The sequence below is a fragment of the Crinia signifera genome, chromosome 6, assembly GCF_055691185.1.
Source record: "Crinia signifera chromosome 6, ASM5569118v1, whole genome shotgun sequence".
Classification (NCBI taxonomy): Eukaryota; Metazoa; Chordata; class Amphibia; order Anura; family Myobatrachidae; genus Crinia; species Crinia signifera.
The window spans coordinates 246,939,164-247,083,342 of record NC_139222.1 but is presented as its reverse complement, the minus strand read 5'-3'; the positions used below and the strand labels follow the sequence as shown (position 1 = coordinate 247,083,342).

The following is a 144,179-nucleotide window of genomic DNA, read 5'->3' as shown; positions in this document are numbered from 1 at the left end:
GAGGGGTGTAGTTTGCAAAATGGGGTCACTTGTGGGGGGGTTCCACTGTATTGGTGCTTCGGGGGTCTTGCTAATGCGACATAGCACCCACCAAAATTCCACCAGAATCTGAGCTGCAAAATCCAAATATCACTCCTTCCCTTCTGAGTCCTGCCATTTTTTGGTCACACATGAAGCATTGCCGTACTCGGGAGAAATTGGGGCACAGATTTTGGGGTGCTTTGTCTCCTTCATTCCTTGTGAAAATGAAAAATTTTGAGCCAGAACTGCATTTTTGTGTAAAAAATTTAATTTTTCATTTGCACAGCCCAGTTGTATCAAAATTGGTGAAACCCCTGGGGGTTTGAAATGTACACTATACCCCTAGATGAATTCCCTGAGGGGTGTAGTTTGCAAAATGGGGTCACTTGTGGGGGGGTTCCACTGTATTGGTGCTTCGGGGGTCTTGCTAATGCGACATAGCACCCACCAACATTCCACCAGAATCTGAGCTGCAAAATCCAAAAATCACTCCTTCCCTTCTGAGTCCTGCCATGCACCCAACTGGTATTTTTTGGTCACATGTGAGGCATTGCCGTACTCGGGAGAAATTGGGGCACAGATTTTGGGGTGCTTTGTCACCTTCATTCCTTGTGAAAATGACAAATTTGGAGCCAGAACTGCATTTTTGTGTAAAAAAATTAATTTTTCATTTTCACTGCCCAGTTGTACCACAATTGGTGAAACCCCTGGGGGTTTGAAATGTACACTATACCCCTAGATAAATTCCCTGAGGGGTGTAGTTTGCAAAATGGGGTCACTTGTGGGGGGGTTCCTAACTTTTAGCATCTTATGGTGCCTAGAAACCTACATGGTGCCTAAAAAATAATCTCATAAAAAGGAGGCTCCAAAATCAAGTAGGTGCTCCTTCTATTATGAAGCCTGTGGTTTGGTCAACGTGCACACTAGGGCCACATATAGGATATTTATGAAAACAAAAGAATTGGGGGAATCAATTTTTAGTCACATTTTTCTAGTAAAATGTACTGTGTTCCTTAGAAAAATTTATTAAAATTGCAAATCTGCAAAAAAAATGAAATTTTGAAATTTCACCTACACTTTGTTTTAATTCCTGTGAAACACCTAAAGGGTTAACAAACTTCCAAAATGCTGTTTTGAATACTGTGAGGGGTGCAGTTTTTGAAATGGCATCATTTATGGGGGTGTCTCACATACAAGTCCCTCAAAGTCACATCAGAACTGAACTGGTCCCTAAAAAAATCAGTGTTTGAAATTTTCTTGAAAATTTGCTATTCATATTGTAAGCCTCCTAGTGTCCAAAAAAATTAAAAGGAAGTTGAAATAATGATGGAAACATAAAGTAGACATATGGTCTATGTTAGTTATTTACTATTTTGAGTGGTATGATTATTTGTCTCACAAGCAGAAAATTTAACATTTTGCAAATTGCTAAATTTTCCATTTTTTTCCGACATTTTGGTATTTTTCACAAAAAAACACAGACTGTATCGACGAAAATTTACCACTAACTTGAAGTACAATGTGTCACGAAAAAACAATCTCAAAATCACTGGGATAAGTAAAAGCAAAAAAAAGTTATCCCCACTTAAGTGATACATGTCAGATTTGAAAAAAAGGGCTCTGTCAGGAAGGCAAAAACATGCTGTGTCAGGAAGGGGTTAAAAAGGGCAATGGCAAGATGTATCATCTTGCCATTATGAACATATTGAAGGCATTCTTGATTTGAAATAAACTAATATCTTCAGCTAAATTCTGCTTACATTCTCTCGGGTACAGTAGAATTACTAAATAACACATCTGACAGTTGTGAAAACAGAAATAAATGCAAAAATCAGGCTTGTTTTGCATTTATTGCTATTGGCATGTTAGTCAAAGCAATTTTAAAACCTGCTGTTAAGTAAATATACCCAACAGTCTTAGGCTGGGTACACATCAGGCTGATATTGGCACAATTTGCCATGTCGGAATGATGAATTGTGCATATTGCTTCCAGCGTGTACACTATCAAGCGCTAACACAGTCACATGGCTGTACGGTCACCTGGAAAATATCCCGATGCAGTGTAGCGAAGGACAGAACAATATAGTGTTCTTTACATTGGGTAATGTGTACGGCCCATCTCGCATGGTCTTGGCCGAAGGGAATTTAGCTCGACCATTGCGACAATTGGCGGTCGCTCAGATGTGTACCCAACCCTGGGTGACATCTAAAGTATTCCAATGGGGAAATGGCCAGCTCTGTGTTTTATTAAACACACAGCATTCCATTGGGGTGCTATGTATTATGATCAGTATCCTGGGGATGGATCACTTACAGCTGAAAATAGCAATATCAGGACTCTAATGAGAGTTCAACGGATTTCCAGTTGTACATGTCTGCAGCACAGATTTTAAGAACATCACCCATGAAAAAAAGCGATTGGGATAAAATTATTAAGTGGCATTGTGGTCATTTTTTTTGTCCAGACCCTGCACACATTATCACGCAGCATGTGGCAGCTTACATGGTCTTTTATATGATTTTTTTTTTTAAATGACTAGCTATCATTAACTGTGGGTTCTATGCAAGGTCTATTACAGCACTGAAGTGACCATCTGGTAAGTCTGGCAAATGCCTGAAGGGCCGATTGCCTGGAAGGGCTGGTCTGGCAATACACAGAGCAGTGCTAGCCGAATTGTCCAGTCTTCCAGCTCTCCACTCAGTTGCCCACCCTCCATATGGCTCACCTGAGGCTGGCAAACAGGGTGTGCCACAATGTCAGGCTGCCCCTGTCACGTGGCAAGCTCCCATGAGCCTTGGCTGGTCTATTATACTATATGTAATTGCTACTTCTCATGTTTTCTTCTGTATAACTATTATCAAGAGTCTATATATTCTATTCTATATATTTATATATAGGCCCCCCTCCCCCCCACAGCAGTTGGCGTAGACAAAACAAACGTATCAGTTTATGCACATAACAGTGTATACAGTATAGATTTCCCTTACATCTTCAGAATGTAAGACGGCATCTTCTTGTAGGACCATATTTCTGGCTGCATGGCCGAGGAGCTAAAAATACAAAAGCAAGAAAATAATTGATAATTTATTCAATAAGTCACCTGCTTCCCACATATGTATGAAAGGGGAGACATAGCAAACCAGGTTAATGGCCTTCTAGGTTTGATTGAAATATTCTGTGTAATGCGCTCTGGAATGTGTGTGCACCATAGAAATAACTGTTACTAACAGTTTGTTTGCCAATTTGGATGTACATGCATTCTGTGGGTCTGATTCAGTATGGATCGCATATTCTAAGCATATGTGTATATGATCTGTGACAATGCAATTGCAGGAGGAGGGGAATACTCTACTAGGGGCACTCAATTAGAAATATAAGTATAACTTAATTTTGAATTGTTTAGTTTTAAAGACACATTTTTTCCCCATCAAACAACAAAAAGGGTCATAAGACTACATAAATATTGTGTCCACAATTATGCTAAATTTTCTGTGGTGAAAAGTATAAGACAGCTGATTGGTAGGTAGTGTTTGCACAGCGCTCAGAGAGGGGGAGAGGTGAACCCTTAGCAGCCTGCACCTGTAGGGGGGAGTCCTGGTCCTCCCTTTTTTTTAGAATTCTGGTACAAGTTTGGGGGGTGCTGGCGCTCTGGGATTAGAGTAATGAGTGTGCAATGTCCAAATGTCACTGGGTATGTAGTCTGTGGCTGGGAGCAATAACTGTGGGCTGGGTATGACACATGCTCTTACAGCTGAGGTACGGACACCCTAATTCAGAAGCAAGAGAACCACACTGCAGAACCCCCAGCCACAAGTCCCCCTGAAGCCGAACACACCTCTTTGTGGGACATCATACTCCACACCACCAACTACAGTGAAGCACTTTGGACAGTTTTCCCAATACCCAGCCCACAGTTATTGCTCCCAGCCAAAGACTACATAGTGTTCCCGCTAGGCTGTTTTAGCGGGGCGCTGCGCCCTGCCAGATTTTTACAGGGCAAAATGCGCCCTGCCCTGCTAGCAGCGCCCCACTAAAACAGCGTGGTGCCTGCCCTGGCTGTGTGCATGGGGAAGCGCAGCGCCGCCTTAGACGGCAATTCCCAGCACTTTCCCGGCAGCACGGTAACTTCGGAGGTGCCGGCCCCGCCTCCTTTAGTGATGGCGCCGGCCGGGCCCGCCCCTTTTCGCAAAGTCGCAGCCCGGGCACGCCCCTTTTCGGGACGTCGCTGCCCGGGACCGCCCACAATTGTGACGTCGGCAGGCCCGGTCTGCCCCCCTTGCGCTGCGGCGCCCTGCCCGCCCTCATTTCTAGAGGGAACACTACTACATACCCAGTGACATTTGGACATTGCACACTCATTACTCTAACCCCAGAGCGCCAGCATCCCCCAATCTTGTACCAGAATATTTCATAATAAAACAGATATAATTTCCCTGCTTGAGACCTTTAATGATATATGTGTTAATTACACGGCCTTGTAAGAGCTCTGCATATCTGTGTCCTAATTTGCCCTCTCAGTTTATCTTTCTGGGAGGAGACAACAGTGGGTAACAGCATTTCACAAAGGTCACGAACAACCAGTTGCTGCTCCTATTGTCAAGCAACCTAAATTACACAGTTACAAGTATACTGTACTGTATATCTCTAGTGTTCCACAGTCATGAAGTGACACATTTATAACTCTTTTACACCAACCGGGATTGCGCGAAACCAGAGTTTGCAGGTGGTGTAAACGCTCCCACTTGAAATTGCCTGGGTCGTAAGACATTTCAACCCGGGTAACGAGCAGGGCATGCAGTGCAGTGTAAACAGGTAAACCCGGGTCGATGCGACCTGGGACCCGTTCAACGGCAAAGCAATAGCCAGCACTGGGAGCTGCTCTCATCTCCCAGCGTCGGCTAAGAACCCGCCTTCAGTGACATCGCCCGCCCGGAAATAGACAGGGTGGGGAGGGTGGTGTAAAAGGGGTCACAAGCCGGGTCGAAGCCGGGTCTAAAATCCTGGGTGCGACCCGGCTTGTAGGTATAAATGGGTATAAATTACATTCCACGTGTATTTGGAAACATTGTAATATCTGTAAAGAATGTAACAGTGTTGATTTTATTGCTGCTTAGAAAGTTCTGTCAGTAGCCATATGACACTGTATGTACATGGATACATTATAATCAGTAAGTATGCAACAGTTGCCTTTAAAAACACAGCATCTGAAAAGGATGCCTTTTGAATCCACCTTTTATGCACACTGCAGGTTTTAAACATAGATGTTGCCTGCCAGCAAAGTGATATATTGTACTAGGCTCTGATTCTATGGCGGGCCGGCATATATACTGTATCACACAGATGTTAAGATAATCAATATTTATTTATGAACAGTTTCTTATACAGCGCAGCAAATTCCATTGCACTTTACACACTAATAAAACCAAACTGGGTAATAACAAACAGTAACAGAGGTAGGAAGGCCCTGCTTGCAAGCTCACCATCTATAGATATGCAAAGATTGCCTATAAAGCACAGCATATACGCAGGGCTATTTTTGTGCAGGCTCCAGCAGGAACTGAGGCCCTTATTCTAGTTCACTCTTTCAGACAAAATATTTCTTAGATGGACAAAACCATGTGAACTGCAGGTGAGGCAGGTGTTACTTCTGCAGAGATAATTAGATTTGGGTGGGGTTTTACACCTGCCTCACCTGCAGTGCACATGGTTTTGTCCATCTAAGAAATATTTTGTCTGAAAGAGTGAACTAGAATAAGGACCTCAGTTCCTGCTGGAGCCTGCACAAAAATAGCCCTGCGATATACGCATGCTGCAGGTTTATATCATAGCATGCCAGTAGGTATCATATGTTAAGACACGATCAATCAGATTTCTCTCCATTGGGCACGCGTGTGTGTGTGTGTGTGTGTGTGTGTGTGTGTGTGTGTGTGTGTGTGTGTGTGTGTGTGTGTGTGTGTGTGTGTGTGTGTGTGTGTGTGTGTGTGTGTGTGTGTGTGTGTGTGTGTGTGTGTGTGCCTAGATTTCTCATCAATACCGCTCAAACGCGTAGTCATTAATTAGATGCTGGGCCATGTGCTGTATTAGAGTGGCCAGATTAAATTCTTGTGCCCAAAGGGTTCTGCTTTATTAAGAGGAATACATTGTGATTTATAAACACATTGAGACCTTCTTGTGTAAGGGTACCTAGCCTAAACGTCCAATGGCTTTCACGAGTGAGGAGTTCCTGTGTGAGGTGAATAATGCTTATGCCCAGGTGTACTTCCTCCAGGCTGACGGCTGTGAAGGTTTTTACGGTACTTGTTTCCTAGCACGGCCACAATCGCGGGCATCGGGTGTAATTTTTAGTGGTCTGCGACGCGACCGACGCGATGCCCCCGATTTCCCATTGAAATGCCCCCGATTTCCCATAGGGAACAATGTTAAATGCCTCAATTTACACCAAATCATCATAGGGAACAATGGTAAAGGGGCCAGAAACGCCCCAAAACACCCCTGAACAGTGAAATGGCCATTCAAAATTAGTTTACGCCACCCCACGATCAACGTGAACCCGAAGCGTGGCGAGCGCAGCGAGCCCACGAGGGGTGGCGGTACGCGTCCTCCGACCTTTTCATACCCCCACTATCCATGTCGGCGTGGAGTTGAGAATAGAATAGTGTGGCGAGCGCAGCGAGGGGACGCGGATACCAGGGGCGGATTGGGAATTAAAACCAGCCCGGGAAATATCTTGAGGCAGCCCTTGGGGGGGGAGGGGGGTTGTTGCGCGCCGCAGGCGCGCCCGATTTTTTTTGGGGGGTGTGGCCTAACAATATGGGGTGTGTGGCCTATTTCAATGAGGACACGCCCAATTTTTGACACTGTGGGGCATGGCTAATGGCTCTGATCTGCTGGCTATGTCCCCGGCAAGGACAGAGAGAGTGACAGCAGACAGAGAGTGACAGCGAGACACAGAGAGAGCCACATATGTATATTGAGCATCACTGTGTGGGCAAAAGTATAATGGGCATCACGGTGTGTGGCCTATGTATAATGAGTCCATTATACATAGGTCACACACCGTGATGCCCATTATACATATGCAATACACCGTGATGCCCATTATACATAAAATGAAATGTCAGCCGAGAGGGGAGCATGAGTGCGTTCTGCACTGCGCTCTCCTCCTGTCCCTGTCTCTCAGCTCATCATCAGTAGTTCAGCTGCTAGCAGCCAATGGTGGGAAAACGGTGCTGCCAGATGGTGTGCCCACAGAGCAAATGCACTGTGGGCAAGGCACAACTGGCACACAGATAGTTACGTCCCTGTGTGGGACACAGATCAGGCTGCTTCTGCCTCCACCCATACACATTATTATGTTTTTCACTAGTGTTTAATGACAGGGGGCATGTGTTGGTGCACTGCCCTCCCCTAAAACAACCACTGTCTGCCAAGATAATGATCTTTCTTCTACTTACCATGTTCTTGGTCTTCTTTCTTCTCCTTCTGTCTTTCTCTTTTCTTCTCCTTCTGTCTTTCTTCTCTTTTCTTCTCCTTCTGTCTTCTAGGACTCCTCGCTGTATGCTCCTCACTAAATGATGCAAAATGTTATGAGGTAGGAGGGGGTCTCTTTTCAAGTGTAAAGGCCCCCCTCCACTAGTGCGAATGTTTAATCCGATGCAGAGCAATCATATTAAATCAAATTAAAATGTAAAATGGAGGTAGAATCTACCTTCATTTTGCATTCCCTCTCCCCCAGGACCCAGATAGCAGCATATTCTACCAGGTACCAACATCTTCTACATTCATACATACTACACCCACTGCCGCTCTCATTCATACATACTACACCCACTGCCGCTCTCATTCATACATACTCCACACACTGCCGCCATCATTTATACATACTCCACACCCTGCCGCCCTCATTCATACATACTACACACACTGCCGCTCTCATTCATACATACTACACCCACTGCCGCTCTCATTCATACATACTACACACACTGCCGCTCTCATTCATACATACTACACACACTGCCGCCATCATTTATACATACTCCACACACTGCCTCCCTCATTCATACATTCTACACACACTGTCACCCTCATTTATACATACTACACACACACACACTGTCGCCGTCATTTATACAAACTACACACACTGACGCCGTCATACATACATACATACTACACACTGCCGCCCTCATTCATACATCCTACACACACTGTCGCCCTCATTCATACTACACACACTGCCGCCGTCATTTATACAAACTACACACACTGACGCCGTCATACATACATACATACTACACACTGCCGCCCTCATTCATACATCCTACACACACTGTCGCCCTCATTCATACTACACACACTGCCGCCCTCATTCATACTACACACACTGCCGCCGTCATTTATACATACTACACACACTGACGCTGTCATACATACATACATACTACACACTGCCACCCTCATTCATACATACTACACACACTGACGCCGTCATACATACATACATACATACTACACACTGCCACCCTCATTCATACATACTACACACACTGACGCTGTCATACATACATACTACACACTGCCACCCTCATTCATACATACTACACACACTGCCGCCATCATTTATACATACTACACACACACACACTGTCGCCGTCATTTATACAAACTACACACACTGACGCCGTCATACATACATACTACACACTGCCGCCCTCATTCATACATCCTACACACACTGCCGCCCTCATTCATACTACACACACTGCCGCCGTCATTTATACAAACTACACACACTGACGCCGTCATACATACATACATACATACTACACACTGCCACCCTCATTCATACATACTACACACACTGACGCTGTCATACATACATACATACTACACACTGCCGCCCTCATTCATACATCCTACACACACTGCCGCCCTCATTCATACTACACACACTGCCGCCGTCATTTATACAAACTACACACACTGACGCCGTCATACATACATACATACTACACACTGCCACCCTCATTCATACATACTACACACACTGACGCCGTCATACATACATACATACTACACACTGCCGCCCTCATTCATACATCCTACACACACTGTCGCCCTCATTCATACTACACACACTGCCGCCCTCATTCATACTACACACACTGCCGCCGTCATTTATACATACTACACACACTGACGCTGTCATACATACATACATACATACATACTACACACTGCCACCCTCATTCATACATACTACACACACTGACGCCGTCATACATACATACATACTACACACTGCCACCCTCATTCATACATACTACACACACTGACGCTGTCATACATACATACTACACACTGCCACCCTCATTCATACATACTACACACACTGACGCTGTCATACATACATACTACACACTGCCACCCTCATTCATACATACTACACACACTGCCGCTCTCATTCATACTTACTACACACACTGCCGCTCTCATTCATATATACTACACACACTGCCGCCATCATTTATACATACTACACACACTGCCGCTCTCATTCATACATACTACACACACTGACGCTCTCATTCATACATACTACACACACTGCCGCCATCATTTATACATACTACACACACTGCCGCTCTCATTCATACATACTACACACACTGCCGCTCTCATTCATACATACTACACACACTGCCGCTCTCATTCATACATACTACACACACTGCCGCTCTCATTCATACATACTACACACACTGCCGCTCTCATTCATACATACTACACACACTGCCGCCATCATTTATACATACTACACACACTGCCGCTCTCATTCATACATACTACACACACTGCCGCTCTCATTCATACATACTACACACACTGCCGCCGTCATTTATACATACTACACACACTGCCGCTCTCATTCATACATACTACACACACTGCCGCTCTCATTCATACATACTACACACACTGCCGCCGTCATTTATACATACTACACACACTGCCGCTCTCATTCATACATACTACACACACTGCCGCTCTCATTCATACATACTACACACACTGCCGCCATCATTTATACATACTACACACACTGCCGCTCTCATTCATACATACTACACACACTGTCGTCCTCATTCATACATAAATACATACATACTATACACACATGTAGGAAGTGGTGCTTCCTCCTGCACCCACAGGAGACGGCGTGCACGAGAGGCAGATTCCTGGCACGGTCAGGAAGCTCCGGGTCCGCCGCTGTATCCGGGTCCGACCTCCGCTGTCTTCCGGAGACCCAGCAGCAGCAGTGCTGCAATAAGCCCCGCCGCCTCTTCCTACCACAATAACTTCCCTCCCAGTCCGCCTGGCAGTACACTGCCCCCCCCCCCCCCCCTCCCAGTCCGCCTGGCAGTACACTGCCCCCCCCCCATCTGTCAGCCGGAAGGGGGATGACGGGAGCGACAGAGTTCCCATGGGCGGAGACAGACAACTCCACTGTGCTGTGGTGCTGAGTAGACAGGGGAGCAAAGAAAAATATATAAATCAGTGCTCGAAGAAAGTGCCGGTACCAGCCCACTTCGAGCACTGTGTGTGTATATATATATATATATATATATATATATATATATATATATATACACATACACACACATGTATACATATATATACATATATACATACATATATATATATATATATATATATACATATATATACATACACACACATACATATGTATGTATATATATATATATATATATATATATATATATACACACTTCCCTGAGGCCAAAAATTATTATTTCTGGCAGTGCCACTGCCATGTACCTGCCTCCTGCGCCCTCAGACCTGCTGCTGCGTCTGCCTGATTCGTTTAACGCTGCTGCCGCCCATCGGATCCCGGCTCCCCAGCCCAGCGCGCAAAACAGACCTGCGCGCTGCTGCTGCTGGGGAGGATCATGTGGGCAGCGTAGCCATCCCTCCGGACCGCGGGAGCAGCTGTGTGCGCGCGCATGCGCACCAGCCCTCCCGCGGCCATTTTAACTGTGGGAAAAGTCGAGGCTGGCCGCGGCGCTGCCATCTTCAATCAGGGCACAGTGCCGCGGCCCAGCACGAAGATGCCGCGGCCTTGTTAGGGGGGTGAGCGGCCTCCTCTGCAGCAAAATGTGCCGGCCCACCGGGAAACGGCCCGGTTTCCCGGTGGGCCAATCCGCCCCTGGCGGATACCTTCACAGGTAAACGCGTCCCTTCGCGGGCTTCACAGGTATTCGCGTCCGCTCGCCACGCTTCGGGCTCGGAGGCTCGCTGCGCTCGCCACACTATTCTATTCTCAACTCCACGTCGACGTGGATAGTGGGGGTATGAAAAGGTCGGAGGACGCGGGCTCGCTGCGCTCGCCACGCTTCGGGTTCACGTTGATCGTGGGGTGGCGTAAACTAATTTTGGGGAGACATTTCACTGTTCAGGGGTGTTTTTGGGGGGTTCTGGACCATTTACCATTGTTCCCTATGATGATTTTTGTAAATTGAGCCATTTAACATTGTTCTCTATGGGAAATCGCAGGCATCGCGTCGGTACCATCGCACCAGATTTTTTAGTGCATGCGATGGCCACGATGCCCCCGATTTTTACTAACGATGCCCACAATCATGATCGGTGTGGCCGTGCTAGGAAATAAGTACCGTTTTTACATTTCCTCTATGTGTGTAATAAAAATGTCTCGCTACTTTATTTTCTTTAGATCAGATTGTGCATTTCTAATAGTTCCTGCGCGTTCAACAATACGCTGTTTCAACATCCTTATTGTCATGCCAACGTATCTTATTTGTCAATCTTCCTGACATATGTCATTAAGCAGAAATGTTACACTGTTTGATCGTGTCTTAACATATTATACATACTGGCAAGCTACACTATAATATAAACCTGCAGTGTTTGTATCTGCTGTGCTTTAAAGGCAATCGTTGCATATTGATTATCCAAACATCTGTGTGAAATATATGCTGGCCGGCTATTGGACAAGAACCTAGGGGGTAATTCAGACCTGATCGCACAGCTGCAAATGTGCAGCTGCCAGCACTCAGGTAAACGCCGCCTTGCTAGAGTGAAATCTCTGCTAATATGCTCGCTGTACAAATAGATGTATATGACAAGGGAAGACTTCACAGCCGTGCAAAAATGTCCAAATCCGTTCATAATACACTTACCATCGGAAGATTTTTACACTGGTCACCACTCATCACAGGCTCGGAGTAGCCAGAGATTACTTGGAGTCTGTAATGAAATCGGTCTGATCGTGGCTGGATCTGACGTCACACACCCTCCCCTAACAGGCTCTGTCACTCCTGCGTTTTACCTTACACTACCAGCATTTTCCTTAACACTCCTAATCAAACGGCTGGTTACCATAAACCAGACACCTACTTCCTGTCAATCGACTTGTGAAGGAAAAAAGGTAGCAGGACTTAATTGCTGGCCAGCGTCCGGCCTGCGCATTGCGGCCTATACACATGCGAAGTACAGAAAATCTCCCAATGTGCAAACTTTGGCATATTAATTGATTATACCGGAGCATGAGCCATATGTCGGCCTGTCACATGATCATGTTGACCATACCTCCCAACAGTCCCGATTTTAGCGGGACAGTCCCGATTATTAGGGCCTGTCCCGCTGTCCCTCCCGCGGCCGGCAGTGTCCCGCAGTGAGGGGGGGCTGTTGGGAGTCCCCCCTGTTGGCTGATAAGCAGCGGGGAATAAACGCTGTGCGCATGAGCACAGCATCTTTTCCCGCAGCCAGGGGGCTGGGGGCATGGCTAGAGGCTCACAGAGCCTCTGGGTCATGCCCCCATAGCGGCAAAATGGGGGCGTGGCCTCTCTGAGGAGCTGCAAGTATAGGCCACGACCCCGAAATTAGGCCACGCCCCCGAAAATTTTGGCACGTCTGCAGCGCGCATCCAGCGCCGTGACAGTTGGGAGGTATGTGTTGACCATTTCCATGTCAACCTAGTGCTTCAATCTTTTTACTGTCAACCCATAATGACTATCGACCTAATGATCCACACCCGTTTGAGAAGCACTGCCTTATACTTCTCCCTGATGTCTACACTGTGGGGGTTATTCTATTTCCTTTGGTGCTCCGTGCATTTGCATGTGCAGACATAGGGTGCGTGCACCCACAGCGAACTTTCTGGTTTGCCGGGTACATGCACCCTACACGGTGGGGGAAGGGTAGGGGGGACCGGGCTGCCCCATTACCATATGGGAATGCCCAGCGTTACATGGGCGTTCCCATGAGAACGCCCATGAGGCGGTGACGCGGGTGCAGGGGGCGGGCAGCTGACATCACCGGATGTCAGCTGCCCGCCCATTTCCGTCACTTTTATATATGCGTGTAGTGCACCTTCCACAACTTTGGATGGTCGGCGACCATCGAAAGATGTGGGAGGTTACCCGCGGCATACGAATGGATGTTTCTGGTAAACATCCATTCACAGCCTCTGCAGGCGAACCCGCACAACAAGGAGGGGGGGGGGGGGGCGTACATTTGCCGGGTGGGGCCTTGCGAATCAAACAGAATAACCCCCTTTGTCCTGCTTCTATATACCATGTTGCACAAGATATAAGTATATCATGTATACACAGTATATCATGCTTATACATTAGAACCATCTGGGTTATTTACTGATGTAAGTTTTAGGTGCACCTTCCACTGAGAGCGCCTCAGGACAGCCCAGGCAATATTGCTACACCTGTGAGCTTATTCTATGTCTACTCACGAAGTCCCTCCCCTAAATATAAAAGTCCACGCCCACAACCAGACCACGCCCATCACCCCCACAAAGCCGGTATCTTACCTCAGAGCTGCGCGATCCTTTCAGCACCTGCTTGGTGAGCGCGATGACGTCGGCCCCGCACGTACTGACCTTCTCGGTAAGCAGCCCTTTCACCGACTGCCCGTACTTGGTCTGGCCGTCCGCGGACGCCGCCATTTTGGCTACCACTTCTTTCTCCATCACAGCTACGGCTGACGCGCTGGCTCAGAAAGATCAAAACTGCGAAGTTAGAGGGCGGAGCTAACTCCCTGGTGTTCCACGCTGGATGTTAATAGCTTAGCATTGCTTTGCACCCATAAGACAGTCAGCCTGTACCTATGAATATGAACAGGTGTATTATGCTCCAGCTTCCTGACCGCATTTGCCAATGTTATTGTGTCAATAAAAAGAAAAGAAAGCTTTTACTGCCTTTAGGTAGCTGTGCTCACTGGGGTCAGAGTGATTTTATGGAGAGATGAATTGTACCACGACTAGTTAGTACCTTAATACACCACTTGGTAAATAACTAATGCTCCTATATAAACATCTAAATATATTTTATTTATTCGCAATACTGTTACCATATTATTTATTTATTTGGCGTCACAAGGGTCCTGCAGTGCCTAACAGAATACATAAATGCGCAAAGACAAGAAATCAATGACTTACAGTACAATGCAATTTAGGACCATGTTATATATGTCTGCTATTCAGGTTATAGTGGTCAATCCTATTGCTGGCAAAGGCTGGTAGTTGCTGGTGCAGCAGGGTGTAGACGCCAGCAATAGCACCATGGTTTGCCTCATCTCACCCCAGAATCCTGGATTGCTATACACTATGGGCTGCAAACAAACATCTGCAAGTACGTAGGTGCAGCGTACAGCCACACTTATTCGCACCTGCTATGGGTGCTCAAGTAATTGGATTGACCCCATAGTCTGAAGTATTGTTAATTGAAATAAAGTTGTTGTTTTTTTACTTTTCTAAATAGATTATAAAAAGTTAATGTTATTTCTCTTTCATCTATCCTGGTGACACAGCTCAACAATGGGATGTAGGAGGGTCCAAAGGATCCAGACACCTATGCTAAAGCTTTGAGAGGCAGGCTCCTCTCTTCTGCATCCCAGACTCCTCAGTTCGTGTTAGGTGCCCACCGGAGTGGGTGCTATGCGAAGGGCTGCTGCTGCAGCAAGAAGAAAAGTAGTTAGGGTGTTTATTTTTTTATTAATTTTACATCTTAGTTAGGCAGGAAGAGTGGGCCTTATTCTAGTTCACTCTTTCTGACAAAATTCTTCTTAGATGGACAAAACCATCTGCATTGCAGGTGGGGCAGATGTAACTTGTGCAGAGAGAATTAGATTTGGGTGGGGTTTTACTTCAAAGTGAGATCTATATTGCAGTGTACAAATAAAGCAGCCAGTATTTACCCTGCACAGAAACAAAATAACTCACCCAAATCTAATTCTCTCTGCACATTTTACATCTGCCCTCCTGCAGTGCACATGGTTTTGTCCATCTAAGAAGGATTTTGTCAATGTTATTCTCTAGTTTTGTCAACCATTTTGTTGCGGTGTCTGTTTGTAGCAACTTTACCTCCTACTTTGAAGCTTTCACTGAAGGTGGTCCTATATAAAGAAACCTTTATACACTTGACCTTACCCATTTTTATGTGAGTCTGGTACGCGACCCACCCTTTTCCTTCACCTTGTGATTATACTTTTCCACATTATATATTCCACATTATATATTAATTGAGGAAACTTACACGTTGTTTTATATATATTTTATTTCAACACCTTGATCACCATTTCAACCCGTCATATGCACCGCGGAGTCAATCGCCATCGATATTGTTTTCTTCTTGCAAATTCCTATCCTAAATTTTTGCCAAAAGTTTTTACTTCTTTTCATTTAAACCAAGAGATTGTTCTTCCGGTGTTCAGTCCTCTGGAAGACACCAAATAAAGGGACAAACAAAAAAATGTGGATGTTGTTCGCGCTTTGTGTTTTTATTTGGACAGGGTGAATGAACTCCGTAAAACTGATTCGCTATTGGTCTTGTATGATATTCACAAAAGGGGCTGGCCAGCTTCTAAGCATTGCTTGGTGGTTATGGTCGGTAATTGCCTTTGCTTATACCAGAGTTGGCAGACCAGTGCCTTCCAGAATCAATGCTCATACCACCAGGTCGCTTGCTGCTTCTTGGGCGGTACATCACTGGGCTACGGCAGAACAAGTATGCAGGGCTGCCACTTGGTCATCTGTTCACACTTTCACCAAATTATATAGGTTCCATGAGTTTGCGTCAGAGGACGCATCATTCGGGCGAACAGTGATGAGAACTGCAGACCTGAGCGTATCCTCCCAAAGGACCGGCTCTTGAACGTCCCATGGTTGAGCTGTGTCACCAGGATAGATGAAAGAGAAAAGGGGATTTTTATAAGAACTTACCGTTTGAATCCCTTTCTCTGATTCTATCCTGGTGACACAGTGATCCCTCCCTTACGCTCAGTAAGTAATACCGTTTTATGTTATAATGGTTATGTAAATTGATTGTGCATATTAATATGTTCAGGCATTGTACTCTGGAAGTTGAACTGAGGAGTCTGGGATGCAGAAGGGAGGAGCTTGCCTATCAAAGCTTTAGCGTAGGTGCCTGACTTCTTCGGACCCTCCTACATCCAATGGTTGAGCTGTGTCACCAGGATAGAATCAGAGAAAGGGATTTGAATGGTAGGTTCTTACAAAAATCCCTTTATTATTTTATTTTTGTGAATTTGTTTCAGCTAGTGCACAGAGCAGCCATAATGCATGCCAGCTCATGCAGGTGCCCTTACTGCGGTCAGCCACAACCGCTCATTGCTCCGGGGCAAAGTCTACTGGTAAATTGCGGTGACAGAAGATTTCTGCTGGTCAGGAGGCTCCAGAAAATCGTGTTTGCCTCCAGCCCCCCCGCCCCCATAAAGGTTGGCAAATCCCCCTCATGGCCACCAATCTCCGCCCCATCCCACCTTTTTTGGCACACCGGTGGTCTTGCCCCTGTCTTACAGAGCTGGCTGCCCTCTCCAGGGCATCATGCATAAAATTTAAAAACTTTAATTTTAGGTCTCCCTGGTGGATTGTGGATAGTTTTATGTATCTTGGGGAGGATATATAGCAATGGGGTGACCGGATGTTCCTGGGTTATTTTGTTGAGCCATCCATTGCTAAAACCAACTGATATTATTGAGTCAATTTATTTTTTATATCGATGTTGGATCATAACTTAGGGTTTTGTAATTTGCCAATTTTTAACCGTTACGGTTATAGCTGCAGTGTGAAAGCACCAGTTTTAAATTACCGATTCAAGAAAACCGGTAATTCAAAACTGTAAAAAAGAAGGATCCTACATGGTTCAGACCCGGGGTGAACGGATCTGAACCGGTATTTTGGACCCCACACCAGTCCCCCCCTCCCGTAGTGCTACTAGTTCCCATCCACTGCAGGGACCCCGCCGCAGACTTCCCATCTGCCGCAGGGACCCTCCCGCACACTGCCCATTTGCCGAAGGGACCCTGATGCCTCCTCAGCAATGCATGGACCCCCCTGCCCAGATCCCCGTGCTGGCCAGGTATCAGGGGTGGGGTGACCCTGCTGCCCGGATCCCCAAGCTGTCCAGGTACCAGGGGAGGGGGGGGTGTATATGCCTTTGTCCAGGGGGGGGGGGGGGGGGGGGGGGTTGGATGGACGGGATGGTTGGCTGCCTCCATGGGGTAATAGAAGGTGCTAGGCTGGATCCCTGCATGAAGTCACTGCCCACAACCACAACTGCTTATGGGTGAAAAAGGGTTCAATGTGAAAGGTACAAAAATGGTAATTAACCCGTAATATACTGTTTACAACATGGGATGTGAAAGGGGTTTTACTTGTTTTAAGAAACGTTTCAAAAACCGGGTCAAAGCAGGTTTTGCAGTGTGAAAGCAGCATGAGACTCATCTTTTACTAGGGGTATTTCACCCCCTGCCTTGTTACTTCTGTTAAATCTATGCAGGCAACTGTGTAGATAACTTGTGCTGAGATTAAAGTCCCAAGGATCTTTGCCTTTGGCAAAATAACAACTCCTTTGGTTGGAAATTGCTTTGAACGAGTATACTTCCTGCAATGCAAGGGTTAATAACCCCTCAACTCTGATTGGCTGCTGGCCAGAGCCCTAGCATATTTAATTGCACTGTCAATTGAGATGATTCTTTTCAAGGTAGGGAAGACTCCAGCATGATTGTGTGGCTTGGTGCAGCTTTGCTTCTGGTCTTCGGACTTGCTCTTATCTCTCTCTGGAGGCTAAGACTAAAGAACCATGGAGATGTAAAGTACCCCAAGAGCTTACCTTCACTGCCTGTCATCGGGAGCTTGCTTCACCTTGGGAATCACCTCCCTCCTCATCTTCTTTTCTGCGGTCTACAGAAGAAGTATGGCAGCCTCTACTCCTTTATGATGGGATCCCATTATGTAGTAGTTGTGAATAATCATGAGGATGCCCGGGAGGTCTTGCTGAAGAAGGGGAAAACCTTTGCTGGGAGACCTCGCACAGTGAGTAATCCATATAAAGAACACCTTTAGTAATAATTGGAAGCACCTGCTGTGTTTTATTATTACATACTGTTATCATATTGAGCACTCATTAGTCATTACTTACATAGAACATTTGTGGTTTGACAGCTGAGTTTTAAACTCCCATAAAAACTTAGATAGTGAGGACATCAGGTAAGAGAGCAAATTAATTCCACAGTTGTACATGCTGTCTATATACAGTATATCAGGGGCAGCAGGGATGGTGTAATGGTTAGCATTACTGCCTCACAGCACTGAGGTCATGGGTTTAAGTCCCACCATGGCCATAACTGTGTGGAGTTTGTATATTCTCCCCGTGCTTGTGTGGGTTTACTCTGGGTAATCCAGTTTCCTCCCACAATCCAAAAATATACTGGTAGGTCAATTGGCTCCAACAAAAATTAACCCTAGAGTGTCTGTGTGTGTACATGTGGTAGGGAATATAGATTGTAAGCTCCACTGGGGCAGGGACTGTTGTGAATGTTCAACTATACTGTGTAAAGCGCTGCAGAATATGTGTGCGCTATACAAGAAACTGTTAATACATAAATAAAAAATATCAGTATATAATTCTTCTGTGCTGCAGACAAACGTAGAGGTTAATAGAGTAAAGGATCCCTTAAGGTGCCCATACACGTTACAATTATTGTATACAATATTGTATACAATATCGCATCTCATCCGATCTGGGTTTTGCGATGACATCAAATGAGATGAGATCTAGTACAAAAAGTACGTGCTGCACATACTTTTTGTACTAGATCTCATCTCATCTGATGTCATCGCAAAACCGAGATCGGATGAGATACGATATTGTATACAATATTGTATACAATAATTGTAACGTGTATGGGCACCTTTACACTTGTCAACTAATTGTCTCAACAAATTGAACCTGATTGACTCGAGATTTATCCTATGTGCAGGAGGTTCAATCTCTTCCAATCTCTTGGTTATACCCAATGGCACAGGATTGTGGATTGTGTCCTACACAACAGGCACATCAGATCTTGTCAGATAAATTGACTCAAATTGGATGAAATCTCACAAAATCTCACAAGTGTAAGGGGCCCTTAAGATATTGCATAAATTGGATGCCACATTGTTCTTCATAACTTTATAGTGAAATGCGTTAAATTCTTGCATTAAAATAAAACATACTTGTTTGCAGCCCCCCCCCCCCCCCCCCCACCCCACCCCACCCCTAGTACTGATGTAGAAGGACGGCAATGCTTCAAGGTCAAAGAGTTAATTATCTTCGCATTAGAACTCTCAAACATTTCAAAACAACAATAACTCAAGGGTACACTTCATATTATGCAGAATTGAAAAGGACAGGCTTTTCTTATTATCACACAACAGTTAATAAGCTGTAATAGACGGAAATTTGTTAATTGAAATAGTTTTACTTTTTCCAGAATTATGGAGTCATTTTACATTACACTGTATTTCAGTAACTTCACCAGTGACCGTTATAACTAGAGACAGGATTATATGCATTTGCATATTTGCATATGCATTTGCATATTTTGCCCATTCTCACTGCTTATTGCATATTTTATCTAAAATCTAGTGATGGTGCATATTTTAGGCCCTGCCCCCTTTCCACGCGTGAGTCACAGCACTGCTTCGCCCTGCTGGTCAGGTAGTGGTAGAGTGTGCAGGCTGGGGCAATATGTGCGCAGTGTGGGGAACCTTGGATGTACGCTATGTCTGACACTGCTCTAGGCTGCCAATCCATGTTTATAAAAGTCAGTCGGGGCGGATGCCATTACGAAGCTCCTGAACCTTTGCCTGCCCCTGGCCTGGGACTTTACACCAAGAGACAGACTTCTGCAGCAGAGGAGGTGGGCAGAACGGTTGTGACATCACGCGGTGTGGAGGAAATGCCATGTCACAGTGAGTATGCGGCGCAGGGAGGAAGCCTTCCACTGCGCCGCCCTCACACGCTATGCTGACATTTGATGAATCGGCGCTGGAGACGAGGGTCCGTGTAGTTGATGCAAGAAGAGCTTTGGACGCTGCAGTCTGCTGTAGCAGCCAGGAAGAAAAAAAAAATCCTGTGTACAGCACTAGACATCTGCAGATGCTGTGGGACTATTTTTGAGGTTTATTTGCAACTAATTTTATGCTGATTTTTAAATAAATAAGTTAAAAATTACTTTTTTTATCATTTGTATGTAGCATATTTTAACACTTTTCATGCATATTTTAAGTATTTTTCATGCATATTTGCATGCATATTTCAAGCTTTTTATGGTGCATATAATCCTGTCTCTAGTTATAACTGTCTAGTATGGTTATACCTGGATGTAGAGGGGAGCATTGCTGCGATTAAGGGGCCCATTTATCAAACAATATTTGCGGCTATTTCCCTGAATATATACCTTTTTTGGAGGTTAGGTGTAAATATTAAGCATCCCCAGAATGTATGAAGGATTTTGTCAGAGAGTGAACTAGAATAAGGACCAAAGTCCAGCAGAAGATTTAGTAATTTTGATATTGCAAAATAAATCTTATATTCTCTGTAACCACTCCTGCCGCTAGCTCACACCGAGATGTTAGGCCACTTAAATCATTCACATTCTGGGGCAGATGTACTAAGATGGGAGTTCTTTTGAAGATGTGATGTTGCTCATAGCAACCAATCACATTCTCTCTATTATCTTCTAGAACAGTGGTCAGGAAACTCGGTCCTCATTACCCCACACAGTGCATGTTTTGCATATCCCCTCACAGAATCACAAGTGAAATAATTAACTCCACCTGCGGACCTTATAAAATGTGTCTGTGAGTAATTAGTACACCTGTGCACCTGCTGGGTTACCAGCAAAACATGCACTGTGTGGGGTAATGAGGACCGAGTTCCCTGACCACTGTTCTACAAGATACTAAATAAATAAGAAGTAGACTCTGATAGGTTGCTATGGGCAACATCCAATCTTCAATAAAACTCCCATCTTAGTACATTTAAACCTTAGAGAGACAAAGTGATGAGAAAGTACCAGCCACTCAGCCCCCAACTGTCATTTTTCAAACACAACCTGTAACGTGGAGCTTAGGAGCTCATTGGCTGACACTTTATCTCTCTCCAAGGCATAGTGCATCTGCCCCCATGTGTCACGCTATGCATTCTGCCAATTCACATTATATACCACTCTGTGCATACCCCAAATCACATCAGTATGGGGTCATTGGGTCGAGCCTATTTAGGCAGCAGTGCATTGGGTCGACCACTGAAGGTCAACAGAGCTTATGTCGACACCTGAAATAGGTGTACATTGCTAAGGTTGACAGAGTTGGAAGGTCGACACAAGCATTCGATCGCCAATGTCAAAGGTTGACATGAGTTTTGCCTATGGTCAGGAAGATGCCCCCCTCCCCACTTCCTTGACCATTGCCCTTGCCAGTTGCCTCCATGGCTCACCTCTAGTTACAGCCCTGATGAACAGTGTAAGAAACATGTTAGTACCATCATGTATGAGTAGGATTGTAAAGATTATGGAAGTGGCACTGGCAGCCAGGTTCCTTTGAATTAATCATGGCTTATAGTTTTAGGAATGTCACCATAGCAAGGCTGCAAACATAAACTGTGGGGCTGGTGTTGATTCTACATCAATTTATACAAATATTGGTAATCCCAGTGACCGTTAGTGTAATAGTACCAGCGATAATGACATGAGGCAGAGCTACTGTATCTATTGTCCCATATCTGGAAGATTGCTGGTATACGGGGGCAGCGTATTAATATTGCTATATCTGGGTGGGGCACAGGGCAGTGCACAGAGGAGAATGGTAACAGTGGCACATAGAGATGGGGGAGGGGTACTAAGCTGCTAGAGGGGTGCAATAATATGTGGAGTGCAGCTCGAATCAGTGCAATACAGTATACATCCAATCCATACTCAAAGTGTCTATAAAACAGAAATAAAGTGGGAAATTTAATAGGATGAGAGATTCAGAAAGTGAGAGATTTAGAAAGAAATCTCCATTTTTTTTTTAAAGCGGCAATCATTTACACTGCAAAACCAGTTGGATTTGGAAGTGTAAATGATTGCCACTTTATAAAAAATGGAGATTTCTTACCAAGTCTCTCACTTTCTGAATCTCTCATCCTATTAAATTTCACCCAATGTGTCACTTAAAACCACCTGATGTGATACACACAGGTGAAGCAAACAGCAATCACTGTTTCATATTCCTTCATAGGTCCTTTACTGTAGAATCGAGTTGAAAGTAGATCAAATAAATACACAACAAATAGGTACATGTGCCAACTTCCCAAGTATCACTGGGAAGATGGCGGCAGTCGAGGAGGAGGGGTAGTAAGTGGGTGTCCTCCCCTGCACCCCTTGCATTAGAATGGTGCCCTCTGTGAAAAACTTGTTTTTAACATTTTATTATTTGTAGGGGATGTAGCCACAGGTGTGCATCATTTGGTCGACATTAAAAAGGTCGACATTCAATAGGTTGAGCACTATTGGTCGACAGGCCAAAGATCAACACATGAAAAAGGTTGACATGAAACCTGAGTGATATCACTAAACTAATTGAGCATCTGCCAGTGATGGCTCTGAGGTAGCACACTATTACATTCTATGTAACACTTTTCTTTTACTAATAAATAATCTCACTAAGGGGCCCATTTATCAAACCATTTTTGCGGCTAAATCCCCGAAAACAAGTTTTGCCGTAAATATTAAGTATCCCCTAAATGTATCATAGTGGGACCGCAGCAGGAATCTCCAATCCCTGCTGCGATCCCCCTGCACCACCGCCGGCCGCATCCCCCCATAGGTTTCTATGGGGGATGCGAAGCTGCCTGATGTATTAACATTGGGTAGCCCGGCTTCACACCCCTGGGCCAGGGGCGTAACTAACTATTCAGCGCCCCCCCGCCGCACGTTTATTCGGCGCCCCCCACCCCCCACCTAACCTGCCCCCCCTTCTTACCCGCGGTCTGCGTCGTCTCGCCCGGCTCTCTGTCGGGACCTTCCTGACGTCTCGGTCCCGGCCGGCTCCTGCTGCTACAATGAAAACGGACTCTTAGAAAATGGCTGCCCCCATACTGCAGACAGAAAACTGTCTGCAGTATGGGGGCAGCCATTTTCTAATTGTCAGTTTTCATTGCAGCAGGAGCCGGTCGGGACCGTGACGTCAGAAGGGTCCCGACAGAGAGCCGGGCGAGACACAGACCGCGGGTAACTATAGCCCCCAATTTCTCTGCGCCCCCCCCGCCGCCGCCGCGGGGGCTGCGGAGCTATAGTTACGCCACTGCCCTGGGCTATCGCCATTCTGATATGGCGATCGCCCATTGTAGCCTATGGCAGTGCGGTAAGAGGGGTCGGCGGGGGTCAGTGCATAACCGCGCATGCGCTGACCCCCCGGCTTCCGGGTTAGGCCTTCGCAGGGACGGGCTCTTTTCGGAGCCCTGTCCCTGCGCCCTTAAAATTGATACATTCCCCCGATATGATCGCATTTTACGATACGATCCTGGGCGGTAATATTCCGCCTAACACTTTTCCTTAAATATCTTAATTCCATTTATCACTTTTGTATCACTTTCTGTACATAGATCTGGCTTCTTAAGCACTACAGACCCCCATACACTACAGCGATTTGGCCGATTTCACCAGTTCTCGACGGATCATGCCGAGGAATCGGCCCAAATCGAATGTGTGCGATACACCGCAGTAGTGTGTGTCCAGCTTAACATATTTTAACACTCATTTTTTTTCACTGTCGTGCTGCTCTTGGCTTTCTGGCTTATGCTTATTTTTGGGGTGCTGTACCCTGTACCTAGATACAGTAATAGGGACCCCCAATACGCAGAGAAGCCTTGACGATTGGCTTGGGGGATTTCCATGTATTTGCAAATATATGTAACCAGGACCATGCAGATTTAAATCCTGGTTACTGTGGGCCTTATTCTAGTTCACTCTTTCTGACAAAATCCTTCTTAGATGGACAAAACCATGTGCACTGCAGGGGGGCAGATGTAAAATATGCAGAGAGAATTAGATTTGGGTGAGTTATTTTGTTTCTGTGCAGGGTAAATACTGGCTGCCTTATTTTTACACTGCAATATAGATCTCACTTTGAAGTAAAACCCCACCCAAATCTAATTCTCTCTGCACAAGTTACATCTGCCCCATCTGCAGTGCACATGGTTTTGTCCATCTAAGAAGGAATTTGCCGGAAAGAGTGAACTAGAATAACCCCCTGTGTGCTGGGGGAAACAAAATGCTTTTTTTCTCCCTCTGGGACTGCCAGATTGGGCTGTGATTAGCTGGCTTCCTTTATGAAGCTACTCCCTGATTGTTGGCCATAGCCAGCTCCTATAGGCTACAGCCTTTTTAAAAAAATGCTCAGTCAAGTCGCCGCTTGACTGCACATACTGTATGTTAGTCTCGGCTACACTCTGCAGGTCTGGGAACTGGCTCGCGGCAGCGCCTCTTCTCCAGAGTGCCAGCCCCCCTCTGCCTCAAGAGGTAGGAGCCGCAACTATATATTTAATAACCCAATTGTCTATTCCTGTTTGTGGCAGACAAAACCCAATGTTTAATGTTCTATTTTTTGCTCTTAAATACCTTTGGCTCGCTGGCCTGACCTGGATGAGCCATGCGAGGGGACACGGTGCACTTAAAACTATGTCCATGTCGACTGTGTCGAAATTCAGGACAAAAAACAGTGAAAGACCCCATGTCGACCTTTGACTGTCGACCTAACTCATGTTGACCTAACGCATGTGTCAACCAAGACACCTGTCGACCATGTGCCATGTCGACCTAGACACCTGTCGACCTTGAAATGTGTCGACCTTGAAATGTGTCGACCTAATGGTGTCTACCTAATGACTGTCGACCAACATGAGGTTGACCCAATGATCCCATTCCCACAGCCACCTGTAGGTCTGCTAATAAAAACGGGATCCGTTTGAGAAATACAATGCATGTGAAACCTCAATAGACCCTTTTGCACTGCAGTTTTAGAGCCTCACAAGCTGTAAAAGATCTTCCAGCCGTAACAATACTCAGAGATTACTCCTGAGATCTAGAACCTGTTCCTCCATGAGATTGCCATAGGTAAGTGCTCATGGTCAGCCTGTAGCAGGGATTTTGTGCCTGAGCATGATTTTATTGAGACTCCTTTGATAACATGCAATACGTGAATGATGTGTGTGGTTTTTGTTTGTTCATGGTTTAATTTAACTGTGTTCCATTGATGTCAAGGTAACAACTGATATTTTGACAAGAGATGCTAAGGATATAGCTTTTGCTGACTACAGTCCCAGCTGGAAATTTCATCGTAAAATGGTTCATTCGGCACTGACCATGTTTGGGGAAGGGACCATCGCCATTGAGCAGATCAGTAAGTAAACCGAACATGTCATCATTTGTATATGTCCAGGAGATCGCAAACATCTTTCATCTTATTGAATGCTCAGCACATGCACCAAGTATTTACCATGTACTTGTCCTAGTTTGTACTGTAAATCACTATTTTCTTTTGTTCTTTTGCTCATCTATGTATTGTCAGGTGCTGCGGAACCTTTGTGGCACCATATACATAAACAATAATAATACTAAAAACTGATTTGTTTCAGAAGAATAATATGGTAACGTTTAAGACCATAACATGCGCCATCTTGAGGTCAAATATGAGAATACATGTACAGTAACTTTAAATCAGAATCAGCTTTATTGGCCTGGTATACTTGCGTATACTAGGAATTTGTTTTCGGTTTGCTGTGCAGCAGCCAGGTGGACAAGTGTAAACAATAAACAATATAAACAGGTGGGGGAACATGTACAGTCATACAGAAATGTATTCAGAGGGGACACAGTGTTAGCTTATGTGCAAAGGGTTATGGCGCGACTAGACAATGTTCATGAGTTCACGTGTCAACAGGTAAACCGCTTGAGGGAAGAAACTTTTTAGGCTGCTGGTGGACCAGGTGGGAATAGCCCTGTAGCGTCTGCCTGATGGCAGCAGGTTAAACAAGCCATGGCCAGGATGTAGTTGGTCCTTGACTATATTCGTTGCCCGCTTTTTTGCTCTGGACAGGTACAGGTCCTGGACAGAGGGAAGGTCCGTCCCGATTATCTTCTCCGCAGTTCTGACTACCTTTTGGTGTCTGCATTTGTCTCTCTCGCTGGTGGAGCCGTACCAGACCAGTATTGAGGAGCACAGTACAGACTCCACAATTGCGGAGTAGAAGAGGAGCAGAAGCTTCTGTGGGTTGTTGAACTTCCTCAGGAAGAATAGCCCCTGCTGCGCTTTTCCAACAATAGTATCAGTGTTGGGCCCCCATTTAAGGTCCCGGGAGATTGTGCTTCCTAGGAACTTGAAGGAGTCCACTAGCGACACCACACTGTCAGCAATTGTTAGCGGAGGAACACCAACAGCCTTCTTCCTAAAGTCCACTACCATCTCAACGGTGGGTTGAGTGGGTTGAGCTCTAGATGGTTGCTGCTGCACCACCGGGCCAATCGGTCCACTTCATGTCTGTAGGCCGATTCGTCCCCGTCCTTGATAAGGCCAATGACGGTAGTGTCATCGGTGAATTGTGGCTTTCAATGTTTAATGATATCAAACAAAATTTGGGTGCATATCTGTACTTGGATAACCCATTACTTGATATAGAGGGGAAAGTAAAATGCACGCCTCAAGTTAGATATTTTTTGGGTTAGGTGGCACCTGTCCAACTATAAAACCTAAAATAAACATGCATATGGTACAGTTCATTTGCATTCAGTATTTTATCTGAATGTAAAAATGAAAAATATAAATGCATTTGCACCTCTGTAATGCTACCTAATTCTAGAAGCACATTTTGCACTAGCTCACATTTCCACTTACTGAATCAATCCCATAATGTGGACTGTAGGGTAAGCTTGTCTGCCTGTCATTCTGTATGGAGCTCTGCTGACACTTAGTGGCCAGTCTTTGTAAATGCATTACTGTCTATTGGAGATTTTTATCTGGTTTACTTGCATTTCTAGTTATGCAGAAAATGTATGTAAAACAATAAGCAAGCGTAGTATAATCTCATCCTCTTTGTTTAAATACTTTGAAGATCTGTAAATATGTTTTCTCAGATTTATTCTGTCCATTTTTGCTGTCATTTCACAAATGGTAAATGTTTATGCAGCTTGCTTCATGAGCCATGCTACAGTATTTGCGGAATAACATTTGCTATATGTGTATATGGGGACATGGTGTGGCATAATGTGTATAAGAGGCACTACTGTGTGACGTAATGTGTACACAGGGAACTAAGATTTGGCATAATGTGTATAAGGGGCACTACTTCTACTACTGTTTGGCATACTGTGCTAGTTATAACCTATGCAGGGAGGCATTGGGTAATTCAGTACTTGAAAAGGATCTGAATTAGAGTCCAAATAGATAACAAACTGGGGTGTAGTGCTCAATGTCACATAGCAGCAAAAAAGGCCAACAGAATTCTAGCATCTATAAAAAGGGGTATGGAAACTAGGGACTTAAAAGTAATTATGCCACTGTACAAAGCATTGGTTATACCACACCTTGAATATGGAGTACAATTCTGGGCCCACACTAAAGGACATCAAAGAACTGGAAAAAACCCAAAGAAGAGCAACAAAGCTAATTAAGGGAATGGAGAATTTAAGCTACGAGGACAGATTGAGCAAATTGGGACTGTTTACACTAGAGAAGAGACAAATATATGAAGGGCCAATATAGGGAACTGTCAAGCACCCTTTTTACTGCAAGGAAGGATTCTAGGACACATGTGCAGGAGTTTAGATTCGAAGAAAGTTTTCATTCCCTTAGAAGGAAACATTTCTTTACGGTCAGGGCAGCCAAACGATGGAACTCTCTTCCTGGTGAAGTGGTGTCGGCAGACACAATAAATAAGTTTAAAATAAGGTTGGACAAACATTTATTGGTTAAAAACATCCAAGGGTACAAATAAGAATCATAATCTGTCTTTAAAAATATTAGAATACACTACGTATAACAAGCGATAAGCTATTAAAACCTAGGTTGAACTCGATGGATGCAAGTCTTTATTCGGCCTTATCTACTATGTAACTATGTATACATCATCTCCAAATATGTGTCCAGAGTTTTCCCTTCATTTTTGAAATGTGCACTCTACAGTGGTCAGCATCCCATCCAAGAACATCATAGTCTTTTGTACGCGTGTGTTTCGATCTCCCTCCTCCTCCAAACTTAATAATGTTCTGATGTGCCTGCACACTTGTAATTTTGTTTAAAGCATTTTAATCTCGGCATTACTATTATGTTTAAAGTAACAATTCCATCACAGTTACAATACAGGTCGAGTATCCCGTATCCGAATATCCGTTATCCGAATTATTCCGAAATATGGACATTCCAGAAAGTGAAAAAAAAAATTTTTTTTTGCTAAAAACTCACTGGGGACATTTGTAACAGCATCACTGGGGACATGATATGTAACTGGCACTATATATGTGCAAGACAATTATTGCTTGGCATTCAAATTCAGTGCTGAGATAGTACACACATTTTGTTTCACGTTTTGAAACCTTGTTTTTTGAACAAATAAAATATATTTGTGTGTATTTTATGTGGTAATAAAATATATTTGTGTGTATATTATGTGTTTATACAGCATAAATGCAAGATACTTCAAAATACATAATTGAAATATTAAAATATTCCGAAATACGGAATAATCCGTTATCCAAAATTCTCCTGGTCCCGAGCATTTTGGATAAGGGATACTCAACCTGTATAAACAGTGACAAGATCGGCTGTATCCTCCACTGGCGCAACAATACATCCCTTATTTGTAGAGTGGGGTCCTCTTCTCCGATAATCACGATATGTGAACACCTGAGTAGGAATGTGAATAAATGCTATACATCCCTCTTGGGGGAATAGCGTTCCTCTTCTCCGCCTTAGGAGTAGTCACAAGATAACACAACTCAGAGGGAATCTCGTCCTATGGTTTCCTCAGATATGGTAAATACGCTCCAAACATTTCCCCCCAAAAATAAGGATATTATATATGGTGTAATACCATTTATTGAAATGACCATTTTAAAACTACAATTCATAAAACATGGGAGTGAAAAGATGGTAGAAATGGACTGTTACTGAGAATGGTGGAGAAGTGAAGTAGCAGCAGTTCTCAAGTTCGCATATAAATGGCAGTGAGTCCCGGGAAAAACACAATCAGATAGCAATATCAGGAAACAGATCCACGTCCATCCAGATTAACACCAGTTCAAATGAAGAGCTCCAGAAAACTCCAAACGCGTTTTCAGCCACTTCCTGTGGCCTTTATCAAGGAGAGCCTAACGGAAGTGTCCACCACAAGGCTGCTATCAGCGCACTTTGATAGAAATTCTTGTTCATTTCTTTTGCATCACAGTTACAATGCTTCAAACCATGTTGGCTCTATCCCTCGCACATAATAATGTTCATATTGTGATTGTCGACAGCATTAATGTCAACAATTGTATATTATTTTTGCTTCATCTTTGACTTTCTTTATAAATTGCCTTAAGGCCGACATACATTAGTCTGACTTGTCCTAAGGACAAGTCGGACCAATATGCCCTTGAGCTTCCCTGGCAACTCACCAGGAGGCTCACATACAATTTGGCACTTATTGTTCTATTTTTACATGGAATAAATTGCATGCGATTTATTCCATGTAAAAACTTCTGGGTAGCTGGCGGGAAGTGGCTGTTGAATTTGAAAAAATATTTGAAAAGACTGGCCGGCCGGTTATTGGCTGAGAGAATTTTCTCAGCCAATCAGAGCCCGGCCAGTCTTTTCAAAATATTTTTTCAACGTCACTAGCTGCTTCCCGCCCTGCCTCCTGCCAAATGCTGCTACTAGGTCCCAGTTGCCGCTGTGACCCCGCCCTCCGCCGCTGCACACACCTAGGATTGGACCCAACACATCACCACTGATGGGTTCTATCCAATAAATTTAATGTGCAACCCGTCTGCCCTCCCCACTCTGATCTGATGTGCACGGGACCGTGCATCGTCGGAGGGGATGTCAAACACATCCAATTTTGCCTGATTTCTCGGCCCAATTCGCCGGGATCGGGCGAAATTGGCCCGAATCAGATGAGTGGGCACCTTTTAGATCCAGCTAATTGGCGACTTATCACGGTTTCGCTTCTATTATACTGGCTGCTGACAGGTGTACTGATCCCAGCCTGTGTCTTCTCCCTATACCATACTTGCCTACACTCCCAGAATGACCGTGAGGCTCACGAAATCCAGGTCTGCCTCACGGTCCCCCAGGAATGTAGGCAAGTCCCCCACAATCCCCACAGCCTTTCACAGTTCTCTCTCAGCAGGGGGTCCGCGGAGACCCGATGATGCAAATCGCATCATCGTGGTCCAGCCCCCCACTGTGCAATGCCTGTAATACTGGCCACGATGATGCAATCGCAATCCTACTCCTTTTGTGGCATGCCCACCAGCCCTTCTCCCTGCTTCCTCTAGCTGTTTGCCATCTCACGGAGAGGACAGCCTAAAAGTAGGCAACCCTGCCCTATACTGTTTCCTCCTGCCATCCATAAGACTCAGATACTGATGCCAGACTATCTCCGCAACCACTTGCACAGTCTACATTTTATTTTACTTAAAACAAAATAACAGAATCAGTGGCATAACTAGATATTTGTAGGTCCCGTGGTAACAGTGGCGTAACTACTGTAAGGCAGCCCCAGCGGCCGCTTGGGGGAGCAAGCAGTGGGGTCTGTGTGGGCGCCGGCACCTGCTCGACGCACTGATATGCTGCTGCCTGACGCTGCCCACTGGCTGAGTACCGGAAGCTAGTCAACCGCTGCGTGGGTGTGGCCATGGCAGGGATGACAAATCCCTCCAGTGATTTAATTGACTGTACACAGAGCCAGCTATTGGCTACTGTGTACAGGATGGGTGGACGGATCTGCATGCTAGGATGGCCTGGGATGCGTCGGAGCCAAGGGAAGCAGCAGTGTCTGCTGGTCTCTCTTCCTCTCTCCTGCTTCAGCTTCTCCGTTATGCGTGTGACGTCATCACGTTACACACTGGGGAAACACGCTGGAGAGGAGTCTGGGAGCAGGGGGGAGCAAAATTTATTGTAAGGGCCCGTATGTACCACCTAATGGTGTTAATTGTATATAGCACATGTTACTTTGACAAATAAGGTGGGCCCCTTTCAGCTGTGGGTCATATAGTAGCTGCACTCTCTACACCTATGGTAGTTACACCCTTGAACAGAATACAGAATTATTCCTAGAATTGACAAATAAGTTTATGGCCTCAGTTTCATTCTCAGCTCATCTGACCATTGAATCCACATGTGAATACTGATCTGCAAACAACCAATGTACATAGAAACAGTGTTTACAGCAAGAATATTTATCTCATCTTCTGTATAACTGGCTGCAGCATGGACTGTCACTGTGTACTTTACAGTATTTTAAAAACAGTTGCTCTGATAATAGAAGTTGAGTAAATAATGGACTGCAATGATAAATAATGTACTGAAATGGTAAAAGGTCTGGTTGGCTGTGAGGCTGTATATGAAGTTGTTAGCCCCGTACACACCTGGTGATTTTCATGTGATAACCGCTCACCTTTTCCCACAGATGCAGAGACTTTGCAAGCAGTTTGCTTTTTCCACCACCAAACTAGGGATGGACATCACATTGCGATGTTTTACAACCATCAATGTTTTTTTTCCGATGGTAGTAGTTTTACCATTCAATGGCAGCATGCCAAGGTTTGCCAACACTGAAAGTCATATGCACAAATCAAATTAATATTTTATCTATCAAATTATTTTGATGACATGATCAGTGACCATCAAATCTAAATATTCGATATCGGACACCCAGCCATCATTTGATGGTGGGCTTCCGATGTCCACCCCTACTCCAAACCACTACATCCAGTGGTATAGGGGCTGCTGTACAATTGGTGTGAGTTAGAACCAAAATCCTACTCTATGGTAAAAGGTGTTTCTCTTATCTGTCACACAGATTGTGCTGGGGGCATTGTGTGTCACTGTAATGTTGTGTCTAGACTAATAAGCTAGATCTGTTGGAACCATACAAAGGGCTGTTCTCCGATATGGACGAGGTATAGTCACCATAGTAGGCAATATTGTTGTTTTTGAGTAAAGATCAATTAGTTACAGAGATAATGTGGTGTGTGTGCTATAATATCATTAATAAGACTTGAACTGTGAACTGCAAATACTGGCGCTCAGGTCCTGGCAAACAAGATGCTAAATGAATTCACCTCTGACTCTAGAATAGTGTTTTTATGAAGGGTGTGCAGAGCCATGATGAAGAACTTTTGCACCTTCTGAGGGGTAGACGTGCTCTCTGTTCATATAACAGAATCTCTACCCACTGCCCCCCCCCCCCCCCCCCCCCATCCCTATTTATCTATCCTACGTTTTGTGATTCACCTCTTCTATAGAAACATTGTATGTGGCCCAAAAACCAAAATATACCATACTTATTTACTCTCCCGGATCCAGTGGAATTTTTGGGGAAGTCCCCGGCACCCACAGAAGAGTGGGTGCCCACCTCCTAGTGAAATGGGCATATGGTAGGCTACCTGCAGTTGATAGGAGTGGGCAGGGAATAATGATGCATTTCTGTGCCAATTGCAGCATTTTAGCCCCGCCTCTATGCAAATTTGCCCCAAAAGCCATGGCTGCTGCCCCCACGCTTATCCGCTGCTGTCTGGCCGAGACTGATTACAGGCATGCCAATCTAATGCAGAGCAGTAATCAACACCCAGCCCCTTACCTCTCAGTACTGTGTGTGCGGGTGTTTCAGGGGTGGTAGGCTAGAACTGTGCCTAGGGTGTTGTGACACCTTGCACCGGCCCTGGGTTCAGTATAGGTTTCTTCCAACAATATGCCCTCAAACCTAAACTATCCAAAAAGTTGTCTGACCAGGCACCAAGAAGGTGCGGATATATATGTGTGAGGATACGTGTGAGGATATATATATCGGGGTATGGGGTGATTGAGGATTTACTGCCGTTTAGAATCATTATATATCAAAGGAAGTACTCAGAGACTTTATTCCTTTTATTGCAGTTTCCCGTGAGGCTACCTCCATGTGCCAGACGCTCACTGCCTCCGACACCCTCCCGCTGGACATGGGCCCGGAGCTCACAAGGGCAGTTAGCAACGTGGTTTGCTCTCTGTGTTTTAACACCCGATACAGCAGAGGTGACGCAGAGTTTGAGACCATGCTGCGCTACAGTAAAGGCATTGTGGACACGGTGGCAAAGGACAGCCTGGTGGACATCTTTCCCTGGCTCCAGGTACAGGATGACATAGCAAGTTAAACTGTATTCAAAACATTTTGCAGCCTTCTTATACACAGTATTCTATGATGCAGTAAGTTAAGGCTGCTGTCTTTATGGATCTGTTGGCTATAGTCTACCAATTCTTAACGTAACTTAGGCCTCTTCTATATATGCATCGGTGGGTACAGCTCAATCTTGTATCAGCTATGTAGTAGAACTAACCACATACAATATAATCTAGTTGGTTACTTTAGTTTGACCAAAGTCAACCTTAAAATGCACCATGGGTGGGATATAATATGGCCTGAATTCGGGAGGGGGGGGGGGCGTGCGGGATGCCGGCCGATCTCAGATATTTTTTAAAGGGGCAATTACTTACATGTCATGGTTTTGCATTGTAATTGACTGCCCCTTTAAAAAGCATCCGCCCCATTTCTGAATAAGCAATAATTGCCAGGCTGAAATGAGTACGGAATTTGTTTGACCATGACCATATCTGTGGTCGACATGTAACCCCTACTGTATGACCCAGGACCTGTTTCCATCGGACTTGTACTCTATCAGATTCGTGTACAAGGCTGAATCAACAGAATATTTATATACTGGCCTGCATGCTTCCTACTGTCTAATCCGGTAGGAAGCATGCAGTGTACACAGCAGCGGCATCTTTAGGTGTCCCTGCGCATCGGGTCGATTCGGATATCAAACACATGCGATTTGGCCCGATTTCTCTACACAATCTCTGACAGAATCAGGTGAATACAGGCCAAATCGCACTAGTGTATGGGGGCCTTAATACAGTTTTAACAGCTGAAAGGAACACAAATCCCCCATCTAGTGCACACAGTCATCAGAATGGAGATGAGGGAAAGATAAGTATGTCCTTCCTACCGCTCTCTCTTCTGTCTTTCTCTCTGCAAATGCTGCAATAAAGGAGACTACTGATGACGGGATCTCCGGTGAAATCAGTAGAGAGTAGGGGGGTTATTTTGGTTCACTCCTTCTGGCAGATTCCTTCTTAGATGCACAAAACCATGTGCACTGCAGGTGGGGCAGATGTAACATGTGCAGATTAGATTTGGGTGGGGTTTTTCTTCAAAGTGAGATCTATATTGCAGTGAAACAATAAAGCAGTCAGTATTTTCCCTGCACAGAAACAAAATAACTCACCCAAATCTAATTCTCTCTGCACATGTTACATCTGCCTCCCTGCAGTGCACATGGTTTTGTCCATCTAAGAAGGAATTTGCTAGAAGGAGTGAACCAGAATAAGGCCCTAGAGCTCCTCACAATTCCAAGCCTTCATTAGTAGCTATGAAGCAATTGGAGGCATGTAAGAATCGCGGGGGAGAAATAGAACTTCATTCAAGCGCAGTGACAAAATAGAAGAGCAATAAAATCTTAAACTATATACAATGCCCCTTATTTAATAAAATGTAAGGTTGCAAGTTCTCATTAAATATAAAATGTCGGTAAGCTGTGTAATTATAAAGGCCTTGTTTTACAGCAGTAGGTCAAAAAATGCTAAAATGTAAAATAATTAAAAAAATAAATAAAAATGTTTCCATGGGCTTATTGCAGTCTTGTTCTTTTGTGGCAGATATTTCCCAACAAGGACCTGGCGTTACTGAAGAAGTCGGTGGAAGCTAGAGACCAACTTCTCCAAAAGAAACTGAAGGAGCATGAAGTAAGTACATAAATTGTACATATAACATGGAAGCTGAAAAGTCAAAGTAAGATCCTTATACAGAGGACTGTAGACAGCCTGGGCGGAGCCTAGTAAAGCTGGGGGCAGGGCCTATTCTCAGAGGTTTGGCCGAGCCGCCTCTTAAAACAACACTTGTGGATGTGAGGTGGGTGAGTCAGGGGAGAGTGCGATCAGTGACATCGCTAACCCCCCCTTCAGGCAGAGGAGATTGCTGCACTCAGTGATATCCGCCTCCCTGCACCAATAGCAGACCAGCACACAGAAGCATGTGCTTGGTTAGAGATAGATGGCCAGATTCTCTAAGCTTCAAAAGTGATAAAATGGAGAGTGATAAACAGCCAGCCAATCAGCTCCTACCTGCCATGTCACAGACTGTGTTTGAAAAATGTCAGACAGGAGCTGATTGGTTGTGTCTCCATTTTGAAGCTTAGAGAATCTGGCCCAGAGTCTGCGCTGGATCATATGTAAGAAGAGGAGGGTGAGAGGGGGCCTGGGCCCTTACCAAGCCTCTCCAACAAGCCCTGGTAATAGGTACCTGCTCCCACCCCCCTTCCTGACAGGCAGGGGGCATTACGATGGGCCTGCCCAGCATTTCATGGGCGTGCCCGCAAAAACGGTGGGCGCACCCACATGACATCAGCGCCTGCCTCCAATTCCTCAGGAATCATTCAAATGAAAAGTAAGTCCTGGCATACTGTACATTACAAACTGAGGAAAAATAATTCGATGGTGAGCGACCGTCAAATGTTTTTTAATCTGTGTAGGTCTGAATTACCCCCTGAGTAATCCTGTGGAAGCATGTGGAGTCATGTCTGTGGAAGCTCAATGATTGTTGTATTGATATATTCTGCAGGATACGTTTTGCAGTGAAACAATCCAGGACTTGTTGGATGCTCTTCTGAAAGCCAAAGTCAGCATGGAAAACAACAATAGCAATTTCCCCCAGGGCATTGGACTGACGGACGATCACATCCTTATGACCGTCGGGGATATATTTGGAGCCGGAGTGGAGACAACAACTACAGTGCTGAAATGGGCCATCGCCTATCTGCTGCACTACCCGGAGGTGGGGGAACTGTGAAGACTTTGTAGAGCTGCGTCGGCTGCTGGTGGTGGTGGAAGTAGTATGTGGGAATCATGTGATGGGTTATTTTGGGGGAGATGTACCAAACAATGGAGTAAGATAAAGTTGGGAGAGATAAAGCACCAACCAATCAGCTTCTAATTGTCATTTTACAAGATGTGCTAGGAAAATAACAATTAGCTGATTTGTTGGTACTTTAATTCTTTCCACTTTGGGGGATATTTATCAAAGTTTGAGTAGAGATATATTGCCCGTTTCAAACCTGATCCCACTGCTGCGAATACAACAGGCAATAATCGATACACTGCGCATGTGTACTGCGACACATAGTGCGCATGTGCGAGGACATCCTGCGATGAAGTCCGGCAACTTTGGGGCCGATTCTGGTTCACTCATAGTGAACCGAATTCAGCCCCTGCCGCAATGGTCAGGGGTTGCGCATGCGCATTTCTGCACATGTGTAAATCCTGACTGCGAATGGCTGCAGCGAATTACACAGTCGCTGCGCCATTTGCAGTGGGGAGGGAAGGGAGCGGCGCAGGGCCATGGGAACGCCCAGTGCTTCATGACCGTCCCCATGAAAACGCTGGGCATTCCCATGGGTACGCGAGCGGCCTGATGCCTGCTGGGGGCGGGCAGCTGACATCACGCGTATATTCGCCGGGGCAGTGTCACAGGGACTCTGTAAGCTGAGCCGAGTCAATCAGAATGACCCCCTTTGTCTATACACATGTTGTTACAATGAGTTTTGGGCATATTCGCTCGGATGCGCAGCCGTACACATCCATCCGCACAGCGTGCACATTGATGTGCAAAGCGGGATTTAACTACAGCGGGGCGGTGCCTTAACTGAATGCTGGGCACTACAAATTTGCGACAGTGCGATCGGGTCTGAACTGGGCCCATAGTGTTAACCAATCAACTTCTCTCATTTTACAGGATGTATTTGAATAAATAACACTTAGGAGATACCCTGCTGGTACATTACCTCTCTCAGCTTTATCCCTCTCCAAGGCTTGATGTCTCTTTCTTTGCATGTATTGCAGAAGGGTTGTCATTATAGAATATAAATGTTCAGAGTGTAACACAAATGCAATGGCTTATTTTATGCTTATTACTGTTGTATCTAATCCTCAGGTCCAGAAGAAGATCCAGGAAGAGATGGATGTGAAGGTCGGGTTTGGAAGACATCCACTACTCAGTGACCGGAAAACCTTACACTACCTGGAGGCAACAATCGCTGAGGTCCTGCGTATTCGCCCCGTGTCCCCGCTGCTCATCCCTCATGTAGCTATGCAAGATTCCAGGTAGGAGTTAGTCTACTGCTGTGTTGTGTTGTATGAGCGATTATTAAGTGGGAATGTGCAAATCTATCCATTTATGTTTCCCCAGCATGAACAGATAGGACTACCTGGTCTTGTCCCATATGGACTCTTATGGATTGAGAAAGGCATACAATTGGTGTAGTAGATATCTACTATAAAATGTACTAAGTTGTTTTATGTTAATGTGCCCATACACGGTACAATTACTGGGTGCGATGAGATGCGCGCTACCATCACAATGCTCAGGTCAAAAAGTGTGTGCTGCACATACTTTTTGTACTAGATCTCATCTCATCTCATTGCAAAACCGATGAGATGAGATGTGATGCGATATTGTATACAATAATTGTACCGTGTATGAGCACCTTTAGTACCTTTTATTATGAAAATGAGAGCACAATTCCAAAAATAAGAAAACTTATGATTGTAATGGTAAATTAGACATGGTCTGATTTAGATATGTCCTCAACATCATATTGTTTTCTGAAACATTGGTAGTTGGCATACCTTTCCTGTGCCCAGGGGCGGATTGGCCCGCCGGGAAACCGGGCCATTTCCCGGTGGGCCGGTCCAGATTGCCACCTGGCCGGGCCACCGACCCTGCTATCAGGGCCAGTGCTGGCGTCATCCTATGCAGCTATGCTGCGGCCGCATAGGATGACGTCACCCGACTCCTGCATCAGCGGGGACCTGGAGCTGGCCGGGACAAGGAGACCCTGTGTGGCAGGACTCGGCATAGGTGAATAGTGCCGTCCCTCCCACGGCCCGGCAGCAGCAGTGGCGGACCGCCCTCCCAGCCCCCTGGCAGCAGTGTCCGCCCCCCCAACCCCCCCCCCCCCCCCCCCCCCCGGCAGTAGGCGAGTACCTCCCGGCCCGGGAACAATTTGCAAGCACCACCCACACCCCCCCGCAGCGGTAGCGCGAGCAAACCGCCCCCCCCCCGCCCCCTTCCCCCTGCTTACAGATTGTTCCCGGCCCAGATCGCTTTACTAATCTGCCCCTGCCTGTGCCCAAATAACCACAGCATGTGAATCATGGGCACTGTCATTGCCGACAGAGGTGTCTACTCTATGTGCTAAGCATTAGACAGAGAGATATACTGTTGTACCAACCAGCCAGCTCCTAACTGCCATGTTGTGGGACAGATTTAACAACGAGTGTCATGTTTGTAAAATGACAGTCAAACAGAACAGAAGCTGATTGGCTGGAGCATCAATTATCTTTCAGAATGAGTGATAACAAGACTATCACTCATTGTTAAATCTGCCTCTCTATTTGAAAAAGGAAAGGAGCTGATTGGTTTGTACTTTATCTCTGGTCAATAAATGATACACCCACTACATATTGTAATTGTGCGGTGATGAATCACATTTATCTACCATCACTAAAACCTGCAACCTCCAATGTCTTCGTACGGCACCTACCTGTATTCTTGCCTACATTCAGCAGCACTGCATAAATATTGAGTCTCCATTTTCCAAATGCGGCTTGGCCCATTCATCGCATTTAATTTTCCACTTTTAAATACAGATCCAATATGCATGTAACTATAGAAGTTTAATAATTGCAGGGCTATAACTGGTTTTATTTGTTTACTAGTATTGGAGAATACACCATTCCTAAAGACGCCCGTGTGGTTATAAACCTGTGGTCCTTACATCATGATGAGAAGGAGTGGGAGAACCCTGAAGACTTTAATCCAGGTCTGGTCAGTGTGGTGCATGGAATGTGACTGTTGCTGGTATAACATACACTTTGGAAGCTGGTAAAAGTTTAAGCTAGCCATAATATACAATGTATAACTTTTTATTGCTGCAACATCATTGTATTGAGCTTTTGGCTCTGCAGCGATGGCGGAACTAAGACAGGGTATGGTGACCTTGTATTAATATAATTACAATTGCTGGTACAAAGGTTTTCTTACACCATGTCCTATTATATGTTCCCTTCAGATCGTTTTTTAGATGAAAATGGAAACCGCGTGCACTCCCCAAGTCAGAGTTACCTGCCTTTTGGAGCTGGGATTAGGGTGTGCCTGGGTGAAGCCCTGGCCAAGATGGAGATCTTCCTTTTCTTGTCCTGGATCCTACAGAGATTCACAATGGAGGTTCCGGAGGGAGACCCTCTGCCAGACCTGGAGGGTAAGTTTGGCGTCGTACTTCAAGTGAAACCATTCAAGGTGACCACTAAGCTGAGAGACGTCTGGAGGAATATTGAAATCCCCACATAAGTACTGTACGGTGCCACATTCATCACCAAACATCAACCTGAATTTCCTGGAGAAGAATCAGCTGATCTGAGGTCATCAGTATGACTGTGTAGATGCTCCCTGTAATACACGTTGCCCTTTCACCTGCGTGTGCAGTCACATGTCTCTCTGTTCATAGATGGTGTAAAGCCAAAATGTTACCGGCTACTGTTTTGTGACCAACACAAAGCTGCAGATTAAAAAGCACCTGTACCCTAAATACAGTGGATAAGGTGCAAATAGCCTGCAGCAGACACAGAGATTATCTATGCACACGTGCAAATTAGAAACAGATTTATTAACCTTTTTTTACTAAAACAATGTGAAAAGTTTGTTTTCAAAACATTTTTGTTTTTATGTTAATTATTTTAGTATCACCTGAATGTGTTAAAGGGCCTTTGTAGCAGTTTTCGTAATAAAACTGCTCCAAACCCTTTAATTCAGACCAGGGGGGTGATTCTAATCCCCACACTCCCCTGCGTGTTTGCGCAGGGGAGTGATGGTGAGCAACTGCACATGCGCATATACTGTTATATGCATGTGGAGCCGCTTGGTGCGAGCGGGCGCGGCGAACTGCTTCCATGAAGGTGCTGGCCGTTCCCATGTAAATGGGCCAGTGAAGCAGGTGCGGGGGATGGGCAGCTGACGTCAGTAGATGTCAGCTTCCCATACAGGGTGCCCGCAGATATAAGACACCAGAGAGGTGTCTTACATTTGCGGGCCCCTGCAAAATCATTCGATGGTCGGTGACCATTGAATGATTTTGTCCCAGCGCGCAAGGCTGTGCATGCTAAACATCCATTTGCAAGCGTGCAGGAAATCGGCGTGTGGGGGGGCATTCAGGCGGGTGGAGTTAAAATGATACGCAAAGCTGTGAACTTCGCAGCTTTGCATGTCAACTAGAATGACCTCCCAAATCACATTTCCCATATTTATAATGGAAAATATATACTGATAGTTCATGCAGTATATTCTACCAGATAATGTAATGTAGTGAACACACCATAGTCCTGGAAAATAGTCTAATGTAACATACTAATAATAGAGCACATGATGGTGATCATGTATGTGTACATTGATGGCTGCATCACAGATGATAGGGGATCACTGCATTAGGCCTGGCAAAATCAAAATATATTACATTGTACAAAAAGGTTCCATTATTAAGTTATTATCACTGGGATGACTTCAGCGTTGGTTACTTGTTTACTATTATTTACAACTACATTTGCAGTATGCTATTTTTAACACACATGTTGCTTTGCCAGGTAACTGACCAAGGGATGGCCATCGACCATTCATGATTTAAAATCGTTGGTCTGTAACCATTTGTAACTACTTTTACCAACGATGGGGGAGAACCAGACTGTTCCCCACCATCAATGATACAGAGCTATTAAATGTTTTTTTTTTTAGCATGCCATCTGACACCTGTGCAACCATGCCCCGGCCATCAAGGTTATCCATCAGTGGTACCATCGATAGTAACCAACCAATGGCCATCGCTAAACTGACCCTCTAATAAAGTAGTGATGTATAATACTAGTGTTCAGTCTGGAACCTGATATTAGAATAAGGTGCGGTACCCACTGGACATTTTTCAGGTATTTCTGTGGCCCTGATTAACTCTAGAGGGGAAATTAGTTCCAGGTGAAGGGTGTCATTTGCCAATGCTGCAATGTTTAAAACCGGGCAATGGCACCGCATCTTGTGCCCTTCGGCTGCCCAACCAAATTCCAATTTTGCTCAAGTGCTCACTACCCTACTGGGCTGCTACAAAGTGCGGCTATTTCCATGCTGGTCCAGCCGGACCGATGACTTCTCCTGGAATTGAATTCTCCCACTGGCATCACAATATTGGTGTCTCTCACTGTATAGAACCCAGCACTGCAGCCACAGCACTCCCCGGGGGCAGCCCGCACCTTCTGGTCCCCCAGAGGGCCAAAAAAACGGTAGGTTTAGGCTACAAAGTCACCCACATTCCTTGACACATGTGCATATACCTATTTTAGTGGCCTAGCGCCGTGACCCCTGTTTTCATTAATTTGGGGATGTGCACAGCTTTCCTCGAGGTGCATAGCCCAGCAGAGTCCCGACGCTGCAGATACTCATCTACAGCAGGCATCCATCTATGTAGCACTGCAATGTAGAGATGTCTGAGCTACATAGATGGATGCCTGCTTCAGATGAGTATCTGCAGCGTCGGGACTCTGCTCTGTGAACCGGCAAAGGCTGTTTGCGTGGGAATCAAGAGTGGGAGGGGCCAATACTCTGGACAGGGACACATGTTTTTTTAAAGTCACTGGCTGACAGGTGGCTTCAAAGGTGAGCAGGCCTCCAGGGAATCTTCCCTGTAAGGTCTATGGCCAATCCGCCCCTGCACATTATACATATGTTGCTTTGCACTGCTCAGGACTGTGGTGTGTTTTATACAGTGTATTAATCTGGTACATTTCATGCCTGATCAGTAATATATATATATATATATATATATATATATATATATATATATATATATTTATCAAGGGGCCCAGAACATGGCTAATGTCTCAGTCCAACATTCCCAGTAATACATAGTTTAATACACTTTGACCAGTGGGCTTCATACCATCCAGACAAGGTTGGGACAACACTAGAAGAACAACAACAGATATTACACATATAAAGATAATCTGCATTCCTTCATTGGCTTAGGTGCACACTCTATTGCTGTTCCCCACACCTTCATTTCCTCCCTTCACACCCCTCCATACACACGTCTCAAAACCACTCTTCCCATCCAAATGTCCTTAAATCACCCACTAGCTCGCCTTCGCCACCGCACACTGATAAATACAGAAACATTATGTAATCTTTCTTACTTTGGATAATTATGTGTTACACAACTATGGCTCGGAAAACAAGCCTGTATATTTAAAAGTATTTATTGTTTTTCTCTGTTACGATTTATTGTCACTTCTTTAGCAGGCTGGATATGTACAGCTTCATGTGTATAAAACCTGTTTTTCCTGTTGCACAATGTATCGATTGTTACACTTCTGACTGGTTTCTTATTTCCTAAATAGATTTAAAAAATAAAAAACGTTGAAACATGACAAGAACTAAGTCTGTTTGTGTGTTCGCTACTCATAACCGAGCAATCGTTTTTGATATACATAGTTCACCAACACTTCAAAAGATGAGGGGACACAGTAACGTAAACAGGGATAGACTTTTACTAAACAAAACTGGGTCTGTATGGGTCATGTAGCCGCAGCTGAGTAGGGTGGCCCAGAATGATTTTCAGTTGCAGAGTTGGGACATAAGGCCCAATTCAGACTTGCTCACACTGCTGTGAATTTGCAGCACAAGTGATTATCTGGGGTACTCTGTGCATATGCGCAAGCCGTTTGTATGAAGACAGCCTTGTCTTGGCTCTTGGTGGTTCTAGCCGTTGCATATAAGGATATGCAAGTACTTAACTGTCTAATGTCGGGTTAAGCTGGCCATCCATCTACAGATTGTCAGATTTGGCTGGTTGAAACAAAAACCTGGTGCTGGATGAGAGCAAATGACAGTTGACCATTTGCTTCAAAATGCTGGATAACTGCCAAACGGTCATTCAGATATTACCAGGTTTTTGTTCCAAAAAGACCAGATCCGGCAATAAATCTGTAGATGTATGGCCAGCTTTAGCTTGAAGATTTTTCTTTCCCGACAGACCAATAATTGGTGTTTGGTTGGGGACATACATTGCAATGATTAGCCCAATAAGTTGATAATTGGCTGGCCAGGCCTAGAATTTCACAGTGTATGGCCACCTTTAGAAATCAGCTACACCAAAGAGTTTAAAGGCCCCCATACAAATTGGACCTGATTTCCCCAGAAGCCCCCCCCCCGAGAGGGACACACCCGAGTAGGCATTTGATGTGCCAAGTTTTTCATATGATAAATCACATGTGATTTATCATATGCAACTCCCGGGGAGCTGCAGGTGGTGGGAGCAGGGGGGCAGCGGACATAGAGGTGGCTGGCAGGGGACGCCGCTGAGGGTAACAGAGAGCCGGGCAGGGGGAGCAGGGAGCTGTCTGTGCTGCAAGGGGAAAAAAAAGCACATACAAATGAATAGGCAGCCAGTAATTGGCTGAGAGCTCTCTCAGCCAATCAGCAATTGGCTGGGAGAGCGCTCAGCCAATCACTGGCTGCCCATTCACTTGTATTGGGATTTTTTTTCTTGCACCACAGGCAGCTCCCTGCTCCTCCTGCCCGGTTCACCGTTCCCCTCACTGGCGTCCCCCGCCTGCTACCTCTATGTCCGCTGCCCCTGCCCGCCTCGCAGCGTTCCCCCCCAGATGCTGCACATAAGATTTAGCAAATCTTATATGCAGCCGGTCCGACCTCCCGACTGGGATCGGATGTGCACTGGACCGCGCATCGGGTCGGACGGGATGTCTAGACATGCGATTTGGCCCGATTTTACCTGATCCATCCGAATCGGTGTATGGGGGCCTATAGAGGTAGCCCTAAATTTTTTTAATGATAAGGGAAATCAAATGCCCTATTAGCTGTAATACTGAGTCTGTACCAATATCAACGATAAAGTCAGTTAAAACAACTATTTAATAGCCTTCATTGATGAACTTTACAAATATTGTGTGAAGGGCAGACAAGTAAAAGTTGGATTCAAATCATTCAGCCCAATTAAAAAGAAACCTTAGGGACCGACTCAAGCTTGTTCTCACAGGTCCTAATTCGGCCCCGTTTGTGAGGGTCTGCACGTAGTTGCTCATGCATATGTGCAAACCCCCAAAGCGAATGCTTCTGGCAAGTTTTTCACTCCCAGGGGCGTTTGCAAACTGATTAGCAGCCAGGGGGCTGTCGCTGGGGTCCGCCAGAATTTCATGGGCATGTCCACCAAGATGGTGGGCGTGCCCAAAGAAACGATGGCCACACCCCTGCGAATGCAGGCATGCCCATGAACGCTTAGGGTAGGTGGATGACATCACATGACATCAGCGCCCGCCCCCAATTCGGCCTTCATCGTGCTGTATAAAAGAAAGTCCAGGCTTACTTTTATCTGCGAAGAGACAAAAAATAATTCGATAGTGAGCGGCCAGCTAATGATTCTTCCTCTGTGCGGATGTGTATGTGTACACATGCGCTCCCATCGTAGTTCGGAGATTCGGGCTGGAAGGGGGCGCGAGTTTGGCGCAGAGGCGTTTACCTGCCCGCTAGGCAGCGTATATACGTAGCCTAGAAATCAGGTCTAAACCGGGCTCTTAGGTTCCGATGTACTAAACTAGAAAAGTGATCAAATGGAGAGTGATGAACAGCCAGCCAATCAGCTCCTAGCTGCCATGTCACAGACTTGGTTTGAAAAATGACAGGTAGGAGCTGATTGGTTGGTGGTTGATCACTCTCTATTTTATCACTGTTTAAGGCTTATTACATCTCACCCATAATGTATTCCACATGATAGATGTATACCTTTCTATACAAATACATAGGGCAGTATTCAATGTGAATACCGGCGAGGTGCAGCGAATCCTGTTTAGGATTCGCTGCACATTCGCCACGTTCCGGAACCTCGCCGGCTCCGGTATTCAACGAGTCAGGGGCTCGCTGCCCCTGACCGGCGAATATGAGCTCCTGCTGCGAACGCCGCAGGGAGCCTGAGGACGGTGGCAGGCAGGGAGATGGAAGTCTCTCTGCCTGCCCCAGAGCGTACGTGGGGGGGAGGTGGGCTCCCCGGGTGCCAGGCAGCACAGGCTGCCCCCCGGGGGTGCCAGCAGGGGACCGGGTATATTCACTACACCCGATCGTGCATATGTAACGATCGGGTGCAGTGAATATATGAATATCTAATGAGCGGCTCGGCTCCGGCGCCCCCTGCTGGCTGTTGTGTAAAAAAAAATATATATATTTTTTTTTAAATTAAATATATATTCATGTGCTTACAGCACATGAATAAAAATAGCATGCCGCTCCTCAGAATAAAATTCCTGATTTTTTTACACCAAATGTAAAAAACCTAACACTTTATTTTAAAAGTTCACATTCCACTTCTCCATAAAAAGATAGCGATTGCTACTCGGTGAATCATGGCGAAAAAAACCTTCAAATGTATTCGCCATCTGGTCATTGAATAGGGTGATTCACCGTTTTAGTCAAAAATTCGCCAAACAGCACAAATTCGCCATAAAAACATGGCGAATCAGGCTCATTGAATACCGCCCATAATGTGATCACCACCACATTTACTTCTTAACTAAATAGTATTATTTCCTTTTAGCTGCAAAAAAAGAGTCCAACAAAGTTACTGTAAGTACTTTTTAGAAAATGACTCATTCAGCACAACACTCCACTTTTTGAAGACGATGATAAAGTTTGAAGAAGGAAATGGAATGAACATCTTTAGTTTATTTTCCTCTGCTCCAGATGCAAATAGGGATGTGGCTGCTTGCACCGAACAGTTCTCCCGGTAATCAACACTTTCACAGTTGCCAGCTTTAATTAATCGCTGTTGAGTCTCTAGCAGTGAGGAAATGAGGTTGTGTAATTAGATATTCAATCTCAGCGATTTCATTTCATCTTTTTATCTGGGGAGAGACACATCTGCAGGAGAACTTCCAAACATTAAAATGTTTAGAATCAAAGTGATCGGCATCCAGATTCACTGGAATCGAGTAAGCCTGTGTGACATTCGTGCCATCTCAATAGTGCTCAATGTGGCTTTAAATTATAAAAAAACAACAGTACATGTAATCTGAAGATTACTTAGAGATAAATAAAATTGACCACCCCCTCCAAAAAATACACACTAACTTCGGGGGCACAAATCAGATGATAATGCTTTAGGAAACTTACACCATTCATTTCAGTTCACAAGGCGTATAGGCTATGAGACAACACAATACTCCAGTATGAATTTTGGGGCATTGTTACCTCTCTCCAGTAGAGGGCAGCCAGTTTGGGGGAACAGGAGGTAGGGCTGGCAGGCGTGACATGATAGGGGGCGGGGCCAGGGCAGCCAAGAGGAATACTGGGCACTGGTAAAATTTTGGGGCGTGGCCCAAATGTGGGGGGTATGGGTACCTCCTGCACTTAGGCCACACCCCCAAAATGTTTAGAGGAGGGTGAAAGAAAACTCTAAAAACTGTAATCTCAGCAGCAGCACACACCTACAGCATGTGCTGTGCTGACAGCAGGCTCAGCATGACCTCTCACTATGTCAGCGAGATACTCATGCTGAGCCTGCTGTCAGCACAGCACATGCTGTAGAAGTGTGTGCTGCTGTTGCTACCCGGGAGGGGCGGAGGGGGCCCTCCAGCAAGCCTGGGCCTGGGTAATTACCCCCCCCCCCCCCCTCGGCTGCTCTGGGCGGGGCTCTCCCAAGAAGCTTGTGGAGGTGTGGCTATTGCATCTGCATAATCACACCCCACAATGTCGGTATTTACAGACATTACACAGAGCGGGACAGGGCTAGGATGGCTTCATTCTGCATTAACTGGTTGGGGGGGGGGGGGGGGGCAGAAGGTGGACCTGATTTTTGGTAGCCTCCTAGCCATACATGGAGGGTAGACAACTATGTTTTGGAGGTGAAAAAAATACTTTACACAAGTGCAACTGCAAATCCTACCACTGATCAAACAGGCCATGTGTAGTTGTATAGGAATTGAGTACCTTTTATCAGTGTCTCTGACAGTCAGAATTACATACAGTATGTGAGGTCATATAGGAACAGGGCATTTATCATGCTGCTCTCTCTAAAGCAGGGGTGGAGAACCTCTGGCCCGTAGCCACTTTGACAGGCCCGTCCGTAATACCAGCAGATGAGCGGCTTTGAGGACGGCTTTGCATAGCACTGTGTTATGCAAAGCCGTCCTCTCCCCACTGACAGCGCCGGGCAGGGAGAAAGCCACTCAGTGTGTATGCACTGAGCGGCTTTCCCCCCAGCGATGAAAGCGGCCATCACTGTCCATACACACTGGGCATAGTCGCCCAGTGTGTATGGACCCTTATATCCAGAGGCGTAGCTAGGACATGTCACCTGGCGCCGGAGCTCTGCCGCCGGCTCCCCCGCCCTGCTCGCCCACTCCCCTCTGTGCCGTGGATCCCGTTGTGCCTGTGTAGGGGGGCGGAACAAGGAGCTCACATTAGGAGAGGAAGAGGAAGCCCGGGGTCGGGGGTCAGCGCGACGAGGAGGAGAAGGAGAGTGAAGCTGCGTGGCGATGGGGCAGGAGGAGGAAGAGCAGCCAGCAGCGTTGCCAGCAGTGCGTGGGAGCAGAGCAGAGAGAGGACGGAGCGGAGATTGACAGCTCCAGTCCCCGGCACCCGCCAGCAGCGCCCGATGCCCGGGGACTGGAGCTGTCAATCTCCGCTCAGTCCTCTCTCTGCTCCCATGCGCTGCTGGCCACGCTGCTGCTCTTCCTCCTCCTGCCCCTAGCCATGCAGCTTCACTCTCCTCCTCCTCGTCGCACTGACCCCTGACCTCGGGCTTCCTCTTCCTCTCCAGGCACTTCTCCTCTCCATGGCCAATGTGGCATCCTTGATCCGCAAGTCCTGGTGGCCACAGGAGTGAAGGAGAGCCCAGGCCTCGCACCCAGCAACTGGCCACAGTACACAGTGTCGCCTGGGCAACAGCCAGAGTGGCAGGGAGCCAGCACCTACCTGGCCACAGCAACTGACCCCCCCACATCAGGCAGCGACCAGTGATGGCCCCCAGCATCTGGTGGCACAGAATAGGAAGGTCTCAGACCACCACAGACACCAGCCCAGGGCACGTGAGTTGGCCAGAGTGGCCCTATCTCCAAAGGTACCCAGAGGAACAGCATACCTCCCAACATGACCCTCTCCAGGAGGGACACATTGCTCTATTTCTGGACTTCTCCCTTAATTAATGATTGCCATTACCTGTGTTGAAGCACCGTTCTAATCAATTAACCTGTGTGAAACAGGTGATGGCAATCATAAATGAAGAGGGAAGTGCAGAAACAGAGCAATGTGTCCCTCCTGGAGAGGGTCATGTTGGGAGGTATGGAACAGGCAGGACTAAGCCTTAACCCCTATCTGTGCGTTTTACTAGCAGAGGAGAGGGGGGCACGAAACATGCCCTTGCTCTGGGCACCATGGAACCAAGCTACACCACTGCTTATATCAGATGTACTTCAGCAGTGCTAGTAGTAACAAGAATGCACACAGCCAAAGCTACCATCTGCCAATAGTATGATGAAGAGCAACTGGTGGTTTTATGCAAACCAGACAGCACTACATACTGTACAGTGAACATTTATAATTAACTGCTAGCTGTTCCAGGAAAGAAGCAAATGCTGAGCGTTACAATGTGAAAATGCCAAGTATTTCTCCTTTGGCTTTGTGATCCAGGATTGTTAGAAAGCAGCACGTCACGGTCTACAGTAGCTCCAGTCTCTCTTTACATGCAAGCAGCCATTACCTTCTAAACTTCTGTTTGCTACCCATCTGGAAATAACATTCATATTAGTGCCCATACACAGTACAATTATTCTATGCAATTTGGACTAGATAGCATCGCATCCGTTTTGCAATGCAATGAGATGCAATCTAGTACAAAAAGTATGTGAAGCACACACTTTTTGAGCTGTGCGATGGGATGTGCGCGGGAGCGTGCATCTCATCGCACCCAACAATTGTACCGTGTATGGGCACCTTTACAAATGTTTTACTCTTCTTTGTCTTTTAGTTTTATATTTTGAAAAATTACACATTTATCATATCAAGTAAACATACTTGTTTACCCTCCCGGAATGGCCGGGAGGCTCCCAAAAATCATATCACGCCCCCGGCCCCCCGGGAAGGTGGGCAAGTCTTCTGCTTGCTCCTCGAAGCCCTCACAACTCCCATTCCCCCGCTGACACAAATACCATGATTCACAGGTCCACAATGAGGGGGAGCAATTGGCTCAATTTAGCATCATTTAGGCCCCGCCCCCTGGCCGTGGACCCGCAAATCATGGAGTTTGTGTCGCATGGGGGCACCGATTGGAGACATCAGCCTAGTCCCCGCCCCGATGTGTTGCCTCGGAAAAACACAAGGGGTCAGATGCACTAAGCATCAAAAAGTGATAAAATAGAGAGTGATTAACAACCAACCAATCAGCTCCTACCTGACATTTTTTAAACACAGTTTGTGACATGGCATTATATAACATGCAGCTGAGATGAAGTACACTGTGCCCGCTTGTGCTGAGGGGGAGGAAGGGACTGAGAGACAAAGTGACTCATCGCAAATTTTTAACATTCCTTCCCTCCCTCTCCTCCACTCCCCCTCACTTCTGCTCCATCTCCCTCTCCCCAGCTGTCCATTCCCCTCTCCTTCACCCTCTTTTTCTGCACCCCCTCTTCCCCGCTCCCCCACTCCTCCTCACCGCCTCCCCCTCTCTCTCTCTCCCTCCCTTCCTCTCCTCTCCCGCCTCCACTCCTCACTGCCTCCCCCTCTCTCGCTCTCAGCCCCCCTCTCTCTCTCTCTCCCTCCCCCCCCCTCTCTCTCTCACCCTCCCTCCCCCCTCTCTTTCTATCTCACCCTCCCTTTCCGTTTTCCAATATCCAATAGAATGCTAGCCTGTATAAAAAGGTGCATGGAAGTAATTATACCGCTCTACAAGGCACTGGTTAACCTGATCTGGAATTTGGAGTACAATTATGGGCTCTACATTACAAAAAGGACATTGTAATACTAGAAAAAGTTCAGCGAAGGGCAACCTAACTAATAAATGGATGGAGTCCTTGAGCTAGGAGGACAGACTAGCCCAATTGTGAATGTTTACCTTTGATAATAGACATTAAAGAGGAGACATGCTTAACATGTACACATATATTATATAATATAAGATCTATCACGCTCCCTCTTTAAGGTGTGTACACATGCTGAATAACAGGTGGCCCCTTCAATTGTTAGAATTGGCACATAATATTATTCTACAAGGGTTGGAGCCATCTGTTATAAGAACCATCACACTCAAGGTCATACTTGCTACCCTCCTAGAATGGCCAGGAGGCTCCCAAATATTGGGTTCCCCTCACATCCCCCCGAAAAGGTAGGAAAGCCTCCCGCATGCCAGTGGACCCCGCTCGTTTGTTCAAATACCATGATTTGTGGCTCTTTGGGGAGAGGGTGAGGCTAAAATGATGCAAATAGCATAATTTTAGCCCTACCCCCTCGACATAGACCCCAAACAATGCTGTACGGAGGACAGGGATTGATGACATAGTTTCAATCCCGCCCCTAAAAAGTGCTACCAACAATCTCATCTCCGGGCTTCTCCCGGAGAGGAAACAGAAAAAGTAGGCAAGTATGCTTAAGGTGGGCACACACTATACAATATTCATTAACGTTATGCAAGAAAACAATGATATCATCGCTGTCACAAGCGTAGGACTAGGTGGGTTTGTGTGGTGCTCAGGAACCACTCCAGGACTAGCAGAGGTAGGATTAAATTGGGCTGGTTTAATTATGGATGGTTTCATAAGAATACACAAATGAGGTAATGTCTTTTTAAGAGAAAAAAAAGCAATAACATTCAAATACTTCTTTGAACTGGACGCACCTAAAAAGTCTCTGAACAATGGTCCTTAAATTCAGGTTTAAGTCCTTGACGTGTAATTAAGGAGGATGTCTCTATGAAACTGAGGGAGAGCTGACCGATGATACAACTGGAAAATGATGTACTTAAGGTTGGATGGACTGGACACGGTAAAGAGGTTGAAATGGTGGTGGTGCTAAGAAGACCTTCAAGGTAGAAGAACTGGAAGACATGAAGAATGGCAGGAATGGTGAAGCGGTGAAGGGAAGTCAGAGATGGAGTAGGAATCTGATTGGTTTAACAACCGGAATGGCAGTGGGCTAGCGGAGGGTACTGGCGTGACACCCAGTGGATCAGCAGACTGGACTGGCCACGCGGACAGGTCTGAACGGGAGAGGCAGCAGGCTAGGCTTGAAGGATCCCAGGATGGCAAGACTACCAGAGCAGGAAGCAGGGGATGAAACTTGGAAGCCAGGAGTCTCCAGCTGTAGCAAGCTAGGAAGACCTTTTGAACTGACGCTGGTTTGACCTAGACAGTCTCCCTAAATCCCTAGGGAGCAGCTGCCATTGGTTGACCAGCCCAGGGGGGCGGAAATGCACTGGCTGGCTGTCACGGCTAAAGGGCTGGATGGAGTCGTGTGGTGCACAGGAACTGGAGACGGACCAGGAGGAGTAGGATTGAAACGTGCCGGTTTAATAACGGATTTCATAAATGATAAACTTCACTCAAATACTTCTTTAAGTGACAGTTGGATAACTTAAATAGAGTCCAGCACAATACTAATAACGGGCAGGTAAATCTGGAAACGTATACTTGATGAGCCAGAGTACATAGAGGAAGATCCGGAAAGAGGTTGATTTGATGATAGAAGAAATGGATCCGGATGACTGAAAGATGATGGAATGAATGAGTTGAATGAAGGAGGACAGCGGAAAGCTGAGCAGGGTAATTCTGGGACACAAGCAGGAACAAGCACTAGGTAGGACTTGCAGCATTGGTGTCAGGAGAAAACTTCCTTGTAGAAAGATGCAGGGAGCAAGGCACCAGAGTCAGGAGAGAAAGAGCCAGGATCCGGGAATCAGCTAGGAGTTGTGAATGACTCCAAAGACTCATTGCACTGATACTGATCAGCCTAGGCAGATCCCCTATATCCCCAGGGGGCGGCTGCCATTGGCTGTCAGCGCAGGATGAGGAGGGAACCTCCACTCTGGGCCAATCTGTCTCCTGCCCTTAACCAAGATGGCGCCGCCGGCCTCCCGGCGCCACTATCTGCAAGGACGCCGCTACCTGACGCTCCCCTGCTGCCATCCCCACCTGGAGCTGCTGCTACCCGCACACCGCAGACCGAGACCTGCACACGCTAGCCGGCGGCGGGCGCGGACGGGTGAGTACTGTACCCGCCGCGCTCCGTCGCGGCTACGTGTGACACTGGCCCAATGGGCACAAGCCCACATCCAAGATGGCGGCGCCGGCCTCCCGCCGATGCTGAAGTTACTGCTGCCGCCAGGACCTGTGGCTCTCACTGAGCCTCCCTGTCGCTACCCTGTCGTCCGGGACCCACTGTCACACAGGAGAGCCACCGGTGGACACTCTCAGATTTGACCCAATTCAGATGGATTGGGCCAATGTATCTGACAAAATCTTATGTGCCTGATGCTGTAGGACCCAATGCACATTCCCGTGCTTATTGGGTCTAACCAAGAGATTGATCCTCCTGCACATAGAATAAATCTCAAGTCAATCAGGTCCAAATTTTCCCTCAGACAAGTTGGACAAGTGTAGGGGGGCCTTTACATACAGTAGCCATACCAAATCCTGGCTGTGCTCCCTGCATCAGTGGCGTAGCTACAGTGTGGCAGACCCCACAGCGGCTTGGATATTAGGCAGGAGTGATGCCCCGCTGCGGCAAAGGTGCGCTGCATGAAGTTGCCCTCCGCTGGCTGGCCTGGGCATTGGCGGTCAGGCTACACAGGATGGGAGGGCAGGTTACACAGGATGGGCAGGTGCTCACAGGATGGGCAGATGGGTGGGCTAGAATGGAGGGGGAACAGCTGCGGCATGCAAGGAATGCGACCTCTAGGCCCCCCTCCTACCTCCCGAGTGCACTGCAGGCAGCGTTGGGCCACTCCCACCCACTAGACTAGAGCATCTCTGCAAGGCAGATTGACAGCTCAGAGCGGCACAGAGACAGAAGGAAAGGAGGAGGAGTTCCCAGTCTCAACTTGGTTAGGGTCTGTGTCTATAGTGTACTAATGCTGGCTCTGATGTATGTGTGTGTGTATTTTATATAGTACAGTATCTCAGTTACTATCATATCTGGTAAATTGATATAATGGGCATGTTGGTGGGTAAAAATTGTAATGGGCATGACGGTGCTGTGCATAATGTTTAATGAGCATGACAGTGACGGCCATAATGTGTAATGAGCATGACGGTGGCGGCCATAATGTGTAATAAGCATGACAGTGGTGGGCATAATGTGTAATGAGCATGACATGACGGGCATAATGTGTTATGGGCATGTTGGTGGTGGGCATAATGTGTAATGAGCATGGCAATGGTGGGCATAATGTGTAATGAGCATGGCAGTGGTGGGCATATTGTGTAATGGGCATTAGGCATAATGTGTAATGGGCATGTTGTTGGTGGGCATAATGTGTAATGGGCATGACAGTGGCAGGCAACATTTGTAATGGGCATGACGGTGTGAGGCATATTGTGAAATGGGCATGACAGTGTATGGAATATATTCTAATAAACATCAAGACGTGTGGCATATTGCCTAATGAGCATCAGTGAGGCCACACACCCTTTTTGGAATTGGCCGCCATAGGTACAAATTCTTTCTATTTATTTAAAAAAAAAATTGTGTGTGTGTGTGGGGGGGGGGGGGGTCATCTTTTTACTGTTTGCAGTAAGAGCCAAATTGCCCCCCCCACCCCTGGGGGGCCCGGGAATTTTTGGGGCAGTAGGTGCTAGATTTATAGTTACACCACTGCCTTGCATGACAGGTTGCATTACTTGTACAGCATTTTATTCATGGTATGTGACCATCTGACCCCCCATCCCCAGCACATTTTGTACAAGCAGCCTTCACCTACAGTACACTCATTCAAGGTACAAGCGATAACTGTTCTGTGAAATTCAGATTTGACCTTCAAGTGAACTAGAAAAAAAAAGTTCCCTACAAACAAAGCATTAATGACTCCTTCTAACCAAAACAAAAACTTTTCTCCGCAGAGATGACAACTTTTATTTAATGCCTTTCCATTCCGAATTTCACAAGAATATACAATGGAAGAATTATTTGGAGTATAGATATTATATAAAATATGTATGTCATTTGTCTTGTGAAAGTTACTCTCACTTTCCAACTAGAATCAGTCATTAACAGAAGTGACAGCAATATATACATAAACTTAAGTAAGGTGTACTCTAGATTGTTAGCTCTCACGAAGAGAACTCTCTGAACCTTGTTTAACATCAGCCCCATGCATCTACCCTATCTGTCCTCTGTGCTATGCCTAACTGTATGAGCGTCACATGATTTGTAGAACCTGCACATGGGCCGGACATCATGATAACACCTGGTCACAAACGCAAAGATTTAATGTGACTACTGCCAACTAGCCAGTTGGTGACAAATAAAATAGGAGGTGTGGAACCAAGCATTCCACTGGTCTTTGCCTGATACCCCTTGAAGGGAATTTGAATGTCACTAGGCCCAACTTGCGGCCCTCTGACTACGTAATGTGATAGGCTGGTAACTGGAACGAGTGCAGCAGAGTAGTCAGTCTATTATAACTGCGGGTCTAACCAGATCAGTCGGAGAAAGCGACAGAGGACTGTCCAGGTGAATCATTAAACAGGAATCCACTGCAGAGGTCAAATGTGAGGGTGAGACAAATGCCCTGACACTGCTGTAGTGGGGTTTATGAAGGCGAATCTGAATCACCCTCTTTGTCCGGCACTCTAGCACTTGTGATGATGCCGTCATTTCAGTGTTTGTTTATTAACAACCAACATTCAAATGATAAAAAAAAAAAAAATCAGTTTTCTTGAACGTTGGAAAAAGATAAAGTATCATGTATAGTTATGATGCGGACCGGCTTAGAGTGCTGTAACATTGGTACCATGTTACCAATACAGTGCCATTGTCATGGTCAACAAATTACTTCCCAATGCTGGAAGACTGAAACAGAGATACCCTGTCTTAAATCTGGCTCAAGTTATTTCGGGGAGTGAAAATGTGACCGCACAAATGTCATTTGTTAAGGATTATTTAACCAGGTGCTAGCTTTATTTTGTTTTTACAGATGAGGTTTATAAACCACAAAAGCTATAGGAACATGAAAGCCGTACAGTACAGGGAGATTCAAAAAGATGGCCCCAAAGCAGTATATTTCACGATGGCAATGTTACAATTACACAAATATTACAAATAGCTCAATGGGTTATCACATTTGGCAAACTATTTTAGAAATGCTCTATGGACCTTATTCTGGTCCATGCAAATCTGCACGTGAGCGCAATGTTTTTGTTTTGCGCATGCACATTTTGGGGTATGTGCTGTGTGCTCGCAGCGCTACAGGTCAACCAGAAAAGGGTCCTATGTGCCCTCCATCTGCTGTATGGACAACAATCGAGATGATAGTTGAATTCATCCCAAGTCTTGGTGTATCTTCACAGCTGCTGTGATTTGGTTTTTGAAGTCATTCAGATTGGTCACTAATGGTACCACAAACACTTGTTTTTACATAAAAAAAAAAAATCAAAGGGTGTAATGTCTGTGGATTTTGGGTACCAAGGGTATAGTGCTACGTCTTGATGTCCCATGCAACAGTGTCCTACAAAATGTCGAACATGCAAGTGCCAACGTGGTGGTGCTTCGTCTTGCTGAAAAATGAAGTCATCGAAGTCTTCATTAAGTTGTGGCAAGAGATAGAACTTAGAAGTCAGACCCACAACTGTGTTTCCCTTGATAAACCTTTCTCTAAGAAGGGGTAAAAAAACACTTTAATTTTCATTGATACGTCGGGAGAAGCATCTAGTTGTGGTCATTTTAAACTATATGTCACTTCCTTTCTAGTAATAAGAGTTTCATCCCTGACTGGTTCGTGGTTGCAGAGATAAAGGGAGGTATTAATCCGGGATTCTGACTGTTGGAACATCCCATGTTTTCGGGCGGATCCGACAGTAACTTGACAGTCGGAATTCAATGTCAAAAACTCAGTGGATCAGCAATAACGGCTGCAGATTGTAGAAAACTGGCAGTGAATTTGACAAACCGTGGCCGTTTCCGACAAAACAGATCCGACTTTAAAAAGTTGGATTTAACTGCCTTCAATGCTGTCAGTAACGGCTGCGTTGAATAGGCGAGTGTTGATATCTCCCCTGGTGGGAAATATTGGCACAGATTGAATACACCCCCCCCCCCCCCCATAGCAATTATGAAATTGGGTCCACCTTTTTGAAACACCCTGTATATTAATTGTTGCTACGCTACTTTGCATTACATGGAGCTTGGTCATGTACCTTTTTTGTTTTCTTAAAATCAGGTCATTGGTCTAGCTATGCAGACAAAATACCTGGAACAAGTCATAAATATCTTGTGTTTAATTATTGTAAGAATATAGGGTACTCTTTACCTAGAAGGGCGCCCGTCGCGGGCATCGCGGGTACATTTATGTCTGGCCGCGACGCGACCGACGCGATGCCCGCGATTTCCCATTGAAACCCATGTTAAACATGGAAATCGTGTCGGTCGCGTCGCGGCCGGCCATAAATGTACCCGCGATGCCCGCGACGCGATGCTCCCGATTTCCCATAGGAATTAATGTTAAAAGGCGCGATGGACCCGATTTTACTGTTAAATGGCTCAATGGACCCGATTTGGCCATAGAAATCAATGTTAAATGGGCCACAGAGCCCATTAACCCTTAAATGTCCCCCCCAATTTTTAACGCCACCCCACGATCCACGCGAACCCGAAGCGTGGCGAGCGCAGCGAGCCCGCGAGGGGCGGCGGTACGCATCCTCCGACCTTTTCATGCCCTACTATCCACTAGGGCGTGGAGTGAGAATATAATAGTGTGGCGAGCGCAGCGAGCCACCGAGCCCGAAGCGTGGCGAGCGCAGCGAGCCCCGCGAGGGGACGCGGATACCTTCACAGTTATACGCGTCCCCTCGCGGGCTTCACAGGTGTCCGTGGCGACGCCGACACCTGTAAAGCCCGCGAGGGGACGCGTCTACCTGTGAAGGTATCCGCGTCCGCTCGCCACGCTTCGGGCTCGGTGGCACGCTGCGCTCGCCACACTATTATATTCTCACTCCACGCCCTAGTGGATAGTAGGGCATGAAAAGGTCGGAGGACGCGTACCGCTGCGCTCGCCACGCTTCGGGTTCGCGTGGATCGTGGGGTGGCGTTAAAAATTGGGGGGGACATTTAAGGGTTAATTGTGCTTATTTGGGCTCTGTGGCCCATTTAACATTGATTCCTAGGGCCAAATCGGGTCCATTGAGGCATTTAACAGTGAAATCGCGGTCAAATAGCCTTTTTAACATTGTTCCCTATGGGAAAATCGCGGTCATCCCGATTTACCCGCGATGACCGCGATTTTTACCCCCGACGACCGCGATTTCAATCGCTGGCGCCCTTCTAGGTTAAGAGTACCGAATATAGTTCTAGAAGAGGTGTTTAAATTATTTATTAACAAAGCATATGTGGGGAGATTTTTTTTTTTACTCTCGTATGGTTTACAAAAGGTCAAATAGTAGTATAGAAATATATTCTGCAGTGACGACATCTCTGGAGGGAAGCAGCAGATGTGCAATGATCAGACAAATGATCAGATCTGTGATCAGACAAATGATCAGATCTGTGATCAGACAAATGATCAGATCTGTGATCAGACAGTAAGGAGTTTGGGACAGCATTGTCGACCAACACATAGGGTGAGATTTAATAGGATGAGAGATTCAGAAAGTGAGAGATTTGGTAAGAAATCTCCAGTTTTTTTAAAGCAGCAATCATTTACACTGCAAATCCAGTTTGATTTTGCAGTGTAAATGATTGCCGCTTTAAAAAAAAAAATGGAGATTTCTCACCAAATCTCTCACTTTCTGAAACTCTCATCCTATTAAACCTCACCCATAGGATCTGATTCAGCCCTGTTCACACAGATCTGAATTCGGCCCCATCCCCGATAGTGGGGGTCTGCGCATGTGCATAGTTGCTTATGCAACCACCATTGGGGAGTTTTTCTCTCACCAGGGTGTTCGAAACATCATTGCCAGCCAGGGGCAGTCGCTTGGGTCCACCCAGCATTTATTAGGCGTGCCCACAGAAATGGTGGGAGCGCCCAAAAAACCGCAGATCATAACCCCACTAATGCAGGTGTGGCCATGCCAGCTCAATGACCTCACATGACTTGCAAAAGTATTCAAGCCTCTAAAAAAACAAACAAAAAAACCCCAAACTGTCTGTATTACAAACACATGTACAGATGGTTTCAGGTGGAATTTTGCAATATGCAGACAGATTGTGAATTACATTACGAGTGAACATTTACTTTAAGGAGGGTATTCAATGTCTGTCGAGCTCGTTATTTTTGTCGAGCTTTGTGGTTTTCTCGGCAAGAGGTTGGTTTTTTATGAGGTCATCTATTCATTGTCTAGTTTTCTCGACTTGTCGAGCAGAGCTCGCCTTATTTGGGTTTCGGTTTCCTCGACTGTCGAGTTCAACATTTCTCGAATTGTCAAGCTATTTTGGGTAAACTCTGTCAAGATAAGTCCTGCAGCCTATTCAATGTCAAAGAATACACCTGACCTCGACTGTTTTAAATCACTCGTCCCTCAAATTTAACTTGACAATTCTTTCTGTAGTGACAAGGGAGTTTCTCTTGATGCATGTCCGAAAAGTGTATACTGTATGCCAGATTTCCTGATGTTTGTAGTGCTTATCTTATCTTGACTTCTCTCTTTGTGATATTTTGAAATATATATATATATATATATATATATATATATATATATAAAGATTTATTCACTTTCTGCTCAACTGTCATGTTCACTCTGCTGGATTTTGCCCATTGAAAGTCTTCTGTATACATGTCTATTTGTGTCTACTTCTGGTTTGACCAAACACCTATGTTTAGGTCCCTTGTATCCATGCTGGGGCAGAATTACCCAGGATTTAATGTTTGTTGTTGCCATTCTTTTGTTTACTTCTCCCACAACGCAATGTTTACCTCAGAGCTCTCACTGTACGGAGACTTCAGGGAGATACCAGCATTGTGCAGTCTGCTGATTTGAAAACGGTATTTATAGGAGAATTTGCGTTTTTAATCAAGATATCTACTTTCATATCATTAACTACAAAAATGGAGCCGATCTCTGACACAATTGCCACTTTCCTCTTAGAACTTCTTGTGGTCAGACGTCATCATCAACAATAGGGAAGAACTCAACTTGTTGAGCTAAATTTTCATGTCGAGCAAAACGAGAAAAATAAATGCTCGACAATTCGGACTGTTACTGGTGGGATTGGGACTAAGGGCTATTTCTTATGCTCCGGTTCCTGCCGGGCGACGAAATCCCGCAAGGCCAAGAGCTGTGCTGCACACAGTAGTTAATAATGGACATGATTGTGTCCATTCACACGGGACGGCCATGGCCCAGCCGCCCGGTTGCAGCCGGATCCCACCACTGGAAAGGATGGCTGCCGGGCTGTGGCCATCCCCTCCATTGTAAACTTCTGTGTGAGGCATGGCTTCTTGGCCGTGCAGGGTTTAGCCGGCCGGCAGGAGCCGGAGCGTGTGAAATAGCCCTAAGAATGTAGCTGACCATCAGGCTGATGACTTTTCTAATCTCAGTCAGTGATTCAAGGAGTCTGAACAATCAGTTGAATTGTCTGTTATTTTAGACTCCTCCCATCAGTCTGTGCCTCCACAATGCTGCCATGTATGTGCTGTCTGCTGACTACACATGTGATGTGATGGGTTATGGCAGGGGTTCCCAATTTTTTTGAATCACGGCACCCCTAGAGTATCAGAATTTTTTCATGGCACCCCTAGGCCAAAGAAAAAAAAGCAGAATAAATATAACATTAAGTAGATTGGGTTTCTATGTGATCCTTCTGGTCAGTTATGTGGTAAAGGGCAGGAGTTGCTTCTGTTTGTACACATTGTATGATTGGCAGCCACTAGCAATGGTTTTGCCCATAAACAATTAACCATAAAAAATCTGAATTGGTCCTGGACCACCAACCTGGGGCACCCTTGCAAGTGTCCTGAGGCACCCCTGGGAGCCACGGCACACAGTTTGGGAACCACTGGGTTATGGTATAATAGACTCCTCCCATCACTCTGTGCCTCCACAATGCTGCCATGTATGTGCTGTCTGCTGACTACACATGTGATGTGATGGGTTATGGTATAATAGACTCCTCCCATCACTCTGTGCCTCCACAATGCTGCCATGCAGATGCTGTCTGCTGACTACACATGTGACATGATGACCTTCTGCAGTAACTTGCTGAGGTCCTGTAATTATAAAAAATTATCAAAATAGTTTGAGGACCCCTGGTCTACTGGATAGCAATAAAGATAATGCCTTAAAAAAAATCTGTGCAAGGGTGATTTGTAATACGTACAAAAATGTGTGTTTCTCTGTATTGCAGATTGAGCATCATTTTGCCATGGTGTGATTCTGAATGGTACGTTTAAATCACACCAGTAGCATTGCAGTGCCGAGCAGGGCCTGCGCTACCCGCACAGCAGAGCCTGCAAAGCAGGGAAGCGCCAGGCTGAATAGGCGGCGCTGTCCCTGCTCTGCAACTGTGCGCAGGGGTATGTGGTGCTGGTGCTGCGCCTGTCACGGTGTGTGACAGGCAGCAGCGCTGACAGTAGAGGAGAGGGAGAGATGACAGCAGCAGCAGTAGGGACAGGAGTGACTCAGGACGGAGGGCTTACATCAGAGAGCAGCAGCAGGGGAGGTCCCTTCACCTTCCAGTGCACACTGACTGCGGTGCTGAGCCCCCCCCCCCCCCCCCCTGAACTCTGCATCAGTGTCAGGACAGCATGTGCCGAGCTGAGATTGGAGGAGCTCGGCACATGCTGATTAGCAGAGCCCTGATTGGAGGAGCCTGTCATCACATGCTCCCGCCTCCACTGACCCCTGGAACATTGAGGATCTGACTGACAGCATGGCACCCTATGTGTCTGTGAGTATGCACCTAGCCACCTGTCTTTTCACCTCCTGCCTCTTTGCAGCTTCTCTCTCTCTCTGCCTATCATCTGTACCACCCTCTCCCTGCCTTGTATCTATCCCCTCATCGCCCCACCCGGTCCCCCCCCCCCCCTTCTGGCAGTATCTATCCTCATCTCTCCCTACCCCCCTTTCCCTGACCATTACCTGCCACCTCTCCTGCCCAGTATCTATCCCCTCATCTCCCTGCCCAGTACCTGCCCCTCTCTCTGTCCATTATCTGCCCCGTCCCCTACTGCCCATTACCCTCATCTCCCTGCCCAATATATGCCCCTCCCTCCAGCCCAGTATCTACCCCCCCTCTCTCCCTACCTAGCATATATCCCCCCTCCTGGCAGTATCTATCCCCTCATCTACCTGCCGCCCAGTACCTGCCCCCCTCTCCCTGCCCAGTATCTATCACCCTCCTCTCCCTGCCTATCATCCGTCCCCCCTCTCCCTGCCCATTATCTGTCCCCCATTTCCCCAAACCTGTCTCTGTCTCCCCTCCATCTGCCCCCTCTCCCCACATATGTACCACCCTCACTCTTCACAGCATCTCCACTCCCCGCTGACTCCCCAGCATTTATCACCCCTCTCTCCTCACATCTGTTCCCCTCTCTTCCCAGCATATGCCCATCTGCCCCATCTTTGTGATACTTAATGGTGTAATTGAATTGGTGGTACTACTGAACCACCAATTATGCCCCTTCCTTATGATACCACATCCTTTAGTTGTGTGTTCTGTCCTTTTATTAAATATGCGGGGGAGCGCAAATATAGCGTTTGCAGGAGGGTGCCGGCCCTGGATGCTGAGGACAAGTAGAACTCATCTTCTGCATTTTGTCATGTCTCAACAGCAGCTTCGCAATCTATGCATTCCCTTTTTACCTAATAGCATTAACTTAAAATGACTTTGGAGCGAGAATGATCAATACAGATTGCTAAATACAACACAATAACGATATAAGCACCCAAATGTTTTGTCAAGATTACAGTGAAGGACAATGGTGTAACAAGTTGAATTTAAAGGTTACGGTTAATTTGAGTGACTTTGCATGTAATTAAAGTGTTCCAAACGATTTAACAATAAATACATGTGTCTGAGATCTCACAGTTGGCTAGTGCACTTCCAAAGTATAACTTCATCAGGATCATCAAAGAGCATTCAAAGCAAATGCATGAAAAGGTCACTGGAAAGCAGCAGTCAGACTAGAAGAAGCTTTAAAAAGACAATCATTTAGTCTAGAGCACAGTCAAGGTAGTCCTAAATAGAGAGCTTGGCAAATGTGTCTACATTTATAGGAGAGCCACACTTCTTAGGGGCCAGTATAATGCCCACGGCAACTCTGTCATGTTACAATCTTCCCTAGCAGATATTGGAGAAACCAAATCTCGGACAATAGTTAAGGTGGTTATTGATGATCAAGGAAAGAGGGATGGGCACTGAAGCCACAATAAGCCTATGTTTGGGTCTACCAGCCATCTTGTAGGAGACCCCATTCCAAGTGCACGAAGATTCTGTGATCTAATGACTAGTACTGGGCATTGGCCACAAGACAATATATTTGAATGCAACATCATGCCCAAGAACACCATTCCATTTTAAAAGGCATCACCCCGGGAGCATAATATATTGATCACTGTGTGCTTCAGGAACTTTAAACCCTTGCCAAAATAGAGGAGCAGAGAGATGGAATAAAATTTTCAGCAAGACACCTAGGACCTAGAAATAGCACAAAGCATAAACCAAACTCATATTAATGAAATACATCCTTAACACATAACAGAAAGTAAATCTTTTGCGATACAATTTTAGCACTATATAATATACTATGCATCCTATATTCAACATTCTTTATGGTTTGAGATGTGTGTACAGCAAACTGAACCAGTATAGGCCAGATTACACTAACCTATTTAATTGGCCTGTGCAGAGAACACACACTAGAGCGATTACATGCAGTGTTCTGAACAACTCCTTGGCACAATGAATAATGGATTTGCTTTGAGATTTTGGCGTAGGAAAAAAAAAAAAGGGGGGGGGGTAGTTTTGCAGGCTGCAATAGGCTAAAGGCTGGCTCTGCTATGGAGGTCATTTTACATCTGCCCCACCTGCAGTGCACATGGTTTTGCCCATTTTGAGAACAAATTTGTACTGCGATCTGAATAAGGGCCAGTATGTGGACCACTGTGTTTATACACTGGCTAGACATAGCAGGATGTTGGCTAGCCATTGTAGCATTGTTCTGTTCATACTCACCTCTCGTTATCTTCACATTCTGTAAATAATTAGTCAGGATAATGACTACTGCAAATATTTTATATAAAACCCCTATTTTCACATGAGCTACAATATTATATATCTTAGTTACATCTCATATTGCTACAGCAGCAGTCAGGGCACCATTGTTTGAGAAGTGTTAGGAGGTATAAGCTCCTGTGTTGGGAGCTGGAATTATTTTTGTACTGCAAATTGCAGCTGTTTAAATAAATCCCAAATACATTCACATAATTATTTTAAAAAGTCAGTTATACCTGGGAGATGAGCAATGTAATTTACAGTACAGGTACTATATCCCGTATCCAAATTATTCCAAAAAACTTGGGGTTTTTTTGGAACAATTTGAATTTTTATTTTTGGAACTTGTGCATTATCACGGCGCCCGTCGCGTCGCATCGCATACCACTAATTAAGGTATGTGATGGCATGCGATGGACCCGATTTGAGGCTTTTCCCGGGATGAATGTACAATTTTAATATCGAGTCGTATTATAACGGCATGCGATGCGACGCGATTTCAATGTTAAATGCCCACCCAGACCAAATTTTTAATTTTATACCCACCCTGATGGGTAATGACAATGTTAAATGCCCCCCCCCCCATTGTTAACGCCACCCCACTATCAACGCCAACCCGAAGCGTGGCGAGCGCAGCGAGCCCGCGAGGGGCGGCAGTACGCATCCTCCGACCTTTTCATACCCCCACTATCCACGTCGGTGTGGAGTTGATTTTATATAGTGTGGCGAGCACAGCGAGCCACCGAGCCCGAAGCGTGGCAAGCGGACGCGCATTACTTCACAAGTATTACACATGCCCTCGCGGGGCTCGCCAGGCTTCGGGCTCGGTGGCTCGCTGAGCTCGCCACACTATATAACATCAACTCCACGCCGACGTGGATAGTGGGGGTATGAAAAGGTCGGAGGACGCGTACCGCCGCCCCTCGCGGGCTCACTGCGCTCGCCACGCTTCGGGTTGGCGTTAACAATGGCGGGGCATTTAACATTATCATTACCCATCAGGGTGAGTGTACAATGTAAAATCGGGTATAATTGCGTCTCATCGTATCGCATGCGATCATATGGCATGGCATGCGATGCGATTTTGTGGTTGTACAATGCCCTGCGATGGAAATTGGGGGCGCCGTGATAATACACAAGTACCTTATTTTTTCCCCCCTAAGCCTTCTTTTATACTTCCCAAGTCCCCCCCCCACGTCCACAGCAGGCCTTCAGCATCCTCTCGGGCGTCTCCAGCGGTCCCAGGAGTGCATTGCGCAAGTGCGCCTCGGTGACGTCACCGGCGAGCCTGGAACCGCTGGAGACTGTGCTGAAGGTCTGCTGTGGACGCCGAAGGACCATCGGGACACCACCAGTGGACAGGTAAGTGTGCCTAAAGAAATGTATTCCAAAAAACAGAAAAATCCTTTATCCGGAATGCTCGTGGTCCCGAGCATTTCGGATAAGGGATACTCAACCTGTATATTAAAAAGTGCTTATTAAAAAGTTCTTTAGGACAAACTAGTGAGAGCACCACGTAACTTATTGTTAACTATTAAAACATACTGCAGTGTAGGTTATTCTACAGGAGGTAGCCAATATAATCGCATTAGACAACAGGGATGGTCAGGGATGCTACTCTTGGCTGCTTTTTCTAACAGGTCATGTTTTGTGGATACCTTTAATCATGCACATGCAAATTAATCTTTTTTACGGGGTAGTAATGATCCCACCTGCATCCACAAATAGAAATCATGAAAACATGACCTGTTCGGGGTAATTGAGCCACTGCATGCAACATTTAGTTGTTGTTTTTTATATACAGATCCAGATCGCATTAGAATCTTCTAACTTCGTCTGGCATTTTTGCAAAACAATGCATCGGATCTAATATGCGCTGTGACCAGGAAGCTCTGGGAGACTACCTGGATAACTTTGAAGGAAACTTCTATACATCACAATGTCGACAGGTTGACATACAAACTGTAAACATGTTCAGCATGTCAAAAACCACTAGGTTGACACTGACAGAATGTCGACAGGTACATGTCTATGCTGATATTTAAGCTTACAATTTCTATTCATTAACATTTTCGCTGTGTCAACATTTTGCAGGTGTCTACGGCTATTCCAGCACTTCTCACAACCCAAACAGTTCTTCTTTCCTGCCGGTTCTCTTCTCCGGATGCTTCTAGCACTATCTGATATGTACAACAGTGCTGAGATACAGACCAGACTGTGCTAGAAGTACCAGAGCAGAGCGAATCCCCAGACAGAAAGAGGTGCAAGGTTCTAGAATGAACACTATGCGGTAAGTTTACTAAAGCTTCTAAAAGTGAAAAGAGATGTTGCCCATGGCAACCAAGCAGATTCTGTCTATCATTTTCTATGATGCAATAGAGCAGGGGTCCTCAAACTATTTGCTCTGGGACCCCATCATATAATAGAAATAATTACAGGACCCGACTGAGTTACTGAAGAAGGTCATCACATGACATGTGTAGGCAGCAGATATCCATACATGGCAGCATTGTGGCGGCACAGAGTGATGGGAGGAGTCTAAATAACAGACATTTCAAAAGATTATTCAGACTCCTTGAATCACTGACTGAGATTAGAAAAGTGATCAGCCTGATGGTCAGCAAATGGAGTCGCGACCCCATGCTGAGCAGTTTGGGACCCACTTTGGGGTCAGGAAGGACCCACAGTTTGAGAACCGCTGCAATAGAGAAATTAAAGACCGCATCTAAATGGTTATAGGCAACATCACCTCTTCATTTTTAGAAGCATTAGTAAATTTAGCCCTATGGGCGTTATTTTGGTTCACTCTTTCTGACAAATTCCTTCTTAGATGGACAAAACCATGTGCACTGCAGGGGGGGCAGATGTAAAATGTGCAGAGAGAATTAGATTTGGGTGAGTTATTTTGTTTCTGTGCAGGGTAAATACTGGCTGCTTTATTTTTACACTGCAATATAGATCTCACTTTGAAGTAAAACCCCACCCAAATCTAATTATATCTGCACAAGTAACATCTACCCCACCTGCAGTGCACATGGTTTTGTCCATCTAAGAAGGAATTTGTCAGAAAGAGTGAACCAAACTAACCCCCATTTGTCAATATCATTACACTGTATGGCGTTGAGCTTCTCATCGTCGACATGCTGCCTACATCCACAGCATTCTCTGGCAGGTGACAGAATGTAAATGGTTAAGTTTACAAATTAATATAATTGAATTTCCATACTGTGAAATATGAAGCCATTTTGACTTAATGAGAAATAGAGAACTATTAAAAGACCTGTTTCCGACAATCTTTATTTTAGTTTCAAGTGTTCCTTTTTTTTGGAAAATATTTTTATTTTACCTACGTTGTTATTAAATAGCTCCAGTCATAACCACGTTTCAAGTGGTCTTAATATAAACTGCTGCAAAGCTGGTACAGTAAACCTTGCAAGTTATGCTGCAATATGAAATGTTTTTTTTATGGTCACTGTTGATAGATCTGTTCTGTAAACTTTCTTCTTAAATCAGTGTTTATGGGAGCATTAAATCATCACTATTATGCTGCTTTCCCACTGCCTACCCGGGTAAAGACTCGTTTTTTTTAAACGTGTCTTTACCCGGGTAATAGCCACAAAGACCCTTTCCCACTGCAGCTTTTAAACGTTAAAATAACGTTTAAAAGCAGTTTTTGTCCCATTCACACTTACCCGTGTAAACCACAAAGCAACACGTTTAAACTCTCTAGTAAACCTTGCCTGTCATTAAAAACATCACATGCACCAATCATGTTCTTAACCTTTATTATTATTTCTAAATACCGTTTAAAACCCTTTCCCATTGCCAAAAAAACGGCTCTTACACGGTAAAAACACTGCTTTTTACCCGGGTAACAAATACCGGTATTTGTTACCTGGGTAAAGCAACCTGGAGCTTTCCCACTGCAGCTCTAGCCGTTTAAAAAGGCTAAAAAAATGGCATTTTACCGTGTAAAGCCTGCAGTGGGAAAGGGGCATTAGTTGTATTTGAGGTCTCCTGTAGTATTTTGAGTAACAAAATTTTACTTCTTTATTTAGAATTGGTGCGGCTCTCACTTAGCGTAGGTGAACAGTGATCATTTTTCTATAACCAATTATTTTATACTTGTAGCTACAGCTATTGTAATGATTTGTTCTACAGCGATCCATCTAGCAAGGAGAATACTACACCAGTGACCCTGAAACAGGTTTTTCAGCCACCAATGAGGTTTTCAACGAGGGTCATCATTTATTAAAACTGCATCTTTGGTCTAGTACAGAAATAGAAGTTTGAGAGGTCTATGCACTAAGCCTTGGAGGGAGGGAGACAAAGTACCAGCCTGTGACATTGGCAGTGAGGATCAGATTGGCTTGGAAGTCAGGATCGGATTGGCTTGGACTTAATCTCTCTCCAAGGCTTACGAGGCCTACACATTGGGAGATTTGCTGAGTGTTATGAGCGATGCTAGATGGCTCAGCGTGTCAGCGCTGTGTGCTGAGCAATTTGTCAGGGCCAGTGTTCTCCGGTGATCACAATGGCCCTGACCAGTGATTAACTAGATTTATTCAGCATGTGCACTGCAGGGGGGCAGATGTAAAATGTGCAGAGAGAATTAGATTTGGGTGAGTTATTTTGTTTCTGTGCAGGGAAAATACTGGCTGCTTTAATTTTACACTGCAATATAGATCTCACTTTGACGGAAAATCCCATCCTAATCTAATTCTATCTGCACATATTACATCTGCCCCACCTGCAGTGCACTTGTCCATTTGAGAAGGCATTTGCCTTTGCGAGTGAACAAGAATAAGGGACACAGACTGTAGATGAGACCTCATGTTGGGGAATAAGAAAACTGATGCACAGTAGATCTGGGTACTCAATAGACGATGTCGCCCAATTGGGGGCTGTCACTAGTAAGTCAAACACAGCGTTGGGAAGTGTGTATGCTCTTATCGGTACTTGTTTCCTAGAACAGCCACAACGATTTAGATCGTTGTGGTCGTAAGATAAAAAATCGGATCGATCGCATCGCATGCGATTTGGTCGCATACGATGCGACCGATCCGATCTGCCGATTTTTCACCCGATTTTTTTTTTTTTTACACCAGATTTGTTTAAATTGCCCCCCCAAATGTTAATAAGTGTGCTAGACCCCACGATAGACGTGAACCCGAAGCGTGGCGAGCGCAGCGAGCCCGCGAGGGGCGGCGGTGCGCGTCCTCCGACCTTTTCATTCCCCTACTATCCACTAGGGCGTGGAGTGAGAATATAATAGTGTGGCGAGCACAGCGAGCCACCGAGCCCGAAGCGTGGCGAGCGCAGCGAGCCCCGCGAGGGGACGCGTCTAACTTCAGAGGTATACGCGTCCCCTCGCCACGCTTCGGGCTCGGTGGCTCGCTGCGCTCGCCACACTATTATATTCTCACTCCACGCCCTAGTGGATAGTAGGGGAATGAAAAGGTCGGAGGACGCGCACCGCCGCCCCTCGCGGGCTCGCTGCGCTCGCCACGCTTCGGGTTCACGTCTATCGTGGGGTCATGGCGGGCACATAAAAAATGTGAAATGGGTCATATTGGCCCATTTCACCTTTTTTATCATTTTTCCCTATGTGAGATGGACTTAATCAAGTCCATCTCATCTTGTGCCATTATAATGGCACAAGACCGACCGATTTCAATGTTAAAAGATTTTTTAACATTGAAGTCTATGGAAAAATCGGGTCAATCGGTCGGTCGCATCGCGGCCGATTTTAATTGGTCGCGACCGACCGATTGACCCGATTTCTGTCAATCAAAGTGAAAAAATTGTAAAAAATCGGCCACATCGTGAGGATCGTGTCCCTTAATTAAGAGCCACGATCACTCACGATTGTGGCCGTTCTAGGAAACAAGTACCCTCTTATCAAATGCAGGGTCCGCTCAGGGGCGATGACGGGCTGGGTACACATCGCCTAATGTTCACCCATGTTAAGAGTGCCTTAAACAATATGAACGGGTATTAAAAATAAATAAAATACCCGTTGGGTTGCAGAATCCTTCGGGTGCATTTACCCAAATAAAACTATGGGGAAAATTTTTCATCAAGTGATATTTTTGTTACTCATTACAAAGGATAAATGCCGCTCCTGCCAATCAGCTCCAACCTGTCATTTTTTTTAAACAAACGGTAATATGACAGTTAGGACCACCATTAAATCATTTGTAAGGAGTGATAAGAATATCACTTGTTGATAAATGTGCCACTATGTGCTGCAGTGTCTCGACTCCCGGGGATACGGTCACTAGGTCGATCGCAAGAAGGTCGACATACATTGGGTCTAACTGAATTGCGACACATTCAATATGTTGACATGGATATAGGTTGACAGGGTTATTAGGTCGACATGGGGAAGTTTGACAAACAAAATGCCAACATGGGTTTTTCACATCTTTTTTGAGCTGACAGGCGGTATTTCATGCCCTACCATCCACTAGGGCGTGGAGGGAGAATAAAAGAGCGTGCCAAGTGTAGCGAGGGGCAGCAAGCCATGTGAGGGGATGCATTTATTTATTTACAGTTTCGTATATAGCGCAGCAGATTCTGTTGCGCTTTACAATGCATGCATTGCACCGATACAGTGTCCAGGTCGACATTCGGGACAAAAAAAAAATGAGAAAAACCCAAGTCTACAGAATGTGTGTCAACCAAATGACCCATGTTGACCTTTTTGAGTGTCAACCAATGGCCAGTCGACCTTCAGTGGTCGACCCAACGTATGTTGACCTTTCCCGTGGTCCTACCCTGACCTGAACGTAAGCAATAACACAAGACGCTACGTGCAATTTTATTCTCAAAAGTTGTCTTTAATTAAACAATAAAATGACAATCCAGTGCAAGAAAGTTGTCAATGTCGATCCGTGTTGCCACAGATATTTTGCTGTAAATTTCAGAAGTGCACATTTGTATTAAGTTTAAAAATGTAAAATTAAAATCTTTCCCTATGCCGTAGAGCAGTCACTGCCCCAAAAAAAAAAAAAAAAAAAAAAAGAGAAAGGCTTGCACTTTCCACTAGGCAATTTTGTAGCATTCAACCCTCTCAACGATTTGTTGAATGGTCACAATCTGAATAAACAACGAGTATAGTAAATTTACTAGAAGTTATAAAGACAATTCCCATCTGTCTCATTTAAGGGAATGTGTAACATTTAAGAAAAAAACAAAAACTATATATAAAAAAAAACCTACAATATATTTGAACTCAGAAATCGCAGTAACATCATAACCGTTCAGCTTACAGTATGGAATACATACTCCTAGGCATGCATTCTCATAGGCATAATCAATGACCACAAAACTTTTTTTTTTTTTATCGTAGTGGTCAATGTAAAAATTGCATTAGATTTTTACATAAAAGAAAAAAAAAAAGAAAAAAATAATAAAAAAATACTGCTCAAAAAAAAAAAATGTTGATGTGCTCATGTTGGACAGTGGATAGAGAGCTGGTGTTTAACCGGGCGTATCCTTAGCCAAATCCACTTAAATATAAAAGCCTGAGGGCAAGTTTTACATTTTTCTAACCCCCCCCACAAAAATCTGTGCGTGCTACAGCAACCACCAATGGTTGGAGGAAAAGCCCAGGACATGTTCCGAGCAGACCAGCTGCGTAATCATTAATTTCTTTCATAATGTCAAAAAAAAAAATAAAAAAAAAATTACAATAAAATGAAGGCTAGAAAACCATATATTTTCTACTATAAAGTGTACTGAACAAAATAAAAAATAAAACTTCTCCCTTGAGGTGAGAATTATATTTAGATATTATCCCACCATGTAACATAGGGATGCCAATTAGTGGAAAAATATTGTGGTGACGCATTTGTTTGCAATTAATAGTGTGTGCAAACAAAGACCCCCTGCTACAAAAACACTGATGCACCCACCCTGCCTCCTCGATTTAAAGATTTGTTCACATCACAATACTGGCTAAGAACCTAGATCTTCTTCCTAGGCTTACGCTCCTCCAGTTCTTGAGTGTGACATTCTAAGCTCACCAATCAGGGTAATTGTCAGTTGCTCTCATCCACTGGCGCTAGAATTTTCTAGTATAGTATTCTATCGCATAGAAGCAATTTAACTAGGAGAGAAAAAAAAAAAAACGATCGTTCCTCAAAAAAGGATAACAAGAAAATCCAGATAGCTTATACTAAAGCCTCAACCTTACACGCTTTAAGCTCTGGTTTCTGTTTTTTATTGTCCGATTCAGTCACCAAAATTACCGGTGTAAAAGCCCCTTTCGAAATCAAGGCATTAGTTGATGCGCTGGCCACATGACTTTCATTGTCTTTTTGATCAGCTTTGGTAGGAGCATTTCCAAGTCTTTTAATGTACAGGACAATGAAAAGAATAACAAAAAAACAAAACAGGAGTCAGTCATGAATATACTTCTGCATGAACGCATGGTTCTCTAGCCACGGGAGCTGCTGCTGTTGTGAGAATTTGGAGAGTCTTGCTCATTGATTGTGTTAAGCAAGCTCAAAGGCTGACAAGGCAAGTGGGGATGATCTTCGGAAACCTCAGATTGATCAAAAATCCCTTCTTCCTCATCTCTGTGGGGGCGAACGTCACAAGAGTTACAGCTGTCGCAGAAGTTTTCCCCTGCATCATCGATTAAACCATCAACTTCTTTGAAGTCATCATGGCCTCTACTGCACAGGCAAACCTCAATGCCGGAGTCACCGGTGAACCGCCGGTGTCTCCCCGGCGTTTTGTCTTTGCCATCAAAGAATCCGCTCTGATCGAAGCTGTCAGAGCTGTAGTCCTTTAAGAGTTCTTTTGAATCCTTGTCTAAGAAGGACACTTGATCGGCCATTTCATCCAACTCTGCCCCACTAGCTGGGTCATTGGAATCAAGGCCACTGGGTTTGTTCACTACCCTCTCTAGACATGTAGTAGAAGGTTCACAATCACCAACACTTGGAGGCCGTGTCCCGCTGCAACTTGCTGCAGCCGGAGAATTTGTTTGGCTTTGCTGTGCATTTCGTATGGGGTCAGAGGTCGCCATGTTGGCACATGCTGCAACACACTGTTGGTGTAAGACAGTGTATGGAGGAGGTGGAGTTGGAGGTCGGTTTACCACTTCTTCGTAGGGAGGTAGCAGGTAGTTTGGCAAAAATCCTACAAAGGGGAAAACAAATTCAGTGAGTTGATCACAATAACAGAGGAGTCTAGTGCACAGTAATGTAGTTTGTTTGTGATAATGTAGTTACTTGTGAGAAACTATTCAATTTCCTGAACTGTAAATGAGCTGCAACTAATAATGTATGATGGATGGATAGACAGACAGACAGGTCTAGTGCAACCGAAACACTACCATCTGCTGGCAGCGAGTGAAACTACATCTTTCACACATACAGAAACACAGAGGCAATCACAAGGTAGCAGACTAGCTTTTGAAGCTTTTTCTTCGGGCTTAGCTAGCTCTAAATACCGTCAAAGTACGTAAACTTTTAAAATTGGTAAATTTGTTACAAAATATCTTTTGCTATAACAATTTCATAAATTGATATTTTAGAGTTGGTTCCTTCAAGATGAAATTACCTTTTTTTTTTTTTTTTTACATTGCAAATAAATGCCTCCAAACTTAAATAGGTAATTATAAACAATTCAAGGTTCTTCACTCGTACAGCTTTTTTAAATGTTCCTCTAGTACAGTGGTCCTCAGGACCACCCACCCCCAACAGTTCACGTTTTCCAGGTCACCCTGCAGGTGCACTCATTATTCACTGACACATTTTAAAAGATCCACAGGTAGGGCTAATTAGTTCTCTGTGGAGACCTGGAAAACGTGAACTTTTGGGGGGGGCCTGAGGACCAAGGTTGCGAACCACTGCTCTAGTACATATGCATTAATTCATAAAGGTTTACCTCTGGGAAAAGTTTTACCTAAAAGGATCCTGTAGGCTTAAAACTCTTAGCTGTGCTTTTGAGTAAGAGGTAAGATCATCAAGCTTCCCCTATACAAAATTAACCCATTGTCATACAACTACTCATCACCTTTATAAAGTGAAGTACTGCCACTGACCACTAGAGGCCATCAACGGACCAAATTACTCAGAAAGTGAAAGTAATTTTGGCAGGGACACTGATCTGTCCCAAACTTGGTACAGTAGATATGGAGAGGGGGAGCTGTAAAGACAGATTGGAGGTAGGAGCAGATAGGGACTAGGGGTGAGCTGGAGAGTTTGTGGGCCAAAAACTATCATTGTATATTGCAGAAGCCGTCATTGTGATGGGCTTTTAACTAGTTTTTATAATAAATGTCACGCCCCATATGTCAAATCCCACAAAATTCATTTAAAAACATCCACAAAAGTGGAACCTCTTCGATACACAAAGCGGTATCCCTGAGGCATTGGCCTTTCTAGGTATTACGACTAAATCTGGGCTATGGATGGAAGTCTGCCACTTGCTCTGCGTTGTTCCCAACAGTAGCGGAGCTTCAGGAATAGATTCAGCAGCATATCCGGGGGTGGATCTAACTAGAGATGTGCAGGCTCTGATTTACTCTGATTTCAAAGCAGGATGTTATTGGCTATCCCAAATCACATGACAGTTGTTGACAGTTGATAGCCAAGAAGATCCCGCTTTTAAACCAGAGTAAATCAGAGCCTGCACATCTCTAGATCAAACAGACTTCGTTGTTTGATTTGCAGAGCGATATCCACATAGTAAAGCATCATGAACACACATAGATGGATGGATATAGGATTACGTACGGAAGTAAAATGGCACAGAGGAATAGCTGTGAGCTTCCCGGTAAGCTATAAGGTTAATCTCGTGCTGCCGCTGCTGTGCCTGGAGTCTGTGTTTGGCTCGCCGGTGATGGCATACACAACAACAACTGAGTATAATAATAATTGTCCACACCAACCAAAACCCTGAAACAGAAAAGAAATAAAGAACATAAATCATCAAGTTCATGCATGGGACAAATAGTTGACCAAGCAAAAAGTGTGCAAATGAATTAGGGCAGTTATAGCTAGCCTCGACACTCCAGCTGTTGTTACACATCCCAGCATGCCCTGCATCAGTTTTACTATTTGGCCATGCTAAAACTGATGCAAGGCATGCTGGGATGTGTAGTTCAACAACAGCTGGCATGTCAAGGTTATCCATCACTGAATTAGAGTATAAGAGGGTCTCGGAATGGGCTCTTCTTATTAGAGTTACATACCCACAATATCACGCAAAACATATGTACTTTTAACCAGCCTCATCGATTGGCTACTTTCCCTACTAGGGGCGATAGCAATGCATGGACCTGCGTGCCAATATCAACCGACGATTAATATCCAGCATGCTGGATAAATCTAGTTAATCGCCGGTCAGGGTCAGATCTAGCATCGCTCAGAACACTCAGCAAATCTCCCTGTGTGTAGGCCCCTTATGATTTGATTTTGTAGTTCAACATAAAATAATTAATCTTTATAGCAACACTTAAGTACATTTGTATTTGTTTTAATCTACTTTTTCTATAGTATTTAAATCCAAAAAGTATCCCACCTAATTTGTGCAGAGTACAGTGAGGGCTTGTTTGTGATATTGCAGACGGAGTCTGCTTGGCAGAGGGATGTACATATGCTGGCCATGCTGTATCAATTACCGGTGCACCAGAGGACAAGGGCAAATACACACAAGGATGAAGGTGACCATTTCCAATACTAGTGACCTGGTTGTGATTGGCTGATTGTGAATGCACAACTTTGACTGGTAGGTTTTTCGTTGCTCGGTCACATACGTATTGTGTGCATTTCTAAGAGGATGCATTTTAGCTTTTTTTTTTTTTTTTTTTTTTTTAAGTTTGATGGAAACCTAATACAGGTTGAGTATCCCTTATCTGGAATGCTCAGGACCACAAGCATTTTGGATAAGGGATTTTTTCGGATTTTGGAATATATATTTTTTCCATACTTTCCTGGTCCCCTGGTGGTGCCCCAATGGTCTCCTGACGTCAACAGTGTCCCTCGGCGGCCTTCAGGATCCTCTTCAGTGGCACCTCCGGTCCCAGGGGTGCATTGTGACATCACCGGCACACCCGCGCACTGAAGCCCTGGGACTGGAGATGCTGCCGAAGAGGATCCCGGAGGCCGCCGAGGACATAGGGGGATGAGGCAAGTATGAAAAAAAAAAAAAAAAAAAAAAAAAAAAAAAAAAAAGAAGAAGGTGGGTGGGGAAAACCACAAAATATTCGAAAAAAAAAAATCACGGTTTTCGGAATATTTCAGTTTTTGGAATACACGGATAAGGGAGACCCAATCTGTAGTGCAAAACAAATGTGTAAAACATAGGTGTATACTCAATGGGCGATTTCAGCTCCTTTTCTAAGCGGTCTAACTAGAGTACTCAGCAAGAGCGCTCAGCACCCAGCAATGTGTCAGCACTGTGTGCTGAGCGATCGGTCAGGGCCAGTGCTCTCCGGTGAGAACACTGGTTCTGACCAGCAACTAAGTAGATTTATCCAGCATGCTGGATATTAATTGCCGGGGAGATATGGGTGCATGGCTTGCTATGGCGCCTCCACACGGAGCAGTGTAGGAGCATTTTCTAAGCGATCTAGTTAGATTGCTTAGAACATGCCCTGAAATCACCCGGTGTGTAGGCCCCGTTACTTTGCAACTGTTGCTTCAGTTTATAATGCTGTGAAAAAGCCAAGGTTCCCCTACCAACTAATCAATTGCAATTTAAAGTCAGAATGGGCTTTTCCCGGACACTGCGCTTAAACGGGCCAATTACAAAATGTGCTGCAAAATAATCCTAGTAAGATCATTGGGTTAGATGGTCTCATTCATATTTATATATACTCAAAAGATGCTTCTCATTCTTTAATCCCATGTATAAAATGTACATTTCTCCAAAATCTACTAAACCGTTCTCCTGTTTTTTTCCCATAATATTCTGGATGATAGTAGCATTTCATCCACATTGAGCGCAGTATCTAATTTTATACCCTGTACCCCCACCTGCTGGCATATCCAATTCTTTAATCCCAGCCACATGTATGCGACTTTGATCGCTTGACAGCAGAATAATATATTATACCAGTGAACACGTTTATAGTTCATTTAAACATAGTTTGCGGATCATGAAAGATAGCTGGAACGGTCAGGTCTTGTTTATCAGATACAGGCATCTGAATACATATTTACACCCACTGCAGACGGTGGGGGGGGGGATATGGGAGGTGGAATGTTTAGAACAAGCTCTGACTCGGCAAGGGGCTAAAGCCATGCGTAGCTCCAGCCTAAAACCTGGAGAAGCAGCTCAGGTCACATGGCCGAGTGACCGGGTCCGCACCCAATAGTAGAGAAGGTAATCCTCCGGGACTTACACCATAGCTCGTAGTAGTAGTTGCAGCACTGAGATTGTCCGCAGCAGTGACCCGTTTCACATATGTAGCTTTGATTGTTGACACCAATGCACGTTTCCTTATCCTATGAAAAAGATAAGAAATTGAATCAACTAAAAAATTCTACTAATGCAACTTGAATGGTTCATATTTTTTCAAAAGGCAACAAAGTTGGTGCAGTGGTCTATGACCAAAAATTGATCATTACTGGTGTGGAGTTTGGATGTTCTCCATACGTTTGCTACAGGTGCCCACGTATCCCCTCTTTTTCGAAAAACATAAAAAAAATTGTATGTTTGCTAGTGGCTCTTAAATATGGGTGATTTCATTTGTTCCCCCAGCAACTACCACTAGGGGGCGAAAAACCGTACAATTCCATTGTTGCTCTGTTTACAAGCCCGTTGAGGTTAAAGAGGAAAGGTGTGCGAAGTCTGTGGTTTAGGTGCCCAAATGGGACTTTGGATGCCCTAACCACTGCTTTAGATGGGTTTAGCCACACCAGTGTTTTCAGGCACATTAATAATGGGCACCCAAGCATAGAAATAACTGAATGGCTCAGTCAGGAACCATCAGTATAGATGCCCAGCAGGGGGAGCCTGGTACAAATTAAATTGCCAACTAGGCGCATACACAGGCAAATAAAATTCATGCCACCAACAGGCATTTTATCTGGTACTGCACTGTGAGATCTGTAGCGTATTGGTTGTGGAGTGTTACGAGCCGCCTCTGGCGGGTCTGTGTAAATGCAGCCTGACTCTATGGGCCTTATTCAGATTTCATCGGTACTGCGCGCATTCGCACGCAGTACCGATGTTGTGCGTCTGCGCAGGCGTGTTTCTGCGCATGTGCAGGCGCATGGTGCGTGCACCTTTCAGGTCGCCGGGTGCACGCACCCATGGCAGCGAGGGGGGGGGGGGGGGCGGAGATGGGCGGGGAGCGCCGGGCTTCCCATTTAATGTTATGCTTATAAATTAAGATATTACTTGTCTTAACCTGGGTATCAAAAAGAAAGTGCTCTGTGCTACAAAAAAAAAAAGAAAATAAAAAATAGTTAAAATTATGTTGGTGTAAAAAAAACAAAAACAAAAAACATGTTACTCTTAGCAACTAGCGGTCTGCATAAATCAGCAAATTGTGTTGCCTCAGGAGACCTACAGTATATTTGCCACAGATCCCTGGCGGTGAAGGAGTTAGTCAGTGCTTGCATTCTGAGACAGCATACACGATAAGATGTGGGGATATAGGTTACGTGACTGGTTTACCTCCCTGCTCCAAGATTACCTGGAAACAAGAGCATGTTCTTTGGAAACTTCATTTTACCCTTGTCCACATGTGCATACATGTAATCCTGGCTTTACAGCAATTAAGTATTCAATATTTTAGAATACAGCAATACTGTTAATTTTCCATACAGTGGTTGTTTTTGTGATGCTTCCTCGATGATGGGTGTAGAAGCAAAACAGGCAGCTGTGCAATGACATTGGTTCAGTTTGATTTATGTGACCTTCAATTCAGCATCGGCATTGCACATACTAGTTAGTTAATATCGAGGGATCTAAGAGTTGGTCGTTTGATGCCAGGAGAACCTGCCAGGACGTGTTGCTTTGGGTGAAGCTCTAGCAGGGCACCTGTGCTTTTCCAGTGTGTAAAGCTATATGAAACTGGGTCTCCATTTTCACATGCAAATTCTATGACTTAATGTACACATCAAACGGGCAGCTACATTCTTACGGTCATTACTACATTACGGTCATAAGCCAACGGGAACACACACACACACACACACACACACACAAATCAGAAATAGATTTCTAGGCTCTCTCTCTACACCGTGCAGATTAAATGCATCAACTTTCTCCTGCATTTATAGCACTATTAATACAGATTGGAAAGCATTAAAACGTGATGTGGCACCTGCCTACCTGCCACACCTACAGTGCTTGTACAACAACAACAGCCTGAAGTAGATGTGTTAGGGCACTCAGGGCATGATTCAGGTTCACTCGCAAATCACATTTGGTTTGCTAATGGACAAAACCATGTGCACTGCAGGTGGGGCAGATGTAACATGTGCAGAGAGAGAGTTTGATTTGGGCAAGTTATTTTGTTTCTGTGCAGGGTAAATATTGACTGCACAGTTTGATGTACAAACCCCACCCAATCCAACTCTCTGCATAGGTTACATCTGCCCAACCTGGTTTTGCCCATTCTGCATTGGCACTTCTATCACAATCTGGTATCTCAGCACTCAGATACAGACCAAAGTGTGCTAGAAGTGCCACAGCAGATACAGACCAAAGTGTGCTAGAAGTGCCACAGCACACAGTGACACACCAGGCATGAAAGAGGAACTGCATGGGTTTTGAAAGGTGCATGGTACTAGCATAAAGACACTAGACCTTTACTGTACTCAACTTGCGTCAGCGAGCTCCAGAATCATAGCCCAATTACATATCCTTCCATTCAAAAGCAACGCTATGGGCCAGATGCAGTGGCGTAAGTTCGCCCATGACGCCCGGAGGCAAGATAAAAGTTGGTGCCCCCCTAGATAGATAGCTAGAGAGAGGGAGAATAAGAGATGGGGGGGGGGGGGGGGGGAGAGCGATAGAAAAAGAGAGAAACAAGCATGTCAGAGAGAAAGCATGTCAGAGAGAGGGATGAGGTGAGAGTGGGAACAGACAGAAAGAGGGGTGAGGTGAGAGGGGGATCGGCAGAGAGGGATGAGGTGAGAGGGGGTCAGGCAGATAGAGATGGGTAAGGGTGGGATCAGGCAGAGAGAGGGATGAGGTGAGAGGGGGATCAGGCAGAGAGAGGGATGAGGTGAGAGGGGGATCAGGCAGAAAGAAAGATGAGGTGAGAGAGGGGTCAGGCAGAGAGATTGGGGGGTCAGGCAGAGATAGATAAATGAGAGAGTGGTAAAAATCAGCCTGGTGCTGCTAAAGCCTGGATGCAGGCATTTAGAGCTAGAGTGGGAGGTGGACTGCTGCACCGATGCTGCATGAGCCCCACGGTGCTGCTCCCTTCTGGGCCACGCACACAAAGAGGGGCCACCTGGGTGTGAGGTGACTGGGAGGGATGAGGGGGTGACAGGTACCTTCTAGCCCGATGTCCTTGGGCTCGCTGAGCTGCTGCTCCCCGGGCTTCTCCTGAGTCCGGATGGTGGTTCATGTTCCGTGGTTCAGCCTTGATCAGTCCTGCGGGTCTGGCTGAGTGGGAGGGAGGCCTCTGCAGGGCCTGCGTAACAGCTGCAGTCTGGTCCTTTCCTGCAGGCTGTCTGAGTTGAGCTGCTGGGGAGGGACCGGAGGGGGCTGGCGGAGGCGATATTTGCAGTTTGGACACGCTAGTCGGGGGAAAGAGCGGTGGGGATGCTGGGGCTGGGACTGGCTGCTTCAGGACGCCGGGAGCTTGTATGCAGTGCTCCCTGAGTGGCACCCGTCCACATGGCTGCTGACGGTCTCCTGCTGCTGCGGCCTGCCCGACTCCCGGCTCCTCGTCACTGTGCTGGCTGGCTCTCATTTGCTCAGGCCGCTGTCACTCAGTGAGTGCAGCGGCGGCCAACCAAGTGACAGGGAGGACTGAGGGGGGGGCATCGCCGCTGGAGGGGGCATCGCTGTCGCATACATTAGGGTACTGCCGGGCAGCACCTCAAATGAGTGGAACACCAGGGGCAATGGAGTCAGTGCCCCCTTTGAGGCTGGCGCCCGGCGGCAGATGACTCCATTGCCTCCGGGAGTTCCGCCACTGGCCAGATGTACTAAGGTGAGTGATTACCTTCCGACCACCCACTCATAACTGTCATTTTTCAATCATGCCTGTAAATGGCAGTTATGAGCTGACTGGTAGTTTATCAATCTCCACGTTATCACTTTTTTGGAGCTTAGTGCATCTGGTCCTAGGTATTAATTCATTACGTCTTATGCTTGGCAATGGGTCGCATTGTTGTGTAGAAGCCCAACTGCAGATACATAGTGTTCATTCTAGCACCCGCCATATTTGAAAACCCATGCAGTTCCTCTTCCCTGCCTGGGGTGTCGCTGTCTGCTGTAGTGCTTCTAACACAGTGTGGTCTTTATATCAGCACTGACATGCAAACCAGACCTGTGCTAGAATCACCACAGCAGACAGCGACACCCCAGGCAGGGAAGAGGAACTGCATGGGTTTTCAAATATGGCAGGTGCTAGAATGAACACTAGGTACAAACCTGGCCCCACAAGGAGGTCTCACATGACATTACAAATTATGGTAGGACAATGCACCATGACTACAGAAAGGAAGCCCTTTATGCCTGCATTGGTTTGCCATTCCGTGTAGGTTACTGCACAGTGGCATGACATAGGTTACATTAAAAGGCAAATAATTTACTATCCTGCCAAATGTTATTGAGCCCCACAGCCATCTATGTGATTTAATCATCAGAGCACTAGGAAGGTTTGTGAGAGAATGTATGCCCTTAGGAAGGCCACATTCTTCACATGGAACCATGGTACAACTCACACAACCGCTGCTGTTGGCACAATGCACACATACACCACCCCGCATCTTCCAGAGACAGGACACAGAGCCCCCTGCTGAGAGAGCAGCTGAATGACATTTAGAAGTCTGCTGACTGACAAAGTGCTATTCAACCAAGTTCAATTTATGTGACACACGATGTTATGCCACTTAATTACCCACTCGGCGGCTGAACGCCTCTGCTCTACGGAGTCAACACTGAAAGGAAATGAAGTTTTCAAAATTAGCCTAAAGACAAATCGGTTTGAGTTGCTTCTACGTGGAACGCAATGATATCCCTGAAACGGGTCCCAGGCAATATGCTGAAAGTTGACATGTGCCGAAGGTCAATGTCTGCAATTAGTTTCAGGGCTAAGCTGTGACTAAGGTTAGTATTAAGTCTAAAATATCAGTGTCCTGTTGACATTCACAATTGTGACATTATGTACCGTGTTTCCCCGATTTTAAGCCCTCCCCCGAAAATAAGACCTCCCCCAGATTTGGGCTGCTGCTCCAATATAAGCCCTCCCCCGAAAATAAGACCTCTCCAAATACCTAAATTTTCCGTTTAGAAAATCCCCCTTGATGTCCCTGTCCACCAGCCCTAACTCCCCTCACCTGCATGGTGTCGGTATGGTGTGCAGTGGCTTCTACTGAAGCCACTTCTCCCTTGCTCGCGGCCCCAGTCATGCTTTGCGAGCCGTGCATGACGTCATCGTGCAGATCACGCGGCTGCAGAACGGAGTTCTGTGGCGCAGTTCTGTGCTGTGTGTCCCGTTACCCAGATTTATTTTGACTCAGTAAGTTTATTTGATTAGCACTGGGAGCATGTTAATTAAGGAGGATTGGGGGCATGTTAATTAAGGAGGATTGGGGGCATGTTAATTAAGGAGGACTGGGGGCATGTTTGTTAAGGAGGATTGGGGGCATGTTTGTTAAGGAGGATTGGGGGCATGTTAAATGTCTGGCACCTGTTTTAGGACATTTGCTGTCAAGGTCTATTAAAATAAGCCCTCCCCCGAAAATAAGACCTATGGTCTTTTTTGAGGGTTAAAAAAAAATAAGACAGTGTCTTATTATCGGGGAAACACGGTAAGTGTGGGCAATCTGTCGGAAATCACAACGTCAACTGCGACACAGTCTGATCTGCAGCAGGCAATTGAAACACACAAAAAGGTGGTTTTGTTTACGCACATACAAAACCAGACACCCCCAATATGAAATTACAAGATTGTATCTTTACAGCTAACATGCCAACTTCCAGATGTAAAACATTTCTGAAGCATGGCAACTGATACCAAGGGACACCCCATTTCCCACCTCACATGTCTGGTCAGTGGTCAGGTTTCCAAAATGATATCTAGGATTAGATTTAAAAACTATTAATTGAGTGAATGTCAAAAACCGTTTATAGAAGCCCATGCAGCAGATACCGCAGTTACACCATGACATTCTATCCAGTTATGTTCCAAAGGACACGTTACCGTGATACACACACACCCCAACTATATATTCCATCCCCTGAGAGATGAGTGTAAACATTATTTTTGGATCATAACAACAAGACGTGGTTCTATATACTTATTGTAATCAAGAACTTACACTCAGGTGAAATTGAGTTTATAATCTAATTATTGGTCCCAAGGGACAAAATAATACAGTCATGGGCTGGTCATAAGAAGTAAGGCATCATTATAATATTAGGCACGTAGTTCCATTAACCACTGGGTATACAGTATGTAAACATGTACTTTGCCTCTTAAAAATCTATTGGGCTAGATATGCTAAAGCTAAAAAAAAAAAAAAAAAAAAAGTGAAGGTGTTGCCTCAAAGCAGCCAATAAGATTCCAGCTATGGCTTGCCTAGTACATTCTATCTTCAGCAGATTTGGATCGGATTCTATGGGAAAACCCTCCATTTGATAATCCACACTAGTGGTCATGTAACTGCTGCCTTCCAGATCAGAACGTTCTCTCAAAAGTACTAAACAAACAAATAAACAGACATCCTGCAACTCCAACACCGCTCTGCAAATGTTAGTTATAAAACAGAAGGCACATCCTTGCCACCATGTGTGGTGTCTTCACAGCATCTCAGAGACTGGCTTCTCTAAACTCAAAGTGGAATGCTGTAAAACATTATACAGGTTGAGTATCCGTTATCCAAATTATTCCGAAAACCATAGTCTCGAAAATGTACTTTTGCTAAAAACCTACTGGATACATCTGTAACTGGCACTACTGGAGAAATAACATGTAACTGGCACTACTGGGGAAATAACATGCAACTGGCACTAAATATGTGCAAGGACATGATTGCTTGGCGTTCACATTCAGTGCCGGAGATAGGACACAAACTTTGTTTCACGTTTTAAAACCTTGTTTCATGCACAAATAAAATATATTTGTGTGTAGTTCATGTGTTTATACAACATAAAGGCAAGATACCTCATTCAAATATAAAAATATTCCCAAATACGGAATAATCCGTTATCCAAAATTCTTCATCAGCAATGTTGACGCGCAGGGCCACGCATTGCTATCGCTATGGCCCCTACACACAGAGCGATGTAGGGGCATTTTCTAAGCGATCTAGTGAGATCGCTTAGACAATGCCCAGTGATCGATACTTGTGTAGGCCCCATAATGACGTGTAGTTTGGGTCTAGACCAGGCATGTCCAACGTTGGCCCTCCAGATGTTGTGAAACTACACATCCCAGCATGCTTTGCCACCGTTTTGCTATTAGAGAATGCTAAAACTATTGCAAAGAATGCTGGGATATGTAGTTTCAAAACATCTGGAGGGCCAACGTTGGACATGCCTGGTCTAGACCAAGGGTAAGCAACTGGCGGACCGCGGTCCACCTTCGGATTGCAAAGGGCAAAAAATGCGGACCGGCGAGATGTGGCCGTTACCTCTCTCCTGACCCCATTCGCCTCCTGAAGCCCCTTCTGGCTTAAACGGTCCCAGTGATGCATTGCGCGGATGTGCTGGTGATGTCACCGTGCATTCGCGCACTGCAAGGGCTGAGAATCTCTGGCAGTCTGCCCGGGAACACAAGCAACAGAGGCAGTCAGCGGGCAGAACACAGTGGTAGTGGTGGTGGCAGTGGGCAGAATACAGCTGTGTAATTTTAAAATGTTTGCCTCTTTTTCCCCTTTTAATGTGGTTGCTGCGGATGAGGGTGAAGAAGGGGGGGGGGGGGGGTAATCTGGTCATCCCAGTTCAATGGGATGGAGCTTTGAGGCCCCCATTGAAAAAAACATAACTCTTTTTTTTTGTATGGGGGGGGGGGGGGGGGGAGGCAGTCCTGAGGGGCACAGGGAATGAGGTTTTATATGGCAGTTGGTTTTTGTCATCAGAAGGTGACTTAATTACAATACAGATATTTGATTTTGTGGACCTTGATCAAAATAATTTGAACTGTCCGGACTCCGTTAAAAATTACTTGCCTACCCCTGGTCTAGACAATCTCCATCATTAAGAACATGATCAAGTATTAGAGTATTGTTTAAACGTAGCCAAACTGCTATTCAGCTATTTTTTTTCATTTACATCTTTTTTATAGCGAGAGTTCTTCATTAGGCTGGGGTTCCACGTTTCAAAGCCATGTGGGGTCTTTCTTCAAGATGCATCATATCACACTAAAGTCACTACATGGGATCCTCAAACAAAGCAACCGATTCAGACCCATTCTTAAGAGTCTGAATTTGGCCACGTTTTTTTTGATGGTGGGGAGACTGCGCATGCACGAATATGCACATGTGCAGACCCTGTGTGAACACGAAGGGGAGGGCCGGGGGGTAGCAGTAGGGGGGGAGCTGACCTGTCCCCTAGGCTGCGAGTATATGCAGCCTAGTGAACAGGTCTGAATCAGGCAAAAAGTGTGCAAAGGAACAAATGTTTGAAAGATACAAAGCAAATCATGGCCGGAACAGATAAATAAACAGAACCCCAAACACAGGGCTTCACAAAATCCCGGCAGACACTAACTGGCTGAAGACTCCAGCAAAAGCTTCCGGGCACCACAACTCTGGGTTCCGGGCACGTCACACTCCCACACATGCACAGTATTCAGTGTTGCTCAGCACCATTACCACAAATGGAACTGCTCCTCTAACATCACTAATAACAGGCAATGCCTCCCGCTGCGGTAACCGTAGTCACACTGTAAAGTGCTGGACATGGCCTGTAGAAGAGGTAAAGGATAGCAACATGTAGGGTCAGCTACGGAATGGAGATATGGTCAGGTTTCAGAAGTCACCCAAATCAGATTCACGGTTACAATTGTTCCCATAGGTCAGACTCACGTAAAAGTCAAAGTTATTAGACCGTAAACAAAGTCTCACTATTTGCAGAACAAGAGGGGAATTTATCAGCCAATAAGATTCTAGTTATTATACATGTAGCACATTCTATAAAATAGTAACTAGTATCCGATTGGTTGCTTTGGGCAACAACTGCACTCTCCCTTTTTAGAATCTTTGATAGCTCCTCCCCCAAATGTTTCTGACAATACCTAGCTAATGTGGTCTCAATTGCCCACACACCACGATGTGTGAACCCAGCAACTTAGTCTGCTGAGCCGGCAACGGCAAGTGCATATACAGTTCCTGGTGCTGGCATTCTGCATCATGGTCCCTCGCTAGCCATTCACAGCCAAAGAAAGATTATGCTTACAGTGCGCATCAGAGACCTTGCAGATACACTGGAGGATGTGCCCCATAGGTCACTCCGATTCACCAGATCGGACAACATATCGTCTAGCGCACATGCTCTCAAACTCGGTCCTTAGGACCCCGCACACTGCACGTTTTGCAGGTCTCCTCGCAGAATCACAGGTGAAATAATTAGCTCCACCTGCGGATCTTTTAACATGTGTCATTAAGTAATGAATGCACCTGTGCACCTGCAGGGTGACCTGGAAAACGTGATCTGTGTGGGGTCCAAAGGACCTAGTTTGAGAACCCCTAGGGGTCCATTTTTACTTTTGGACTCAGGCTCGTGAATGTTTCTTTTTTTTTTTTTTTATGGCCTGCTGAGGTCTGTAGTCATTTCTCACAGGGTCACATGTGTTGGGGGTGGCATGTTTAAGAGCAGTGCTGGAAAGGGCCGCTGTGCTAAAAGTGCAGTTCAGAGAAGGTTCGGGACAAATACTTGGCAGGGCTCGGATTCCCTTTTGGGAACCAGCAGAGTCATTTGCTACTGTTTCCACTCTCAGGCCACTGCCTGTAAAATTATTGACTTTCTTATTTGGATAGTGGCTGCTGAGCTCACTGAAAGTCAGGCCGAGCACAGTGCAAGGTCTTTCAGGGTAATGCAAAAAAAAAAAAAAAAAACAGATGATCCGATGTATGCAGTTTTAACGCTTTCCTGCAAATGCCCAAATAAAATCAGATATGCAGTCAGTGGATAGACAAAGTCTATGTCGACCACTAATTGTTGACAGTGACTAGTTTAACACCTTAAAAGGGTTGACATACCTTAGGAGACAGTCAAAAGGTTGACATGAGTTTTTCACGATTAAAAAAAAATAAAGAAAATGGTGTTTTTCATACTTTATTATATTCCCACTTGGATATTAGTGGGCCAGGCACAATGAGCAAATCAAGCCATGCGAGGGGACACCGCACATATATACGGGGTCCATTTCAACGTACGTTTAGACACCCAAAAATCATGATTTTTTTGGTACTTGTTTCCTAGCACGGCCACACCGATTAAGATCGGGGTGGTCGTGCTGAAAAAAAAATCGGTCGATCGCATCGCATGCGATTTGGTCGCATGCGATGCGATCGGCCGATCCGACCGATTTTTTACCCGATTTTTTCATTAAATCCAATGTAAATTGGGTCCCTGGGACCCAATTTTACATTGGATTGAATGAAAAAAATTCCAAACCCCCCCAAATTGAAGCGCGTACACAGCGCCCCACGATAGACGGCAACCCGAAGCGTGGCGAGCGCAGCGAGCCCGCGAGGGGCGGCGGTACGCGTCCTCCGACCTTTTCATGCCCTACTATCCACTAGGGCGTGGAGTGAGAATAGAATAGTGTGGCGAGCGCAGCGAGCCACCGAGCCCGAAGCGTGGCGAGCGCAGCGAGCCCCGCGAGGGGACGCGGATACCTTCACAGGTAATCGCGTCCCTTCGCGGCCTTCACAGGTGTCGGCGTCGCCACGGACACCTGTGAAGCCCGCGAAGGGACGCGTTTACCTGTGAAGGTATCCGCGTCCCCTCGCGGGGCTCGCTGCGCTCGCCACGCTTCGGGCTCGGTGGCTCGCTGCGCTCGCCACACTATTCTATTCTCACTCCACGCCCTAGTGGATAGTAGGGCATGAAAAGGTCGGAGGACGCGTACCGCCGCCCCTCGCGGGCTCGCTGCGCTCGCCACGCTTCGGGTTGCCGTCTATCGTGGGGCGACGACGGGGACATTTTTAATGTGAAATGGGTCATATTGACCCATTTCACATTTTTTAACATTTTTACACCATTTCAATGTTAAAAAATTTTTTAACATTGAATCCTATGTAAAAATCGGGTGCATCGCGTCGCATCGCGTCGGGACCAATGTTAATGGTCCCGACCGACGCGATGCCCCCGATATTTTACCGTTCCCGACAAGATTTCAATGTTAAAATTTTTTTTAACATTGAAGTCAATGCAAATATCGGGGGCATCGCGTCGGTCGCGTCGGGACCAATGTTAATGGTCCCGACCGACGCGATGCCCCCGATTTTTGTTTCCTAGCCGGCAAAATGGACCTGATTTCAAAAGAAATCGGGTCCATCGGGCTAATCGTGTCCCTTAATTAAGGGACACGATTAGTTACGATTGTGGCCGTGCTAGGAAACAAGTACCATTTTTTTTTTTAAACTCATGTCGACCTGGCCTTTGTTGACCATAAACTTGTGTCAACCTTTTTGCTGAGTCGACCATTAGTGGTCGATCTAGACATTGCTATCATCTATACCGTAACCATCAAATCCTTTTAAAATTAGAGCGAAAAATAAATAAATAAAAGCTTATAGCAATCTGAACAAACAAACAGGTTTCTAAATAACCTGGCACTTCGCAAGCCAGCAGAACAAGGTCAGGTGAGGTTAACCAGGTATATAAAGTAGCACTGAATGTAATAACTACGGAACACAAGTTCACACATCATACAGTAGTACATCAATACCGTATCTACAAAAAGATAAGGGTTACAGTTTATTCCGGCAAGCACTTTTAAAACAGCAATTCCAGGGACCCATACTTGTATTTCTTGTCATAATCCAGAACACAGAGATGAAAACATTGTCTGCAATAACCGGTAAGAGAAGCTTGCCTACATGACAGGATAATACAGAGCATTCATACAGTGCTTGCTGGGGTCATCTCTAACAAACGCCTTAAGCCTAAATTCCCACGAGCCTCACACTATTTCCGTGTCCAAGTGTGTTGTTGTGAAGAAACCGTACCTGTCTCAGGCCTAGAAGGAAAGGCATTTTGCAGTCTCATTCTCCACACCAGCGTTACGTCTGACAAAACCCCGGCACAAAGATTTACTTCGTCTGCATTGGGCAGTCGTAACTGCAGCCCTATTTAAACAAGGCCTTTATTGGCAGGGATTATTAAGTAAACAGGGTCCCGGGACACAACATGCACTAGCTGTACCCCTCCCTACCCTGACATATCGGAGACAGCTGCCAAGCTGGAAATTACATCACTTCAGACTCCAAAACAGCTGCTTATGAACAGTCTCAGTGCTAAAATAGATATTATCGTGAAAACCTCGACTGAAATGAAGTGTTAAGCCTCCGAAAGGGTGAGAGGAGCCTCTGTGCGGTATGACCAGGTGCCTGCATTGCAGAAGGAGTCTCTGATTTTCTCCCAGGTGGCCGATTTTACGGCAGACTCAAAGGGTAGAGAAAGGGGAAGTTTATAGAGGAGAATATTCGAAAAGGAGCAAGGAATTGAGGCGCTAGTTCAACTCTGTTGCATGGAGGCAAGTTGGAATTTGTTCCCTCCCACCCAAATACGGTGTGTGTCAACATTCACCTGTGTATACCATCTCAGAGTCCAGCAGCATTGCTTGGTACCAGGCCGGAACCATTCTGTTGCCCTAATAAAGATATATTTATATAGAGCCAATTAACTACAGGTGCGCCACCGAGGTCCATTGGAAGAGCAGTGGTCACACTTGGATCCTGCTGTTAACCACACAGGTGCTGCTTTACAAGGCGCGACATGTCATTAGGTTGACAGGGTTGGAAGATCAACAGTCAAAAGGTCGACCTGAGCTTTTCACTTTGAGCCTAAATGAGCCAACGGGCGGGATTTCATGCCCTTGATGGGTGGAGGGAGAATAGAATAGCGAGGTACCCTGCCTGAAGCATGGCGAGCGCAGTTAACCATGCAAGTGGACGTGATACACGTGGGACAAAATAAAAAACATGAAAAACTCATGTCGACTAATTGACTGTCGACCTTCCAACCCTGTCAACCATAGCCGGGTCCACCTATTTCAGGTTAACTCAATGCATGTCAACCTAATTGGATGGACTCAGTGACCCATAACCTTTAGTGGCAGTAAAATCTGCTCACTTGTCATTTTACAGGCTTTGCTTGAAAAAAAAAAAAAAAAAGTTGTCATTGGCTATTTGCTACTTTATCTCTCTCCCTGGCTTGTAAAACAGACCCATAAGGATTTATTACTTAATTAGAATGAGGATTGGGTACTTCCTCATCTTTGCGGCCACCGCTACGCCAGTTACTTTAGCCGCTATATTCACCATTGTCCACCCGCTACGTAAGGATTTTTTCAGCGAGGGAACCGTTACAAATCCTGTGTCCACGCCACCCTCTATTACCTTTAGTAAAGTTGTGGCCAGCAAAGCGGAGCGAGCCACCGAGCCCGAAGTGTGGCGAGCTAAGCGGAGCGAGCCACAAAGCCCGAAGTGTGGCGAGCAAAGCAGAGCGAGCCACCGAGCCCGAAGTGTGGCAAGCAAAGCAGAGTGAGCCACCGAGCGTGAAGTGTGGCGAGCAAAGCGGAGCGAGCCTCCAAGCCTGAAGTGTGGCGAGCAAAGCGGAGCGAGCCTCCAAGCCTGAAGTGTGGCGAGCAAAGCAGAGCGAGCCACCGAGCCCAAAGTGTGGCGAGCAAAGCGGAGCGAGCCTCCAAGCCTGAAGTGTGGCGAGCAAAGCAGAGCGAGCCACCGAGCCCAAAGTGTGGCGAGCAAAGCGGAGCGAGCCTCCAAGCCTGAGGTGTGGTGAGCAAAGGGGAGTGAGCCTCCAAGCCCGAAGTGTGGCGACCGAAGAGAGCCCGTGAGGGGAACGATGATGCTACATAAATTCCATAGCATAAGCGGTGGCCGCAGAGAAGAGGAAGTACCAAGGATTGTTTTGTATACTTGTTACAAGAAGTCAGTCACTATTAATAAGGATACACATCACATCCACCAGACATGGAGGGTCTGCTTTGCAGACTAGAACCTAGAAACATTAAGACGTTCTATATAATCCTGATCACCATATTTATGCCTATCTAGGTGTCAGGCCACAACAGAAATGAATAACAATCGGAGAATCAGAGACAGCCAGACTGCAGGGAGTGTCTATTATGTAAACAGAATATTGCTGGTCCGTCTAGAGTCAGCTCACTTGGGAAAGTGGACGCCACAATAAGGTTCTCTGTGTTTATTCCAAATGAGGTATTTATAGAGAAAACACATTTTAGTCCTGGGAATTTTGAAGTAAATATTTAACGTGAAGGATAAACATTAAAAATATATATATAATATTAAACCACTGACCACTCCCAAAACTGTGAGATAAAGGGTAGGATGATGGGGCTTTCCTGCGAAAATCAACGAGGCATTGCTCATTCTGAGCACTGTAACCTATAAGATAAGAGTTTACCAATAACAAAACAGTAACCCCTGAAAAAAAATTAGAATGTGACCGAGTGGAAAACTTCTGTATACAGCAGGGGTTCTCTGGGTTCCCCTACTTCCCTCCAGCATGGACATTACTGCCTGACAGCACTGAGGTCATGGGTTCCATTCCCACCATGGCCCTAGCTGTGCTGAGTTTGTATATTCTCCCCATACTTGTGTGGGTTTCCTCCGGGTACTCCGGTTTCCGCACATAATTCAAAAATAAACTGGGCAGTTACTTGGCTACCAGCAAAAATTAACCCTAGAATAAATTGTGTGTGATGTGGTAGGGAACATAGCTTGTAAGCTCCACTGGGGCAGAGACTGATGTGATTGTTCAAATAGATTCTCTGTAAAGCGCTGCGGAATGTGTGCGCTATATAAATAACTTCTGGTATATAGGCGAGTCTTGCACTGGCGGCGATCTAGGAGCTGTGCAGTTGCAATTGGGCGGGCGGAATCTCCCTGTGATTTATCTTTATCACCCTCTTACTTTGGTGTACTTGAGCGATTTATTATAGTAAAATTCCCTAAATATTACGCTCATTGTGCACTTTTCTTTTCACATGAACTATTGAAGCCGTGGGATCAGCATCTTGGAAAAAGCGGCACAGTACACAAGACATATCACAAACGATTATCGGTATAGTAAACTAGAGCTTTCTTAGCGCTTCTGGTATATGCTCACAATGTGCATGTGTATTGGGGAGGGGGGCACCTACATTGGTGACATCGGTGGAGCCTACTGCCACACTTATGCGGGCCCCCATTCCCTGGCGTGATTCCGGTGATCACTTATTGTACAAAATGACCTTTAAGCGGCGTGTATAGAGGGTATATGAAACAAATGCATGCCGTGTTTATAATGGGGTCCCATCATCAAGATATCTCATTATGGTATACAAACATTCCAAGATACTAAAACTCCGAAATCGGTTGGAAACATTTTGTATATAGACGACAATACTTTTTTTCCCAAAAACTATGTGGTCCCAGACTTGTCATTTGAAAACATACATAAAAGATAAAGGGCGGGATTCTCTAAAATCCGCAACCCTCTTCGCCGGCCACCGCATTTTTAATGACCGCATATTCTCTAAAATATGCGGTAATTAACGCAAGGGACAGCTCTTGCGGTAAGAGCTGTCCCTTGCGATGCGGCGCCGTTGCTGACTGACGCGCCGGCCGCAGGGCATGCTGGGAGGGATCCGTGACGGATCCCTCACACACCGCTGCGGTAAGAAGCCCATAGGCTTCTGCAGGGAACCACCAGCTTTTGCTGGCGATTCCCTCCGTAGCGGTGACACTGCGGAGGGAGGTTAGAGAATACAGAAATGCGGTAAAAACCCCGATAACGGGGTTTTTTACCGCATTTCTGTAATAGAGAATCTCGCCCAAAAGCATTAAACAAGTAAATATTTGTATATGCAAAGAACTGTGTGACATACATGCCACCTGCACTAAAATAACACTGGCAGCACAAATAGGGGGAATAACATTATGCAACTACTGAACATTTAGCAGGAAAGATACATACCGTACAAGAGAACAGAGTGAGGGGGGTGCATCTTCCAGTCAGCACTTAAGTCAGGATATGCAGTTTACCCCCAACTAATACCCTTGGCTTAGTATTGTTTGGCCCCCTATACACTACAGCGATTTGGGCAGATTTCACCAGTTTCCGATGGATCGGGACGATAAATCATCCCAAATCGGATGTGTATGACATGCCATTGGTTCTGACGCGAATTGCGGTTGCATCGTACCTGAGTCGGAGGTCAGACCTACATGCAGTTCCGTCTGGGACCCCCCCATTCCAGAGGCAGTGGACAGGGGTCACATGCGATACATCGCTTGTGAAAGACAGCTTGCGATCCTGCAGCCCGGGAAGGTCCCGGAAGGTGCGAGAAGAAGTCCTGACAGGGAGCTATACACACTGTCAAGAGAAATAGATTATAACTATTTTACCTTGCGATGCGCGCTCCTGCGTACATCATATCACAAGGTAACAAAAGTATGTGCAGCACGTACTTTTTGGACTAGGTCGCATCGCTTTTAATTCAAAACACAGGCTGCTTTAGCACATCACATGCGTCTTGAACTAGATGTGATGCATTCTAGTCCAAACGAATGGTGCACATCGCTCCGTGTATGGGCAGCCTGAGACTTAAAATTTCCAACCACAAATTAACTGTGAAATTGAAAACTTTCCCCATAGCTGCCACTAGTTGGCGCCCAACGGAGCAATTCAATTGTTGCACCATTGGGTTGTGCTTCAGAGAGACCAATAACAGCTCACAGCCGGAAGAACAAAATTATGAAGAAAAACTAAACCCCAAAAATCCTTCAGGTAAATACTCACTGTGAAGCAGCACCCCGGAAGATAAGTTACTGTATGATCAAAAATTAAGAAACAGGGGTTTCACAACCTAGTCAATTAATACAATTCCAACACATGACGCATTACTTATTCCTAACAAATCTGCACTACAAAAAAATCGGCACACGTGTACAACACAGATTTGATCCAGAAAAGTCACTAAAGAAACCTACTTGTAATGGCATATAATAAATCTCCCAAAAAAAAAAAAAAACACACAATGCCAATAACAAATTATTTACATTGCAACAGTGGAGACATTCCCCTTCCCTCAATTATACCCCTTTTACACCGCCGAAAAATCCGGGTCAGCGGCGGGTCAGACCCGGATCTTCGGCGGTGTAAATCCCTAACGCCGTGTCCCTTTACACGGGACTTCTACCCAGGTCCTGACCTGGGTAGAACACAGCTAGGACCTGGGTAGAGGGCGGTGTAAATGGGAACGCCGGGTCGGATGACCCGGCTCCCATTTACATGAATGGGGAACGTCCAACCTGCGGTTCGCAGGTTGGACGGGTTGTCAGCCTGACACTGACAGCCGGCGCTGCGGTCTGCTATACCCTGCAGACAGAAGCGGCGGCGGGGGGAGGGAGGTGAACGGATGCCTGTGTGCGGCATCCATTCACCTCCTGTGCGACGGCGGGGGGGTGCGCGCGGTGACTGGGGGCAGCCCAGCAGCTTACCTTAGTGCTGGGCTGCCCCCAGCAGCATTCGGTCCGGCGGCGGCGGTGATTGGCGCTTGGAGATGACATCATCCTGTCATCTCCAAGCACCGGGGGGGGGGGGGGGGGGGAACGGGCCGGGCTGTCCGCCCGGTGTAAATTGCACTAAACGCCGGGTCGCACCCGGCTTGAACCTGGGTCTAAAAAAGCCGGGTGCGACCCGGCGTTTTGGTGTAAAAGGGGTATAAGCTACATCCTGACAGTTAGCAGACCTAGGGCCAGATTCTCTAAGCTTCAAACGTGATAAAATGGAGAGCGATAACCAGCCAGCCAATCAGCTCCTACCTGCCATGTCACAGACTTTGTTTGAAAAATGTCAGATAGGAGCTGATTGGCTGGCTGTTTATCACTCTCCATGTTATCACTTTTGGGGGGAGATTCTCTAAAGCAGAAATGCGGTAAAAACCCCGTTATCTGGGTTTTTTAACCGCATTTCTGTATGCTGTATGGCCCCTCTGTAGTGGCCTATGGGCTTTTTACCGCAGCGCTGTTTGAGGGATCCGTCACCACTCCCTCCCAGCATGCCCTGCGGCCGGTGCGTCACTCTGCGCATGCGCAGATGGACTCTCGGGTCACAGACCTGGAAGTCCAGTGCCGGCACCGCATCGCAAGGGACAGATCTTATCGCAAGAGCTGTCCCTTGCGTTAATAACTGCATATGTTAGAGCATATGCAGGTAATAATGTGATGCCCGGCGAAGGGGGGCGATAATGGGCAGCGGATGTTACAACATCCCGCCCTTGATGCTTAGTGCATCAGCCACCTAGTACTATATCATGCATTGACCATCTGGAGATAGGATATGGGATGAGGAGCAGGATGATAGGGGTTAAGGAGCAGGATGATAGGGGTTATCAGCAAACCGAGCAGCAGCCTGGATAATACTGAGTGCAATAATCAGAGACACACAATCACCCCTACATGAGGCAGGACATACCAGCAGCAGGCATAATCAAAATATGCACTAAACCATAGCAACAAGCCTGCTTTTATTATCGAACTCCCCCTAGACACATGATTAAAGAAAAAATCTGCTTTGGCTGCTCAGCACAAGGCAACGCAACAAATATCCTGCAGACACTACCGTAGGGACTTCCCAACAGGTGTGGATCAGTTGGTCAGCAGCAAGTTGTTAGACAGTCATTAGGTCGACATGTGTCTAGGTCGACATGCAGGATGGCCAACAGGATCATAAGGTCGACATGGGTAAGGTTTACAGTGGAAAAGTCCACATGGTGTATTTTTTTATTTTTTTTACCCTTATGTCCTAGTGTATGGTAGGGCATGAAATACCGCCAGTCGGCACATGTTGTGTTGACATGGACACTGAAGCGTGTCCATGTCGACATGCTGCACTCGCCACACTATTTTATTCTCCCACCATGCCCTAGTGGATGGTAGGGCATGAAATACCGCCTGTCAGCTAAAAAAAATACAAAAAAAATAACCATGTCGACCTACTTGGTGGTGACCCAATGACCGTATCCCTTCCCAACCAGCCTGTCATACTCCGGACCTGGCTGCAGGTTGTATATATCTAGTTACATTACTGATGCACTTTACAAGGAATTTCATACTTTCAAGCTTCTATACCGGTTCGTTTGCTTTTTAGGAATACACCGGAAATCTTTGGAATACCAAAGAAATAAAAATTAGAATCAATCTAAACCACTCCAGTAAAATGATATAAAAAAGTAAAGAACTACAGTGAGTATGTATAAAGCACTAACCAATCAGCTCCTTTCAAACACAGTCTGTACGTAACATGGCAGCTAGGTGCTGACTGATTAGTGCTCTATCGCTCTCCATGATTTGAAATCTACCCCCTTTAAAAAATAAAAACACACACACTCTCTATATTCATTAACATCTACAGGTAATTAAAAAAAAAAAAAAAAAAACACACAACAACAACAACAACAACAACAACAACAACAGCAAAGCACACACACACAGCATCCAATTTGTCAGAGACAATAAGGTGTAATGGTATGCAAATTGTGAAACAGGGATGGGCATGTAGGCATGCAGAGTACTTGCACGTGTTGCGTGTGGCAGACTGGCATCCTAGAAATCTAACATATGTGAAAATAGTGGGACATCAAGACATGAGGCCTACAGTAGGTTTAGTTCCAGCTTCACATGCCATCAATATACAGTGCTATTTATTACTACATTCGTTGCGCGCACACACACACACTTTTTTGATTCTTGCAGCACTGTGCTGATTAACTTATTTCCTTGTTCATTCATTTATTTATTGTAGTGCACTGGGACAGTGCGGACAGTTAATAGCTGCCTCACACATAAGGTGCATATACTCTGGGCGATATATTGAACATTTACGCCTTTCTGAGGATGTTATTCATAATATGGGCCAGTGTGTACACAACAAATGGTGAACGATGCCACAAAGTAGTCTGTACATGTAGCGCAATTTGACACAATGTAAAACGACTGCATGTACGGTACGGGGACCCGGTTAGGTCACTGAACGAGATCTGAACAATATAATTTAGTGTATGCGCTTTAGCATTCGCCAGAAGTTTCAAAGGGGTAGATTTATTAACTAACGATCAGGGGGATATGCGCTATCCCCGTGCCGATAGCCTGCAGCTATCGACTTCGACAGCTGCAGCGCTGTCCCTGCTGCTGGCTCTGAGCTGCGCTGGGATCTCACATGAGTAGCGAGATCCCGCGCATGCGCAGTCCAGCCGGCCGGGGGGGGGGGGGGGGGGGAGACAGTGCGTCAGTGTTAACTGACGCGCTGTCAGCTGGAAGGGACTTAGCTGGAGGGGGGAGTTAGCGCTCCCCCGCTTCGGTGGCAAGATCTTAGTAGATCTTGTCGGTGTCCCCTCCTGCTTCGCCTCGCTAGTGAACTGTTGGGGGGGTCCTCAGGACCGAGGTTGAGAACCACTGCTTTAGGGAGCTAGTCTAGTTAATTGTTTTGCTATCAGGCAATGAGCATCAATTACCTCTCCGGAGAGGAACAGAAATCTGTGTGTGTGTGTGTGTGTGTGGGGGGGGGGGGGAGTAGTTAAGCTTATGGTATCCAAACTGCCATTCCGGTGCGCACAATATTAGACCGGAATTAGCCACTGCACATGGCTAAATGTTGTGCATTTAGGAGCAACAAGCACGATAAATGGGCCCCTCCACAGTACAATTGAATGTCGCCAGTTGGAAATCCAACAAGGACACAACCAGAGACTATTGAAAACTTCCTTAAAACAGTACCCAAATACCTGCGATCATGGATTGCGGGTAATTATCTCACTCAAGGCTATCCAGTTAGCCCCAATAAGCCTGCATGATATGTTTATTGCCCCCAATGTTGTATCGGGGGGGTAATTGGATAACACCCCCCCCCCCCCCCCAAAGACTTAAATGTAAAATGCAAATATAAATGTTATTTGTCCATATGTTTCTTCGTTGTGGAATCAAGCTAAAACAAATGGATGAATCCGATCTGTCCAAGGTATCCACCAATGCTTTGATGATGAAAAAGTTGTAGGGTCAAAACGTTCAGAAGATACACCATCACCAACCTGTACATAGGATTGGATTGGCCAACTGAACTCTTGCGGGATCACCTTGACAGATTTGTTTGAGAAGAGTAAATTATGAGTAAAAATCATCTGTGGAAGGCACTGCAAGAGAATGGAGGGCAATCGGACTTTGGAGAATTTGGTAGGTAGAATGCACCGAGTGTGTGATGCTAAGGGCAGGTGCTTTAATGAACGCAACATTTACGTAAATCATCTTTCCAATTGTTTGAAAAAACGGTCAATAAATATGAATTTATCACCTCTGAATTCACTTAAGTGGAGTTATCACAAAATAGCTTTTTACTTGTGTCCCTCCTTGAAAAAAAAAAAAAAAAAATGTGGTGTATTAAAATGGCCAGTAGTGTAAGGTATTATTAATTTTTATAAACTGTTTGTTATATAGATCAGCATAATCCGTTGTACTTTAAAATTGTAACAGCAGTACAGGTTGAGTATCCCTTATCCAAAATGCCCAGGGGTCAAGCATTTTGGATAAACGATTATTTTGTATTTTGGAATATTTTTATATTTCAATGGAGGTATCTTACATTTATGTTGTATAAACACATCAACACGTTTGTGTACTATCTCAGGCACTGAATTTAAATGCTAAGCAATCATTTTCTTGCATATTTAATGGCAGTTACATATTAGTGCCTGTCACATATCATGTCCCCAGTAGTGCCCATCACATATCATGTCCCCGGTAGTGCCCATCACATATCATGTCCCCGGTAGTGCCAATCACATACCATGTCCCCGGTAGTGCCAATCACATACCATGTCCCCGGTAGTGCCCATCACATACCATGTCCCCGGTAGTGCCCATCACATATCATGTCCCCGGTAGTGCCCATCACATATCATGTCCCCGGTAGTGCCCATCACATATCATGTCCCCGGTAGTGCCCATCACATATCATGTCCCCGGTAGTGCCCATCACATATCATGTCCCCGGTAGTGCCCATCACATATCATGTCCCCGGTAGTGCCCATCACATATCATGTCCCCGGTAGTGCCCATCACATATCATGTCCCCGGTAGTGCCCATCACATATCATGTCCCCGGTAGTGCTTTTACAAAAAAAAAAAAAAAAAAAAAATTCTGGAAAAGTATTGGTTTCAGAAAAATTTGAACAACAGATATCCGGATAAGGGATACTCAACCTGTAATAGAAACTGGGTAATAATAGACAAAGAAGTAGGAAGGCTTAAAGTCTATAGGGAAATGTGCCTATTTATTGTTAATGGTATAGGCAGATTGGACTAAATCCGCCGCCGCACATCACCGCATCCAAGCAAGTGGTTCTGGTGCTGGACTTTATTATTATTATTATTAACAGTTTCTTATATAGCGCAGCAGATTCCATTGCGCTTTACAATAGTAGACAGTGATAAAACAAACTGGGTAACAACAGACAGACTTGGGGGTTAGAGGGCCTCAGGTTTGAGATCCGGTAGTCCCTCTGCGCATGCACAGAATCACAGCGTTGGCCACTGGACATGCCCATAGGCTTCTATAGGCTGGTGATTCCCTACACAGTGGGAGTTTTCACTTTAGTACATCCAGCCCATTGACTGTGAAATGACTGTTGGTGCAGGGTAGTCTGAGTATCTCCAGCAATGCCGATCTCCTGGGATAGATATGCACATAACAGTCACTAGTTTACAGAGAATGATGTGCAGAATATCCAGTGACAGGAAGGCGCTTCATGTGCTATTCCAGTGGTATCTCTGAATGCACAGCAAGTAGACCTCTAAGGCAAATGTGCTATAGCAGCAGACCACTCTGGTTAGGCAAAAATGGAGGCTACAATGGGCCCATGGTCACCCCCCAAAAAAAAAAAACACACGTTTAAAGGAAACAGTCTAGCAATCCTCAGAATGGAATGGCTTCTTGCAGTGATGTAATGCGTGATGTTACAAAACACTTGTTATCGCAAGCTGGTTCCACAAACAGGACAATGATTTCTGTGTACTCCAGCCACCCCCCACCCCCTCCAGATCTCATTGCAATACAGCACTTTTAGGATGGAAACAAACAGAAGATTTGAAGCATGATCACAAATGGTTTCTATATACCATAATTGCCTACTTTCAGTTTCACCTCTCCGGGAGAAGCCCAGAGAGGCAACACGTCAGGGGGCGGGAGCAAGACTGACATCACTTGGCCCCGCCCCATGCCGGAAAACGAATTTGTGGGCCTCGGAGAGGGGCGGAGCTTAAATGCTGCGATTGCGTCATTTTAGCCCCGCCCCCTCTCCACGGACCTGCGATTTCAGGTAATTAAACCAGTGGGCCAGGGGGGAGCGGGAGCAATTACCAGAATGCGGGAGACTTGCCCACCTTCTGGGGTGCCGGGAGGCGGACCAGATTTCAGGGAGGCTCCCGGCCATTCCGGGAGAGTAGGCAAGCCTGCTATATACTGTAATCACGGGTAGCAATAACCACCTATGACAATTCATACTAGGGTCAAATAAAATACACTCAATGTAAGCGTAAAAATAAACTAATTTATGAAATGAACGGACATAAAAAATAAAACCAAGTACATAAAAAGACAAGGATAGCGAGGGTTTATCTTAAGTCTGGCAGCAGGCTAGGATCACCCAACGCATTTTGCCTGTTTGACTTCATCAAGTATACATCATATACACAGACACACAGACACATATATGTTACACAGAATACATACAGAGGTGTCCACATACAGCTAACCTCCTTGCACAATGCGTGAGCTGTGTGACTTGGTAGCGCCAAACATCTGAGTACGTCTTTTTCCCGGTCTTTTTCAGTGCACATAATTTTAGTCAGCAGAAGCTGTCATTGCATCCTATTTGCACCATTTTGGGAATACGATGCATGGTAATGTATGGTATAGCATAGTGAGGCTAGAAGAGCTCTTTAACTCCCAAGGAGAACAGTTGTGTGTGGAGAGATTACATACATACAAAATCTGCCTATCTCAAACATGTAATTGTTGGTCCACACTGAGAACATGTACCTATCTGCAGAACACATTGCACTATATACAGGTTACACAACAAAGACCTACTGTACCTACTATTTCAATGAACACCTGCGCAGGATAATCACTGCAGATAATTCTACCATCATACAACAATACACGACTCATCTAATCTGGTCATGTTTTAGTAAGAGCGGCTTACGCACTGCACGTGTCTGTTAGTAGAATGACTCACTTCACCACATAAACCAGATTGCTGCAAGCAGAAAAATGGGTTAAAGAGAAGTGGTGCAATCCTGCCTGTGACATACTAGTCCAGCAAGACACTGCAGATATTGCGGTAAGATTGCCTCATACTAAGTGGGAGGATACGTCCAAGATTACAAGACAATGGACAGACACCAGACAAGCACATTGCAGCTAGAACTACACAGCTCAGTAGGCCGGGACAGGAAGAGAACACAGACAGATGCAGCTTCTAATGAGTAATAGTGTAGCACAAAAGGAATTAAATGGATAATTTCCAACACAATGGTAGTTTTCAGTAGAAACAGCCATCCTTATTGGCAATAGAACCTCCACATCTATACAGGTTACATCTGCCCCACCTGCAGTTTCTATAGGTTTTGGTCTGTGTATTATGTAACATGCAGAGCCCTTGCCTCAAATCTACCTTTAATTTCTGAAATTCTTCCTGCAATCTGGGATGCTCCCAAATGGTATTACACAACAGTACACATACAAAGTCTTCTGTTGCACAAGAAATTTCCCTTCCAAATAACACACAGGTTACAAATCAGATGCCTTGCAATGAATTAACATACATACAATACATGAGTAGAGGTAAGTGGACACCTGAACATCACACCCAGTTGTGTACTGGTTAAACGTCTCATTTCAACACCACGGGCATGAATATGGTCCCACATTAGCTGCAGTGTACACTATACTGGGAAAGAGTTACACAAGATTTTGGAACATGGTTACAAGGACATCTTTTCAGCCATAAGGTCCTTAATGAGACTGGGTAATCCGATTCATCCCAATGGTGTTTGTTCGGGGGGGGGGGGGGGGGGGGGGGGGGCAGTGCCCTGTAGAACGCCAGGGAGCTACTTGATTGCTAATGTCTGATAATGCAGGTTATTCTACCTTTAGCAAATCGGTGCCCCTGAAATGGTAAAGCGTTCTAAACTGGAAGGGATGCCCAACACACTTGTGGCCATGTAGCCAACATAAAAAGAGATTCAATAATCCTACTGAAAAAAAAAAAAAAAAAAGTTACACAGGATTTTACATATTATATCAAAGAGAAAAAGAAGCAAAAAAAAAACAACAACTGTATGATGGGTATGAAGTTTTATCTAATCAGATATCTATGGTGCAAAAATAGACTTGAAGAGTCCTAGACCAGGGCTCAAAGTAGACTTTTTTTTTTTTTTTTTTTTTTTTTTACATATAGGATCCAAATTAATCACCACCAACCAAAATATATGATAACTTCTATAGACCACCATTCATACCCCTTTAATACCCATTGGTCTACCCCACATGCCAACACACCCAAGTACAGTCCCCTCTACGATGCAAAATTCTTATTATGTCTCACCCGATTGCCCAATGCATAGCATGCAACACCTGATACATAGTAGGCCTATGTCACACCCCAGTGCCCCCACTATATAGTATTCCACCCCTTAGTACCTCCAACACAGGTCTGTGCCACACAAGTGCCCCAACGCATAGTATACCACACAACATAGCATCTAAACTGTGTTAATGTTAACATGGAATCATGGCTGCCGTCTCTTTTATCTTCTGTCTAGGTTTGGATCTAAGACACCAGCAGAACAACCTGGATGGGTCTCATTGGGCAGTACTCAAAGGTTTGTGCCGATGGCAGCCACTAAGAGCTGCCCAACAGAGCTGTTCAATTGTTCCTCTGTTCAGACACGTTCAGCTGCTGGTGCCAGCATCTCAGCTTGAACCCCCAGGGGTGGGGAGTTGAAATGCCCGAAAAGTCACCCATTTTTGCACTCAAGTAGAACTTTTGGTGGCACACCCATTTATTTGGTCAGGTTTAGCCGCACATAGGATCGCTTGCATCTTTTGTTTGAAGATCGGGTGCAATATAACAATTAAATACAGCCCATTGACTCTTCATAGACTTTACTTACTTGTAGCTGGACAGCTACTGAAATACTGCGGAGAAGATTATGTGGGCCTCATCCTGGTGAAGGTGGCTGAAAGTTGTCCTGGGAGCTGGTCTCATTCAGCAGCCTTGTCCCGTTTGGCCTCCGCTGTTGCTGGTAGGGGCTTTTTATGGATTGCAGAAAAAGCCGCTACAGTAGGAGCAGCCCAGAAAGCTTCCAGATAAACTAGCCCACGCTATGCAGCAAGCGTGGAAGGGCAGCCAGCAGCATTTGGGCTGAGTGACAGTAAAGCTGGGTACACATCTATAAAATCGTCGGGCCGTTGTTTCGATGGTCTTGTCCGTCCATACTCGGTCGGTCGAAGGTTCAGTGCCGTTTAATATTCATCCGACTGGATGGGCCCATATCAGAAAAAAGGGCAGTGTGTACGCATGTTCAGTTATTATGCTGGCCGTTCTTGCTATTATACTTCCAAAGCTGGAACGCCCATGTGGGCTTTGACTAGCTGCATGATCTCTCCTACAGCACAGCATGTAAACAAGAAGCGTTTACCTCTCCCTCATTATATTTTCCTCCCATCCTTTGGCGGTTTGCCATATGCCTGTCCCTAGTCACCCTGCCACCTGTCTACATGTAGACGCGCACCCCATCCTTATAGCGGTTTGCCGTACATCTGTCCCTAGTCACCCTGTCACCTGTCTGCATGTAGACGCGCACCCCATCCTTATAGCGGTTTGCTGTATGTCTGTCCCTAGTCACCCTGCAGCCTGTCTACAAAGAAAACCGGGATTGTATAGATGTGTACCCAGCTTAACACAAGAGCCATCATCGCCATGCAGAAGATCACTGCTCTACTGTAATCAGCAGGGATATCATCCAGGAAGCCCAGCATAGCCCTCTCTGCACTAGGCCATGGGAGCTAGCCTCTCTTACGATGTCAGAGGAGAAACAGGCTAATACATTTGTCGGAGCATCCTGTAAGACCTATGCAATCTTGAAATTGGGTGCGAACCAATACAGCTTACAACATTTAGAGGGCCAGATGCACGGAGATTCAAAAGTGATAAAGTGAAGAGTGATAAACAACCAACCAATCAGCTCTTAACTGCTATGTCACAGACTGTTTGCAAAATGTCAGGTAGGAGCCAATTGGCCTCCAATCTCAAAACAGGGGTAGACCCTCATTTGCAGGACTACCGCTGGATCAGACAGCCATGCAGTGCATGGTTAAGGGAAGCAGAGTTTAGTTTCTAAACAAAACCTTATTACCAAAATCCTTTAGAAAAAAAAAAACAGCTTTTTTTCCCCCAGAGCTCCTCTACGGTAATAGATTACTTGATGGTTTATTTTTCTATTCTGAATATTCAACAACTGTTAATGCTTTCTTAAAAATGTGTTTGGCATTTTCCTTTAGGTCACCGGAATGTTTAGCCTAGACAGGAAGACACAAACAGAGCAGGATCTGGGCACACATTTGTACATGACCTTATGTTTAGAATGACATGACCTGGATCATGTGATACACCAGCTTCCTGCCCAATCCCGAGAGAGAATTTTAGATGATCGACCATTGGAGTTAAACATTTACATTTCTCACCAAGATACATCGAACACCTGCAGTTTTTTTTTTTGGTGGCTGCATGGATTATAGTGCAAGGAGTCTTGACAAAAGGGCCTTTGATTAGGCTTTTAATCCATAAACTGATCACAGAGACAGCCCTACTAAAGCCATGTTGTTGGCATGGATACAAAGTACGTTTTAATTCACAAAAAGCTTAGATTCAAGACTGTTCCATTAGTTAACCAAAAAAAGAAAATGCTATAATAAGACCACTATTAAACACAGACGCAATTAGGGAAATGCAGTGTAGCAAGTGTACTTCCCAGGTAATTGGTGGCAGGCCTTTCACTGTAGGCTCCATTATGGTGTTGCTTTCAGGGTAGGACAAAGTAGTTCCAATAGATTTACAATTGTATTATTGTGCAGCTCCACCAAGTCTGGGATACCTGATCTCAGAAACTGAAAGGCACTTACACTGGGTACGCACTACACAGCATGTCTTGTGTATAGGTGGTCAACAATACTTCTTAGCAACCATTTTTAAATGTGTACACCCAACTCATCTATCAATGATATACAGTACATATGTATCAACAGCCAATGCAATGTATCTGAAAGATAGGTCATTGATAATGTGCGGTGTGTAGGAACGAACCGACAGTGTATACAAGGACACCATTTTAAACTCATGATCCTCTAAACTGATATATTGCTCGAATAGATATGATGATTGTTTAGGCCCGTGGTTCCCAAACTGTGTGCCTAGGCACCCTGGGGTGCCTCAGGACACTTGCAGGGGTGCCTTGGGTTGGTGGACCAAGATCAATTCATATTATTTATGGTCAATGTACCAGGCAAAACCAGTGCTTGTGGCTGCCACTCGTAATATATGTGGACAAACAGAAGCAAATCCTGTCCCTCACCAGATAACTGTGACATATAAACACAATGCACTTCATTTAATATTTTTTTTCTGAATTTCTCGATAAGAAGCATTTGGCCTAGGGGTTCCTTGAAAATATTTTGATGCTCTAAGGTGGCGTGATTCAAAAAAGTTTGGGAACCACTGGTTTAGGGTGTATAAAGGAAACAAAAAGGACACATATTTGTGGTACAGGTTGAGTATCACTTATCCAGATATCCATTATCCAAATTATAAAAAAAAAAAAATTGTTTTCAGAATGTACTTTTTATTTTTGGCTAAAAGCACTACTGGGGAAATTTGAAACTGGCACTACGTGGTACATGATATGTAACTGGCACTACGTGGTACATGATATGTAACTGGCACTTATGTGCAAGAAAATAATTGCTTACCATTCAAATTCAGTGCCGGAGACATAACACAAACTTTGATTCACATTACGGAACCTTGTTTCATGTATAAAATAAAATAGATTGTGTATTTCATGTGTTTGTACAACATAAATGCAAAATACCTCAATGCAATATAAAAATATTCCGAAATACGGAATAATCCATTATCCAAAATGCTTCTGGTCCCGAGCATTGTGGATAAGGGATACTCGACCTGTAGTACTTTAAAAAAAAAAAAAAAAAAAAAGAGAAGAAGAAGAGGGTACTTACTGATAACCATAGCTTCAAAACCAACTTAAAATGAGGTAAACAAACAAATTAATTTAGAAAAAAACATCAAAGATAAAAAAGGAAACGTTATTAACCCTTTGAGTGTAAAATTATAAACTATAAGTGCCAGCATCACTCACATTTGTTATCTAAACTCAAATTTAAAAAAAAAAAAAATGGAGTTTACTTGGCACTCAAAATAGCTAAATATATTCTCCATAAATGCAGAAAACCCAATTAGTAGCATCACTACAGGGGTGCAGGCTACATCCGTGTATCACCAAACAGCAATACGAAGGAATATAATGCAAAGTTACACCCCTCCCATGAACCCAAGCCCCACCCACAAAACCACAACTTTCCACAGGAACCTACAGACCTGCACCAGGTGTCATGTAGGTAGTGATGCACACAATATGGCATTCAAAAAGTCCCTCAGCAGAGAGCAATGTCTCTTGCTGCAAATCTTCATTGCAGCCTTGTGAGGACAGAGAGGGACAACACTTATAATACAATCTAAATCAGAAAGTCACAAATACTCTATTATTTCATAAAAATAAAGTAATTAAAAGCAATTAGGTTGTCTATTACTTAGCACACTGTCACGCCTGAGGTTTGTGCCTGGCTCTGATCAGTGAGAAACAGTGAGGCTGGAGTAAAACTAAACCGAGGCGGTTTAATTAAGTTTTCCCACATATACAGATGTGAACAGATAACAATGAATGAAATCCAAAGCCGTGTCTAGCAATAATAGTTAAATGATAACAGTCACTGGAGTCTTTCCCCCACCCCCAGTAATTAGTGGTCGGGGCAATGCATTAACAGCCGCCTAGGCATTAAATGGCCCGGCCGCTTCAACAGCTCAGAGCTAGCGTTGTCCTATCCCCACTGCAGGGACAATGCTAGCTGGTGTTGTGGTTGCCAGGTTACAGTCTGCAGCGGATAGGCTAAATATTCACATGTGACTAGAACCAACATGGCTGTGCCCATGTTTGAACCTGGTAGGTACAACAGAGATGCTGCTACAATGGACAGGTGCGAGAGACATCTGTCTAGGAGTGTGGAGCACAATGCGCCACTGCCGCAACATCGGCGCTGGGTGATTTTGACCAAGCGCTGATGAGTGCACACTGCACATAGAACAGGGATGGCATTTATACCCAGTGCGCAGCAGCAGTCTGGAGAGACATTTCAGTGGTAAAAAACAGTCTCTAAGGGTGTACACATGCTATGATTTTGACAGGTTTTCGATTCGATTTTGCATATAGAAGCAAAATCGAACGGTTTTTAAGATGCTTTTGGTTCGATGCATGTTCCGGTTTTCTCTATATTGAAAAGAAAAATAGACTGTGCAGGCAATGAAATATCGAATTAGATACAGTAAATCAAATGTGTACACTGTGCAGTTCGATTGTGAAAGTGAAGGCCAAATCGAAAGGGGGTGGAATTGGGGAAAGTGAAAGCAAATTGAATGTAAATCGATGCGTGTGTACACACCTTTTAATTACCCGGATCATGACACACACATTCTATGGGGGGGGGGGGGGGGGGGGGAAGAGGGAAACTTGCGAGAAAGCTGTTGCGGTGCCAGCGGGAGCAGGGCGCCAGGCAGTAGAAGATGCTGGCAGTGTCCCCCACACAGCTTCGTGGCCGGGCTGCACATAAGATTTAGCAAATATGTGCATCCCGTCCGACCTCCTGACTCCGACCCGATGCGCACAGGACTGCGCATCAGGTCGGACGGGATGTCCACAAGTGCGATTTGGGCCGATTTCACAGCCCGATTCATCCGAATCGGGTGAAATCGTGCCCAAAATCGCATAGTGTATGGGGGCCTTAAGTTTGTGAGCAGGGCCGTCCTGCCTCTGTCTGCGATTACCCAGTTTGTCTCATCACTGTCGTTTTTTTGTCCAATGAGTACAACTCATTTGAATCCCGACCCCTCCCTTAAAGACGAGTTGCTCATAGAGACAATGGAAATGCCTTTTACGTTTTACAATATAAATATAGCAACACTTAATCATGGAAGTAGCCATTATGTTAGTTAGTAGGAACGTGTGACATCAACGAGTATAGTACAGGTCGAGTATCCCGTATCCGAATATCCGTTATCCGAATTATTCCGAAATACGGACATTCCAGAAAGTGAAAAAATTTTTTTTTTTTGCTAAAAACTCACTGGGGACATTTGTAACAGCATCACTGGGGACATGATATGTAACTGGCACTATATATGTGCAAGACAAAGATTGCTTGGCATTCAAATTCAGTGCTGAGATAGCACACACATTTTGTTTCATGTTTTGAAACCTTGTTTTTTGAACAATTAAAATATATTTGTGTGTATTTTATGTGGTAATAAAATATATTTGTGTGTATATTATGTGTTTATACAGCATAAATGCAAGATACTTCAAAATACATCATTGAAATATTAAAATATTCCGAAATACGGAATAAGCCGTTATCCAAAATTCTCCTGGTCCCGAGCATTTTGGATAAGGGATACTCAACCTGTACAACAAGATACACTGCTTATATATCATACAGGGGGGGGGGGGGGGGGGGAATTATGCATTTTTGTTTAATCACTGATTCCAACTGTAAAGCACAACAGAATATGCCACTGAGCGATCTCCGGTGAGAACATTGGCCCCGACTCTGGCGATTAACTAGACTCATCCAGCATGCTGGATAAAAATCGCCGGGAGATAGCAAAGCATGGGGCCGCGCATGGGGCCGAGCATCGCTATTGCTATTGCCCCTATACCCACACAGCAAGTAAGTAACTTCAGAAAATGGCCTGAAAAATTGCTGTGTAGGTCCCATTGGCTGGGGGGAATCACAATAGCCGTTATTTGGATATGAATACCTGGGGGGGGGGGGGGGAGGAGATAAAGTGCACTTCCCTACCACAACTAACCCAATTATCATTTTTATATTTAGAATCCAGAATATGAAAATACTGAATTGGTTGCTATGGCCAACACCACGCTTGCTTTGTATGCTCCTCTCTATTTGTGCTATGCTGTAACGTGATTGTAACATTAACTTGTTGTCTTAGCTGTAGTGTTCCATCACCAATAAAGAAGCCTTTATATTCATTGTGCATCAATAAGCGGAGAATTTGTAGCTTGCATATAAATCTGTACAAGGTCGCAAACCGTCCAATAGTTTGAATTTCATTAACATTTTTTATATTTGAAATATTTACATGAACATTCTAAGAACACATTGTATACGGCATTATATATGGATTGTATGTAAATTCCAGGAATGGCTCACAACAAAACAAGTGGACCATGAAAAATGGGCCCTCAGTTGTCCTCATCTCTCCACGTCGGCTACATTCTGCTCAGCTAGTGCGGTGTGGATTTGCACATAGAACACGTAAAAGACAGTCAAATAAGGTTATCTAGAACTAATGGAATAAAATACTCTAGATGCCTTAGGAAACGAGGCAACTGCTTTCCCAAAATCAAAAGCAGAGATTTTAGGATTAATGCCCAGTACACACAGAGCAATGGAAGCAGCGTGCTGAGCGATCTAGTTAAGCACAGATCGCTCATTACAGCATTGCACCAGCGCTGCGTTAATAACTGCATATGTTAGTGCATATGTGCTTACTAACTATGCGGTTCCTGGCAAATGCTGGTGGATGTTAATGCATTCCCCCCTATTTCTTATAGTGTGTACACACAGTACAATATGCCTCCCGATGTTGACGATATAGTCAACATCGTGTCGGCATGGCATGCAGATCGCAAGGGTTTTAACCCTTGCGATCTGCTTGCGATGCCGATGCGCGTTCACGTATCGCAAGACAGATAGTCTTGACTATATAATGCAGATCTGCACTATATAGTCAAAATTGTGCCATTACATGCATGCCGTGCGATGCGAGTCCAGATGCGATCTGATCGCATCGGGACTCGCATAGCACGGCATATCCTACCATTAATTCAGCGCACAAAACCAGTGGCATCATACAAATAAATAAATGTATGAAATATTAGCAGTTTATCTTGTTGCACTATACTCGCAGTTGTGTGTCTAGATAGGTTACAATGGGGCCTACACACAGGGCGATTTCAGGGAATTCTCTAAGCGATCTCACTAGGGGCCAGATTCTCTAAGCTTCAAAAATGATATAATGGAGAGTGATAAACAACCAAACAATCAGCTCCTGCCTGACATTTTTCAAACACAGTCTGTGAGATGGCAGGTAGGAGCTGATTGGCTGGCTGTAGATCACAGTGACACCCCAGGCAGGGAAGAGGAACTGCATGGGTTTTCAAATATGGCGGGTGCTAAAATGAACACTAATACTGACACTAACGATATGCACAATGGAGGATATTTTACAAGATATCGCTCCTCTAGCGTGTATGGGGCTTAATCGCAATAAACTGCATTTTCCAGGTTAAGTGCCTGGCGTAATGCAGTAAGTCTGGGGCTAGCCCTAAAGGTGCCCATATACTATGCAACTTTTCCCCACGGAGAAATCGCATCCGATCCCCCTTCGCATTCCCTGCCGCCGGCAGGAAGTCAGACTCAAAGAGCTTACGTGCAGCACATATGATCTCCGATGTGCACAGGACCACACATCGAATCAGATTGGATGCCACACACATGCTATTTGGCCTGATTTCAAATCGATTGCTCAGCCCAATCCTCTGGAAATGGGTAAAATTGGACCCAAATCGCAGTGTATGGGGGGCCTTAATTTATTTACAGTTTCTTATATAGCGCATACATATTCCGCAGCGCTGTACAGAGAATATTTGAACATTCACATCAGTCCCTGCCCCAGTGGAGCTTACAATCTATATTCCCTACCACATATACACGCGCACACAGACATTCTAGGGTTCATTTTTTTGTTTGGAGCCAATTAGCCTACCAGTTAATTTTTGGATTGTGGGAGGAAACCAGAGTACCCAGAGGAAACCCACGCAAGTACAGGGAGAATATACAAACTCCGCACAGTTACGGTCATGGGGTCGCTGAATTGACCCCATGACCTCAGCGCTGTGAGGCAGTAATGCTAACCATTACACCATCCGTACTGCCCCTTAAGGCACTAGCTAAAGCAGATTTCTACATCGAACCTCAAGAGGGCGCAAACATGAATTCCGCTAATCGTATGAGCAATACATCCATGCAAATATCTGCAATGCAAATTGAGTTGCCGCAGTGACTCCATTAACTTGGTAAAAGGTCTAGTTGGAAGTAGAAAGGCCAATCCAGGGCCAATTATTCAATCCCAGGATTTAGGATTGAAAAACTGTCAACCCCAGGATACTTGGGATCCCAGGATTGGCAGTCCTTTTGTGGTTTACAGGGTGCCGGGTGGGCGTATGCAGCAGACAGGGCAGGCCATCGGCAGACAGCTGGAAGGAGAATGGGTCGTGCAGCTAGAGAAAGTGCAGACGGGGACCAGCAGACGTGGCGATGGGGGCGGATGCTGCCTGCCTGCGAAGTGTGACCTCTAACATCACGCTGCGCAGCCGCACAGCATGTCTTCTGGGCAGCGTCTGAGCTGAGCGCTGCCCGACAGTAAGGGACTGAAATGCGCATGCTCCAATCCCAGGATTAAAATCCCAACCAAAAATGCCCCAAATGCGGGGATCCCACCGATGCAGATCCCAGGACTGGCATCCCTAGTTGGATGCAACATAAACTAAACCCATAGGTTAATGACTCCATATCAGGTTCTAACACAAAAGAACTTTAAAGCCCCGTACACATGGGGCGATTTCAGCCTATATCGCCGGGGATATGGTCGCTGAGCATATTCCCATGTGTATGTGGCGACGGTCGCTAGCGACCAGCCCTGAAGTGATCGCTTGTTGCAGGAGCAACAGCTTCCCCAGGCAGAGTGTCTAGTTTTCATCAGCGTCCATGGCTGATCGCTGATGAAAACAGGACACTCAGCAATTTGGTCGCTGATATGTACGGAGCTTAACAACATACATAGGGGCATATGTAATAGCATCTGCGTTCGCTGGGACTTTTTTTTTTTAAAAGAGGCAATCATTTACAAAAATGTCAAATGACAGCTCTGTCTGCTGCTATCTCCAATCACTGTTTATATCCAGGAAGTTTGAAACACATCATTTTGGTTTCACTTTCTGTTAAGGAGGCATTTGGTCTGCCAAGTGACCTCTATTGGTCACTGGCAGTATTTCACCTCAAAAAAGTGAGGCGCATTTAGCCTTTTATATAGTGCTATCACACAACACTGTGCAGAGAATATTTCAGTCATTCACATCAGTCCATGCCCCAATCGATGGTGGAGATTTATCAAGGTTTGGAACTGGATAAAAGTACCAACCAGCCAGCTTCTAGCACTCTTTTACAGGCTGTTTGAAAAATGACAGTCAGGAGCTAAATGTTTGGTACTTCATCTCTTTAAAACTTTGATAAAACACATACACAGGAGGTAACATTTTTGGACAAAGGCCAAGTAATCTACCCGTAGGTCCTTTGCAGTGTGGGAGGAAACCGATAAACACCGAGAGAACATACAAACTCTACACAGATATATAACTAGGAATTGAACTTCATGACCTTAGTGCTGGTGGCACAGTTTTATTACAACAAACAAATTAAAGAATAAAGGTGCCCATAGACGTTCCCGGACTGTCCGTTCTGTACTATGAGATGCGCATCGTACGGTACAAAAAGTATGTGCTGCACATACTTTTTGTACTAGGTACACATCGGATCGGATCACAGTGCATGCACACTGCATGCACTAGGGATCCGATGTGTGATAATTAAGTCCCAAACGGATCCGTTAAACGGACCGTGTATGGGCACCTTAATAATAATAATAAAAAAAAATCTTTGAAAATGCAGCATGGAATAAACAATGGCTCAATATATTGCTTCATAATGTAACAAACCATATCACAAAGTTCTAGAAGTGGCTGATGCAAGATATTTGCCTTTGTCAACTATAATGATGTGAGCTCTAAACAATATGACATTATGATGGAAAAAAAAATCATCTACTTAAAATCCATTTAATAAATAAGTGTGTGTGTGTGTGTGTGTGTGTGTGTGTGTGTGTGTGTGTGTGTGTGTGTGTGTGTGTGTGTGTGTGTGTGTGTGTGTGTGTGTGGTTATGTTAAAGTTAAAATATATTACTAAAGACAAATGCTTAAAACACATTTGTTAGTGTCTAATGCACAGAAATATACAGTAATGCCACCAGGGACTAGAGTTGGGGGCTCACATTGAATCATATGAAAGTAAACAACTGCACATTCCCAGGATATTTTTCTTCCATGACAGATCAATTTCAAAGTAACTGTCAATTGGCTGCAATTATTTGCCATTTCCATATTCAAATGCTTCAATACACATAATAGATAAGCCAAGGGCCCCATGGCACATCAGCCAGCATGGCAGCCCTCACAGCAGCAGATAGGACCTGTGATATGCCCTGTGTCTGCACCCCATCACCTTATCAGGACTCTGTGCAGGAATGCGAGTGCCCAGATGCATGCATGCACTACTGACCTGAGACTCCATACTGCCAGACGTGCTGCTAGGGACTGCCTGAGACAGCAGGACAGACATCTTCATGTCCGATGCCCCCTTTCTTGTCCCTGCCTCCAGTCCTTCCTGTGTGCCTGCTGCAGCTGCAACACAACAACCCTGCAGCAGCCGGACACAGCAGCAAGCTGCCGAGCCACCTAACTTGTACTTGCGCTGAACAAGGCAACGAAGGCCCCGCCCACTTCTGTCCAACTGCAGCCGTTCATTGGGCAGATCTGGTGGGTGCATTTTAAAGCTAACAAAGGAGGGATTGGTGATTGGCTAGAGCCGGCACGGGAAGTCGCAGCCAATTGGAGGACAAATGTCCGTGAAAAACCGACATTTTGAGAGTGGCATTACAGTACAAGTGTTCCCGAATGCTGCCTTTACATTCTTGCATAACCCACAAATATATAATAGTATACTTTAAATTAGTTGAGAATAAATTACCTGTTTCATGTTGTGATAGATACATTGTTTTTGAATACTATATGTTACCAATATATATTATAGAGGGGGTGCTGTTATTAATAATTATAATCCTTTTTATTTAATATCAGTATATTAAGCCCCATACACACTAACGCTATCAAAACGATGTCGCTCCATTTTGGCCTTTCTGAGCAATATCGTCTATAATATCGCTTAATGTGTACACCCAATATCGTTAATAATGCACACTCTCGATAACGATATTGGCAGGGGACTGTATCATAGTGTGTATGGGGCTTAAGTGTCTTTGAGGAAGCTATGTATATTATAGCGAGTTTCCACCACCTGTTGCATAAGCGCACCAGTCTTGTTGTTATATGCGCACTAGAGTGGCCAATCCCAGGTGCGGGATCCCAGAATTCTGCCCCCAAATAGCCGGGATTTAAATCCCGGGATTGGAGTTAGCAATTCCTGGATTTCGGGATTAGATTGTGCATGCTCAGACTGACTGTTCCCGATCATCGTCGTGTGGCTCTGTGCATCGTGGAGGTCAGATGTCACTTTACGCAGGCTGCACGACTGCCGGCCACTGCACGCGTAAGTAAATGTGCGGCTCAAACGATTTTGGGGAGGGGTAGGCAGGGTTATTTTTTTAAATTACGGAAACCAATTCGAGGATCCCGGGAATGACGATTTTTTCTAACCCATATTACGGGATTGAAAAATTGCTGTGGGATTGGCATGGGAACGCACAGCGTTTCATGGGCATTGAGCGGCGTGATGCAGAATGCCGGGGGCAGGTGGCTGATGTCACCTAACGTCAGCCGCCCACCTCCACTGTCAGCGACCATCAAATGATTTCTCCAGCAGCGGGACATTCAAAGAAATCCGTTTTCATAGCACATCCCCTTGCTGCGGCAGGGTGGCGGGGCATGCACTATTGGACTCGGTAAACTGCGAGCTTCACAGCTTACGGCGTAAAACCAGAATGAGGGCCTAAATGTGTTAAGGTGCTTGCACTTATGTGACATCATAAAATATGTTTACCTTGATCTAGCTGGAACTCCTGGACAAACTATATACAGTTCATACACACTGAAAGGTATCTTTCAGCAGCCACATCCAGATGTCATTGATGTTATAGTCAGGATTTTACTGCATGGGGCTGTTAACGATCAGTGGGAGCGCACATTGTTAACAATGTGGTGCAGACCCAAAAGCTGATATACAAAACAATATCGTTAACAATATCGTTATCATGCATATGGTTAACGATTACCACTAAATTGGCTAAAGAGATAGTGGTGACCTGGCATATGTATAATTATCATACAAGGTCAGACATGCATAATGGTAGATGGTGGCTCTTGCCCCCCCTTCTCTCCCACTGTGGAGGACAGAATAAAGGTGGCCATACATCAGAATGATATCAGGCCGGAACGCACGATATTGACGGGTCGTGCGATCGATTGAGAGGCATTTCGGTGCGATGCGCCATCCCGCTTGTCGAGAGGTCGCTCCACTAATCATACGTGCTGCACTTATGATCAGTCGGGATGGCTGGCGGTCGTAGGTAGATCGCGTGTGTTTTATAGCACATACGATTGCTCGTTCCATCAATCATATGACCTGCATATGATCTGCATTGTATGCAGGTCATTCTAATGTATGGCCAGCTTTAGGTGGGGAGATCATGGGAGGTGGGCGAAAGATGCATCAGCTGGGGTAAGTATAGGGCTGGGGAGAACCAGGGGTGTCTTCAGAGGGGAGGATGCCCGTGTGCAGCCTGATCGGCCGAGCCCCCTCCTCTCTGTGGGGAGCAGTAGGGTCTGATCGCTTTGCTCTGACCCTATTGCACATGTGCGGACCTCTGCTGCCTTGTGGAGTCTGAGCACTAGAGCTCCTGTCACTGCCACTGGGCTCCGGAGGGTAAGTATTACCAAAATGGGTGCAGCCATTATAGATATGCCATACTCATTCCTGGTTAGCTCCCATTGTCCAGTCCTTTCAGTGACTGTCTGCCTTTTAGCAGTACCCAGAATCTTCTGGACTTCATCTAGGGCAGGCATGTCCAAACTATGGCCCTCCAGCTGTTGTGAAACTACAAGTCCCATCATGTCTTGCCACAGTTTTTCTATTAGGGAATACTAAAACTATGGCAATGCATGCTGGGATGTATAGTTTCACAACAGCTGTAGGGCCAGAGTTTGGACATTGGTGCACATTGGTGTAACGCAGATGGACCACAATTCCCCACCGCCATGACAGCTTCCGGTGGGGAACGTTAACCAGCAGGACAGAAGGAACGGTTTATTGGTTCCGGTCCGCTACCTAATGGAGCCTGCGGGCATATACACGGAGTAGCGGAAAGCCTCATATGTGAGGATGTGAACCGCTAACTCCTTTGTGTGGATCTGCGAGCCTGATTATGTCCCGACCGGGGAGAGCATTTGTGGGACACATCGCTCCTGTCCAGGGATGTTGCTAGCCGCGTAACGTCACTTCCGGTGACAGGAGATTCAATCTAGCTTTTCCACAAAACTGCATTTATAAAAATTGTTTATATATGAACTAACTGTATATAAGATGTATACACTATGTCACCTTAATGATGAGTTCCTAAACATGATTTTGGGCTTTTTAAGTGTCCGATTAACAACACTGACCCGTGGTTGAACCCGGAAGTGAAATTTATTAATAAAAACAAACGAGTGTTTATTGAATTTTCTACTATGTTTTATGGTATTTCTATTCAACTTTATATGACCATTATAAATGAACCTTCTAACTTGTCTCCGAGCATGTTCTTTTTTTGTTATTCATTGTAATTTATAAGTGAATCAATTTGGTATGCTAATCAGTAACCAGGAAGTGTGGGTATAAATACCCTTAAGGTACACTGACAGAGACACCTTGATAAAGCTGACAGGGGTCAGCGAAACGCGTTGGTATTACGTGGATTGCCATCTAATTTCTTCATCCAATTGGACCCTGATACCTGCTCATTTCACTGGACCCAATATTGAGACCTGGGAGACTTACCATCTACTGGGACAAGCCTACACCGCACACATCGTTGAGGTTGCTCCATTGTGGGCAAAACTTGCCCTAATTCTTCAAAGGATTACTATACCTCCAGCGGCGTCTTATTCAAAATCGGCTCACCCAAGGACTCCCTCTACCAAGGACTCTAGCCCGTTCCAGTGCAGGTTATATGATGTGCTAATCTCCACTTACTTGATTTTAATTTGCATTTAGTAACTTTTTACTAATTTTTAAATCCGGATCTATTGTACCAATAAATTTGTTATATTTTTACATTAATTGATTCACTTATTATTGTTATTAACCATATTGTACAGCGCTGCTATTTTTGTCTTTTTCTTGTCCAGAGTTTGGACATGCCTGATCTAGGGATTGAGTATTTAGCCATGCGGCTCAGACTCTGTAGAACTCAGTTCCCTGCACAGTGTGAGAATCCCCCAATCTTGAATCCTTCAAAAACAGACTCAAGACTTTCCTGTTTACTCACATTTCCTTTATGTCCCTTTATTATCTCTAAGCTCTCTGTATTTTATGACAAGCTTTTATGTACATCATTGTTTCTGTACTATATTATGTTCATTTTTTTTCTGTTAAGTGACTTTAGTCCTATTGGAGAAAGACCACTATATGAATATGATTATTAATTATTATAATTATTTTTATAGAATTATCCTATATATTATTATTACAAATTTAGATACAATGTATATATATATATATACCAGAGGCGTAACTAATATTGTGGCGCCCCCCCGCCAAAAAATTACCTTACCCCTCCGCATGCCGCCACCGCCGCCGGCCTTGCATTCAGTCCGGCACCGCAGATAGCCTCCGGGCTCCGTCTCCTGCAGTAATGAAAAATGACACGACAAAATCGCTGCCCCCGTACAGCAGACAGTTTTTTTAGGGATGTTAGAGGAGGCGGCGGCCTCCTCTAGCATCCTTAAAAACTGTCTGCTATTAGGGGGCAGCCATTTTGTCGTGTCATTTTTCATTACTGCAGGCGACGGAGCCCGGAGGCTATCTGCGGTGCCGGACTGAATGCGGTGGCGGCGGCATGCGGAGGGGTAAGGGGGGGGTCTGACCAGAGTGCCCGGGCACCGGGAGCGCCCCGCTGGCGCTTGCTCCCCCAAGCAGCCGCGGTGGCTGCCTTACGGTAGCTACGCCTCTGATATATATACAGTTCAAGGTATTCGGCACTCAGCCCACAGCAAACAGCAGACTCCAGGTGCCCTCCTATATATTTCAATGGATAGAGGTAGGTGTGTGGGCGACACTCATGGATAAGAAAAACGCTGACACAGCTATTACGCTTAACGTTTCAATTCACATCGGAAATTTCATCTGCTTCTGATGAAAATTCCGATGTGAATTGAAACGTTAAGCGTAATAGCTGTGTCAGCGTTTTTCTTATCAGTGAGTGCCGTCCTCAAACCTACCTCTATTATATATATTTGTTTCAATGGGACCAGCACTCCCAGCTAATTGAAGAGAAGAAATGGCGCTGGTGTGCCCTCACAGCTTTAAACTTGAAGCGGTAGATAGATACGGTGGTGCGGCATTCAGCTGTTCAATAAACAAACGACAGTACAGCGTCTTTTGTGAAAAATGTACGTTTCAGTGCTCTCTTTAATGGCACTATCATCAGGGTACAAATTATATATATATGTATATATATATATATATATATATATATATATATATACACACCTACATACAATTCAAATTAAGATCTGTATGTCATTATTTCTAATATGTTTTCATAGACAGTTCAGTGAGAGATTTGGTAAGAAATCTCCAGCAATAATTTACACTGCAAAATCAGACTTGATTGCCGCTTTAAGAAAAAACCCTGGAGATTTCTTACCAAATCTCTCACTTTCTGAATCGCTCATCCTATTAAATTTCCCCCACAATGTTTGATTTACTATGACTGAAAGCGTTATTTCCCTATTGGGATTTGCAGGACAATCACAGGTTATCTATTCCTATTCTACAGCGTGTGTATACTGTGTGTACAGAGCCAGCAGATATTATCCATGTCTGTCTTGTATTTGTGCTTCATGACTCAAATAGCATCTGTGTTGCAGCAGATTGCCTCTTGCTCTTCTAGGAATCCACCCAGACTTCCTAGAATTTCTATCCCTTCGACTCTGCCCATAAAAATCCCGTTTCTCTTTCACATTCTCCCGCCAGCTTCCTCCTGCTTTATTGCCAGATTTGTTCGTTATAGATGGCAACACTTGTTTACAAAGCAAATGCTTAGCTCTTTGTTATTGTTTATTAATACTTTCATTTCTTTTCTATCATGTGTTTTTTTTTTTCCTTAATTCAAATATAAAGAACTTTGGGGTCAATCCAGGTGCGCAGGGCACTGCTGTTACTGCTGCGTTGAAATGCTGGCCTTGACAACTGATCTTGCATACTTTGCCCAAATTCACACAAAATTGCTCAGAGCCCTATGGGGTAGTGAGCTCTTTTGTGTGGTCCTTTTGAGGGTCAGTTGGCTGCCAATGAAGCTTCTGAAGTATACCACCAGGGTAGACCGGCAGTCACAGTACTGCTATTAGTTAAACACATGGTAGAATGTTTAGGTGTTTGTGTAACAAGGGTGTCAGAACTCATTTGCAACAATACTGTATTTTTTTTTTTTAGACCCTTTTCACCAGTATACCCTCCACTTGTCCCCATGGCAACAAAAGTACATTTTACCCTATATCATCATTCACACTCTGTAAGAAGGGATGTAGAATCCCATTTAGCAGGTTAGGCTGCAGCGAGAGTCTGGGTGTAGTCACTTGTTTTCTTGCAGAAGTCAGCTGACTTAGTTTAAAGGGACAGGATGTGGGAAGTTCTGCAGAGCTAGGTTTTTTTTTATATGAGCATCTGTATGTGCTTATATCCTTGCACTGACCCTGATTATAAATACATGCTGTACCCGTGGTTGTAAAATGCTGTATGTCTTTTCTGTTAAATGGTCTCAAGAGCACGCTAGTCTTTCAGCAGGAAATACATTCAAAATACTCATCATAGTAAAGGGGGTGTAACTCCCAGAGGCAATGGAGTTGACTGCCTCCGAGCTTTAAGCCCTGAAGGGGCACCTGCATGTACAGCAGCATACAGGGACGTAACTAGAACTTGGTGGGCCCCATAGCAACATTTTGAAGGGGCCTCCCTTCTACAGAGAGGGGAGGTACACGGGTACAGTGCGAGTACAGGGTGAGACACACAGGTTGATTGGGGGTACAAGGCATCACTAACACACAAACAGGGATAGGAGAGTACAGGAGGTCTCACACACAGGGATAGGGGGTGTAGACTGACACACACAGCAATCCTATTAGTAGGGATGGGTATTGTTGCCATTGCCATCGATGGTTGCCATTGATGGCAATTCTGCAACTGGCTATCGATAGTGCTAAACTATGCAATGGATGACCATTGCATAGGGGGTGGGGGTGTAGAGAGGGAAATAGAGAAAGAAAGAGGAGTGGGAGAGAAAGAGGAGAGAGAAAGGGAGTGAGTGAGTGTGGAGGTGTAGAGAGACATAAAGGAAGAAATAGAGGAGTGGAAGGGAAATAGAGAGAGAGAAAGAATTACCTTATGGCAAGGCTTTCACAGAATTAACCCCCGCCTCCTAAATGGGCGTGATTCGTCTCGGATGGGAGCCGGGATTGCCAGGCTGGGGAAAACTTTTTGAGGGGGGGGGGGGGGGGCGTCGCTACATCCTCCGAGGCTGCAGCTTGCTAGGGCCGGGAGGAGGGTGCTATGCCAGTGACCACTCTTTCTGGCAGGAAAGCAAAAGCAGTGTGTTTGAGGGCAGACTTCAGTGAGTGCAGGGGGAGCTATGGGCCCTGGAAACAGCTCAGGCCTCATAGCAGCTGTACCCCTTGCACCCTCGGTAGTTATGGCACTGGTAGCATCTGTGTGGTTCACAGCAGGATCCAAGCATGACCACTGCTCTTCGAATAGCATACCTCCCAACTGAACCGGTAGTGTCCCATGACGGTGGGGGGCGGTGGGATTGCCCACTGCCTGCCGTTGCCCAGCAGAGCAGCGGTGAGTAGATGCAGTTTTCCAAAACTGTCCTCAAATTGCCGTAACAGTCCTGGTTTTAACCCCTTCACGACATTTGACGTATATATACGTCATGGCCGGGAAGTACTTCCCGACCGTTGACGTATATATACGTCATGGCTTAAAACTGTCACTGCGTCTAGAGACGCAGTGACAGAGGGACGATGTCTGCTGTCCCTGACAGCAGACATGTCCGTGCATGCCCAGGGGGGGCGGCGATGCCGCCCCCCCGTCGGCGATCGCTGTGATTGGCTGTTCATTGTGAACAGCCATTCACAGCGTTTTCTGTGTCACCGGCGAATAACGTTCGCCGGTGACACGGGATCGGAGGTGATTGGTGCTGTAAAGTACAGCACCAATCACCGCGGGGTGTAAGGGTGACACTGGTGTCACCCCACCTCACCCCTCCCGCCCCCAAAGGCCGTGATTGGTTCGTCGGACCGACGGACCAATCACAGCCATGGAGGGGGGTTTAAACTAACGGTGACTGCACTGCAGACGCCATTCCGGTCTGGAATAGCGTGCAGTGCGGTCACCGTGCCCAGCTGCCGCCTATACTGACCAGAACCCATCCAAAATACTTACCTGATCATTGATATTGCTTATGCTTGTGACATCTTGTGACATCCTGTGACATCTTGTGCTGCTGCGATTTATTAGATAGAGAGAGAGTTAGAGAGAGAGAGATAGAGAGAGATAGAGAGAGATAGAGAGGCCTAGTGCTATATTTTGTGCTGCTGCAGTGTGATAGAGCTATAGATAGAGAGATAGAGAGAGATAGAGAGAGATAGAGAGAGAGAGAGATAGAGAGAGAGATAGTGACAGATTGTGCTATATATTTTTTATATAACTGAAAGAGATAGAGAGAGATAGAGAGAGATAGAGAGGCCTAGTGCTATATTTTGTGCTGCTGCAGTGTGATAGAGCTATAGATAGATAGAGAGAGATAGAGAGAGATAGAGAGAGAGAGATAGAGAGATAGTGACAGATTGTGCTATATATTTTTTATATAACTGACTGCTGCCCCCCCTTTTGTGCTGATCAGTATAAATTAACTGATCAGCAACTTTTTGGGGGCGCAGGTTTTTTTTTATATATAGATATACCTGTCAGTGCTGCTGCTGCAGTGTCATAGAGTGATAGATAGTGAGAGATAGAGAGATAGAGAGAGATAGTGACAGAGAGTGATAGAGAGTGCTAAATTTTGTGTCTGCTGCCCCCGCCTTTTGTGCTGATCACTATATCTGAGGTGATCAGCAACTTTTTGGGGGTACAGAGGTTTTTTTTTTTATATATACCTGTCAGTACCACCAAAGGTTGTGCACCTGCTGCCCCTCACTGGTAATCAGTGTCGCATCACTGATCACCTTTTTTTATTTTTTGTGAGTGCTGTGGGGTCTTTTTTACATTTTTTTTTTTACACACACTGTGATTTTGTGTGTGTCCTGTGGCCACTGTGCGCTGATCAGTGACGTACATCACTGATCAGCTTTTTCGGCACAGGGTTGATCTATTTTTTTTTTTTTTTTGGATCAAATTCCTGTTGCCTTTGAGCGCTGTTCAGTGACGGACGTTACTGACCAACATCTGTGCTCAATTTTTGGCGCAGGACCTTTTTTTTTTTTTAACCCCTTCCATTTTTTTTTTTTAACCCCTTCCATTTTTTTTTTTAACCCCTTCCATTTTTTTTTTTAACCCCTTCCATTTTTTTTTTTTTGAACCCTTCAATTTTTTTTTTTTTGTATTTTTTTTTTTCTGCACTACATACACACTACACACTACATACCCCCCGGGTTGAAATAAAGTTTGTACCCCCCCCTACACTATACACGTGTTGAAACATTTCACTACCAGTAACACAAAAATATAAATGGCATCCCAAATGTCATCCCAAATGTCGTCCCAGTCATCCAGGAGAATGTATTCGGTGGAGGAGGCATATGCCATGCTTGCCTCTGACTCTGACACAGCCAGTGAGGCAAGCGGGGAATTTGAAGGATTTGTCTTAAGCTCCTCTTCCTCCTCTGATGATGAGGGACCCCCTCAAAGACGCCCCCGTAGAGCAGCTGAGACCCCCCCCCCAATAATTGATCTCGTATGGACCCCACCACCAGACAATTTTGAGCCCCAGGTTCCTGAGTTTTTGGCCATCCCAGGAATCCAATTTGATTCAACAGGTCTCAGAGAAATTGACTTTTTCAAATTATTTTTCTCTGATGATTTTATAAATTTAATGGTGGACCAAACTAATTTATATGCCCAGCAGTTTATTGCTCAAAACCCCACGTCATCATTTGCTAGGTGGACCCCTGTAGATGCAGTAGAGATGATGACGTTTTGGGGTCTGGTGTTACATATGGGCATAGTAAAAAAGCCACAAATTAGGCAATATTGGAGTACAGATGTTCTGTACAGCACCCCATTTCACCGTATGGCCATGCCCCGGGCTCGTTTTGAGGCAATCCATAAATTTATACATTACACCGATAATGCACAGTGCCCACCCAGAGATGATCCCACCTTTGACAGGCTATTCAAAGTCAGGCCGGTCATTGATCATTTCAGTGCCAAATTTGCAGAGCTATACATCCCCGATAAATGTATTAGTATCGACGAGTCCCTTATACATTTTAAAGGAAGGGTTAAATTCCGCCAGTACCTTCCCAGTAAGAGGGCAAGGTATGGCCTAAAAATGTATAAGCTGTGTGAAAGCACCACAGGGTACACCCACAAGTTTAGGGTATATGAAGGGAAGGATTCAAGAATTGAACCACCAGAATGCCCCCCCTCCCTCGTAGGTGTTAGTGGAAAAATTGTCTGGGATTTAATGCACCCCTTCCTGGATAAGGGTTATCACCTCTATGTGGATAACTTTTACACCAGCATCCCCCTGTTTAAGGCCCTTGGTTCAAGAGGTACAGCAGCTTGCGGTACTGTGCGCAAGAACCAAAGAGGCCTCCCCAAAACGCACATTGCCCAAGTAATGAGAAGGGGTGAAAGCAGGGGAATATGCACCGAAAATATGTTGTTGGTCAAATATAAGGACAAGAGGGATGTCCTTATACTGACAACAATTCATGGAGACAGTACCACCTCCATCCCTGTACGAGGTACCAGTACCCACACCTCAAAACCAAATTGTATCCTAGATTACAATAAGTACATGGGCGGAGTGGATCTTTCAGATCAGGTACTGAAGCCGTACAGTGCCCTGCGGAAAACAAATATCTGGTACAAGAAGCTGGCCGTGTATATCATCCAGATGGCACTGTATAACGCTTACGTGCTATTCCGTTCTACCGGCCAGAGGGGGACATTTATGCACTTTCAAGAGGAAGTCATAAAGAGCCTAACATTTGGGAATCAGCAGGCAGAGGGCCCCAGTACTTCTAGTACTGGCCCCCGTATTGTACCAGGGCAGCATTTTCCCAACGAAATCCCCTCCACTGCAAGAAAGGGCAGGACACAAAAAAGGTGCAAAGTTTGCTATAAAAAGGGAATAAGAAAGGAAACTATTTTCCACTGTGAAACTTGCCCCGACAAACCCGGCCTATGTATAAAGGAGTGTTTCAAAATATACCACACATCTATGGATTATTAGGTTCATCATTTCACCGTGCTTCGGGGGTCTTGCTAATGCCACATAGCACCCACCATTCATTCCACCAGAATCTGAGCTGCAAAAACCAAAAATCACTCCTTCCCTTCTGAGTCCTGCCATGCACCCAACTGGTATTTTTTGGTCACATGTGAGGCATTGCCGTACTCTGGAGAAATTGGGGCACAGATTTTGGGGTGCTTTGTCTCCTTCATTCCTTGTGAAAATGAAAAATTTTGAGCCAGAAGTACATTTTTGTGTAAAAAAATGTATTTTTTTCATTTTCACTGCCCAGTTGTACCAAAATTGATGAAACCCCTGGGGGTTTGAAATGTACACTATACCCCTAGATGAATTCCCTGAGGGGTGTAGTTTGCAAAATGGGGTCACTTGTGGGGGGGTTCCACTGTATTGGTAATGCAACATAGCACCCACCATTCATTCCACCAAAATCTGTGCTGCAAAATCCAAAAATCACTCCTTCCCTTCTGAGTCCTGCCATGCACCCAACTGGTATTTTTTGGTCACATGTGAGGCATTGCCGTACTCTGGAGAAATGGGGGCACAGATTTTGGGGTGCTTTGTCTCCTTCATTCCTTGTGAAAATGAAAAATTTTGAGCCAGAAGTACATTTTTGTGTAAAAAAATGTATTTTTTTCATTTTCACATCCCAGTTATACCAAAATTGGTGAAACCCCTGGGGGTTTGAAATGTACACTATACCCCTAGATGAATTCCCTGAGGGGTGTAGTTTGCAAAATGGGGTCACTTGTGGGGGGGTTCCACTGTATTGGTGCTTGGGGGGTCTTGCTAATGCGACATAGCACCCACCAAAATTCCACCAGAATCTGAGCTGCAAAATCCAAAAATCACTCCTTCCCTTCTAAGTCCTGCCATGCACCCAACTGGTATTTTTTGGTCACATGTGAGGCATTGCCGTACTCGGGAGAAATTGGGGCACAGATTTTGGGGTGCTTTGTCTCCTTCATTCCTTGTGAAAATGAAAAATTTTGAGCCAGAACTGCATGTTTGTGTAAAAAAATGTAATTTTCCATTTTCACATCCCAGTTGTACCAAAATTGGTGAAACCCCTGGGGGTTTGAAATGTACACTATACCCCTAGATGAATTCCCTGAGGGGTGTACTTTGCAAAATGGGGTGACTTGTGGGGGGGTTCCACTGTATTGGTGCTTTGGGAGTCTTGCTAATGCAACATAGCACCCACCATTCATTCCACCAAAATCTTTGCTGCAAAATCCAAAAATCACTCCTTCCCTTCTGAGTCCTGCCATGCACCCAACTGGTATTTTTTGGTCACATGTGAGGCATTGCCGTACTCGGGAGAAATTGGGGCACAGATTTTGGGGTGCTTTGTCTCCTTCATTCCTTGTGAAAATGAAAAATTTTGAGCCAGAACTGCATGTTTGTGTAAAAAAATGTAATTTTCCATTTTCACATCCCAGTTGTACCAAAATTGGTGAAACCCCTGGGGGTTTGAAATGTACACTATACCCCTAGATGAATTCCCTGAGGGGTGTACTTTGCAAAATGGGGTGACTTGTGGGGGGGTTCCACTGTATTGGTGCTTTGGGAGTCTTGCTAATGCAACATAGCACCCACCATTCATTCCACCAAAATCTTTGCTGCAAAATCCAAAAATCACTCCTTCCCTTCTGAGTCCTGCCATGCACCCAACTGGTATTTTTTGGTCACATGTGAGGCATTGCCGTACTCGGGAGAAATTGGGGCACAGATTTTGGGGTGCTTTGTCTCCTTCATTCCTTGTGAAAATGAAAAATTTTGAGCCAGAACTGCATGTTTGTGTAAAAAAATGTAATTTTCCATTTTCACATCCCAGTTGTACCAAAATTGGTGAAACCCCTGGGGGTTTGAAATGTACACTATACCCCTAGATGAATTCCCTGAGGGGTGTACTTTGCAAAATGGGGTGACTTGTGGGGGGGTTCCACTGTATTGGTGATTTGGGAGTCTTGCTAATGCAACATAGCACCCACCATTCATTCCACCAAAATCTTTGCTGCAAAATCCAAAAATCACTCCTTCCCTTCTGAGTCCTGCCATGCACCCAACTGGTATTTTTTGGTCACATGTGAGGCATTGCCGTACTCGGGAGAAATTGGGGCACAGATTTTGGGGTGCTTTGTCTCCTTCATTCCTTGTGAAAATGAAAAATTTTGAGCCAGAACTGCATGTTTGTGTAAAAAAATGTAATTTTCCATTTTCACATCCCAGTTATACCAAAATTGGTGAAACCCCTGGGGGTTTAAAATGTACACTATACCCCTAGATGAATTCCCTGAGGGGTGTAGTTTGCAAAATGGGGTCACTTGTGGGGGGGTTCCACTGTATTGGTGCTTGGGGGGTCTTGCTAATGCGACATAGCACCCACCAAAATTCCACCAGAATCTGAGCTGCAAAATCCAAAAATCACTCCTTCCCTTCTAAGTCCTGCCATGCACCCAACTGGTATTTTTTGGTCACATGTGAGGCATTGCCGTACTCGGGAGAAATTGGGGCACAGATTTTGGGGTGCTTTGTCTCCTTCATTCCTTGTGAAAATGAAAAATTTTGAGCCAGAACTGCATGTTTGTGTAAAAAAATGTAATTTTCCATTTTCACATCCCAGTTGTACCAAAATTGGTGAAACCCCTGGGGGTTTGAAATGTACACTATACCCCTAGATGAATTCCCTGAGGGGTGTAGATTGCAAAATGGGGTGACTTGTGGGGGAGGTTCCTAACTTTTAGCACTTATGGTGCCTAGAAACCTACATGGTGCCTAAAAAAAAATCTCATAAAAAGGAGGCTCCAAAATCAAGTAGGTGCTCCTTCTATTATGAAGCCTGTGGTTTGGTCAACGTGCACACTAGGGCCACATATAGGATATTTTTGAAAACAAAAGAATTGGGGGAATCAATTTTTAGTCACATTTCTCTAGTAAAATCTACTGTATTTGTTAGAAAAATGTATTAAAATTGAAACTCTGCAAAAAAAAAGAAATTTTGAAATTTCACCTACACTTTGTTTTAATTCCTGTGAAACACCTAAAGGGTTAACAAACTTCCAAAATGCTGTTTTGAATACTGTGAGGGGTGCAGTTTTTGAAATGGCATCATTTATGGGGGTGTCTCACATACAAGTCCCTCAAAGTCACATCAAAACTGAACTGGTCCCTAAAAAAATCAGTGTTTGAAATTTTCATGAAAATTTGAGAATTTGCTATTCATATTGTAAGCCTCCTAGTGTCCAAAAAAATTAAAAGGAAGTTGAAATAATGATGGAAACATAAAGTAGACATATGGTCTATGTTAGTTATTAACTATTTTGAGTGGTATGATTATTTGTCTCACAAGCAGAAAATTTAACATTTTGCAAATTGCTAAATTTTCCATTTTTTCACGATATTTTGGTATTTTTCACAAAAAAACACAGACTGTATCGACGAAAATTTACCACTAACTTGAAGTACAATGTGTCACGAGAAAACAATCTCAAAATCACTGGGATAAGTAAAAGCAAAAAAAAGTTATCCCCACTTAAGTGAGACATGTCAGATTTGAAAAAAAGGGCTCTGTCATGAAGGCACAAACTGGCTCTGTCATGAAGGGGTTAAGCATATCTATTCATTAGTATTGTGCTCATCTTCATTTAATTATCTGTCCTGAAAACGTTCACCGTAGGGGGTCTTTAAAGGCAGAGTTTGGCAAACATTGTTTTAGTGTTTTTAGTTATTTATCAACTACTGTAGTTACCAGCCCGTAAAAATTACAGAACAATATAACAGTAATGTCAGCACCGATGGGCCTGACTTGCTCCGAGGGCGCCATCTAGTGGTCGCCCGTACACACAATACTTAAATCCCCCTTTAGAGGTGAGGAGCAGTACTAACCTTTTATTTTAAAGGATAGTGCTTATGCTTGGCAAGTCATAGCTAAAGAACACTTTTTTCATAGACCACCTTAATTGGGCAATCCCCATATTGCTGCTTTTTATTTACTTAGTTCTGTATAGTCTGGCTACCTGGTCATGTGATACAGAAACTCCAGTCATGGTCACGGTACAGTTATTGTACTTAAGTGGTTGCATGTATATTACTTTGCAGTGTGACTGATCTAATCCTTAGTTGTTTGTGAGTATTCCAATCACTGGGGCACCAGGGGGAGTGTGAGAATTAATTCCATTTTGTTTTTCTTTCATATATACTGTATATATCAACGCTTCAAGACATTGTTGTTGTGTTTTCTCTTGTTTTGTTCACTTTAATAATTGTCTTAAGTCATTTTATATATATATATATATATATATATATATATATATACATATATATTTCATGAATTAGACAATTGCTAAGAGCAGACATAGCTATAATATCAGTCATACTTGCCGACTTTTGAGCTGGGCTTTGCGGGAGAGAGCAGCTTGTTCGAGGAAATAGGGGGCGTGGAAGCTCTCAAACGTCATTTGGATAGCTCCGCCCATGGTCCCGCCTCATTTACGGCATGTAAATGGAGCGGGCCATGGGCGGAGCTATGCAAAGTACATTTCAGAGTGTACTTTATAGCTACATTTTGCAAATTAGAAAATCTTTCCTTCTTCCCTCCCTCCCTCCACGACACTGCTGCTTTATAAAAAGAAATGTTCCTCTCCTCCTGCACCTTATATGTTATAAGGTAGTGGGGAGGGGAGCAATTTTTAAGAAGCTGCAGCGGCAGCGTGGGGGTCTGTAGCGAGGGGGGAGAAGAGACAGCCTGAGCCCGAAAACAGCGGGGAGCAGAGGGAGAGAAGCAGGAGGGAAGCCTGCCGCTAGCTTACCATGTACTCTGCGGCGCTGCCCTCTGCTGCTCGTGCTGCTCCCGCGTCTGCCCCATGCTGTCACTGTGCTGCCGCTGCCAGGGCTATGACGGTGACCTGACCACATTCGGTGCTACAGAACCCCGGCCGGCATGTAATAGAAAAGCCGCGAGGTCACCGTCAGCCCCTGCGCTTTGTAACTTGCGCATGCGCAGTCACTGGGGTTTTTTTTTTTTTTTGACAGGCAGCCTAAAAGCCGGGAGGATCCCATAGATTCCCGGGAGACCGGGAGAAGGGATCAAAAAGCGGGATACTCCCGCTAAATGCGGGAGGGTCGGCAACCCTGATATCAGTGCATGGGACATGCATGCATATGTTATGCTGATCATACACTTATGCAATTGGATTCAATGCAGCATCAAAGTGCGATGTCCATCGAATCCGATCGCATCTTGTGGTGCAAAAGTGCCCCCTTTCAGCGCCTGATGTCGCATGTCATATTAAGATGGCACATCGGGTGCTGAAAGAGGGCGTGCAGGGGACGGCATTGTAGCGTACCGCTAGAAGTAGAACTAGTGGTGGCAGGGGTTAGTGGTGGCAGCAGACTTGTTTATAACACTGGGCAGCCCTCTGCCAGTCAGACGGCTGCCCAGTGTTTTAAACATGTCTACCGCCACCACTGACCTCTGCCGCCCGCTAGCGCTACTGTGGCAGCATAATTGTTTAAAACACTGGACAGCCCTCTGATTGGCTGAGCTCTCTCAGCCAATCAGAGGGCTGCCCAGTGTTTTAAACAATTCTGCCGCCACCGCTGACTCCCGCCGCCCGATAGTGCTACGCTACTCCGCCGTCCTCTGCCCAACCTCTTCCTGCACCCGATGTGCCATCTCAAGAGGCCACACTGACAAGCCAGTACGGACGGTGTAATGGTTAGCATTACTGCCTCACAGCACTGAGGTCATGAGTTCGATTCCTACCATGGCCCTAACTGTGCGGAGTTTGTATATTCTCCCCTACTTGCGTGGGTGTCTTCCAGGTACTCCGGTTTCCTCCCACAATCCAAAAATATACTGGTAGGCTAATTGGCTCCAAACAAATTAACACTAGAATTTCTGTGTGTGCGTGTACATGTGGTAGGGAATATAGATTGTAAGCTCCACTGGGGCAGGGACTGATGTGAATGTTCAGATATTCTCTGTAAAGCGCTGCAGACTATGTATGCGCTATATAAGAAACTGTTAATAAATAAATTAATATGCAGGAACTGGATAGAGTTGGTGACAAACAACAAGTGTTGTTTATAAAAAGGTATTTAAACATTCCAAACCGGAACATAAACACTGACGTGTTTTCAGTATAGGCTGCTAATATTATTGTTGTTTCAGAAGGAAATTCTTTCTTACAAGAAAACTAATAAAATATAAATTGAAATACAAATATCTAACATTTGAAGTACATGTCCAGACACGTCCTCATTAATCTTGCTTAACCCCCCCACATGTACAAAATAAAAATCCTCAATAAGCTTGGACAAAACATCAATTACATACAAACACAATTTTGCAATGCAGAGAAATTTGTATTTTTTTTTATGTTAATGCTGAAATATCAAAATACATCAATACTTTGGGGAATGTTTATTTTTCCTGATAAGTCAGTGAGGACCAACTAAAGACCCCCATACATTAGGCTGACTTAGGCCACTTGATTGCAATATATCACATGTAAATGCCCGCAGAGCTGCAGGAGGGGGGGAGCCAGTCGTGGGGGGCGGCGAGACCATTTGTTTTTTTTTACTTCACCCTGGTCTTGATCCCCCTGATCACTCTTTGCATCCTCGTGCCTGGCTCCTGTCTCTTTCCGCCACCACTTGGGGGTGGCGGCGGGAGGGGGGGGGCGTGCCCATGCACGGCCCCCCGCCTCCCCCATGCGTCCCTCCGTCATCCCCACCCATCAATGAGGTGCATCGCGGGTGCTAAAAAAGCACCCACGGTGTACCACTGATGGCTGCACATAAGAGTTTAGGGATGTCAAACACCTGAGATTTGGTCCAATTTATCGCTTCGAAGGGGGATACAAAAGGTAATTAAGGAGGTGCGAGTCATGTTGACATTAGGGGTAATTGATGAATCATCAAGTGACTGGTGCATACTTGCCTACTTTGCTAAATGCCTCTCCGTGAGCAACCCGAAGAGGAGACCCAAATGGCAGGGGAGGAGGAGGCAAGGAAGAGGCTGACATGATTAAGCCCTGCCCCTTTTTCACAAAACGATGTGATTCGCCACTCTCTTATGAGCGGGCAGAGATAAAATGCCGTGAAATGGCACAATTGCATCATTTTAGACTTTCTCCAGTCATTGGGGCAGATGTATTAAGCCTGGTGAAGAGATAAAGTGGAGATAAAGGGGAAGGAGATAACGCTCCAGCCAATCAACTGTGTTTGAAAAATTACAGTTGAGGGTAGATTGGCCGGTGCGTTATCTCCTTCTACTTTTTCTCCACTTTATCTCTTCACCAGGCTTAATACATCTCCCCCAATAAACTGTGTGCTTCATCCTCACCAGAAATACAATGCAGCATACTGATAATATTGTTTTATAAATATAGTCATCATTGTAATATATAACAGGCCTGGGGCAATTCTTCCGTCCTTACAGGTTTAACTGCTAATTTAAAGAAATGTGCTCTAGGGAAGAATGACACTATGGGGGGAATTTATTAAGATGTGTATTCTACTTCACATGTGATGTTGCTATGGGCAACCAATCAGCATCTACTTATTTATACCCCTTTTACACCGCCGAAAAATCCGGATCATCGGCGGTGTAAATGGGGTATATCCGTGTCCATTTACACGGGTCCTCTACCCAGGTCCTGACCTGGGTAGAACCCGGATAGGACCCGTGTAAATGGCGGTGTAAATGATCCCGCTGCGGGTGCAGGCACCCGCAGCGGGTCCACAGCGTGCAGCGCTGGGGAAGATGTGCCCAGCTGCTGTGGGAGGAGGGGGGGTCCCTGCGGCTGCTGAGGGGAGGGGGGGGTACCTGTCAGCCTGCGGTCGGAGCTCAGCGGAGGGGATGATGTGCACCGCTGCTCTACCTCTTCCCGCAGCCGGTCCCTGCAGCGAATGGACAGTCAGTGTCGGCGGTCCCTCCAGCGCATGGGAACTAGTACTAGTTCCCATGCGCCAGAGGGACCCCCGCCACTGACTGTACATTCGCCGCAGGAACTTCGCGGCTGCGGGGAGAGGTACAGCAGCGGTGCACATCATCCCCTCCGCTGAGCTCCGACCGCAGGCTGACAGGTACCCCACCCCTCCCCTCAGCAGCCGCAGGGACCCCCCTCCTCCCAGCACCCGGGGACAGCACTCCATATCTACCCCCTCAAAAATTGTATTCAAACTGTAGTAATTATATATATATATATATATATATATATCATATATTTATATATATATATATATATATATATAATATATTTATATAAATATAATACATATATGTTATATTTATATAAATATAATATATATATATATATATATATATATATATATATATATATTATTTAAGGCAGGGCTGACCCAGGTTCAGTGTAAATGGTGCAGACCCAGGTCAAAGTGCTGTGTAAATGGGGTATAAAGCAGGGTCAGACCCTGGATACTCCAGCGTTCAAGGACCAGGGTCCGACCAGGGTTTTTGGTGTAAAAGGGGTATTATTTAGCACCCTCTAGAACAAGGCTGGGCAACACCGGCCCTCCAGATGTTAATGAACTACACATCCCAGGATGCTTTGCATTAGTTTTGCTATGTGGCCATGCGGAAACTGAAGCAAGGCATGCTGGGATGTGTAGTTCATCAACATCTGGAGGGCCGGTGTTGCCCAGCCCTGCTCTAGAAGATAGTAGACAGGATCTGATTGGTTGCCCATAGCAACATCACATGTTAAGTAGAATACACAGCTTAGTAAATTTCCCCCTATGGGGTTTATTTACTAAAAATGGGAGTTCTATTGAAGGTGTGATGTTGCTATGGGCAACAGTGGTTCCTAAACTGTGTGCCTATCAATCAGCACTGAAGTAACATCTATAATTTGCATAATATAAAATGATACAGAGCATCTGATTGGTTGCCATGGGCCACTTCTCCTCTGGCTCACTTCTCCCTTATCACTGCTTCGTACATCTACCCCCTAGACTTCATTTTGAAGACTCAGAACAGTGTTATAAACATAGTTGCCTACCCTCCTGCATTCTGCAGGAGACTCCCTGAAATAGCAGCAATCTCCCTCTCTCCCTCATTAGTCTAGCAATCTCCCTCATTTCCCCTCGCCCACATTACACTTACATTTTTTTTGGGAAAAGGGAATCAGATACAGTTACATTGAATCATCATCACCATTTCCCAGCACTTTACCAAGTATAGTAGCTCTTACTAACTGCTTTGGGGCTCATCTACATTTGGATGTGTCATTTTAAATTACACACCCACGCTTCTAGGTGTCACGTTCACAATCTCTTTTTACAATCATATATGGAACTAGACAAGCCCTTTGGGTGGTGCATGACACGCCCCCTCAGTGGGGCGCTTTGTAAAATTCTACAACCAACTATAATCTACCTGAAACTAGTTTTCAAAAGTAGGCAAGTATGGTTATAATACAGTAACAACAATTGTTAACATGCATGCTTGCCTTCCTGGAATGGTCAGGAGGCTCCTGAAAATTGGGTTGCTCTCCTGGCCCCCAGGAAGGTTGGCACCCCTCCCCCTTGGCTGCTGAGATAAATACACCACTTTGTGGTTCTTGGGTGATGGGCATGGCTAAAATGATGCCAATCTCTTAATTTGCCCCATCTCCGCAGACCCACAACGGATGGATGGAATGGGGGCGGGGCTGGATGATGTCAGCCTTTGTCGCTGCCCCACAAAATGATGCTGGCTCTGTGTCTCCTCTCCGGTAAGTATGTTATCATGTTATATCTCTGAATCACAGAGGAGGCTAGCTGTCTGCTACTGTATACTGCGTACTAACTTCTAAGGGCGGGATGTATCAACACTTACCGCAGCGCTGACATCCCGTTTCCGCATCCGCAGTGCCTTCTCTTATGTACTAATAAAGTTTCGCGTTCTAAAAAAAAAAAAACTCCGCCTGTCTAAACTATCGCAGAGCTTCCGACGCGGCTGACACTTGCATTGGGTCCAATGTAAGTTGAAGCGCTGTGGAATGTATTAACATTCGTTGCGCTCTGATCAGCCCTGTTTTTTTTTCGCCAAGTTTGAGTGGCGTTACAGCCTATTTTGCCCGTGATCCCTGCCACCCAATACAGCAGCCGGCAGACCCAGCACTCATCTCTCACCCCAGCAATGCCCAGCTTTATTTCCAGTGGTTCCGGCATCAGACTCGGCAGGAGACAGTGGGGTCCAGCAGCTCCATGGCAGGAGGAGGGCGCTGGAGCAGAATAGCCGGGGATGAGGGAGCAGCGCCCGGTACACGGGAGGGTGTAATGGTCGGACACCCCGGGATCTCCTCTCTGCACAGTGCGGGTCACATCTGCAAAGTTCTCTCTGAAGAGAACATTAAATTAAAAGCAGGAACACTTGCCCGGCCCCATTGCGCATGCGTATAATGATAAAAAATTCACGAAAAAATAACGCAGGAGAGCTCCGTTAACGCAGCCCATTGAAATTGAAAAAATAATAGTACATGACGTGGAAACTTCCGGAAAACGGCTGCGAAACGGGCACGAAAAAAAATAGGTAAGAAAACTTTACACTCACGAATATTGATACATCCCGGCCTAAATCACTAATATGAGTATTCATTTTCATAGGGGGATTTGCTTCACACTTTAGCTGAATTTTGTGCTTAGTTCAACACTGAGCAGTAGATTGTGGTGGTCAAAGTAACATTATCCCCCTCCCTGGCCTCAGATCAGATAAGCAATTAGCATTCCATAGCCTGTATCACAAAACACCCACAGCAAGCTGTAGGCGCCATACATTAGAAAATTATCAGTTCATGTACACAAGGAGCAAGGCACACGCCATTTACCTCACGTCGCAGATAGTCAGTGCCGTGGTTCTGGCCACCAAGAAACAAAACACTGGTCCTCCCAAACAAAACACTTAGATGCATTGCACTGAAGTGCAGAAAATGACATTATAAATGCTAATTCACACATTTTTTTTACATCGTGGGCCTGATGCCAAGGTCTGGGCCTCTACGTGGGAAAGATGGGATGTAGAAAAATGTTGACATTTGTGTCAAAATTGCTAGAATCGATAGGCAGCGTGTCAACATTCTTAGAATGTCAACAGGAGAAATGCAGACATTGACAGAATTTTGACATTAGCGTTAGGCTGCGTGTTGCAGGGTTAGGGTTAGGCTGCGCAGGGAAGGTGGGGACCTTATGGTATGTACACATGGTGTGTTCCTGATGCGCGCTCCCAGGACAGCACAAATTAAAACCCGGATAGACAGGGCAGCAATGACTATATAGTGCAGATCTGCACTATATAGACAAAATTGCATGCATGTCGGGTGGCTTGCTGTGCGATTCGATCCCAGTGCGATCCAATCACATCGGGATCTAATAGCAAGCCTAATTGACCCTGTGTACACACACTTAGAGTTAGGATTTGGGGTAGGGATATGGCAGATATACTTACCTAAGCACTGGAGAATCTGATGTCTGAACCAGAAATTACAGTCATATGCCATCAGCACTGGTATTGGATGTGCGCTTTGCAGGCTGTAAGCGGTACATCATGCTCTATTGGATGTGCACTCTGCAGGCTGTGGGCCAGATGTATCAAGCTTTAAAAAGGGATAAAGTGAAGAGTGATAAACAAGCAGCCAATCAGCTCCTACCTGTTAATTTTCAAACACAGCCTGTAACATGACAGGTAGGAGCTGATTGGCTGGCTGTTTATCGCTTTCTATTTTATCACTTTTTGAAGCTTGATACATCTGGCCATGTAAGCGGTACATGACGCTGTATTGGATGTGCACTCTGCAGGCTGTGAGCGGTACATCACGCTGTATTGGATGTGCACTCTGCAGGCTTTGAGCGGTACATCACGCTGTATTGGATGTGCACTCTGCAGGCTGTAAATGGTACATCATGCTGGTATTGGATGTGCACTCTGCAGGCTGTCAGCGGTACATCACGCTGTATTGGATGTGCACTCTGCAGGCTGTGAGCGGTACATCACGCTGTATTGGATGTGCACTCTGCAGGCTGGAAATGGTACATCATGCTGGTATTGGATGTGCACTCTGCAGGCTGTCAGCGGTACATCACGCTGTATTGGATGTGCACTCTGCAGGCTGCAAGCGGTACATCACGCTGTATTGGATGTGCACTCTGCAGGCTGGAAATGGTACACCATGCTGGTATTGGATGTGCACTCTGTAGGATGTGTATGGTACATCATGCTGGTATTGGATGTGCGCTCTGCAGGCTGTCAGCGGTACATCACGCTCTATTGGATGTGCACTCTGCAGGCTGTGAGCGGTACATTATGCTGGTATTGGATGTGCACTTTGCAGGCTGTGACCGGTACATGACGCTCTATTGGATGTGCACTCTGCAGGCTGGAAATGGTACATCATGCTGGTATTGGATGTGCACTCTGCAGGCTGTCAGCAGTACATCATGCTGGTATTGGATGTGCACTCTGCAGGCTGTGAGCGGTACATCACACTGTATTGGATGTGCACTAAGCAGGCTGTGAGTGGTACATCACACTGTATTGGATGTGCACTTGGCAGGCTGTGAGCGGTACTTCATGCTGGCAATGGATGTGTGCTCTGCAGGATGGGAATGGTACATCATGCTGGTATTGGATGTGCGCTCTGCAGGCTGTGAGCGGTACAGCAGACTGTATTGGATGTGCACTAAGCAGGCTGTGAGTGGTACATCACGCTTTATTGGATGTGCGCTCTGCAGGCTGTGAGCGGTACTTCATGCTGGTATTGGATGTGCACTTTGCAGGCTGTGAGCGGTACATCACGCTGTATTGGATGTGCGCTCTGCAGGCTGTGAGCGGTACATCATGCTGGTATTGGATGTGCGCTCTGCAGGCTGTGAGCGGTACTTCATGCTGGTATTGGATGTGCACTCTGCAGGCTGTCAGCGGTACAGCATGCTGGTACTGGATGTGCACTCTGCAGGCTGTCAGCGGTACAGCATGCTGGTATTGACTGTGCGCTGTGCAGGCTGGGAATGGTACACCCCTATAGATTGTAAGCTTGCAGCAGAGCCCTCCTACCTCCAAGTCTGTCTGTTGTTACCCAGTTTGTTTTATCACTGTCTACTATTGTAAAGCGCAATGGAATCTGCTGCGCTATATAATAAACTGTTAATAAATAAATAAATAATGGCTCTGCAGGCTGTGTGCAGTACATCAAGCTGCATTGGATGTGCGCTCTGCAGGCGGTGAGCGGAACATCATGCTGGTATTGGATGTGCACTCCGCAGGCTGTCAGCGGTACAACATGCTGGTATTGGATGTGCACTCTGCAGGCTGTCAGCGGTACAGCATGCTGGTATTGGATGTGCACTCTGCAGGCTGTCAGCGGTACATCATGCTGGTATTGGATGTGCACTCTGCATGCTGTCAGCGGTACAGCATGCTGGTATTGACTGTGCACTCTGCAGGCTGTCAGCGGTACATCACGCTGTATTGGATGTGCACTCTGTAGGCTGGGAATGGTACACCATGCTGTATTGGATGTGCACTCTGCAGGCTGTCAGCGGTACAACATGCTGGTATTGGATGTGCACTCTGCAGGCTGTCAGCGGTACAGCACACTGTATTGGATGTGCACTAAGCAGGCTGTGAGTGGTACATCACGCTTTATTGGATGTGCGCTCTGCAGGCTGTGAGCGGTACTACATGCTGGTATTGGATGTGCACTTTGCAGGCTGTGAGCAGTACATCACGCTGTATTGGATGTGCGCTCTGCAGGCTGTGAGCGGTACATCATGCTGGTATTGGATGTGCACTCTGCAGGCTGTGAGCTGTACATCATGCTGTATTGGATGTGCACTCTGCAGGCTGTCAGCAGTACAGCATGCTGGTACTGGATGTGCACTCTGCAGGCTGTCAGCGGTACAGCATGCTGGTATTGACTGTGCGCTGTGCAGGCTGGGAATGGTACACCCCTATAGATTGTAAGCTTGCAGCAGAGCCCTCCTACCTCCAAGTCTGTCTGTTGTTACCCAGTTTGTTTTATCACTGTCTACTATTGTAAAGCGCAACGGAATCTGCTGCGCTATATAAGAAACTGTAAATACATAAATCATGGCTCTGCAGGCTGTGTGCAGTACATCAAGCTGCATTGGATGTGCGCTTTGCAGGCGGTGAGCGGTACATCATGCTGGTATTGGACGTGCACTCTGTAGGCTGGGAATGGTACACCATGCTGGTATTGGATGTGCACTCCGCAGGCTGTCAGCGGTACAACATGCTGGTATTAGATGTGCACTCTGCAGGCTGTCAGCGGTACACCATGCTGGTATTGGATGTGCACTCCGCAGGCTGTCAGCGGTACAACATGCTGGTATTGGATGTGCACTCTGCAGGCTGTGAGCTGTACATCATGCTGTATTGGATGTGCACTCTGCAGGCTGTCAGCAGTACAGCATGCTGGTACTGGATGTGCACTCTGCAGGCTGTCAGCGGTACAGCATGCTGGTATTGACTGTGCGCTATGCAGGCTGGGAATGGTACACCCCTATAGATTGTAAGCTTGCAGCAGAGCCCTCCTACCTCCAAGTCTGTCTGTTGTTACCCAGTTTGTTTTATCACTGTCTACTATTGTAAAGCGCAACGGAATCTGCTGCGCTATATAAGAAACTGTAAATACATAAATCATGGCTCTGCAGGCTGTGTGCAGTACATCAAGCTGCATTGGATGTGCGCTCTGCAGGCGGTGAGCGGTACATCATGCTGGTATTGGATGTGCACTCTGTAGGCTGGGAATGGTACACCATGCTGGTATTGGATGTGCACTCCGCAGGCTGTCAGCGGTACAACATGCTGGTATTAGATGTGCACTCTGCAGGCTGTCAGCGGTACACCATGCTGGTATTGGATGTGCACTCCGCAGGCTGTCAGCGGTACAACATGCTGGTATTGGATGTGCACTCTGCAGGCTGTCAGCGGTACAGCATGCTGGTATTGGATGTGCACTCTGCAGGCTGTCAGCGGTACATCATGCTGGTATTGGATGTGCACTCTGCATGCTGTCAGCGGTACAGCATGCTGGTTTTGACTGTGCACTCTGCAGGCTGTCAGCGGTACAGCATGCTGGTTTTGACTGTGCACTCTGCAGGCTGTCAGCGGGACATCACGCTGTATTGGATGTGCACTCTGTAGGCTGGGAATGGTACACCATGCTGGTATTGGATGTGCACTCCGCAGGCTGTCAGCGGTACACCATGCTGGTATTGGATGTGCACTCTGCAGGCTGTCAGCGGTACAGCATGCTGGTATTGGATGTGCGCTCTGCAGGCTGTGAGCGGTACTTCATGCTGGTATTGGATGTGCACTCTGCAGGCTGTCAGCGGTACAGCATGCTGGTACTGGATGTGCACTCTGCAGGCTGTCAGCGGTACAGCATGCTGGTATTGACTGTGCGCTGTGCAGGCTGGGAATGGTACACCCCTATAGATTGTAAGCTTGCAGCAGAGCCCTCCTACCTCCAAGTCTGTCTGTTGTTACCCAGTTTGTTTTATCACTGTCTACTATTGTAAAGCGCAACGGAATCTGCTGCGCTATATAAGAAACTGTAAATACATAAATCATGGCTCTGCAGGCTGTGTGCAGTACATCAAGCTGCATTGGATGTGCGCTCTGCAGGCGGTGAGCGGTACATCATGCTGGTATTGGATGTGCACTCTGTAGGCTGGGAATGGTACACAATGCTGGTATTGGATGTGCACTCCGCAGGCTGTGAGCGGTACAGCATGCTGGTATTGGATGTGCACTCCGCAGGCTGTCAGCGGTACAACATGCTGGTATTGGATGTGCACTCTGCAGGCTGTCAGCGGTACACCATGCTGGTATTGGATGTGCACTCCGCAGGCTGTCAGCGGTACAACATGCTGGTATTGGATGTGCACTCTGCAGGCTGTCAGCGGTACAGCATGCTGGTATTGGATGTGCACTCTGCAGGCTGTCAGCGGTACATCATGCTGGTATTGGATGTGCACTCTGCATGCTGTCAGCGGTACAGCATGCTGGTTTTGACTGTGCACTCTGCAGGCTGTCAGCGGTACATCACGCTGTATTGGATGTGCACTCTGTAGGCTGGGAATGGTACACCATGCTGGTATTGGATGTGCACTCCGCAGGCTGTCAGCGGTACACCATGCTGGTATTGGATGTGCACTCTGCAGGCTGTCAGCGGTACAGCATGCTGGTATTGGATGTGCACTCTGCAGGCTGTCAGCAGTACAGCATGCTGGTATTGGATGTGCACTCTGCAGGCTGGGAATGGTACTTCATGGTGGTATTGACTGTGCGCTCTGCAGGCTGTGAGCGGTACATCACGCTGATATTGGATGTGCACTCTGCAAGCTGTCAGCGGTACAGCATGCTGGTATTGGATGTGCGCTCTGCAGGCTGGGAATGGTACTTCATGGTGGTATTGACTGTGCGCTCTGCAGGCTGTGAGCGGTACATCACGCTGATATTGGATGTGCACTCTGCAGACTGTCAGCGGTACATCATGCTGATATTGGATGTGTGCTCTGCAGGCTAGGAATGGTACTTCATGCTGGTATTGACTGTGCGCTCTGCAGACTGGGAATTAATGCAAAGTTACTGTACATATCAAATGTACTCTGCAGGCTGGTGGAAATGCACACTGGTGTCGGATGGAATAGAGCTGAGTACTGTATGGAATGCAGGAAGCAACTAGAAGCTGGAGCCCACAGATAGCAGCCAGGGAACTTAGGAACCCTGCTGTGCACAATGGAGCGTGCACCGGACAGCTATAACCAGGAATCAGGAAGCAGAGATGCTGACACAGAAGCCAGGAACAGGTAACCTACAGGTTGTAGGGAGTGTTACTCCGCACAGGTATTAAACAATGCAGTATCCAATGCAATTCAAGCAGGATACTGTACAGTACTTGTTCTCTGCCTTATTATAGATTTTTTCCTACTTTTCCTATTCTGGCTGTAAAAGGATTGACGGTGAATAATAGTCTTAATTACAATTGCTGATGGACTGTTATCAACTATGATATCGAACTATGGGTCGATGATGAGCTCTCACGCCTTGGCCAAGATCTCATGTGCACAATGAATGCTCTCGGGCTCACTCAAGTCATCCCCTCTGCTACACATAAAAGTGGCCACACTCTTGATCTTGTCTTCCAGATTTGACTAGAAGTATCTGACCTAAAGATAAACCCAGTCACATGGTCAGACCACCACTCAATATGGTTCTCAGTCGCAACCCCTCAAAATAGATCTGTGCCCATGGAATTGACCAAATATCGCCCAAGGAGGGCTATGACTCCTGAGGCCATGGCAGCTAACTTGAACCTCTCAGCAGTGATGGGGACCTGTAAAGATCCATGTTCCCTAGTCCATTTTTATAACAGGGCTGTGACAGAGGCACTGGATACTATAGCCCCATTGCGTATTCGACCCTGCAAACCACACCATCAAGCTCCCTGGTTTGACAACAGTATTCGTGATCTCAAGAAAAGGGGTCGTATACTTGAAAGACGATGGAGGAAGACAAACCTGGCAGAGGATAAATTAAATCTAATCAAACACATTGGAATATACCAATCAACAATCACCCGCAAGAAAACAGTGTTCCTTTCAAATGAGATCATGACAGCAAAAAATAGGCCCGCTCAGCTTTTCCGTACAGTGGAGATGATTTGCAAACCAGCATGCCTGCAGCCTGATGTAACCCTCTCGCAGTCAAGATGCAATGAGTTTGCTAAATTCTTTGCAGATAAAGTATCTATCATCCGGGCTGGAATCCCCACAGTGACACCAAAGGAGTTCCAACAGACCAAGCCTACCAGTTTAAGACACTTGCCTTCATGGGACATCTTTGACCAAGTGGATGTACAATACATTGCTGGAATTTCCAGACTGTTGCGTCCCTCTTCCTGTGATCTGGACCCTGCCCCATCCAAGCTTCTTTTAGGGTGTATGGAAATAATCGGCCCTGCATTTGCAAAAATAGTTCAATGCTCTTTGCAGACAGGCGTTTTTCCCGAACCACTAAAGGAAGCAATAGTCAGACCACTTCTTAAAAAATCTAATTTAGACCCTGACTGCATGACCAACTACAGGCCAGTATCAAATCTTCCTTTTCTAGGAAAGGTTATTGAGAAAGTGGTTGCAACTCAACTAGAGACCCACCTGTTAACCCATGACATTTATGATCCATTCCAGTCAGGATTCAGGAGAAGACATAGCACAGAAACAGCTCTGGTATGTGTGCTCAATGATCTTCTAAATGCAAGGGATAGAGGAGACTGTTCAATCCTAATCCTTCTGGACCTCTCTGCAGCATTTGACACCATTGACCATGGGATTCTAATTGAGCGCCTGAAGAATTTCTGTGGCCTGGGTGGCACAGTCCTTAGCTGGTTCAAATCATTTCTCGCTGGCAGGTCACAGAGAGTTGCATCGGGAGTATACTCTTCACCACCAGTGCCGTTGTCTTGTGGTGTCCCACAGGGTTCTATACTATCTCCCATGCTTTTTGCAGTA

General features: G+C 45.4%; 3 protein-coding genes across 4 annotated transcripts in view; 1 reads left to right on the top strand and 2 right to left on the bottom strand.

Annotated features, from left to right (window-relative positions):
* Positions 1 to 14,076, bottom strand: part of BORCS7 (BLOC-1 related complex subunit 7) — a 22,719-nt gene extending 8,643 nt beyond the window's left edge. Inside the window, exons 1-2 of the mRNA XM_083149248.1 lie at positions 13,890 to 14,076; positions 3,010 to 3,072 (exon numbers count right to left, since the gene is read on the bottom strand). Of these exons, the coding sequence (XP_083005374.1) occupies positions 3,010 to 3,072; positions 13,890 to 14,048 (222 nt within the window). The 5' untranslated portion in view covers positions 14,049 to 14,076. The remainder of the gene's footprint in view (positions 1 to 3,009; positions 3,073 to 13,889) is intronic.
* A 3,986-nt stretch (positions 14,077 to 18,062) lies between these two features.
* CYP17A1 (cytochrome P450 family 17 subfamily A member 1) lies at positions 18,063 to 43,220 on the top strand. Its single transcript, XM_083149247.1, has 8 exons — positions 18,063 to 18,413; positions 25,667 to 25,805; positions 33,540 to 33,769; positions 35,355 to 35,441; positions 36,316 to 36,528; positions 37,684 to 37,853; positions 39,471 to 39,574; positions 39,824 to 43,220. The coding sequence occupies exons 1-8, from the start codon at positions 18,099 to 18,101 to the stop codon at positions 40,099 to 40,101; spliced, it is 1,536 nt and encodes a 511-aa protein (XP_083005373.1). The 5' UTR covers positions 18,063 to 18,098; the 3' UTR covers positions 40,102 to 43,220.
* A 27,813-nt stretch (positions 43,221 to 71,033) lies between these two features.
* WBP1L (WW domain binding protein 1 like) lies at positions 71,034 to 114,646 on the bottom strand. 2 transcript variants are annotated; one of them, XM_083149244.1, is made up of 4 exons: positions 114,446 to 114,646; positions 77,573 to 77,675; positions 74,961 to 75,122; positions 71,034 to 73,359 (listed from the first exon to the last, which is right to left on the bottom strand). In XM_083149244.1, exons 1-4 carry the CDS (start codon positions 114,509 to 114,511, stop codon positions 72,650 to 72,652), a joined length of 1,041 nt encoding a protein of 346 aa, XP_083005370.1. In that variant the 5' UTR covers positions 114,512 to 114,646; the 3' UTR covers positions 71,034 to 72,649. The 2 variants fall into 2 exon arrangements, with proteins under 2 accessions (XP_083005370.1, XP_083005371.1); XM_083149245.1 differs by lacking the exon at positions 114,446 to 114,646 and adding an exon at positions 89,544 to 89,656.
* Between the last annotated feature and the right edge of the window lie 29,533 nt (positions 114,647 to 144,179).

What these genes read in the sequence shown, in the direction of transcription:
- CYP17A1 (XM_083149247.1), top strand. Translation starts at nt 18,099, where the DNA reads ATGATTGTGTGGCTTGGTGCAGCTTTGCTTCTGGTCTTCGGACTTGCT. An exon ending in CATCGCCATTGAGCAGATCA is followed by an intron (nt 25,806 to 33,539) that starts GTAAGTAAACCG and finishes CTTTTATTGCAG; the next exon opens with TTTCCCGTGAGGCTACCTCC. An exon ending in CCCTGAAGACTTTAATCCAG is followed by an intron (nt 39,575 to 39,823) that starts GTCTGGTCAGTG and finishes TGTTCCCTTCAG; the next exon opens with ATCGTTTTTTAGATGAAAAT.
- WBP1L (XM_083149244.1), bottom strand. Translation starts at nt 114,511, where the DNA reads ATGAAGATGTCTGTCCTGCTGTCTCAGGCAGTCCCTAGCAGCACGTCT. An exon ending in CTGGCAGTATGGAGTCTCAG is followed by an intron (nt 77,676 to 114,445) that starts GTCAGTAGTGCA and finishes TCTTTTTCATAG; the next exon opens with GATAAGGAAACGTGCATTGG. An exon ending in CTCTGTGCCATTTTACTTCC is followed by an intron (nt 73,360 to 74,960) that starts GTACGTAATCCT and finishes TCCCCTTTGTAG; the next exon opens with GATTTTTGCCAAACTACCTG.